Source organism: Copadichromis virginalis, linkage group LG14 (genome assembly GCF_057382275.1).
Source record: "Copadichromis virginalis isolate Kocher_CV1m ecotype Utaka linkage group LG14, C_Virginalis_male_GT1.1, whole genome shotgun sequence".
Classification (NCBI taxonomy): Eukaryota; Metazoa; Chordata; class Actinopteri; order Cichliformes; family Cichlidae; genus Copadichromis; species Copadichromis virginalis.
Window position 1 is genome coordinate 29,036,129 of NC_140631.1, and position 110,730 is coordinate 29,146,858.

The following is a 110,730-nucleotide window of genomic DNA, read 5'->3' on the forward strand; positions in this document are numbered from 1 at the left end:
CCGATGACACTGCCGAGAGGGAGCATATACAAATTAAAAAGTACAGGGCCTAGAACCGACCCTTGAGGCACACCACATGTCATTCTATGGATCTTAGAGGAGCATGTATCCATACTCACCATAAAAGTTCTGTCAGAGAGATAGGAAGTGAACCAGTTATGTACAGCACCAGAGAGGCCCACCATGTGTTGGTGTATTTAATTAATTCATTATGGCAGTCCTGGCGCTCCATAGACAGGTCAGGTGTTTTTTAGTATACTGGATTGCTCCTCAGGTGGATTCCTCCAGTGAATTACATGGCGAGCCTTCCCACCTGGACTTAAAGAGACCGAGAATCCCTTCTTTTCCACTTGATGATCTGCTGCACCTTGCGGTGTGGTTGGACTGTATCACTCACACGGTTGGTTATGAAAAAGACCACTGACTGACATTTTCCCATCCCTATTTTCTTTCACACCCTGGGAATTTTTGGACTGTACCCCTTGGACGTGTTTTATTTGGGACTGTGCATAATAAGCGGCTGTGTAGAACATTCTCCACATGTGAAAGGTGTGTGAGATTTTTTTATGAATGGACACTGAATTTGAGTCATCGGTTTTCCATAACAGTTAAGGAGTCAGGGTACCAGGGTGCACCCAGCATTAAGGATTAACACTTTTCCAAGTCACTGTTTTAGTAGTTTATGTGTTTTACTTTTCTTTCATTTTTTGTCATTTTCTTTTCCACAATTGTAAAGTGCCTTAAACCTGTGGTTGTCAACCATATGGTTTATAGACCCATTAATACAATCGTTTCAGCAATTCCCCTAACTGTGTTACACTAAGATGAATGATGGCTAGAGTTATTTATTCAACAGAGGCTAACATTGCTAGGATTATGCACTTGAATTGAGAGGAGAAAGAAACTAGAATTTAGTAAATTGCAGATTACATCTGCAATTTAGTCAGGGATAATTTGTGACACAAGCATAGCAGCAAGAGTGAAAGGTAAAGATTACAAGATGATAGTGAGACCTGCTATGATGTATGGTTTGGAGATGATGGTAGTGACAAAAGGGCCCACCAATCACATATGATTGTGTTACTGGTGCCAGACCTAGAGCAAATCTAGACCTGTATCAATAGAAAGAACACTGCAGTTAGCATCTTTCTAATAGCACATGCTTGGTGTCTATTTCGGTATACCAGGTTGTATTTTTCCCTACCACCTGAGCCAGCTCACTACTAGCTGTTGATCAACTGCTATCTATTCTACCACCAATCAACACAATGTATCAAACCCCTAAAGTTCCTACTGGTGGTAGCCGACCCACAGGAGATTGGACACATGTGGCTCTTTCAGGCTAGGCCCAACCAGCCACGAGACATTCCCCTCAAGCCTATACACCAAAGTTCCAGTAACCTTGTTGTGGAAAAGGTAACTGTGCCTCTTGATAATTATTTCCACCCTTCCCACAAAATCCACCACCATCTGTTTTCCTGCATTTCTCTCCTTATAATCTTACCTGTCCAACACCTCTTCAGCTTCTCTATTATTTTGATCTACACGTCCATCAATATCTGCTCCTTGACAAGTCTCTCCCCTATGGGGACACTCTCTATCACTACATTCAACTCATTACACGATTCTTCTTTGTCTTCATCGTGATATTGCCCTAATTTGTTTTTGCCTGAAATTTGATGAATTTTTACAGAAGTGACATAAATACACAAAAAATAAAGATTTTTTAAATTTCATACTGCTATGAAAGTGCTTTAATTTTTTGTGTATTTAGGATGTTTTGGGTCAATGGATAATTAGTAAACTATTTATTTATGTGAGACAAGCTATTTATAAATTCTAGATATATCTGTTGTTTAAAGTTAATCAAACTTATTATGAAAGGATTTTTGGCCTGGGTAACCCAAAGACACCAAACCATACTGGGAAGGCGTAGACTATCATTAATATCTGAGGGTTTTGAAAACACTACTTGGTAAGGGGATGTACTTGTGAAGATGAAAAGAAGAAGAAAAATTCTCAGAAGACTTATATAAACCAAGGAAAACAAACGTACGCCCATATACACAAGCTGGATGTCAGACAGAGATGGAAAGATCAGCTGTTTTAATTGGTCTGGTATTGGCTGCTTATCTGACTCAAACAACCATGTCTACAGGGGCTTGGGCTGGTACGGTAGTATCATCTGTGAAATGCAAGCTTCAAGGAAGCACTCGTTTGCCTGCATTCTCAATGGACGGGGACTTTGTTATTGGTGGTGTTTTCTCTCTTCATACCTACGCACACACAGTTTACAATGACTACACCATCATACCCGAGCCTGTGAAATGCAAAGGAAGGTCAGTATTGGAAAGAAGAGAGTGATCAAAACATATTGCACTATGTAAGAATGAAAATGTTTTCACGTTTTATTTTCTGTGGTATTACATTGCTTCTGTATGGTTCTGAAAAAAATCACCAAGAAAAATATTCCAATAGTCAGTCATTTATATTTGTGGAAGTAATATTTGTGTTTTTGAAAACAGAAATCATATTTTTAAACAACAATCTTACAAAAATCAAACAGGAAATGACAAGCCTTTACATATTTATTTATACATTTTTGTGATTTATCATGATAATCATTTCTGCTGAATTTAACTGATGAAGCAATGTGTTGAAGTGCCCGTAAAAATTTAAGTCATTATTTGGCCATGGTCAAAACCCACAACTCCTACAATGTTTTCTTGTGACATTTAACCTAAGTCTGTAGTTTAATTTCTAAAAGTGAGTTAACTTTCTGCAGGATTAATGATCTGCAATCATTACGTGCAATGATCTTTGCCATAGAAGAGATTAACAACAGCACAGAGCTGCTGCCCGGAATTAGGCTCGGGTATCAGATCTATGACTCATGTGCATCAGTGGCTGTGGCAGTGCATGTGGCATTTCAGTTTCTAAATAGCTTCGACCCTGTGTTTTTCATTGGTAACAATTGCTCACAATCTGGTATGGTGATGGCCGTTGTTGGGGACTCTGGGTCTATGACATCCATCAGTTTGTCACAAGTCATCAGTTCTTTTAACATTCCCCAGGTAAATGCCAATTTCCAATTTCTGTCCATTTTTGTATTTAAAATATGCCATGTGATATTTGTGTTTGCAGTATTTTCTGAGCTACACTGTTTTATTTCTTTTGGTTTAGGTGAGCCACTTTGCCACATGTGCATGCTTGTCTGACAAGCAGCAGTACCCAAGTTTTTTCAGAACAGTCCCCAGTGACCAGATTCAAGCTGAAGCACTAGCCAAGCTAGTGAAACACTTTGGCTGGACTTGGATAGGTGCTGTTCGGTCAGATTCGGATTATGGAAATAAGGGCATGGCTTCTTTTCTCCAAGCAGCACAGAAAGAGGGGATCTGTGTGGAATACTCTGTGTCTTTCTATCGGACAGACCCACAGAGCAGAATTCAGAGAGTGGCAGATGTTATCCGCAGGTTTCTTCATCAGAGATAATTATTGTGCATTGACTTGTTTAATTATCTTTAAAATAAACATTTGATGATGTAAAAAGACACAAAAACATTTTTCAAATGCACTATGTCGTCTCAGCAGGTCTACAGCTACAGTTGTGGTGGCATTTGCAGCTTTAGGAGACATGAAGATATTGTTGGAGGAGCTTTCACGTGAGCCTTCCCCACTACGCCAGTGGATAGGCAGTGAGTCATGGATAACATACTCAGAATTAAAGAGATTCCATTTATGTGCTGGGGCCATTGGATTTGCGATTCCGAAGTCAGTAATTCCAGGTCTAAGAGACTTCTTGTTGAATCTGTCTCCCTCTGAAGTGGCTGCTTCTCAAGTACTTACTGAGTTTTGGGAAGATTCATTCAACTGCACACTTAAAAACAGTAAGGAATGTTTCTAGGTTTAAATGATCCTGTCAAACTTCTGGTGTTACAAGGTGCACTGTTGATCCATAAGCTTAGCAGTTTTCAATTAAATATTATACACACACGCACACACACACACACACACACACACACACACACACACGTACGTATGGTTTTCAGAATATTGGTCACAGTGGAAAGTACATAAAAGAGATCTGAGACTAGTTTGAATTTCAGAGTTTAAAATGTCAGTTCTGTCTTTGTTTATTTTTAGATACTGTTGCAGACAAGAAGGTATGTGATGGAAAAGAAGACATAAACAGTCTCCATAATCAGTACACTGACACATCTCAGCTCAGAATTACTAACATGGTGTACAAAGCTGTGTATGCAATAGCACATGCCATTCATAATGCAATGTGTCGAGGAGCAAATGTCACAGCTCAGTGTGACACATTAACCAAGTTGCAGGCCAAACAGGTCAGAAGAAATAAATATCTTAATGGCAGTTTCCCTCATCACCTGCTTGAATTCAATTTTGTATTAATATTGATTATTGCACTATTTTATCTATTTCCTTTCTCTCCCACCCTCTCTCTTTATTCATGTTTACAGATTTTAACTGAACTGAAAAAGGTAAATTTTTCCCAAAATGGATATGATGTGTCATTTAATGCTAATGGTGATCCTGTGGCTATTTATGAGCTCGTTAACTGGCAGAAAAGTGAAAGTGGCATCATTGATATTATAACTGTAGGGCTTTATGATGCATCACTACCAGTGGGCCACGAACTTTGGATTAACAGAAATATAACCTGGATGGAGGATAGCAGAAAAGTAATGACTCAAAGGATGAGAATCTAACTCTACTGAACAAGATAATTTATATTTATTATGCCACCTTTGTGTGTTGACAGGTACCAGTGTCAGTGTGCACTGACAGTTGTTCTCCAGGAACTCGTAAAGTACTGCAGAAAGGAAAACCCATCTGCTGCTATGACTGTATAGCGTGTCCTGAGGGAGAGATCAGTAATACAACAGGTAAAATGAAAAAAATTCCATGCATGTAAAATGTTTTTATTGTGAACATATGAAAATTACAGAAATTACAAGGAGCCTATATATTTTTTTTCTCTCTTATTCAGATTCAGCTGACTGTTTACCCTGCCACAAAGAATTCTGGCCTAATGCAAAGAGAGACACTTGTATCCCTAAACCTATAGAGTTTCTTTCCTTTCAAGACATCTTAGGAATCACCTTGGCTACATTCTCAGTCATTGGTGCCTGTCTGGCCATTATCACTGGAGTTGTATTCCTTTATCACAGGACATCTCCAATTGTCCGAGCCAACAATTCTGAGCTGAGCTTCCTGCTGCTCATCTCACTGACTCTGTGTTTCTTATGTTCATTAACTTTCATTGGAGCACCATCTGAGTGGTCCTGCATGCTGCGTCACACTGCATTTGGTATCAACTTTGTTCTCTGTATTTCCTGTGTACTTGGGAAAACTATAGTGGTTTTAATGGCCTTTAAAGCTACAATTCCAGGTAGTAATGTGATGAAATGGTTTGGTCCTCCACAGCAGAGAATGACTGTTATGTCTTTCACATTTATTCAAGTTTTAATATGTTCTTTTTGGTTAGTATTCAGTCCCCCTTTTCCAATAAAAAATCTAACCACATACAAGGAGAAAATCATATTGGAATGTGCATTAGGCTCTCCTGTTGGCTTCTGGGCTGTTCTCGGGTACATAGGGCTACTTGCTTTGTTTTGCTTTGTTTTAGCCGCCTTAGCCCGCAAATTACCTGATAATTTCAATGAAGCCAAGTTTATCACCTTCAGCATGTTGATATTCTGTGCAGTGTGGATCACCTTTATCCCAGCATATGTTAGTTCACCTGGGAAATTTGCTGTAGTTGTAGAAATCTTTGCCATTCTGGCCTCCAGCTTTGGACTAATAATGTGTATATTTGTTCCAAAATGTTTTATCATATTGTTTAAGCCTGAGAAAAACACCAAGAAATGTTTAATGAACAAAAATTAATCAGAGTATATTGGACTTTTCACAACAAGCTAGTATTCCATTTTTAAGCTGAAATTCTACATATTCAATATGCATAGGAAAGTTTTGGTTACTTTGTCAAATTAAGATTATTTCTGTTGTGATTAATAGCAAACACAGAAATGTATTTACAAATTAAGGGAGTGATTTGAAAAGATGGATGGGATACTTTTTAAGGTCTTTTTTTTTTCTGGAAAACCTGATTAATTTGCACAATAACTTTTATGCAATAAATTGGACAATATTGCCAGATGTAGCAAAAGATGATACAAATTAAATTTCATTTATGACTGATAATCAATTTATTTTATTTAAACGGTTCAGAAGTTTCAACATTTCCTCCAGTTAGGGTTAGGGTAATTGATTTACTGACCATCATCCAATTATTTAGGGAAAAACAGCTATCCAAAGTTTCCTGGCCCTGGAAAAGTAATCGCCCTCCCCTTAGTGAGAGCCATTATCCACAAATGGATGAACCTTAAAACCAATTACCTACCGAATTTGTCTCAGTTAGGGTGAATGTTTGTGATTCAAAAACAAGAAAGAAACTGGACAAAAATGGTATTCATGGGGGAGCCGCAAGGCAAAAACAACAACAAAAAACTGCTGACCAAAGTCCAAAGAATACCAAACTGGATATCCTGAAGGCAAATGCTCATGCTCTATAATTTAAGTACAGTCAGATTATGTAGCAGGACAATTATCAGAAACACACTAACAAATCTATTTTATGCTCAAAAAAAGGAAAATGATGATTTTGAAGTCAAATTCTGGACTTAATCATATCGAGATAATTTGGCATGGCCTTATAAATGTCATTTAGGGGTGGCTGTAGCTCAGGTGGCAGAGCAGGTCAGCCACTAATCAGAAGGTCGGCGGTTCGATCCCTGGCTGCATGCCAAATATCCTTGGGCAAGATACTAACCCCGTGTTTGCCTACTGGTGGTGGTCAGAGGGCCCGGTGGCGCCTGTGTCCGGCAGCCTTTCCTCTGTCAGTGCGCCCCAGGGCAGCTGTGGCTACGATGTAGCTTGCTATTGCCAGTGTGTGAATGGGTGAATGACTGAATGTAGTGTGAAGCGCTTTGGGGTCCTATGGACTAGAAAAGCGCTATACAAATGCAGGCCATTTACCATTTATTTGTAAAATCTCTAATGTGATGAGTCAGTGAAGCTCACTTCTGTCTAATGACAGCAATACTGAGGTGTGTTGTACTCAGAGACTTTGCAAATAAACTCTAATAGAATAGGAGAATGGTATCAAAGTGTTTATCATGGCATCTAATAAGAGAACTCTAATATTTGATTCTTTCAAAGTCATTATACAAATGATAAACTTTCAATTTGGCCAACAATCTCAACTGGAAATAAAAATAATATATACTTTTTTTTTTTTTTTTTTTTTACCACAGAACTAATCTGTTTGTCAAAGTTGGCACTAATAGTTGTTTCCTAATTTATGCACCCATCTGCTACCAGAAGAAGCATTGTTGGTGAGAAATGCTATCAATCTGTTAACCCTTTAAGACCTACCATAGAACCAAGTCTGCCAGAGTTATCTTTATATTTTTACATGCTGTAGTGCCATTTTTGGGAGCATTCCAAGTTGCTATACATCAGTATAACCATTATAACCCAAATTTTAATAATATTTCTGCATTAAGTCTATAATAACTACACAAATTGCAACAAAGTGCAATTTACAAAAAAATAGAAAATCGTTTTTGTTTTTTGTTTTTTTTACATAATAGTTAGAGAAATTTAAGAGGTTTGTCCCTCAAAACTGTAAATACAAAAAAGTTGCACAAAATAGTTTCTTTCAACAGGAAATTTATTTTGAGTGTCTTCATAGTTTTATTTTTGAGATACACCAATTTTTATATACTGTTGGAAAAAAAATATTACAATGCAAATTTGCAAAAAAACCAGCATGTGCATCAAAATAAACTATTTCCAGCAGTGTAACATGACTTTTAAAAACACCAGTACAGGCTTATAAGGCCCCAAAGGTAAAAATCTACATTTTGTGCGAATAATGACATCACTTCCAGTTTTGGCCAGGTAATGGTGGACACGCGATAGTTCACGCTGACGTCTATTCCTTTTTTTTTTTTCCTGTTCTTTCTCTCTTTTTCTTCTCTGATGGGAACACACACTGGTCATTTTACTATTTGAATAAATGTTCCCCGACTGACAGCTGCCTGTCTAACTTACTTAGCACAATTAAACTGAATCTTTGCCAACCAAAACCTCTCAGCCCATGACAGCTGGGATATGAGCAAGGGTTTCAGAAAATGAATGGATGTTGTGTGATTTGGACTGGAAAGAAAGAGCATCCAAAGAAAACCTGTGAGTACCTTCATAAGCCAAAAGTTCATGTGCATGTCTTGTGTTTAGGCAGTGAGGTAAAAAATGGTAGCTGCTGTTGATTATAAATGTAGTATTACTCAAAATTATAATCAAGGAAGTCTGGGAAATGTTAAAAAACTATAAATGCACCCCAGCAGCTACTGGATTCTAGAGGCTCCAATTCCTTGTTAGCTATTGGCTGTTATTTATACTGTCAACAATAAAAGCTGTTGTTACACGCGGGTCACTAAACACTTGCACAAAGTCTAACTCCTTGGGATTGCTATATGATGAATATTGATTTAAAAAAAAGAAATAAACATGTTTCAGTTTACTGGGGTATTTAGCATGACTGATCTGCTGCAGTCCTGTTCCTATTTGATGAGACAAACCCTCACAAACGGATCCCCCTCATGCAGCTCATCCCTTCCAATCTCTCCCATATGGGACAGATTGAGTTGTGACCACAGCTCCTCACTCCCATCCTGAGTAAAGCCCGCACAAATCAGTCTCCTTTCACACTTTCCTGAGGCCACACAGAAAGTAGAGTACTCAGGTCGGATGTAAATCCCCTTTAGGTCGGGGGTCAAGTGTTTTCATCATGTGTGCAGCTATTATTTTACGCGTCATTATCAGCTGTGCAATACCGTTACTTAGGCAGGAAACGGGCGTAGATGCTAGCGAGGAAGTAAAGAGACGCGGGTGGATGGCTTGTTGCCCTGCAGCTGTGATTTGAGTCTCCCCCCCCCCCCCCCCCCCCCAGGACCTCACACAAGCCAATTCACATCCATCCACCAAGTCCTCACCATTTCAGAATGTGAAGGAAGCAGCTGCGTTTCATCCTCCCAACCACCGTTGGCAAGCTGTAGTGACCATCAATGGGCCCAAAGCGCAACTTCCTTGTCTTCTGACCACAGCTGCTCAGATTTTTGATAAGCTTAGAAGTTTGAAGGCTGTTTACTAGATCCCAGACTTCGCTTCCCACCAAAATCAACCCATTCTTATATATCCTACAAGAAGAGCCAAAATACATTAGCATCGTTGTAATCCAATCCAAGTGTTGCATGTTAGTGCTGATAGAAAGCAGTGAAGTAGGGACTCCATCAGTTTCTAAAAGGTTTCTCTTGTTTAGATTTATTAGCCGACACTCAAGTATTACCCGGGTTTGGGAATAAATTTATTATGAAGTAAAGGCTCACACTTTTCCATTAGACTGGCTACTGCTCCGCCACACACATCATAGATGTCCCTGCCCAACATCAATAAGTTGTGCTGTTAACAGATGAAGCCGTGATTATCTCTACATAATGTAAATGTTGTCTTCCCTCCCTGTGCATTAAGAGGCAACAAGAAATATTTTCTCTGTTGCATAGCAGCAAATGACTGCTAACTTGGCAAAGTGCTCAGATGTCTGGCCCCGGGAACAAAATTTATAGCCTGCATAATATTTAAAAAAACGCACACATACAATTACGAAGCAAGATGATTATATTATAGTCTGTCTTTTACTCTTTGCAGTAATGGAGTGTTATCATTTACGGCAAAAGCAAGTTTTAACAAAGGTCAGTCAGTGAATTAAACATCTAAGGTCTCACATTTCTTTATTTGTATCTGTTTCTACCCATTAATGGTCAAATCTAATGTCTTGATATCAGTATATTAACTTTATAAACAGGACAACTGGATTGACCTGATGTCCTATAAGCTGTTTTGTGTTTCTCGAGGTCATCCATCAAACATAATTTACAATAGCAGTTTCTAGGAGCAGTTAATAGTGCTGAACCAAACGGCAACCTCAAGGGTTTGAAAATGAAGCCAACAGTCTCTCCAGTGGTCAGTCCAAACAGGCAAATGTTCAACCCTACAGCATTAAAAATGATGTTTACAACACAGCACATGGATAGTTTTCACCTTCTAACAACTGTATGGCTATAACCATCCAATTACAGAACCGTAGCCTCACTTTTGTAATTACAGTGACCAAACTAACCTTCTACATGTTTTGTTGATATCATCTGGAGATTTTGAACATACATGGCTGGATTTGACACATATGTTTGTGCTTCTAGTGAGTGAAATTCTAGCAGTTTACTAGTCGGCTACAATACACCTTTTCATCTAAGTATGGTGACTTCTGGCTCCAGAAATAGAAAAAGTGCAAGAAACATGAGGATTGAAAAACAGTGGGTGAAAGAAACTTGTAAGTTTAAGGGTGTTTACTTAAAACAACATAATAGTTTAGTCTAATCTACATATGCTACCTTTTATACATATGGCAATCTATTCTGGTATATCTGTTCTGAAATGTTTGTAGTCAGCCTGGTGCCAGAATAAGACTTAGTTGGTGTAGCACACTTATTGTGTGAAGTGTATGTCAACATACTTGAAGGGGCCTACTGCCCACGTGCCTACTGGTTTTGTTTCGTGTGTGCCAGAGGCCCACGTGCCTACTGGTTTTGTTTCGTGTGTGCCAGAGGCCCACGTGCCTACTGGTTTTGTTTCATGCGTGCCAGAGGCCCACGTGCCTACTGGTTTTTTTTCATGCGTGCCGGAGGCCCGCGTGCCTCCTAGTTTTGTTTCATATGTGCCAGAGGCCCACGTGCCTACTGGTTTTGTTTCATGTGGTGCCGGAGGCCCACGTGCCTACTGGTTTTGTTTCATATGACCCAGAGGCCCACGTGCCTACTGGTTTTGTTTCATGTGTGCCGGGGGCCCCGGTGCCCACTGGTTCTGCGGCTGTTTTCGCTGGGGGGCCCGAGGAGCCCGTCCAGCCTCCTGTTTCGCCTGCTGGGGGGCCCGAGGAGCCCGTCCAGCCTCCTGTTTTGCTAGCTGGGGGGCCCGAGGAGCCCGTCCAGCCTCCTGTTTCGCTAGCTGGGGGGCCCGAGGAGCCCGTCCAGCCTCATGCCACACCGGCTGCCACGTCGGCTGGGGGGCCCGAGGAGCCCGTCCGGCCTCCTGTGGCTGCTTCTCCACCTGTGGCTGCAGCGCCGCCTCCTGCAGTATCATCACCTGCAGCGCTACCACCTGCTACTGCCACGCCTCAGCCTGAAGCTTCAGCCTCGCCTGGTTCTGGTCCAGCTTCATCCTCACCTGGCCCAGCTTCAGCTTCAGCTTCAGCCTCGTCTGGTCCAGCTTCATCCTCACCTGGCCCAGCTTCAGCTTCAGCGTCAGCTTCGCCTGGCCCGGCTTCAGCTACAGCTTCTTCATCGCCTGGTCCGGCTTCATCCTCGCCTGGCCCGGTTTCATCCACGCCTGGTCCGGCTTCATCCTTGGCTTCATCCTCGCCTGATTCTGGTCCAGCTTCATCCTCACCTGGCCCAGCTTCAGCTACAGCGTCAGCTTCACCTGGCCCAGCTTCAGCTACAGCGTCAGCTTCGCCTAGCCCAGCTTCAGTTACAGCTTCGTCCTCGCCCGGCCCGGCTTCAGCTACAGCTTCTTCATCGCCTGGCCCGGTTTCATCCACACCTGGCCCGGTTTCATCCACGCCTGGCCCGGTTTCATCCACGCCTGGCCCGGTTTCATCTCCAGCTTCATCCACGCCTGGTCCGGCTTCGGCTTCTGCTTCAGCATCGCCTGGTCCAGCCTTCGTGTCTGCATCCTCGTCTCGTCCAGCCTTCGTGCCCGCATCCTCGGCCACAGCATCCTCATCTTCACCCACTGCGCCTGGTCCAGCCTCCGCTTCAGCATCCTCATCAGCATCGCCTGGTCCAGGTCCAGCCTCCGCTTCAGCATCCTCATCAGCATCGCCTGGTCCAGCTTCCGCTTCAGCATCCTCATCAGCATCCTCATCAGCCTCGCCTGGTCCAGCCTTCGTGTCTGCATCCTCGTCTGGTCCAGCCTTCGTGTCTGCATCATCGTCTGGTCCAGCCTTCGTGTCTGCATCATCGTCTCCGCCTGCTGCGGTCCCGGCTTCCGTGCCCTCAGCCTCGCCTGGCCCAGCCTCGTTTGGGTCTGGAGCTAAACGGCCGTTTTCTGGACCGCTGGCCGGGCGCCGTTGCCTGACTGGCCGCCGTTGCCTTCCGCACGGCCGGCCCCCGGACCGCCATTGCCTGAGCGGCCGCCGTTGCCTTCCGCACGGCCGGCCCCCGGACCCTCTTCGCCTGAGTGGCCACCGTTGCCTTCCGCACGGCCGGCCTCCTGAACCTTTTGTGCGCCTCCACGGCCTTCTTCGTGGCCGGCCTCCTGAACTGTCCCATCCTGGCCTCCTGTGTTATCGGGCCCCTGGCCGGCCACCTGAACTGTGTTTTGGACTCTGCTCCCCTGTGAGTTTTTTTTTTTTTTTTGTGAACGTTTGTTTGGGACTCTGGGGCCTCCGTTTTGGTCGTGGCCCGGTCCCTCCGTCCTGGGCCCCCTGCCGCCCGCCCGGGTCTGGTGGTGTGTTTTTTGTGGCTGTCTGGGGCCAGCCCTTGAGGGGGGGGTACTGTCATGGTCTTGCGGCCATGACTGAGTGACTTTGTGTTTGTGTCCCTTATTGTTATTATTCTCTTTATTATTCATGGGCTGTTTTGGGATGGTTTGTGTTTTGGGATTTTAGATACTGGGTTCTGGGTTTGTGCTCCCTCTGTTGGTCCCTGGTGTTAGTGTTCCCCTGTCTCATCAGGTTAATCAGGTCCAGCTGTTTCCCCCACCTTTGTGTGATTTCCCAGTGTCTCTTTGTGTACTTATAGTGTGTGATTTCCTCTGCTCCTCGTCGCGTCGTCTGTGTTCATACCCGGTGAATCCCCTGCGTGCTCTCCCTGCTGTTCTCCCTTCATGTTCAGGTTTGCCACTCCCTTTGTGTAGTTTCTCCCAGTTTAGTTCGTCCTTAGTTCTGTTTTGCCATCTCCACTTTATGTTCAGTATTGTCAATAAATCACCTTCACATCTGAGTAAGTGCTGCATCTGAGTCCTCCTTTCCACTCTTCACACGGCCGCTGCCCCGGACCGTGACAGTTATTTTATTATATTATATTTTATTTTTTATTTCATACATTTTATTTTGTGATGTGATGTGAGCGCAGGTGCAACCCAACAGGCCCCAAACGTTCCTGGCAGCAAGTAAAAATGAAATATAAAAATATAGTCCAAACAGGTAAGGTGTAATTGTATTATGAGCCATAGTGCTTGGTCTGTTTGTCCTATGTAAATCAATTGCAGTTAGAGGCTACATTAATTTTCTTTCTGTAAGCACTTATTGAAATTATCTGAGCACATTACAAGTACATATTTGCTTACTCTGTATGCTCATATGCGACCCGTTATAGCCAACAGAACAAAAGCGGAGGCCCGAAAAACAGGTGGGGGTCCTCCACCACCACCACTCACAGAGGCTGAGCAGTTGGCTTCCACATTTGTGATAATGTTGGCAGCATCACATATGATCTTCACAGTGCAGAGAACACAAATTAGCATCCATTACTATAATGAAATAATCTGTTAGTTTGAAATGCTACAGGGAACTATGTACCTGTACATTAATGCTGTGGAAAGACTTCCTGTTCACATAGTCTCCTTCATTTACTGAAGGAGCAATGATTGGAATGTGAGTGCCATCTATACAGCCAATCACGCCTGGGAACCGTGAAAATAAATGTAAAATTTAAGTAGTAGTTCAAGTATCACCACATCATGGATTAAGTTTTGTTCATCCTGATACCTGCAATTTTGTGGCATCCCTCTTTGATAAATCTTGTGGGTCTATGACCGGGGAACACCACAAACGAGTACAGGAGACGTTTCAGTGCAACTGTAACATTCCTGACTGCCCGAGAGACGGTAGCCTTGGAAACGTGCTCAGCGTCACCAATATTATACAGAAAGCTCCCGTTTGCAAAAAACCGAAGTGCAATACAAATAATATGTACAGAACTGAGAGAATGTCCGCGATGTGTCACATGAGCAATATTAGGCCTGAGGATGTTATTCAAATAAATTATAGGTTGTGCTGAAAAACGGTAACGTTCACACAGGAAATCATCAGGAAATGATAAAACGCGCTCTAATCACTCTCTCCCGGCGGAGAGCTCTGCGGAGAATTTGGGCTTCAACATCTACTGGCTCTTCAAGGAAGGAGCACGCAGTGTCTGACACTTCCTACAGTCAGGTTTCCGACAAAGAGGCGGAGAAGGTCAGGGTTAGTTGAAGTAAACCTGCTAGGGGGCAGGTTAGCTTCACGGAGTGTGTCGTCATAGTAACTCACTCAGAATTAATCTAAACTCGCTTTGTGAAACCGAAAGCCCAGAGTTTTCGTTAACTCAGCGTATACTTACTCAGAGTTTGCACTAAACCGGCTTCCTGAAATAGGGCCCTGGAAAGGAAATTTTAGGGTGCCACCAAAAACTTTCTGGCAGTGCATCTGTTCTAGCAAAGTAATGCAATTATCCTTAAATTGCTACATCTAGCAGTTAAGCACCTTAACTGTGAAAATGATGGTAAATAACACTTTAATAACTGTTACCATAAAATAAACGCGCTTGCAAGAGAATTTTGTTTACCACTGCTCTACTAGTGCTTTTTATGCTGTTTTTGCAAGGCCATTTGTGGAAGGAAACTGTGACCTAGGACAAGCTGATGGTATAAGATGTAAGTACAACTCCTCTGGTTTCATGTGCAAAAAACAATTATTGTGCTAGCTTACGTGGTTCCAGTTCTACAGGGATTTAAAAATAGTTACTCAAAACGGAGCGTTCCCGCTCCGACTGGTTTTAAAGGGTTAACCTCGGCCTGATTTTTTTTTTAACACTGTTTTGCTAGTTCTTTTAAAGGGAGAAAAATGAGATTGGTGATACACACGGCAGGACGGCAGGAATTGCGAGAGATTGTATGTATCGCCTGCCCTGGGAAAGCCTCATTGTTTTATGTTTGTGGAGGTGACTGGTGAGATGGAGGTATATAAAATACGTAGATCAACAAAAGGCTTGTTTGAACAGAAAAGTTTTTAACTGCTTTTTAAAAGAATCCACAGAGCAACTAAGGTGTGTTGCTTATGAAATCCATGAAGTGCGGCTGTCCAATTGGCCTTCCTGCTGCTGCGGAGCCTGGGACGGTCTGCTTGCTTCCACCCCGGGGGGAAGGGTAACATCTCTTGGGTCTGGGTGCCGTTTCCCCCTCTGGGGGCGAGGGTACCTGGACCCGGGGTATAGAGTATGTTTGGGGAGTGTGATTGTGTGTACATGTCCATTTATGTCAATCCTTACGTTGGGTGAGTGCTGAGTGTTTGTATATGTGTGCATGAGGGTGGGAATGCATGTTTGTGTCTTTACGTGCCTGTTTGTCTGTGTCTATGTCAGGTCGGGTCTTAGACTCCACCTCTTTGGGAACTCCCAGGCCCTCCAAGGCCTATCTCCCCTCACCAAACTCCCTGCCGGTGACTGATGCCCTCAGGGGTTGGTGCATTGGTGGTTCTTGGTGTCCGGGGCTGGGCACTCAGGTATGTACCGGCTCACTCCCGGTGGCTACTTGGGGGGGCCTGGCGCCTGTTGCTCGGTCAGGCTTCCTCCGGGGTGCGGGGGGCCCTCGGGCCTCCGGCCTCTGGGCCTGCGGCTCGGTTCACTCTGGCACAGCTGGCTGCCGGCAGAGCCGGCGGGCACGCGGGTGCAGCCCCCTCTAGCTTCTGCTCGGTGGCTACTGGGTGACGCCTCGTCTGGGGATCCTCAGCCCTTCCCATGAGGGTGGCATGGATGTCCCTCCGGTGGTCCTCCTTGGGCTCTCGCACTCTGGGGCCTCTGGATGTCTGGGGCCTGGATCTCCTCCATGCCTGCTTCATGCCCTGGGGGACAGGGCTATGGCTCTCTACATCCTCTTGCAGACCATTACATGTGGAAACCATTTGAATACAAGCGCGCTGATCCACACAGGTATGCACACGGGTGTTCACTGTTCGTAGACTTAAATTACACCTTTCTTGGCTGCTACTTCAAAGCACATTGTGCGCTGTCTGTCCTGCGTGCTGCACAACAACATTGAATATTTAGTATTTACTCCTGTTTACACTTAGCTAGATTAATGCGATGGTGTTGTGTTTAGTATGTTGCTATGTTGTTTTCTCTTCTTTCTCTCTCAACAGGTGATCCAGGAGATTTTTTTTGATTTTTTTTTCCCCCTTTCTCACTGTCCCTCTCCCCTTCTGTTTTTCTTTTCCTTCCTCTTTCTTTCTCCCTTTCCTATTCCTCACTCATGTCTGTCCCGTCTGTAACAACTGAAAATAAAATTTAATAAATAATAAAAACAAAGGTCGATCAAATGGACCAATACGGCAATGCCATGATGATCCATTTGGCAAAATAAATCCATTGGGTATCCTTGTTGGTCTTCAGACAACAATTCTGACGGCTAAAGAACCAAAGGGGACAGGCAAAAAAAAAAGAAAAAAAAGAAGAAGAAATCCATGAAGTGCTACAGAGAAATTTACATTTTATTTATGTAATTAACACATTTTGAACTCTTAAAGAAATATAACAAAAGGAAAGACACCCAGCTGAACTAAAAGGATCCATGTAGCAAACAAAACTGTTGTGAGCCGCCACCCTCATATCGCCTTTGAACTTTTGGAGCCTTGACCTGACTTTTAAAAGTAATTGGGAAAAAAAGCACTATGCTGCGAAAAAAAAGTAGATATTTGCAAAATTCTGCCTAAATATGTATTTTATCTGGTTAATGTGTGTGGCGGGGCGTGGTCTGCAGTGCCGCTGCATGGGAGTCGGACGCACCTGAGCGGCACCTGCAATCACGCCTCGCCGCCTTAAAGTCTGTGCTCTCTCTGCTGTTGTGTTGTCAGGCTGTGAGCTGAAAAGCTACAGCTGGCTGTATGCGTACAGCAACCGTGTGTGAAAAGTGGTCAATAAAGAAATGTTGAAAAGCAGCGGGTCTGCCGTGGTATGTTTACAATGGAAGTAATGCTCCTGAACCTCTGCGCATATCCCAAATGCGCACAGCGTCTGCAAATCAGGGCTGTACAAAGTCACTTTCATCTTTACGCAGGATTGTAAGCTGTCATCTGTGAGGCGTGAGCGGTGTTTGTTTTTAACATAGTTCACGGTGGAGAATAGCTGCTGACATAATGTGGATCCGAAGATCCATAATTGGCCTACCTGGGGTTGAATGAAATTTGCCTCAGATCGGTCCTGGTAACGCGCTTTCTGATTCTCCCATTTTTGTAGCTCTGATGTGTGCATCAGTTTAATCGGCTTGGAATACAAAGCGCGATTGAACGCGTTATTTTTTTATGTGTTATTTTGTGAAATTAATGAATCACAATTAACGCGTACTATGATCTAGGACAGCGGTCCCCAACGCCTGGGCCACAGACCAGTACTGGTCTTTGAGTCATTTGGTACCGGGCCTCTAGAGTTAAGGCTTAATATAGTTACAAAATACCACAGCTTTTGTCTTGGATAATTTTATTTTGTTGTATTTATCCGGGACACCTTAAAGGCCGGTCTGTGAAAATATTGTCTGACATTAAACCGATCCATGGCACAAAAAAGGTTGGGGACCACTGATCTAGGACATCCTGGTGACTGTAGTATGCCTCTGCATGGCATTACAAAAGACTTACTAGTACAAAATGTTAACTTTTTTGTCAGCCTTGATAAACAACAGAAGCCCGTTTAAGCTTGATAAGCTGTTGTTAGAGTTTATTTAATTTTACTTTTGAGTATCACCTCATGTTTACTGGTTCCACAGCTATAAGAGCTGTTGGTCATAATATCGGTTTGGATATCTGGTGAGAGGGAACGCCTTGTCTTCCCCCGAACAAGCTGGCGAAGTTGGCCAGGGAGAGCGAGGTCTGGGCTTAGGCTACTGCTGCCACAACCCGGCCCCAGATAAGCGGAAGAAGATGGATGGCTGGATGGATGGAGAAAGAATTTTGATCATTTGTCAGAAGAGGAATTTATGAACATCGTGCAAAAAAATTATTAAAGCTTTGCCAAATAGCTCAATATACACTGCTGAATAAAACATTTCTGGAAAATTGGTCTGGTCATATAGTAGGAGAGGGGATTGTTAATCAGTTTTAACTCGGTTGGTGTCATTAGAAATAACAACAGGTCCACTAGACTGTCAACAGTAAGACAACTCACAGAACAGGAGTGGTTTTACAGGTTGCCACTCGGTTGTCTTTCTGGCTGCTTTTCTTTTTCACTTGCTTTGCATTTGGCTACGGTCAGTGTCAGTACTGGTAGAATAAGGTAATACCAGAACCCTACAGAGGTTGCACAGGTAGTCCTACTCCAAGAGTCTCCAACTTCAGTACTCGAGAGCTACTTACCTGCAGCCTTTAGATGCATCCCTACTCCGACACAGCTGAATCAAATGGTTGAGCTACCTCTTCAGCATGCCATCAAATTTGGCAAAGGCCTCGTAACAAGTCAATAATTTGATTAGGTTTGTTGGAACAAGGATGTATCTAAAAGGTGCAGGGCTGTACAGTGGCGTGTCCAGCGGGGTGGCCTGGGGGGGCACAGGCCACCCCCCCAACCAGACTGGCCACCCCAGGTGCCACCCCAAAGGCAAAACAATAAAATTCAATCAAATATCAAATGTCCGATTATGTTTTCACGGTGAAGCTCAGATATCCGAGTGTAAGTGAATGCAGCATCGGCTTCTGCGCTATGTGCATCACGTTAGCAAAGGTAGGAGAGCCAAGCACGAAAGACGGCACTGCAGGAAAAGAAAATGAGGACAGAATAAATGTCCCGGTAAGTAATATTAAGTTTGTTGAGTTTAGTAAACTTTGGTGAAATTAGAATACCAAGGAAAAAATAACACTTAAAGAATTATTGCAGCCGTGGAATACAATGGGGCAAAAAAGTATTTAGTCAGCCACCGATTGTGCAAGTTCCCCCACTTAAAATGATGACAGAGGTCAGTAATTTGCACCAGAGGTACACTTCAACTGTGAGAGACAGAATGTGAAAAAAAAAATCCATGAATTCACATGGTAGGATTTGTAAAGAATTTATTCGTAAATTAGGGTGGAAAATAAGTATTTGGTCACCTCAAACAAGGAAAATCTCTGGCTCTCACAGACCTGTAACGTCTTCTGTAAGAAGCTTTTCTGTCCCCCACTCGTTACCTGTATGAATGGCACCTGTTTGAACTCATCATCTGTATAAAAGACACCTGTCCACAGCCTCAAACAGTCAGACTCCAAACTCCGCCATGGCCAAGACCAAAGAGCTTTCGAAGGACACCAGGAAAAGTATTGTAGACCTGCACCAGACTGGGAAGAGTGAATCTACAATAGGCAAGCAGCTTGGTGTGAAAAAATCAACTGTGGGAGCAATCATCAGAAAATAGAAGACATACAAGACCACTGATAATCTCCCTCGATCTGGCGCTCCACGCAAGATCTCATCCCGTGGGGTCAAAATGATCATGAGAATGGTGAGCAAAGATCCCAGAACCACACGGGGGGACCTGGTGAATGACCTGCAGAGAGCTGGGACCAAAGTAACAAAGGTCACCATCAGTAACACACTACAACGGCAGGGAATCAAATCCCGCAGTGCCAGACGTGTTCCGCTGCTGAAGCCAGTGCATGTCCAGGCCCGTCTGAAGTTTGCCAGAGAGCACATGGATGATACAGCAGAGGATTGGGAGAATGTCATGTGGTCAGATGAAACCAAAGTAGAACTTTTTGGTATAAACTCAACTCGTCGTGTTTGGAGGAAGAAGAATACTGAGTTGCATCCCAAGAACACCATACCTACTGTGAAGCATGGGGGTGGAAACATCATGCTATGGGGCTGTTTTTCTGCCAAGGGGACAGGACGACTGATCCGTGTTAAGGACAGAATGAATGGGGCCATGTATCGTGAGATTTTGAGCCAAAACCTTCTTCCATCAGTGGGAACTTTGAAGATGAAACGAGGCTGGGTCTTCCAACATGACAATGATCCAAAACACACCGCCCGGGCAACAAAGGAGTGGCTCCGTAAGAAGCATTTGAAAGTCCTGGAGTGGCCTAGCCAGTCTCCAGACCTCAACCCCATAGAAAATCTGTGGCGGGAGTTGAAAGTCCGTGTTGCTCGGCGACAGCCCCAAAACATCACTGCTCTCGAGAAGATCTGCATGGAGGAATGGGCCAAAATACCAGCTACTGTGTGTGTGCAAACCTGGTAAAGACCTATAGTAAACGTTTGACCTCTGTTATTGCCAACAAAGGTTATGTTACAAAGTATTGAGTTGTATTTTTGTTATTGACCAAATACTTATTTTCCACCCTGATTTACGAATAAATTCTTTACAAATCCTACCATGTGGATTCATGGATTTTTTTTTCACATTCTGTCTCTCACAGTTGAAGTGTACCTCTAGTGCAAATTACTGACCTCTGTCATCATTTTAGGTGGGGGAACTTGCACAATCGGTGACTGACTAAATACTTTTTTGCCCCACTGTATATCAGACAGTATGCTACTGAGGGCAGCTAACACAAGAGTTATGAGTTATAATATATAATCTAAGTCGTAACAATGCTGTATGGAGCTGCAGATTTGGTTGCAGGTTAACATAGCTGGACTGGCCATCGGGCATACCGGGCATATGCCCGGTGACTTATTTTTTATTTTTTTTTTGTAATGGCATGAACAATGAGAGGTGGTGGTTTGGCCAGATGCAGGTCGATGTGTAAAAATAACTCAGTTGTTTTTAGGTGGTTATGGCGGAGCTTCCACAGAGGCCAGGTGGATGAGGGAAGGGGAGGCAGGAGGAGAGCCCCGAGGCGGCCACCAGTCCGAATGTCAGGTGAACTGAACTTCAGGTAAGAAGTTATGACCTGCAGTCTATCTGGGTCAGATATAAACCAAGTTTAGGTGTAGTTTATTTTCGTTGTGCTGACTTTTTACTGTCAGTTACAATAACTGGTACTGTGATGGAGAAACGGGTTTACCTTATAGGTGACATGAATGAGTTGAAGGGAAGTTATGAACTGTTTCTGAGAGACAAATAACACCAGGATCCTTTTTTATGTAGCTGACAGCTGGTAACTGTGCAGGGGCGGGTCTAGTAAAGTTTTGCCAGGGGGCCAGGTAGGGCATTAACAGGGAGAGGTGGGCACAAAGAAATACTTTTCTTTCTTATTCTCATTTAAAATATCTCACTTTTATTAAATAATTATCTAAATCTTACAACCAAAGTTTTTATCTGACGTAAAATGTATAGAAATCATACATATACCAACAAGACTGTGTACATCACTGTCACAACAGCATTTGTTTTCATTCAAAGTCTTTATGGCTTTAATACCTGGTGGGCCGGTCTCTAGTCAAAATGCCCGATTTTCTGTCCCAGTCCAGCCCTGCAGGTTAATACTGGCAGTGTCACCATGCCAGCTGACTGTATTTCATCATCAGCCAGTGTTGTTCTTTATCAATATTACCAAAGTTTACCATAAGGCAGCATAGAAAGTATTTACTTGCTTTCAGGTTTTATTCAAATGATAGTCTTTTCATTTGTTTCCCCACTTTTTTCCTGTTTCAAAATCAAACACCAGTTTGTGAGAAGATTATCTTCTTTTTTTGATTGGCACATAAAGTTTTACATTGCCATTGGCTAATTTGTCAATTGTTTGTTACAAATGTTTGTAGTTTAATATTCAAAAATGTTTTTGCCCAAAACATATGTGCACTACATGTCAGTAAAAATACTATGCAAATATTGATGTCCTTGACTGCTGAATAAACATTGACTGATTGTATCTCTTGTACTTTATCAACGCAGTATCTAAAAACTTTGCACCGTAGTGGTTAAAATCTCATTCTAATAAGAGTTAAAAGTGCATTCGGTTATTAGGTTTACAGGGTTACTGAATTATGGTTAACGGTTGGTAGAATTTTTTTAAACATTATCTGCCAATTACATCTGCTACCCTTCTCTAAATCTGTGCCCCTACCTGGCCTCCCCAACAAAAATTTTCTAGACACGCCACTGGGGCTGTAGCTCTCAAGAACTAGAGTGGAGACCCCTGTCCTACTCTTTCGGGATGGTACATCAATACCTGCCATTGCCAGAAGGGTTGTTGCGTCTCCCAAGACAGTCTAAAGAACAGGAGATTCCAGGACACAGACAGTTACTCTAAGAGAGCTGGACAGGGCCATAGAAGGTCTTTAACCCATCATGAAGATCGTTATCTGTTCCTGTGTGCTATAAGAAACGGGATGAGCACAGGCAGCAGCCTACAAAATTACCTCACAGACCACCACTATGAATGTTTCTGACCAAATAATCAAAAGCAGACTTCGTGACAGTGGCCTAAGGGTCTGATATAATCTAATGGGCCCAGTGCTCATAGCTCAGCATCAAGGGGACCCACTTGGTTTTTGCCATAAAATACTAGAATTGGCAGGTCTACCACTAGCGCCCTGTGCATTTCATACGTGTACTCCGGCAGGTTCACCCGGAGTACATGTAATAAATGTGAAAAGGTCTGGAGAAACTGTGGAGAATGTTGTATGACTGTGAAATTGCTCACCATGACTGGTTTGGTGATGGGTCAATGATAATCTGGGAAGGCATATTATAATTTTACACTTTACTTTATGCACACCAAAAAATATCATTTTTCTTCAGGCTAAGACAGTAAACATGAATTTAATTAAACTGATTACAGTAAAGTCTAGTCTTAAGTCACGAAAAAACATGCCTTGAAATCACATCCCTGGATGGCCTAAAATTGGCAATCTTTAAATATAATTTAGAAAAAAACAAAACAGTGTTAATTTTTTGGGCTATTTATACTATTCATACTATGACCGAATTTACTCAGTTCACATTAAAATTATATTTGCACTTGGTGGCTTGGTGACTGATACAAATTCAAATGCTAAAAGAAATCAAAATGTTACAAGAAATTGTATCAGACCATTGAGAAATAACTCAGAACAACACACTGTTTCAATGTGACTTTACATTTATTCATACAATTAACTTTCAATTATATATGTTCATACACTAAATAAATAAATGCAGAAAAAATTATGGCATATGAATATGAACTTATTTAAGAAAAAAGTAGTAAATATTTCATTTAACTACAGAATGAAGAACGATTGGAAAATTAACATTTTGAGATTATTAATATATTATGACTGATTTTTGTTCATTAAATATTTCTTAGTGTTCTTTGCAGGCTTAAACAATATGATAAAACACTTTGGAGCAAATATAAATATTATTAGCCCAAAGCTGGAGGCCAGAATGGCAAAAATCTCCACAACCACTGTAAATTTCCCAGGAGAGCTGACATATGCTGGGATAAAGGTGATCCACACTGCACAGAATATCAGCATGCTGAAAGTGATAAGCTTGGCTTCATTGAAATTATCAGGTAATTTGCGAGCTAAGACAGCTAAAATGAAGCAAAAGGAAGCAAGCAGACCTATGTAACCGAGCACAGCCCAGAAGCCAACAGCAGAGCCTAATGCACATTCCAGGATGATTTTCTCCTTGTATGTGGTTAGATTTTTAATTGGGAATGGAGGGCTCACTACCAACCATACAGTACATATTAAAACTTGAATAAAGGTGAAAGACACAACAGTCATTCTTTGCTGTGGAGGACCAAACCATTTCATGACATTGCTACCTGGAAGTGTCGCTTTAAAAGCCATTAAAACCACTATAGTTTTCCCAAGTACACAGGAGATACAGAGTACAAAGGTTATGCCAAACGCAGTGTGACGCAGCATGCAGGACCACTCTGATGGTGCTCCAATGAAAGTTAATGAACATAAGAAACACAGAGTCAGTGAGATGAGCAGCAGAAAGCTCAGCTCAGAATTGTTGGCTCGGACAATTGGAGTTGTCCTGTGATAAAAGAATACAGCCCCAATTATGATGGCCAGACAAGCACCAAGAACTGAAAATGTAGCCAGGATGATCCCTAGGATGTCTTGAAATGAAAGAAACTCTACAGGCTTAGGGATACAGGTGTCTCTCTTTGCATTAGGCCAGAACTCTTTGTGGCAGGGTAAACAGTCAGCTGAATCTGAATAAGAGAGAAAAAAAAACCAATAAGTGTCAAGTAACAGCTGTGTGCAGGCAGGAAAAGGACCCAAAGTGCAGACTCCTCGACAGGCAAAAGTATACTTCAAAACTCAGCTTTATTGCTGGATGGCAAAACGTAACAAAACCCGAAAATACAAAATAAACTTTCACAGGCATGCATAAAGACAGAACACACAGCATAAATGGGGGTAGATCACAACACAGACATAGAGAAACACAGGGCTTAAATACACAGGGGGAGCAATCAGGGAATGGGTAACAGTAGGGAAACACAGCTGGGGCAAATCAGGCCTAACGAGACAAGGGGACGCAAAACCAGATACATTAACATCAGACATGGACCTTCAAAATAAAACAGGAAACATAACACAGACTGAACTAAAGACACAGACTCACATGCAGGCACTGCAACAGAGGGAACAAAGACATGGGACCAGGGCAGACAGACACTGACTGGACACAGGATATAGCAACTAAGGATTACACAGAGACATAAACCATAAGACATAACTCTAACGAAGAAACCAAAGAATAGAAATGATAAATGATATATAAACTCAAAACCCTGGGTCAACGACCCAGGCATCCTAACAATAAGAGGCTACTAGGAATTAAATCATTGTAAATTGTATTTTTTCCAGTATAAAATGATTTTAAATGCATGGAGAAACATTTGATTTTACCTGTTATATTACTGATCTCTCCCTCAGGACATGCTATACAGTCATAGCAGCAGATAGGTTTTCCTTTTTGCAGCATTTTACGAGTTCCTGGAGGACAACTGTTAGTACAGACTGACACTGGCACCTGTCAAGACAAGGTAGCATAACAGATATAAATATTACAGATATAAAGTAGCAGCAACTTGTTCACCAGAGTTTAATAAGTCAGATTCTCATCATTACTTTTCTGCTATCCTCCATCCAGGTTATGTTTCTGTTAATCTTAAACTCGTGGCCCACTCGTAGTGAGGCATCATACAGCCCTACAGTTACTATCTCAATGATGCCACTCCCACTTTTCTGCCAGTTAACCAAGTCATAAATAGCCACAGGATCCCCATTAGCATTAAATGACACATCATATCCATTTTGGGAAAAATTTACTTTCTTCAGCTCAGTTAAAACCTGTAAAGACAGTAAGAGAGAGAAAGAAGAACATGGGACATTGCAATAATACACATTGATAGTTCTTTTTATCTAAGTTATATTAGGAGTTATGAAAGACATTGGCATTAACATGTTCAGTTCTGCTTACCCGATTGGACTGTAACTTGATTAGTTTGTCACATTTTGCTATGGCATTTGTTTTTTGACACACTGCATTATGGATGGCATGTGCTATTGCATACACAGCCTTATACACCATGTTAGCAATTCTGAGCTGAGATGTGTCAGTGTACTCGCTTTGGAGATTCTGTATGTCTTCATTTCCATCACACATTTTCTTCTCTATGGCAGGAGCTATAATTACAAAAACACAGATAATAGTGTTTTCGAGCCTGTAAGTAAAACTAGATTACAGGCCTGTTACATAGATATTAGAAAATTATTTTAGTAGAATGACTTACATTTGTAAATGGATAAAATTATATTGATATACAAGAAAAATTAAACTAAACCACTGGAACTTGACCTGAAAAGTCATTATATCAAGGGAGAATATATGCAGACATATGCCTGCGTTCACTTCATATTTGACCATTACCATTAGTGGAAAAAACATGAGCAGCAGTAGCTGTTGTAACACTACAATTTTGGGAAAATGATTTAAAAGCAAATGAAACTGTTACTTTTTTTCAGACTGCAGTTGAATGCATCCTCCCAGAACTCAGTAAACACTGGCGAGGCAGACACTTGAGTGGGAGACAGATTTAACAGGAAGTCTCTGAGACCTGGGATTGCAGACTTCGGAATACCAAATCCAATGGCCCCAGCACAGAAACTGTACTGTGTTAATTCTGTGCTTGTTACCCATGATTCACTGCCTATCCACTGGCGAGGTGGGGAAGGGTCACGTGATAGCTCCTCCAACAGGATCTTCATGTCTCCAAAAGATGCAAATGCCACAACAACTACAGCTGTAGACCTGGAGAGACAATGTAGTGCATTAGGAAAATGTTTTTTAAATGTCTTCACATGATCAAACATTTATTTTAAAGGTAATTACACAAGTCAATGCACAATAATTATCTTTGATAAAGAAACCTGCGGATAACATCTGCTACTCTCTGAAATCTGCTCTGTGGGTTTGTCCGATAGAAAGATACAGAGTACTCCACACAGATCCCCTCTTTCTGTGCTGCTTGGAGAAAAGAAGCCATGCCATTATTGCCATAATCTGAATCTGACCGGACAGCACCTATCCAAGTCCAGCCAAAGTGTTTCACCAGCTTGGCTAGTGCTTCAGCTTGAAACTGGTCACTGGGAATTGTTCTGAAAAAACTTGGGTACTGCTGCTTGTCAGATAAGCATGCACATGTGGCAAAGTGGCTCACCTAAATCACAAAAAATAAAATAGAATAACTCTGAAACAGCTGCACAAACGCGAACAGTCAACAAATACGTTTTCTAGAAAGGCAAAATATTTACCTGAGCAATGTTAAAAGCACTAACAAGTTGTGACATGGTAATAGATGGCGTAGACCCAGAGTCACCAACAACAGCCATCACCACACCAGACTGAGAGCAGTTTTTACCAGTGTTAAACTGAGCCTCCAATCTATTTAAAAACTGAAATGCCACATGCACTGCCACAGGTACTGATGCACATGAATCATAGATCCGATAACCAAGCTCAATTCCAGGCAGCAGGTCTGTGCTGTTGTTAATCTCTTCTATGGCAAAGACCATCGAACTTGTGGATTGCAGCTCAACAGTGTCAATGCTGTAAACAATCATGTCATTTTAAAATTTTGACTGTCAATTCAGGTAAAGATATTATACGTGATAAATTCAGCTCAGCGGCAATAATGTTGCAAACAGCTAGTTTAGGTACATCAAATCACTGCCTGACCAGAAATCAATATAAAATTATAGATAACAATTTACTGTTAAATATTTATAATATAAGTAAAAAATTCAGTTCTGAAAACACAAAAACACTATTTTAAAAATCTAAATGACTTACTATTGTTAGAAGAATTATATTATAAATACTTATATACCATGAATCATCATACATGTGAAAACATTTTTAATTTTACATAGTCCAACGTGTTTGTAGCACCCTCTTCTTCCACTTACTAACCTTCCTTTGCATTTCACAGGTGCAGGCATGTTGGTATACTTATTATAAGCTGTTTGCGTGTAAGAGTGAAGGGAGAAAGTGCCGCCAATAATGAAGTCCCCATCCTTTGAGAATGCAGGTGGACGTGTGCTACCCTGCAGCTTGCAATTCACAGATGATTCCACAGTACCAACCTTGGCGCCTGTAAGCATAGCCCTTTGACTCAGATCATCTAGGCACACAGCCAAGGCTGTGTTCAGGTGAAACAAACACACAGCCAATACCAGACAAATTATAAGATCATCCATCCCGCATTGATGTCAGTTGTGTGTATACGGGTGGAAATGCTTTTTTACTGGATTATATAGCTCTTCAGACAAGATTTTTTTTAATGATCACTAGGACATCCCCTTTCTTGGTCATCTTTGAGTAAGTCTTTATTTTGTATGAAATGTGTGCATAGCCTTACTATTACTATTGTTTTAATCTATCTGTTCTCCTCTTATAAACTACTTCAGGAAGCACTGTGCACTATTCAATAGTGATGTAATAATGTGGACATACAGAGGTAATACACATTGTACCATTAATTACACACCAAGGTATTACTCAAATGACTTGTTATGAACACTTTTTTGTTTGTTTTTGCTTTTAAGATAAGTAATATTAAATTGAAATTTATATGATTTGTATTTATATAAAAAATGATACATTATACAATCAATCATATCCCTCAAGATATTCGGCAGGCAGGCTCTGTGGAGGTTTTTAAAACTAAGTTGAAGACACATTTGTTCACCTTATCCTATATGTCTTAATTCTATGGCTTTTAGTTTTTAAATTTTTATTGTTTTTAACTTGTATTGTGTCTCTTACCTGTATTGCTATGTATTGCTTTTATTTTATTTATCCCTTTAGTTGTACAGCAATTTGAAAGCGCTTTATAGATAAAGTTATTATTATTGTTATTATTATTATTATTATTTATGCAATTACGTAAAAACTAGATACCTCTGAGGTGAAAATGACTTTCCCTTGGAGTTAACAGCAGGTGGAGCAGTCAGATCATAGAAGTGAAGTCATCTTCCACAAATGACACACACTCCAAGATTGGATACCAAGACATGTTGAATACCAGAGCAGCTGACCTGAGACAGAAGATTATGGCTAAGCTGGAAACCTGGCCCCTCTTTGGCCAGTTACTAAGACTATATGAAGTACCTTCTGAAAGTCTGCTAAGCTTGACCCTACTATTACCCAGCTGATACATAAGGAGATAGCCACAACTGATCATATGCTTAGTGAATATCTCACATAGCAGAAAGTTCTAGAAATACCATAGGCTGAGAGAGGAGCTAGAGAAGATGTGGAAGGAGAATGCAATGGTGGTCTCTGTGGTAATCAAAGCATTTCACCAGTGACCTCCCAAATTGGGGCAGTGGCTCCGGCAGGTTTCAGAAATGAAATCTGAGATGTCTGTCTAGAAGAATGCAGTCCTAAGAACAACAGAGATTCTTCACAGGATCATCAGTCTCCCAAGACTCTGGTAGAGGACCCAAGCTTGAGGGATAAAGACTACCTGCATGCAGGACTAGTGGAGAACTTTAACCTGTTGAAACGTGAAATTCTGTGCAGTATTTGGACTCAAATGTTTCATGATATAATGTCTTATACATGATATTTGGACACTATTATATTGTTATAATGCTTTTTTTTTTTTTTTTACCTGAAAACAGTTGTGGTAGTTTCAGAGTATTAACTATAAATCAGACATGCAAAATGCATTTCTGATTTTTCTACTTTTGTTAATAATATATCTATAGTAATCCATAGAAAATCATGTCTGTATTTTCTAATGCCTGTGTTTTAATCTTGAATCCAGCATTGTTGTCATTTTATATTAAACCACTAGGACCTAAATAATTAATAAGTTGCTATACAAATTAAATGCTAATCTAACTCATCAAGTCATAGTTTTCAAACAATTTATTGATAAGCAAAAATAAGATGTTGTGTCTTCAAAAACCTGCTCTGATTGCATAATAAGAGGTATGAAGGGAAACAAAAACAAACCAATTACTGTTCTTTAGCACCTTCCCTACATGGCAGCACTCTTTATTTATCTTATATCAATGGAAAAAAAAACCCTCTAAAAAATAATTTAAGTCAGCATTAACAATAATGTTCAGCTTTCTGAACCTGAGTTGAGAAATACTCAACGGATACATTTAGGCTTACCTCAATGCACAGGATCTACAGTCTGTCTCCTGTAGAGAGGTTGGATTCTGTTCCAGTGAAAGGAACTGGGCAGGGGTGGCATATTTGCATGCTCCTGTTTCGGTGCCTGTACATTACGTTTTTCCCTGGTTCTGACTGTTGTTTGCCCTTTTGTGCTTAACAGCAGTTCAGAATACTAGGCCTTTTGGGAGTCCCAGGGTCTGGGAAGGTGCCCTTACCAGGGCATCAATTGTGCTTTTAGGGGACTAAAATGCTTACATGAGCAATGGCAGTGTGATCTGGAAAGGTGTGACTGGGAGGAGTAGATCCTTACCTTACTGAGTGGTGTTTTGTTATTGGATATCTGTGCTAACCATAGTCTGCCCATAACAAACACCATGTTTAAGCTTGAGTGTCCACAGGTGCACTTGTAAACAGAACACTACAGTTTGATGATTGATGATCATTTTTGTAATGATATCATCAGCTCTGTGGCCAGATGTCTTGGACATTCAGATGAGAAAAGGAGTAGCACTGTCAACTGATCAAGACTTGATTGTGAGTTAGATCAAGTAGCAGGGCTGGTAGGGGTGGCCAGGTAAAGTGTTTCTCTTCTTTACCTGTTTGGCTGGCATTTTTCTGGACATATTTACTGTCAGCTGTTAGCATCAGCTGTTAGCATCAGCTGTTAACATCCGCTGTTAGCCGCTGGGCTGCTTTCGGACAGACGGCTTTCAGACATTATACCATCATGACTGTTAAGGTCCTGTTCTTCCGGGCTCTTCTCGCTGGGTTTGTTCTGCAGTCCTTACATACAAGGCCTGTCTCCTCCACTCTAACGGTGTGTTCACACTGAACGTGATGGACGCGAACAAAACGCCCCAAACGCCCCTAATTTGACACGTGCACATTCGCGTCTCAACGCGTGTCCAAGAAAAATCCATCGCCGCGTGAACCGGAAATGTGGGAGGAATGTGGGAGGAAGTTGTGCCAGACCGGTATCTTTGCAAGATGGCAGCTGTCGAGCTAGCGCTTGAAGAGAGAGTCTCCCTTCTCTATGTACTGTGGAGAGCAGAGCAGCGGCGTAAAAGACGTCCTCGCCGTACCTGGGTCCATCAGGTCCTCCAGAGGCGTGAGCAGTTTGGTGAGTTTCACCATTTGCTCCAGGAGCTGCGCCTGGATGACGGCCGATTCCAGCGCTATCACCGTCGGCCAGTTTGAGGACCTGCTTTCCCTCGTCGGTCCCAGCATCGCCCGCCTAGACACCAATTACAGGCGCTCAATCCCACCTGCAGAGCGCCTGTCCGTCTGCCTGAGGTTAGTAAAAGTGTTTAATACGGTAGTGTGGTGGACCACTAGAGGGCTCCACTCACACCCAGTGTATAGGAAGTGTGTTCCTGTGTTTTGTGGCGCAATATGCGCAGTTGATGTTGGAGACGAATAAAGAAGGAGTGAGAACTGAGAGCTGTGTCGTTGATGCTTACCTCTACAGTAGTCCTTTATTGATACCTGTGCTAATATGCTAAACCATCCATTTATACACTGCTAACATGGATGTGCTATGCTAACAGTGAATGCTGTCGGTGTTTACTGATAGCAAACTGTGGTACAGAGACGACTGTTTATAATATTTCTAGTGATACTCAGAAGCTCTCATCAAGTCCCGATTTAATTCGATTTATGCTGTTATCAGTGTTTGCGATGATAGCATGGCTGTGGTGTCCTATCAATGTATGCGCTCGGTGTTTGCTGATATCAAACTGTAGCATTAGGACCACTGAGTTAACCTTTGTAGTGATACTCACTCCTTTTTATTTAGACCTGGTTTGAGTCAGGGATAGTTGAATATTTGTATATAATCCCTGCAGCTGTCAGACTCTATAGCAGGGGTCACCAGCCTTTCTTAAAACAGAGTTAGATAAAACTGTGAACAGTTTGGTTCATCTTTAGTTACATGGTTCTATCTTGATAAGCTATGTCTTATCACAGATTAATTTTTCAAAAATATTAATGATTTAAGCAAGGAAAGGGCTACATGTCAACATACAACTCTTTATTTCTATTAATGTCTTACTTCATTCCTACCTGATTGACATGTTTAGGAATTGTGAGTGATTGGCTCACTGTAGTTGTAAAAGTTGCTACCAATCTAATTATGATATGTTAAAAGTTAAAACAAAACACAACTGTTTTAGACATTACCTAATATACATTTTGTAATTATCCTTATAATTACAAAATGTTTTATGTAAGATTTAAGTTTTGTGATTTAAATCTGACATCACAAAAGTATTTTGGAATTTGAATAATGTATTTTGTAACTGCAGTACACATAATACTGATTTTGAACAATTTTGTCCAGGTTCCTTGTCACCGGGGACTCCTTCACGACCAAGCATTCAGTTACAGAGTCGGTGTGTCCACGGTGAGCCAGATCACCCCCCAGGCAGCGACGGCCATCTGGGACTGTCTAGTGGACAACTTCATGGCTGTGCCTTCACCTGGAGACTGGCAGTCCATCACAGAGGGATTCCAGGAACGCTGGAACTTTCCTCTGTGCTGTGCAGCTCTGGATGGGAAGCACGTCCAGACAAAGGCACCCCATATATCATATAGGAGACACACACATTGATATACACTAAATATTTATTTCATTTCTTTTTTGTGGTGCCCAAATTTATGCACCTGCTTGATTTTGTTTAAACAATTATTGCACACTTTCTGTAAATCCAGTAAACTTCTTTTCACTTCTCAAATATCACTGTGTGTGTCTCCTGTATGATATTTAACTGACATTTTTTATTGTAACAACCAAGGATTTATACAGGAAAATAATGTCTATTAACAAGGTTGCCCAAACTTTTGCATCCAACTGTATTAGTATATTTTGTCATTAGTATAATATGAAATAAATTCTACATGTGTCAAGTCGTGTGCCAACATTTGCTGTGTAGTAGAACTGAGACATTAGTCATTATAAAAATTTATTTGAAATAATATTAAAATTCTCAAACAGAAAAACATTAAACATAAATATATAAAATATAAGAATTTACAGAGAGACAGGAATAAAAAGGACCAGCTGCTCTCCAGAGCAGGAACAAGGCTGAGGAGGAAATGCTCCATTGGAGACTGGTGTGGCCTCTTCAGGGACACCAGGATGGCCAGCTCCACTGCCGATGGACCGTCCTGGGACCCGTCCCTCATCTGCCTCGGAGCCGTCCTCCCCTGTGGGCCTGTAAAACAGCACAAAACACAAAGAAATGAGAAGACTGCTACTAGATTTTAATTTCAACATTGAAAAAACAAAACAAAACCAAAAACAGGATATAACCAGATTGGTTGTAGATATTTAGTAAAGGTGATCACAAGGCAATCCCACCGACTAAAAAGGTATCAGTGCTTGCTGTACATATCTGTGGGTGCAGCAGCAGGAGCTCAGGGACTGGGGAGGCTCTGCTGCAGAATCAGTTGGTTCTATCAATACAGTATTAAATGTTAACAGGTTGAATATAATAATCATAGAGTAGACAGTGGTCCCTCATTTATTGCAGCAGGGGTTCTCAGAATAACTAGCCCCTGGTCACGCACTTTATACACTGTTTTCCCCACACACATGAACATTGGTCACAGTTTTCACAATTGATTCTCAAAGTGCAAACCTTTGTAGATTGCAAAACGTAAAAGTATTATTATGCCGCGGTTTGTCTTCATCTGCCCGCCACTTTCGTGCGTCTTTTTCCCTCGCGGTGCAGGTGTCTATTTCTGAATGAGGGTCATAGTTATGGGTGTTTTTGTGCTGTTTTTTCTATTGAACGTGATGGTTATCAAAACCAAACGTGATAAATTTGGCAAGCGCAGGAGACACGGCACGGAGCAGATTTGTCAATCAGGCTGCAGAATGCAATGCTGTACTGTGCAATAAAAAATCAGCGAAAAAGCAAAGCAGTGACGGATGAACAGTGGGACCACTGTGTGCTGTTTATTAATAAACAATAAAATATATTCCTAAATGACAACATGCATAAAAGCAGAACGGTATTTGTACGTCAGTGGGAAAATAGCAGTGGCTTGCTAGCTTTTGTGCGGCTTCCCCGGGTCAGTAAAAACTTTCAAAAGAAAGAAATTACAAGAGAGAACTTACCAGGTTGCCCGATCTCTTCACATATCTTCCTCCAAGCTCGGTCCTTTTTATTCCTGTCTCGGTACAGAAAGCAGCTGGTGTCGTACAGCTCCGAGTTGTTTGCTACCGCATTGATTAGCCTTCCCTCCATTGAAGTATGAAGGGATTTGGCTGGATCTGCCCCTTTGACCTAGGTCACAGCCACGTCACCAGGCTCCTGATTGGTTGTCGCGGCGCGATTTGACACTGGAGTTCAGCTTTTTCCAACTCGAGCGGTAGACGCGAAACGCGCGTATGCACAAAATGCAACACAAAAACTCCCACATGTGGTTTTATTCGCGAGTCAAACGCGCCAGACGCGCTACACTGACACGCGTTTCACGCGTTTTGGCGTTTTCGCGACGCAAATCTGCTTCCGAATTTTCGCGGGACCCGCAATCGCGTGTCATCGCGCCTTTCCATTGACTTTACATGTAAACCTGACGCTCTATTCGCGTCCATCGCGTTCGGTGTGAACACACCATAAGATACACTGCATCATTGTATCTCATTTACGCTTCCAGCACCTCTTGACCCTTTCACCAGCTTTACTGCCCCACACAGACATTGTCTGGCACCCTCGTTGAAAGTATGTCCACTGCGGATCCATGCAGAACTACAAGATCGACAGCAGGAACCCGATACATCCCTGTGGTCATCTCAGCGCTGCTCTGCTAGGAAGCCTCGTGGATGGACTGCTAACCGTAGTGTGCTTGCTAGCCTTGCCAGGTCGACTTACAATGCTAGCAGCGACTATCCTGTCTCTGTTTGACTGCTCAATGTCCGATCGCTTTCCAGCAAGGGGCCACTTGTCTATGATCTTCTTAATAATCAGACACTTATGTTATGTTACTGTTTGGTTAATTTTATGTTTTAAATGTTAGTAAAATGTGCCACCCAGTGGCCGCTTTAAGTCGATATTTTATGACAGTAGAAGAAGAGTTAGAGAGGAAGTTGATGTTTTCTTGCTATGCTGTTTCAAGATGGCCGCTCCACTTCTTTTGGGTGTTTGTTAACGCATTGTCTGTAAGTATTTAATGGTAAAAAGCAATGAGACACGCCAAGTGTTGTCTTTATGTTTGACAGATGACAGTTAGCACATTTTCAATACGCTATTCATATGTAAATGAGATCGCCGGTTCATATGCTAATTTACGGTGCTAATCGTCATGCTAGCTTCTCAATCGCATTGTTAGGTCATTGGTTTAAGGCACATATTGTTGTTAACAGTAGAGATAAGTAATGTACATTTCCATATATGCTTTATTGTTGCAGTTTCACAAAATGAAAGAACCAGTAAACTTCATAAGATCTCATCTACTGTCTGGAGTTCCTGGGTTCATGTTTAGCTGTTTGGATAGCTAGTCAGACTTCTAGCAAGGCCAATTACAGCGAAAAGACAGCACCACGGCAAGCAGCAAAGCTACAGAAGCCACTGCGTGGAGCTACGACAATCCTATTAAGCCAAGTAAAGTACATATGGACGCAATCAAAATACAAGAAATCTAAAATGTCTGAAAATAAATTTTTCAAAAGCGAGACAGGGTCAGTCCGTTCCCACAAACCACCATCAAAGGCAGGCTCGTCAGCTAGCATTGAACTGCACAGAGCAAAAGCAAAGGCTGAAGCTGCTCAAGCAAGAGCCTCATATGCAAAGAGAGAAATAGAAATTAAAGTTGAGCAAGCACGTTTACAATCTACTCTCGATGCACTGAGAGCAGAACAAGAGAAGGAAGCTGCCATAGCAGAAGCTAATTATTTAGAAGCTGGTCTACTTGAATTAGGCTTCAAACTCCCTAGCTGAGATCCAAGAACACACTGCAGAGTATGTTTTGGAACAAACAGCTATCAGTGCAGCAGAATCAACAGCCCCAGTCAAAACTAAATACAAAGACCCTGCACCTGCCTTTCAAGAAATTGCTGTAAAAGGAGGAAACAAAACAAACTGTGCTGCTTCTCATAATGAACTGTACAAGCCCCTATCCACCAGCTACAAAGACTTTACCCCTCTTGTTCAGACACCATATAAATCCAATTGTGCTCACCGTGACCATGCCCCGAGCCAACCGACTTTGCCAAATATCTAGTTCCTGGGTTCATGTTTAAGATAAGATAAGATAAGATAAGATAACCTTTATTAGTCCCACACGTGGGAAATTTGTTTTGTCACAGCAGGAAGTGGACAGTGCAAAAGTTATGAGGCAAAAATTAGAATACAATAAGAATAAATACAGTACACAACTGTACAGAATAGAATAAAATAAAATACTATATACAATAGAATAAAATAAAATAAATATACAATAAGATAAAAATAGAATACAAATACAAATACTATATACAACTGAGTAAAAATACAACGATGACAGAAAGGATTATTGCACTTAGTATTATTGCATATGTATGGATGTGTGTGCTTGATCAGTTAAAGTCTTTATTATGGAGTCTGACAGCAGTGGGGAGGAAAGACCTGCGAAATCTCTCTGACCCACACCGTGGGTGCCGCAGTCTCCCACTGAAGGAGCTGCTCAGTGCTGTCACAGTCTGCTGCATGGGGTGGGAGATGTTGTCCAACAGGGATGACAGCTTAGCCGCCGTTCTCCTGTCACTCACCACCTCCACTGGGTCCAGAGGGCATCCTAGAACAGAGCTGGCCCTTCGGATCACCCTGTTCAGTCTCTTCCTGTCCCCAGCAGAGATGCTGCCGCCCCAGCAGACCACACCATAAAAGATAGCAGAAGCCACAACAGAGTCATAGAAGGTCTTCAGGAGTGGGCACTCCACTCCAAACGACCTGAGTCTCCGCAGCAGGTACAGCCTGCTCTGCCCTTTCCTGTAGAGGGCGTCTGAGTTATGAGTCCAGTCCAGTCTATTGTTCAGATGAACACCAAGGTACCTGTAGCTGTCCACAGCCTCAATGTCCATACCTTGGATGTTCAGTGGTTGCAGTGGAGAATGCTTGTGCCTGCGGAAGTCTACCACCAGTTCCTTGGTTTTACTGGCGTTGATCTGGAGGTAGTTCAGCTGGCACCAGTCCACAAAGTCTTGGGTCAGACCTCTGTACTCCTTGTCGTCCCCATCAGTGATGAGGCCGACTATTGCAGAGTCATCAGAGAACTTCTGCAGGAAGCACTGGGTGGAATTGTGGGAGAAGTCTGCAGTGTAGATGGTGAAGAGGAACGGAGCCAGAACCGTTCCCTGTGGGGGCCCCACAGGGAACGGAGCTGTTTGGACAGCTAGTCACACTTCTAGCGAGGCCAATTACAACTTGACTTTCTAACAGAGACTTGGCAGTGTCCAAATGATTTCGCCAAACTCAATATCACCACTCTGCCTGGATTTGTTTACACCTGCCAACCCCGTGTGTCTGGATGTGGGTCTGGACACACGGATGAGGTATAAGGTATCTTGTCTTTCTGCTCCTGCCTATTCCTCTATTCAATCCATTATCAAACAAATTAATGGCCCAATTCCCACACTTTTAGTTGCTATTTACCATCTATCATAAACCCAACTTTGACTTTTTAACATACTTTTCTGACTATCTTTCTGAAATTCTACTCTTATCTCCAAATAAATATACTACTGCTGGGAGATTTTGATATTGACATGGACAGCACATCAAATTCATCCACAAGAGATTTTATATCCTGTCTGAACAATTTCGACTTACACCAATATATGGCTATTTGCACACACTCCAAATGACATATTTTGGATCTTCTCTGCTGCACTGGTGTCATCCTGAAGAACTGTGCTGTATTGGACATGCATTTTTCAGATCATAAATTAGTTTTATTCAGTGTTAGTCTCCTACTGTACAAAAAAAAATAAAACCACCATAACGGTGGTTTACGGACACTGTCACCTCCTATATCCACTTCTGTGAGGACAGCATTGTGCCATCACACACCAGGGTGAGTTATAACAATGACAAACCCTGGTTTTCTCCTAAACTCAAAAAGCTGTGGCTGGAAAAGAGAAAGGCGTTCAGAAGCGGAGACAGGGACTGCTACAGAGAGGCCAAGTACAGGTTCACTAAAGAAGTGGACATTGCTAAACACCAGCACTCTGAGAAGATGCAGCAGCAGATCTCAGTGAATGACTTGGCCTCTGTGTGGAAAGGTTTTAGGAATATCACCAACTACAAGCCTAAAACCCCCCACTCCACTGATGACTTGCTCTTGGCCAACACCCTCAACGACTTTTACTGCCGTTTTGACGAGCCATCAGGCAGCCTTCACACCTGCAACGGCCCCAACAATAGAGACACTTTGGACACTCATTCCCCCACCTCTACCCCCTCCATAGAGCCATCACCACCTTCAAACACTTCACCTACAACACCCCCCTCCTCACCCCACACAAAAGAGGATTTCACACCACCTCCTCCCACCACAACTCTTCATATTCATGAAGAAGGTGTGAGGAAGCAGTTTAAGAGTCTGAATGCTCAAAAAGCTCCCGGCCCAGACGGTGTGTCTCCTGCCACCCTCAGACACTGTGCAAACGAGCTGGCCCCAGTGTTTTCTGGCATTTTCAACTCCTCACTGCAGGCATGTCATGTGCCTGCCTGCTTCAAGTCCTCTACCATAATCCCTGTCCCCAAGAAACCTAGGATCACTGGACTAAATGACTACAGACCCGTGGCTCTGACATCTGTGGTCATGAAGTCTTTTGAGCGCCTGGTTCTCTCCTATCTCAAGACCCTCATGGCCCCCCTCCTGGACCCCCTGCAGTTTGCATACAGAGCCAACAGGTCTGTAGATGACGCCATCAACATGGCCCTACACTTCATCCTGCAGCATCTGGACTCCCCAGGAACCTACGCCAGGATCCTGTTTGTGGACTTCAGCTCTGCCTTCAATACCATCCTTCCAGACCATCTCCAAGGCAAGCTTTCCCAGATGAATGTGCCTGATCCCATCTGCCGGTGGATCACTGACTTCCTGACGGACAGGAAACAGCATGTGAAGCTGGGAAAGAATGTCTCGGACTCCCGGACCATCAGCACCGGCTCCCCTCAGGGCTGTGTTCTTTCTCCCCTGCTCTTCTCCCTGTATACCAACTGCTGCACCTCCACCCACCAGTCTGTCAAGCTAATCAAGTTTGCAGATGACACCACCGTTATTGGACTCATCTCGGACGGGGATGAGTCTGCCTACAGGAGGGAGGTTGAACGTCTGGTGTCCTGGTGCAGCCACAACAACCTGGTGCTGAATGCCCAGAAGACAGTGGAGATTATTGTGGACTTCAGGAAGCACACAGCTCCACTCCCCCCCATCATCCTGACTGACACCCCCATCACCTCTGTGGACTCATTCCGCTTCCTGGGTACCACCATCACCCAGGACCTGAAGTGGGAGCCCACCATCACCTCCGTCATTAAGAAAGCCCAGCAGAGGATGTACTTCCTGAGGCAGCTGAAGAAATTCAACCTGCCAACACGGACGATGATGCAATTCTACACTGCAATCATCGAGTCCATCCTCACCTCCTCCATCACCGTGTGGTACGCTGGAGCCACTATCAGGGACAAACAGAGACTGCAGCGTGTTGTGCGCTCTGCTGAGAAGGTGATTGGCTGCAGACTTCCATCTCTGCAGGACCTGTACACCTCCAGGACACTGGGGCGTGCAGCTCGGATCACAGCTGACCCTTCTCACCCTGGACACAGTCTGTTTGACCTGCTCCCCTCAGGCAGGAGGCTCCGGTCCATTCGCACCAGAACCTCTCGCCATAAGAACAGTTTCTTCCCCTCTGCTGTTGAACACATGAACAATAACCGTATGACTGTTCCCACCACTAACACATGACCCTACGCTGTGTTCACTGCATCATTCCATGTTTGGCACTGATCACCACCTGCACTCATGTATATATCATGTATATATCTATCTACTTAGCACTTTTAATTCTTATTCTCATTTTTAGTTTCATGTCTATTTAAGCTTAATTTATAACAGTATGTTTGCACTGAAGCACCGCAGCAATTTCCTAATGTTGTAAACCCGCTCAACATTTGGCAATAAAACCCTTTCTGATTCTGATTCTGATAAAACCAGCGAAAAAAAACCCCTAAACTTCCAAGCAAGCACCGAGTGCGCAACGACGTAATGGGAAATTCACAGAGAAACTCGTGGATTCTTCAACTGACTGCGGCACACCTGCACCAGGGTAAACCTCTGCCTACCGCTGTACTGCTTTACAGGCGAAAATAGAGCAACAGGACCGCTGAGTCTTTGACTTTATTTATTTTCTGCTGTGTTTTACTTGCATCTATTTGAAAGAGTGAGTGTAAACACAAAAAATATTTTATTTTATGTGCTGGAATGTGCAGAAAATAGGTTTAAATGTTAAACTAATTTATTCAAGTCAGAGAATGTTGCATATAATTAAATTTTTGCTTGATGCATAAAGTTAAAAGATTAAAACTGATAAAACAAGTTAAAAAAAAGAGAATTTTCCATTTGATTACATTTTGTATGATGGATTATGTAGAAAAAGTAGAATTGGGCTGAAAGATCTATCGCTTTATCACCTCTTCAGGTTGTAAATCGTGTTTTTAAAAAGTAACTAAGTAACTAAGTAATTAATTACTTTTGAAAATAAGTAATCAGTAAAGTAACGGGATTACTTTTTTGGGGAAGTAATCAGTAATTAGTTACTGATTACTTTTTTCAAGTAACTTGACCAACACTGCATACAATACACAAACATCACATTGGGGAGACAGGTCAGGCTAGGTAGCGAGGAAAAAAACATCGAAATGTGTAACACAAAAGGATAATACAGGAATGCACAGGTATCAACACACCATAACACAATAAACACAGACAAGCAACATGGGAAAGTGTTCCAGTGTGTACATCTGATCTGGGACCGCTGCAATCTTTGACTGCGCCTCCAGTTGACCCGATGTCCACATCAGAGGGGAGGTAAGCGTTGGAGGTGGCGTTGGATCCGGGGAGGAGGGTGATGCGTCAGTGAGTGCTTATCAGTATCAGTATATGTATGTGTGTGCGTGTCCATAGTTCAGCTGAGATAGTGCCCTTCGCCCTGCCAGGCTAAGTAAACAGTCTTCCAGCCAACCCAGGTGGCCTTGCATGGAATGGGAAGGAAGAGACTCAACACAGTCGTTATCAGGGAGTTTTTGTTCGGCCTTAGCCTTGAGCCCACAGCTGGCGCCGAAGGGGTAGCCGGATTATGATGGTAATTTTTCTTTTGCAACAACTCATGAGAATTTCAAAGCTGTTCTTTAACACTCTGACACTGGTCTCTCAATCTCCCGTTGGAGAACCACGAGCTTCCCCATGATGGTATCAAACTTGCGTTCCGTGGTGTTGTCATTCTTTTGCTCAGAGAGCCAATTCTGAGAGCTCACGACTGCATAACCTCGCTCCCCCAAATTTGTCTGATCTTCTCCATACATACTCACCCCCTTGTACACTGCAGTCTTCTTCAGCTTCCCTTTTATCTGTTCCACCTGCTCTCCTGACTACTCAGAGCCTTTAGTTGTTCTGGCCCGAGACTTTGGAATGCACTTCCATCAGGTTTCCGGACTACAAACGCTCTCTCCACTCTTAAATCATGTCTTAAAACTCATCTATTTAAAAACTGAATACCCTACATCATGATTCCATCTTAGTCGATTTTTTACCGTGTTTACTTTTATACTTGCTTTTATACTTTCATACTTGTTTTTTTTATTTTTCATTTACCTTGTGTTTTTATTGTACTAATTAACCCTTTAAGACCTACCATAGAACCAAGTCCGCCAGAGCTTATATTATATTTTTACATGGTGTGGTGCCATTTTTGGGAGCATTTCAAGTTGCTATACATCAATACAACAATTATAGCCCAGATTTTAATAATATATATTCATTAAGTGCATAGTAATTACATAAATTGCAAAAAAGTGCAATAAACTACAAAAAAATTGAAAATCGTTTTTGCTTTTTTAACATAAATTTCTAGTTAGAGAAATTTAAGAGGCTTATCCCTCAAAACTGTAAATAAAAAAAAAGTTGCACAAAATAGTTTCCTACCACAGGAAATTTAATTTGAGTGTCTTCATAGTTTTATTTTTGAAATACACCAATTTTTATATACTGCAGGAAAAACGAAAATAAATATTATACTGCAAATTTGCAAAAAAGCAGCATATGCATGAAAATAAACTATTTACAGCAATGCAATATGAGTCCTAAGCATCCCAGAAAAGACACAGAAAGTCATAAAGTCAAAGATAACTTTTAAAAACACCAGTTTAGGCCCTCAGGCCCTGATGGTAAAAAAGAACTACATTTCCGCGAAAATGACATCACTTCCGGTTTCGGGCAGGTAATGGCGGACATGCAAAAGTTCGCGCTGACGTCTGTTCCAACGTAGGAAGTGTTATGAACAGCTGATTGGATCGGCAAGGCGTGTTTCTGGAATATCATGTTTTTGTTCCTGCAAGCGCTTTTTATGCAGTTTTTGCAAAGCTATATGTGGAAGGAAACTGTGACCTAGGACAAGCTGATGGCATAAGATGTAAGTACAACTCCTCCGGTTTCATATGCAAAAATAATTATTACGCTAGCTTACGTGGTTGCAGAGCTACCGGGATTTAAAAATAGTTATGCAAAACAGAGCGTGCCTGCTCCGACCGGCTCTAAAGGCTTAAGGGGACCTTGAGGGTCTTTAAAGGCGCCAATAAATAAATAAATGAATTACCACCATTACCATCATTTATTTATGTGCTTAAATCACAATAAAACATTCACATATTAAAGAGTTACACATATGAATAATAAATAATTTAACTATTGGCATGTAAGTACAAAAAGCACAATTTCAGTTCACAATTGCAATATTAAGAATTTTTTAATTATTAATATACTATGACTGATTTTTGCTCATTAAATATTTTTTCGTGTTCTTCTCAGGTTTAAACAATATGATAAAACACTTTGGGGCAAATATACACAGCATTAGTCCAAAGCTGGAGGCCAGAATGGCAAATATTTCCACAACCACTGTAAATTTTCCAGGAGAGCTGACATATGCTGGGATAAAGGTGATCCACACTGCACAAAATATCAGCATGCTGAAGGTGATAAGCTTGGCTTCATTGAAATTATCAGGTAATTTGCGAGCTAAAACAGCTAAAACAAAGCAAAAGGCAGCAAGTATGCCTATATAACCGAGCACAACCCAGAAGCCAATAGCAGAGCCTAATGCACATTCCAGGATGATTTTCTCCTTGTATGTGGTTAGATTTTTTATTGCAAAGGGAGGGCTCACTACCAACCAAATAGTACATATTAAAATCTGAATAAAGGTGAAACACATAACAGTCATTCTTTGTTGTGGAGGACCAAACCATTTTATCACATTACTACCTGGAAGTGTCGCTTTAAAAGCCATTAAAACCACTATAGTTTTCCCAAGTACACAGGAGATACAGAGCACAAAGGTGATCCCAAATGCAGTGTGGCGCAGCATGCAGGACCACTCAGATGGTGCTCCAATGAAAGTTAATGAACATAAAAAACACAGAGTGAGAGAGATGAGCAGCAGGAAGCTCAGCTCAGAGTTGTTGGCTCGGACAATTGGAGATGTCCTGTGATAAAAGAATACACCTGCGGTGATAATGGCCAGTAAGGCACCCAGAACTGAGAATGTGGCCAGGATGATTCCAAGGATGTCTTGAAATGAAAGAAACTCTATGGGTTTAGGGATACAGGTGTCTCTCTTTGAGTTAGGCCAGAACTCTTTGTGGCAGGGTAAACAGTCAGCTGAATCTAAATCAAAGAAATACATTTTTTTAAAAAGAAAAAGAGAGATTCTTTTTTTATTTTATTCAATTTTACAGATATTGATAATAATCATCATTCAGTTTTACCTGTAATATTATTAATCTCTCCCTCAGGACACAGTATACAGTGGGGCAAAAAAGTATTTAGTCAGCCACCGATTGTGCAAGTTCCCCCACCTAAAATGATGACAGAGGTCAGTAATTTGCACCAGAGGTACACTTCAACTGTGAGAGACAGAATGTGAAAAAAAAATCCATGAATCCACGTGGTAGGATTTGTAAGGAATTTATTCGTAAATTAGGGTGGAAAATAAGTATTTGGTCAATAACAAAAATACAACTCAATACTTTGTAACATAACCTTTGTTGGCAATAACAGAGGTCAAACGTTTACTATAGGTCTTTACCAGGTTTGCACACACAGTAGCTGGTATTTTGGCCCATTCCTTCATGCAGATCTTCTCGAGAGCAGTGATGTTTTGGGGCTGTCGCCGAGCAACACAGACTTTCAACTCCCGCCACAGATTTTCTATGGGGTTGAGGTCTGGAGACTGGCTAGGCCACTCCAGGACTTTCAAATGCTTCTTACGGAGCCACTCCTTTGTTGCCCGGGCGGTGTGTTTTGGGTCATTGTCATGTTGGAAGACCCAGCCTCGTTTCATCTTCAAAGTTCTCACTGATGGAAGGAGGTTTTGGCTCAAAATCTCACGATACATGGCCCCATTCATTCTGTCCTTAACACGGATCAGTCGTCCTGTCCCCTTGGCAGAAAAACAGCCCCATAGCATGATGTTTCCACCCCCATGCTTCACAGTAGGTATGGTGTTCTTGGGATGCAACTCAGTATTCTTCTTCCTCCAAACACGACGAGTTGAGTTTATACCAAAAAGTTCTACTTTGGTTTCATCTGACCACATGACATTCTCCCAATCCTCTGCTGTATCATCCATGTGCTCTCTGGCAAACTTCAGACGGGCCTGGACATGCACTGGCTTCAGCAGCGGAACACGTCTGGCACTGCGGGATTTGATTCCCTGCCGTTGTAGTGTGTTACTGATGGTGACCTTTGTTACTTTGGTCCCAGCTCTCTGCAGGTCATTCACCAGGTCCCGTGTGGTTCTGGGATCTTTGCTCACCGTTCTCATGATCATTTTGACCCCACGGGATGAGATCTTGCGTGGAGCCCCAGATCGAGGGAGATTATCAGTGGTCTTGTATGTCTTCCATTTTCTGATGATTGCTCCCACAGTTGATTTTTTCACACCAAGCTGCTTGCCTATTGTAGATTCACTCTTCCCAGTCTGGTGCAGGTCTACAATACTTTTCCTGGTGTCCTTCGAAAGCTCTTTGGTCTTGGCCATGGCGGAGTTTGGAGTCTGACTGTTTGAGGCTGTGGACAGGTGTCTTTTATACAGATGATGAGTTCAAACAGGTGCCATTCATACAGGTAACGAGTGGGGGACAGAAAAGCTTCTTACAGAAGACGTTACAGGTCTGTGAGAGCCAGAGATTTTCCTTGTTTGAGGTGACCAAATACTTATTTTCCACCCTAATTTACAAATAAATTCTTTACAAATCCTACCATGTGAATTCATGGATTTTTTTTTCACATTCTGTCTCTCACAGTTGAAGTGTACCTCTGGTGCAAATTACTGACCTCTGTCATCATTTTAAGTGGGGGAACTTGCACAATCGGTGGCTGACTAAATACTTTTTTGCCCCACTGTACCTCTACTGAGGCATTAGGAATGTTTGGATGGAGCCAAGATTCCGTCACAATCAGTAGACAACACTCCTGGACAAAGCAGTTGTAGTAAATCTCTGACTGTAGCTCTTCCGTTTTGTTTGCTGGGATCTGGCATTGCTGAGGAAGATGATTGGAAGTGGGCTGTTTGTGTTGCTGTTTTGCAGCTGGAGATAATAGCCAGCTCTGCATGCCAGCTTTTGTTTATTCTCCCTGCACCATCTGTGTTGTTTGTTTTTCCCCAAAATAACCCATGGTGCACTCACAATCTTGGGTGGGATACTGTCAGTCCTATCCAAATTAAAATCCCAGTTCAGGCTGAAGCTGATATCTATTAGTTCTTGTAATTATTAGTTCCTGTAACTAACAGACATCACCTGAAAGTTATCAGTGCATTGCAGGACAACATAACAAAATGGCATATATAACACAAAAAGGCTTATAGAGCAATTCAGTACATAGAGGATGCCATCATTATCACCCTTCACAGAGGGCTGAGTCATCTGGAGAACATGAACAGCTAGGTGAGGATGCTCTTTGTGAACTACAGCTCAGTGTTAAACACCATAATCCCATCCTTATCAACAAACTGGACCATCTTCACATCCCCCCTGCCACCCGCTCCTCGATCAAAGATTTCCTCACCAACGGGACAGATCAGTCAGACTCATCCCCTACCTCTCCACCAAACTCTCACTCAGCAGTGGATCCCTGCAGGCCTGCATTCTTAGCCCAGTACTGTACACCCAGTATATTGCTGTACACCAGGGGTAGGCAACCTTTCTGATGACGAGTGCCATCTAAAATTTCCTCAGAAGTCAATGTGCCATATGATTGCATTAGCAATAAATTTAATAATGTTCTATATTAACAGTTACACACTATATAGAACCACTTTATAGAATTATATTTGTTCTCAGATGTTGGCAGCTATCAGCGGATAGTTATCAGCTATTTTGAAACCAAAAAAAGACACTTTTTATCCATAACAAGAACTCCATAACAGCAAATGAACTGTACAACAGAAAATGCAAATGCTATTTATGGTCTCCTCACAACAACGATAAGAAAAATAAACTGGACCAATATAGCATGTTTGTTAATACAGAGATACACATGTTAATGTGTAATGTCGCATTAACTGGCATTAACTCAGCCAGTTAATGCAAGACAAATCTAGCTGCTCATTAAAGCTTTCTGGTTTGATCAGAAAATAAAACATTGGTCCATTCACCTGAAAGTCCCAAAAATGCATTGTGTCTCGAGACTGTAAAAAGTCAGCAGAACAAAAATAAACTCCACCTAAACTTTGTTTATATCTGACCCAGATAGACTGCAGGTCATAACTTCTTATCTGAAGTTCAGTTCACCTGACACTCGGACCGGCGGCTGCCTCGGGTCTCTCCTCTTGCCTCCGCTTTCTCTCATCCACCTGCTGGCCTCCACCACTTGCTAATGTTACTGAATCTGTGGATGCACCGCCATAGCCACCACCAAATAACTGAGTTATTTTTTACACACCGGACAGCATCTGGCCAATCCACCACCTTTCATACCGTTACAAAAAAAAAGAAAATCATTGGCCCACTGAGCAAATGCCCAGTATGCCCGATGGCCAGTCCAGCTATGGTCGTGCCATCAGTTAACCCTTTGAGTGCCAGCTGTGGCACGCGTGCCTAGGGTTGCCGACCCCTGCTGTACACCAATCCACCCAACCAACCTCATTGTAACCACTGTGGTTGGGCTCACTTCTGATGGAGATGAGACAGTGTACAGAGTGGAAATAGAGAATTTGTCATGCTGGTGCTCCAAAGAAAACTTGAAGCTGAATGTTCATAAAACAAAAGAACTCATCATGGATTTCACGAGTCTCCTCTCGTAAATAGAGAATGGGTGGAATCCGTCTCCACATTTAGGTTTCTGGGCACGCACATCTCGATTAATCTCACCTTGACCAACCACACTAATGAAGGCCCATCAGGCAAGTGTCCTGAAAAGGAATGACCTGGACCAGTGGCTGTCGTTGGCCTTTTTACCACTCCTCAGTTGACAGCATCAGATCCTCCCGTCCCTAAAATTGCCAATCTATTCTTCAAATTTCTGTAAATTTAACAAAAAATGTATGTTTCAGTACACCATTCAATTTACTTTATTTATAATAGTTTTTCTTGTTTGTTTGTTTTATGTTCTTGCTGGTATTTGTCGTTCTCTAAAACCTAAAAGAGAATTATGGATTTGATCAACTGGTCTCTGAATGCTATTGACACCCTTTTCTCAACGAGAAATCTGGGCTCGGGAGAGCCTGAGTGCCCTGGAGGGACTTTCCCTGCCGGATACACGATGGACGGGTGGCAGAACTGGAGGATCATGTGCCTGGCGGGACTGTCGATTGAGGACGCTGAAGATATCTATCTATTCGGAACCATGATAACAGGGTTCATGCTGATCGGAGTTGGCTTAGCCCTGGTTTATCGGAGAAATAATAGAGCGGAACCGGCTGTTCAAACCCCCCCAAGGCTGCCCGCTGGAATCGAAATGGAACGAGGCGCAACCTCTCACAACGAACGTAATATGGTCAACACCTTGGAGACGCTTGCAGCTGCTGTGAAGGCTCAAAACAACACCATTGAGCGTATGAGGGGAAACATCAGAGAGAGGCCTGCTCAAAATGAGACCCTTGAGTGACAATTGGAAAACATCGCGGAACGGATCACTGCAGTTATGAGGTCTCAGAATCAAAAGAACGATAACACCATGGAACAGAAGTTTGATACTATCATGGGGAGGCTCGTGACTCTCCAACGGGAGATCGAGAGGCCAGTGTCGGAGTGTTAAAGAGCAGCCTGAAAAATTCTCCTGGGCTGCTCGCATGGAAATTAACAAAACCAACATAAACATTGCGGATCCCCATCACGGCGCCAGCTGCAGGCCCAAGGCTGGAGCCGAACAATCACTCCCTGATAATGACTGTGTTACGGCTATTCTTCCCATCCCATGCAAGGACACCTGGATTGGCTGGAGGACTGTTTACTTAGCCTGATAGGCCGAAGGACACTGTCTCAGCTAAACTATGGACACGCACACACACACACTTACACTGATAAGCACTCACTCATTCCCCCTCCCTTTCCAACGCCTTCGATGCTTGTGCCCTACCGGGGAAGATAGCAGTCAACTGGACCAGCACAGATGCTGCAGGACCGGATGCGCTGTCTACACCGGCTCTCTCTTACCCTTTACCCACCCCTGTTGCTTGTCTTGTGTTTCTATGGTGTATTGATAGTCATGTGCTTTTGTGCTGAGGTGTTTTTTCTGTTATCAAACTGTTCTCCCACTAGGAGCTCAGTCTGAGTGGAGTTTTTTTTTCTCCTCCTCTTACCTCATGTAGTGTATTTTCGTTGTTTTTTCCTATCAGCCTACCTTTCTGACATGTCTGCCCAATGTGATGTTTGTGTAAAGTTGGTCAGAAGGTTCCTTTGTAAGTGCGCATGCGCCATTAGCGTGCTGCCTGCTGTAACCCTAATTTCCCTCGGGATGAATAAAGTATTCTGATTCTGATTATGCTGATTATTTTCGCCACGTCTACTGGCCATGCATGAAATTAATGAAAGTTTGAAACATTTTTACCAGATGCTGCAGATTAAATCCTAATATTTTGGATTTTGTTGGTGTTATTAAGTATTGAAAATATTGCTTTGGTAACTTGTCAGAACAGGAATTTTTGAACAACAGTTGAAAACTGCTATAGCATAACTGATATATAGATGACAGAGCTCACTCAGCTCACATTAAATTTACATTTGCAGTCTTGGACTTGATGCTTGATACAAATGGAAATGTTAGATTTCATTGTATGAAACCACTGAAAAATAATTCAGAGCTATATAGTGTTATTGTGAAATGTGATTTTAAATTTATTTATGCACTTAACACTGAGTTACATATTCATACATTAACATGTACAACAACAATAAAAAATGTACAATTATTTAAAAAAGTTTTCTCAGTAACAAAAGTAAACAACTCTGCTATGTGCTTGAAAGTGTGCAGTTTACTTTTTGTATTTTTATTGTGAGGTAAATAAGACAAAAATGATCAGTAAGGACAGACAAACAAAAAAAAGACAAGCAAATTCATCAAATATATTATTATAGTGTAGTCTCATAACTATGTATAGAGCATTATGTGTGTTGATTGAAATGGTAAAAGAAATAATTTGATAGTCATGAAAACTTTTTCAACTATATAAAGAATAAAAAATGCTCTCAAATCACAGCCCAGAAGCCTACAGCAGAGCCTAATGCACATTCCAGGATGATTTTCTCCTTGTATGCTGTTAGATTTTTTATTGGGACTAGAGGGCTCACGACCAACCAAATAGTACATATTAAAACTTGAATAAAGTTGTTCATTTACTTGTTCATTTACTTGTCATATTTCTTGTTATATTAAAAGCCCTAATCTTCTGTGATGCAAAAAAAAAAAAAAAAAAAAGACAGCAAAGACATAGTAATGAGGGATGAAATTTTCCAGTTATCTTTTCACGTGTTTTTTTAATAATTAATATTTATTCCTTAAAAAAAATTGTTTCCTGATGTGATGCAATAAAAAAAAATAATGTCATTAATTGGCTCATAGTAGGAGAGATTGGGCACAGTGGATGGAGGTCGAGGCCAACCCAGAGGTCCCACCACAGCCCCAACCCATCTAGTGACATACCCTGGAACCCAGAGTGTTCCAGAGTAGGACAATTTGGAACACTCAACAACAACAACAATAATAATAACAATGATAATAACAAACAATAATGAAAATATTGCTGATGAATACCATGTACGAGTAACTGTTAGGAAAAAATACCAGAACTTTGTGTGTGTGTGTGTGTGTGTGTGTGTGTGTGTGTGTGTGTGTGTGTGTGTCGATGTGTGCACATGCATATGCGCAGTTGGGCAGTTATGTGTAGTTATGTGTTATGTGTAGTCAGTATCCAGAAATTGATTTAGAAAGACATACAAAATATCCAATTTCGACTTGGAATTGCAACAATAATCATTTCCAAAAAACTGATATACTATGATTAATTTTTGCACATTAAATATTTCTTGGTGTTCTTCTCAGGCTTAAACAATATGATAAAACATTTTGGAGCAAATATACACATTATTAGTCCAAAGCTGGAGGCCAGAATGGCAAAAATCTCCACAACCACAGTGAACTTTCCAGGAGAGCTGACATATGCTGGGATAAAGGTGATCCACACTGCACAAAATATCAGCATGCTGAAGGTGATAAGCTTGGCTTCATTGAAATTATCAGGTAACTTGCGGGCTAAAAAAGCTAAAACAAAGCAAAAGGAAGCAAGTAGGCCAATGTAACCGAGCACAGCCCAGAAGCCAACAGCAGAGCCTAATGCACATTCCAGGATGATTTTCTCCTTGTATGCGGTTAGATTTTTTATTGGGAATGGAGGGCTAAGTACCAACCAAATCGTACATATTAAAACTTGAATAAAGGTGAAAGACATAACAGTCATTCTTTGTTGTGGAGGACCAAACCATTTCATCACATTACTACCTGGAAGTCTGGCTTTAAAAGCCATTAAAACCACTATAGTTTTCCCAAGTACACAGGAGATACAGAGTACAAAGGTTATGCCAAATGCAGTGTGGCGCAGCATGCAGGACCACTCAGATGGTGCTCCAATGAAAGTTATTGAACATAAGAAACACAGAGTCAGTGAGATGAGCAGCAGGAAGCTCAGCTCAGAGTTGTTGGCTCGGACAATTGGAGATGTCCTGTGACGTAAGAATATAGCAGTTGTGATAATAGTCAGACAAGCACCAAGAACTGAGAATGTAGCCAGGATGATTCCTAGGATGTCTTGAAAAGAAAGAAACTCTATGGGTTTAGGAATACAAGTGTCTCTCTTTGCATTAGGCTGGAATTCCATGTGGCAGGGTAAACAATCAGCAGAATCTGAATGGGAGAAAAAAATGAGTTAAGGTGCTTCTTGTAATTTTGGCTTTATAGATTACAAATTTATTCTTGTAATGTATTCGATGTTGCAGATTTGCATCATAAAAACATTTTACATGCACAGACAAGCATTTTACTTTACCTGTAGTATTACTAATCTCTCCCTCAGGACATGCGGTACAGTCATAGCAGCAAATGGGTTTTCCTTTTTGCAGCACTTTACGAGTTCCTGGAGGACAACTCCCACTGCACACTGACACTGGCACCTGTGTAATATAAAAAGGCAGCGTAACATATGTAAATGTTTGCTATAAAACTGAAAAGATTACATTAATTTGACTTTTTACTTTCGTGCTGCCCTCCATCCAGATGATGTTTTTGTTAATCTGGAACTCCTGGCCCTCTGGCAGTGATGCATCATACAGCCCTACAGTCACTATGTCAGTTATGCCAGCCATAGTTTTCTGCCAGTTAACCAACTCATAAATAGCCACAGGATCCCCATTAGTATCGAATGACACATCATATCCATTTCGGGAAAAATTTACTTTCTTCAGCTCAGTTAGAATCTGTAAGGATGAATTGAGACATAAAGGGAGTGGAAAGAAAAAACAAAACAATATTTGAACAACTAAAAGTAATGTTTCACTTAACGTTTCTTAGAGACAGTGAAACATGTTGGCAATGACTGATTCGTTTTTACTGACCTGCTTGGACTGTAATTTGGTTAGTTTGTCACACTGAGCTGTGACATTTCTTCCCTGACATAATGCATTATGAATGGCATGTGCAATTGCATACACAGCCTTGTACACCATGTTACTAATTCTAAGCTGAGATGTATCAGTGTACGGGGTTTGGAGAGTCTTTATATCTTCAGTTCCATTACATACTTTCTTTCCTGCAGAATTACCTAAAAATAAAAAAGGCACCAAAATGACAGACAATTGAATTCATCCATTTAACATCATATCTTTTGAACATATCACTCAACAAACAAAGAGTCACGTTTGAGAAAAGGGGCCACAGTAATAGTGTTGGCTGACTGCCTAAACTTGACCTAAAGGTTAAACATATAGATTATGATTTGTTGCAGTAACGGACCTTTTTGATTATGTTGGATTTGAAATTGCTTAAATTACAAAAAAGAACATGTCTGGCCTTTTTAAGACCAGACATTTTACAAGAAACTCTAACAACCAAGAAAAACAAAAAACGAAAAATGTTTCTCACTTTCTTTTATTGTGCAGTTGAAGGAATCCTCCCAGAACTCAGTAAGCAATGGTGATACAGCCACTTGAGCAAAAGAGAGATTCAACAGGAAGTTTCTGAAACCTGGGATTACAGATTTCTGAATTCCAAATCCAATGGTCCCAGCGAGAAAACTGTACTTCCTTAATCCCGGGTTGGTCACCCATGACTCACTGCCTATCCATTGTCGAGGTGGAAAAGGCTCACGTGAAAGTTCTGCCAGCAGGATCCTCATGTCTCCAGATGGTGCAAATGCCACCACTACCATAGATGTAGATCTTGTGAAAAAAGTACAACTTATTAGAAGACTTTTTTAAGCTACCCGGTATGTAAAATGTTTAGTCAGAAACTTATTTTTGTATATCAATCCAACAAACAAACAAAAAAACCTTGTAAAAAATCATTAAAAATAAATCCCAGAGTGAAAATCTTTGATGTAAGAACCTGCGGATAACATCTGCTACTTTCTGAATCCTGCTATGTGGGTGGGTCCGATAGAAAGATACAGAGTATTCCACACAAATCCCCTCTTTCTTTGCTGCTTCTAGAAAAGATGCCATGCCGTTATTTCCATAATCTGTATCTGATCGTACAGCACCTATCCAAGTCCAGCCAAACTGTTTTACCAGCTTAGCTAGCGCACCAGCTTGAAACTGGTCACTGGGGATTGTTCTGAAAAAACTTGGGTACTGCTGCTTGTCAGACAAGCATGCACATGTGGCAGAGGGGCTCACCTAAAACAAAAGAAGACAAGGTAATCCTATAAGAACTGCAGATGTGCATGCATATTTTAAACACCTAGTTTGAAAAAAAAAAATTAAAGTATTTACTTGAGGAATGTTAAAGGGACTGATGATTCGTGACATGCTGATGGATGGCGTAGACCCAGACTCACCAACAACAGCCATCACCATACCTGACTGGGAGCAGTTTTTGCCAGTGTGAAACACAAGGTCCAAGCTATTCAAAAACTGAAATGCCAAATGCACTGTCATGGAAACTGATGCACATGAGTCATAGATCTGATACCCAAGCCTGATTCCGGGCAGCAGCTCTGTATTGTTGTTAATCTCTTCTATGGCAAAGACCATTGCATGTGACAACTGCAGCTCATCGGCATTTATGCTGCAGACAGACAGTCACCTCACTGTTAAAATTGTAGGCTACATAGATTTTGTTAAGATGAAATTTCATACAGATAACACACAGCAAGAAAGATTACCATTACAATACATGCAACATGTTCATAATTTTTTCCATACTGACCTCCCTTTGCATCTTACTGGCTCAGGCATGATGGTATAATCATGGCTCACTGTTTGCGTGTAGGAGTGAAGAGAGAAAGCACCCCCAATAATGAAGTCCCCATCCATTGAGAATGCAGGTAGATGAATGCTACCCTGCAACTTACATTTCACAGAAGAAGCTTCAGTACCAGCCCAAGCACCTGTAAAGCTACTCCTTTGATTCAGACTATCCAGAGACACACCCAAGGCAAAAACTGAGTTCAGCTGAAACAAACACAGAGCAGATACCAGACCAATTAAAAGAACTGAGACTGCCATCTCTCCCTGATGCCAGGTATGTGTGTAAGTGGAATTTATATAGGGTTTTAGAGAAAGGGCTCTGCTCTACGCCTTCAAGAGGACATGATCTTACGCAGTGGTCTTTGATTAAAAGTCTGAAAGGTCATTCATTACTCTAAACAGGAGAGTATATTACAAATAGCCTTGACAGATACTATGAGTTTAGCTGGATTCATTTAGCTAAAAAAACAAAACAAAACAAAACTTTGTCCCCGATAAGGCTTGGAGATATCCTAAATCTTATCATTCAGTATTTCTTCATTTGATGTTTAATACATTTAGCTCAGTTTATGTGTTGAGAGTTCTAAGTTGGCATGTTTGCAGTCATGTAACTGTACAATATTTCCACACAGAGTCTTTGGCAAATTAATGCTGGAAATTTACTAAGAAATATTAAAAGAAGCTATGATTGTAAAGTCTCACTCTGCTACTACCACCTAGTGGACAACATGATTAAATAAAATATGAGCAATTCATCTTTTACTGTCAACTGAAGACATTTGAAATATAGCCTAATCACAAAAACACATCTTAAAATACTAACAACTTAAAAAAAGAGGCTAATACTAATATATACACCAAAAATGAAAAACATAACCATGACCATGATTATATTCTCTGCTGTTTTTCCTCTTCTGGTTAAAAAGACCTTTTCTCTTCAGTGTCAGCCAGTACTTGCTCAGATAGAATTGCTCTTACTTTATCTGGAATCACAATCACAATTTAAGGTGCTCTGATCAGCGTTGTTGTTGCTATACAAAAAAAGTAAAGTAAAAACATGGAAGCAAACATCAGCAAGAATGGGTGACTGAACTGGAGATTTAGGTTCCACGGGCATGTATAATGGCCAGTACTCCTTAGATTTCTCTGAGTGGTCACTGACTTCGGAGCCAGCTGTACAGAATAAGCTTAACATACAATCAACAAGATACATGTCTACGCATGAGTCTTGGTCTCCATTGTGTTAACAGTACTAAAAATAAAACGGTAGACAAGTAAGTAAAGAAACTTGATTCATTTACATTGCCAATTTTCTTCTAAATAATAGTAATAAGTAATAAATAGTTGTAATAAACAATAAACTGGAAAAATATATACAATCAAGAGCGATATATAGAAAACAAGAGAAAGGTATGCATTGGAGAACACAGTGCTTTGAAGTAGTACAGGACTTGGTCTGAGTATAGAGACCATGTGTGAGTGGTCTGAGTGATGAGGGTTACTCAGACCATGGCCCAGATTGGTGAGGTGAGTGGACATCGGTCGGGTGTGGAGAGATAGTGTTTGTTGATGTCCAAATGGCCCAGGGGAAAAAGCTGTTTGTGAGCCTGAAGGTGTGAGACATGATTAACCCCTGCGCCAGCCAGAGGGCAGCAGGTCAAACAGGTGGTTGGCAGGGTGCAAGAGACCTTGAGACACTATCCACTCGACACACTTCATGCCTACAGATGTGAGGGCTGTATGTTCGTAGTCATTGAGGCTGTCTATATCAGTCTTTTTGGGGAATGGTGGTGGCCTTCATACAGCTGGGAATGGTGGCATGAGTGAGGGAGAGGTTGAACAGCTTTGTGAGTATCCCTGCCAGTTGTTCCGCACAGGCTTTGACCACAGCCCTTGGGATGCCATCAAGGCCATTAGTTATTCTGGCATTCACCGGGCTCAGATGATGATGGATTGGATTTATATAGCGCTTTTCAAGGCACCCAAAGCGCTTTACAATGCCACTATTCATTCACTCTCGCATTCACACACTGGTGGAGGCAAGCTACAGTTGTAGCCACAGCTGCCCTGGGGCAGACTGACAGAAGCGAGGCTGCCATATCGCGCCATCGGCCCTTCTGGCCAACACCAGTAGGCGGTAGGGTAAAGTGTCTTGCCCAAGGACACAACAACCAGGACAGAGAGCCCGGGGATCAAACCGGCGACCTTCCGGTTACAGATACGCTTCCCAACCCCCTGAGCCACGGTCGCCCCATCAGAGTGCTTCTGACTTCATGTTCCTGGAGGGAGAGAGGGGTCTGCTGGTTGAAAGGGAAGTGGGGAGCAGGGTCTAGGGGAGAGGGGTTACCTCATACCCAGCAATGAAGATGTTGAGCTCCTCTATGAGTTTCAGGCAGCTGACGAGGCTTGGGAGGCTTGGGTGCCTTTTCACACCCGACTTGGGCTGTTCTCTGTGAAGAAACCATTCTACCTTTTTCCGGCATGTATTTATTCTTGCTCTAATACTATGTATATTTTTATGCCATGCACAGTTGGTGGGACACACCTACAATTTTATTTTACATGTACAATGACAATAATATGCAATTCTATTGTTTTCTGTATTTAGTTCTTTGTTCAATACAATACACATTAATGTTATTTGATTAAAGTAATGATTGCAAAGCATAGTCTCAAGCCAAAAAAAAAAAAGAACTCTACGCTTTATGAACCTCCAGATGGGCTATAATTGCCAATCTGTTCTTCTATTATTTTTTTTTTTTTTTAATTTAAGAGAAAAATCTGTTTTAGTACACCTGGCTTGATGTTTTAATTGTTCCATTTACCTTATAATGTTTTTTAATTTTTGTTTTTTGTTTCTTTTATGTTCTTGCTGGTATTTCACCATGCTTACCAGCTGCATATTTGAAGTAAATTAATGAAACTGAAATATTGTTACCAACTGCTGTTAATTAAATCCTATAATTTGGGATTTTGTTCCTGTTCATAATGAATGAAAATGTTGCTTCGGCAACTTTTCAGAACAACAGTTTTTGAACAACAGTTGAAAACTTTTATAACTAGACTTTTTGAAATGTACTTTTTAAATTAATGTTTTCTCTGAGTGAGCAAATTGTAATTGTGGGGTTTGTGAATGTGGACCATTGTCGCAGCAGACATTATGTTGTATTCCTCGACATCATTACTAAACAGTTTTTTTTTTTTGGCACAGCAGGTGTATTTTTCTGCTTGGGAGATGACAGTGATGCTGTGTCCTTGCTTAAGAACATTTAAGTGTCTACATGTCAACGTAGCATCCGCATTAATAATAAGACTCAGTGTTTCTTAGTGCTTCCCACTGCATCATAACTAAATGATTAAATTGGTGCGAGATATGTGTATAGATGACAGAGCTCACTCAGTTCACTTTAAACTTAAATTTGCAGTCTTGGACCTCATGTTTGATTCAAATGGAAATGTTAGATTCCATTGTACGAAACAACTGAAAAATAAATCAGAATTATATTGTTATTGTGTTATTGTGAAATGTGACTTTACATTTATTTCAATATTCACTATTACTACCCCTACTCTGATTACTCTGAATTACGTATTCATAAATTGACACATACAAACAATAATTTAAAAAATGTATAATAACTTCACAGAAAAAGTTTTCTAAATAACAAAGAAGAAGAACTCGGTTATGTGCTTTGAAGGTGTGGAATTCCTCTTTTTTAGTTTTATTGTGAGGTAAACAAGACAAACAGGTCCAGTAAGGACAGGTGAACAGACAAAAAAGACAAGCAAGTTGTGCAAAAACATTATTAAGGTGAGTCCAGTATCTGTTTACTATGTACAGTCCAGTTTGTGTGTTGGTTGAAATGGTAAATGAAATAATTTCATGTAGTAATGCAAACTACATAAACTATATAAAGAAATAAAAATGCTCTCAAATGCAATAATGCCCATAATGATAATAATAACGATAACAATAATAACAACAATAATAATAATGATAATAATATGAAATAACAGTTATAGTAGTGTCATTACAAAGTATAGGTAGCAAAAATAAATGAAAAAATAAATCAATCATTATGTAAATACAGAGATAAGAGATTTTATTAAATTATGACTTTCCTTTTAACCACTTGAAACGGTTGGGTCTAGAGCAAGTCACCAAAAGTGCTGAGGGTGCAGTGCAGATGCCCAGTTCACTCCCCAATCACCCACCAACACGGAGAGACTCATTTAAACCAAATCGGTCAGCACTGACATGATATAATATAATAATAATATGGATAGCAGTAATAATAGCAAACAATAATGAAAGTATTGATGATGAATACCATGTGAGAGACCCTGTTAAGAGAAAATACCAGAAGTTTGTATGTCTGTGTAGGTGCATATGTGTAGTCAGGCAGTTGTCTATTATGTGTAGCCAGTATCCAGAAATTGATTTACAATTATATGCAATTTTGACTTTGAATTGTAACATTAACAATTTCTAAACCACTAAATTATGATTAATTTTTGCTCAGTACATGTTTCTTGGTGTTCTTCTCAGGCTTAAACAATATGATAAAACATTTTGGAGCAAATATACACATTATTAGTCCAAAGCTGGAGGCCAGAATGGCAAAAATCTCCACAACCACAGTGAACTTTCCAGGAGAGCTGACATATGCTGGGATAAAGGTGATCCACACTGCACAGAATATCAGCATGCTGAAGGTGATAAGCTTGGCTTCATTGAAATTATCAGGTAACTTGCGGGCTAAAACAGCTAAAACAAAGCAAAAGGCAGCAAGTAGGCCTATGTAACCAAGCACAGCCCAGAAGCCAACAGCAGAGCCTAATGCACATTCCAGGATGATTTTCTCCTTGTATGCGGTTAGATTTTTTATTGGGAATGGAGGGCTAAGTACCAACCAAATAGTACATATTAAAACTTGAATAAAGGTGAAAGACATAACAGTCATTCTTTGTTGTGGAGGACCAAACCATTTCATCACATTACTACCTGGAAGTCTGGCTTTAAAAGCCATTAAAACCACTATAGTTTTCCCAAGTACACAGGAGATACAGAGTACAAAGGTTATGCCAAATGCAGTGTGGCGCAGCATGCAGGACCACTCAGATGGCGCTCCAATGAAAGTTATTGAACATAAGAAACACAGAGTCAGTGAGATGAGCAGCAGGAAGCTCAGCTCAGAGTTGTTGGCTCGGACAATTGGAGATGTCCTGTGACGTAAGAATATAGCAGTTGTGATAATAGTCAGACAAGCACCAAGAACTGAGAATGTAGCCAGGATGATTCCTAGGATGTCTTGAAAAGAAAGAAACTCTATGGGTTTAGGAATACAAGTGTCTCTCTTTGCATTAGGCTGGAATTCCATGTGGCAGGGTAAACAATCAGCAGAATCTGAATGGGAGAAAAAAATGAGTTAAGGTGCTTCTTGTAATTTTGGCTTTATAGATTACAAATTTATTCTTGTAATGTATTCGATGTTGCAGATTTGCATCATAAAAACATTTTACATGCACAGACAAGCATTTTACTTTACCTGTAGTATTACTAATCTCTCCCTCAGGACATGCGGTACAGTCATAGCAGCAAATGGGTTTTCCTTTTTGCAGCACTTTACGAGTTCCTGGAGGACAACTCCCACTGCACACTGACACTGGCACCTGTGTAATATAAAAAGGCAGCGTAACATATGTAAATGTTTGCTATAAAACTGAAAAGATTACATTAATTTGACTTTTTACTTTCGTGCTGCCCTCCATCCAGATGATGTTTTTGTTAATCTGGAACTCCTGGCCCTCTGGCAGTGATGCATCATACAGCCCTACAGTCACTATGTCAGTTATGCCAGCCATAGTTTTCTGCCAGTTAACCAACTCATAAATAGCCACAGGATCCCCATTAGTATCGAATGACACATCATATCCATTTCGGGAAAAATTTACTTTCTTCAGCTCAGTTAGAATCTGTAAGGATGAATTGAGACATAAAGGGAGTGGAAAGAAAAAACAAAACAATATTTGAACAACTAAAAGTAATGTTTCACTTAACGTTTCTTAGAGACAGTGAAACATGTTGGCAATGACTGATTCGTTTTTACTGACCTGCTTGGACTGTAATTTGGTTAGTTTGTCACACTGAGCTGTGACATTTCTTCCCTGACATAATGCATTATGAATGGCATGTGCAATTGCATACACAGCCTTGTACACCATGTTACTAATTCTAAGCTGAGATGTATCAGTGTACGGGGTTTGGAGAGTCTTTATATCTTCAGTTCCATTACATACTTTCTTTCCTGCAGAATTACCTAAAAATAAAAAAGGCACCAAAATGACAGACAATTGAATTCATCCATTTAACATCATATCTTTTGAACATATCACTCAACAAACAAAGAGTCACGTTTGAGAAAAGGGGCCACAGTAATAGTGTTGGCTGACTGCCTAAACTTGACCTAAAGGTTAAACATATAGATTATGATTTGTTGCAGTAACGGACCTTTTTGATTATGTTGAATTTGAAATTGCTTAAATTACAAAAAAGAACATGTCTGGCCTTTTTAAGACCAGACATTTTACAAGAAACTCTAACAACCAAGAAAAACAAAAAACGAAAAATGTTTCTCACTTTCTTTTATTGTGCAGTTGAAGGAATCCTCCCAGAACTCAGTAAGCAATGGTGATACAGCCACTTGAGCAAAAGAGAGATTCAACAGGAAGTTTCTGAAACCTGGGATTACAGATTTCTGAATTCCAAATCCAATGGTCCCAGCGAGAAAACTGTACTTCCTTAATCCCGGGTTGGTCACCCATGACTCACTGCCTATCCATTGTCGAGGTGGAAAAGGCTCACGTGAAAGTTCTGCCAGCAGGATCCTCATGTCTCCAGATGGTGCAAATGCCACCACTACCATAGATGTAGATCTTGTGAAAAAAGTACAACTTATTAGAAGACTTTTTTAAGCTACCCGGTATGTAAAATGTTTAGTCAGAAACTTATTTTTGTATATCAATCCAACAAACAAACAAAAAAACCTTGTAAAAAATCATTAAAAATAAATCCCAGAGTGAAAATCTTTGATGTAAGAACCTGCGGATAACATCTGCTACTTTCTGAATCCTGCTATGTGGGTGGGTCCGATAGAAAGATACAGAGTATTCCACACAAATCCCCTCTTTCTTTGCTGCTTCTAGAAAAGATGCCATGCCGTTATTTCCATAATCTGTATCTGATCGTACAGCACCTATCCAAGTCCAGCCAAACTGTTTTACCAGCTTAGCTAGCGCACCAGCTTGAAACTGGTCACTGGGGATTGTTCTGAAAAAACTTGGGTACTGCTGCTTGTCAGACAAGCATGCACATGTGGCAGAGGGGCTCACCTAAAACAAAAGAAGACAAGGTAATCCTATAAGAACTGCAGATGTGCATGCATATTTTAAACACCTAGTTTGAAAAAAAAAAATTAAAGTATTTACTTGAGGAATGTTAAAGGGACTGATGATTCGTGACATGCTGATGGATGGCGTAGACCCAGACTCACCAACAACAGCCATCACCATACCTGACTGGGAGCAGTTTTTGCCAGTGTGAAACACAAGGTCCAAGCTATTCAAAAACTGAAATGCCAAATGCACTGTCATGGAAACTGATGCACATGAGTCATAGATCTGATACCCAAGCCTGATTCCGGGCAGCAGCTCTGTATTGTTGTTAATCTCTTCTATGGCAAAGACCATTGCATGTGACAACTGCAGCTCATCGGCATTTATGCTGCAGACAGACAGTCACCTCACTGTTAAAATTGTAGGCTACATAGATTTTGTTAAGATGAAATTTCATACAGATAACACACAGCAAGAAAGATTACCATTACAATACATGCAACATGTTCATAATTTTTTCCATACTGACCTCCCTTTGCATCTTACTGGCTCAGGCATGATGGTATAATCATGGCTCACTGTTTGCGTGTAGGAGTGAAGAGAGAAAGCACCCCCAATAATGAAGTCCCCATCCATTGAGAATGCAGGTAGATGAATGCTACCCTGCAACTTACATTTCACAGAAGAAGCTTCAGTACCAGCCCAAGCACCTGTAAAGCTACTCCTTTGATTCAGACTATCCAGAGACACACCCAAGGCAAAAACTGAGTTCAGCTGAAACAAACACAGAGCAGATACCAGACCAATTAAAAGAACTGAGACTGCCATCTCTCCCTGATGGCAGGTATGTGTGTAAGTGGAATTTATATAGGGTTTTAGAGAAAGGGCTCTGCTCTACGCCTTCAAGAGGACATGATCTTACGCAGTGGTCTTTGATTAAAAGTCTGAAAGGTCATTCATTACTCTAAACAGGAGTGTATATTACAAATAGCCTTGACAGATACTATGAGTTTAGCTGGATTCATTTAGCTAAAAAAACAAAACAAAACAAAACAAAACTTTGTCCCCGATAAGGCTTGGAGATATCCTAAAGTTATCTTATCATTCAGTATTTCTTCATTTGATGTTTAATACATTTAGCTCAGTTTATGTGTTGAGAGTTCTAAGTTGGCATGTTTGCAGTCATGTAACTGTACAATATTTCCACACAGAGTCTTTGGCAAATTAATGCTGGAAATTTACTAAGAAATATTAAAAGAAGCTATAATTGTAAAGTCTCACTCTGCTACTACCACCTAGTGGACAACACGATTAAATAAAATATGAGCAATTCATCTTTTACTGTCAACTGAAGACATTTGAATTATAGCCTAATCACAAAAACACATCTTAAAATACTAACAACTTAAAAAAAGAGGCTAATACTAATATATACACCAAAAATGAAAAACATAACCATGACTTTTTCTATTATATTCTCTGCTGTTTTTCCTCTTCTGGTTAAAAAGACCTTTTCTCTTCAGTGTCAGCCAGTACTTGCTCAGATAGAATTGCTCTTACTTTATCTGGAATCACAATCACAATTTAAGGTGCTCTGATCAGCGTTGTTGTTGCTATACAAAAAAAGTAAAGTAAAAACATGGAAGCAAACATCAGCAAGAATGGGTGACTGAACTGGAGATTTAGGTTCCACGGGCATGTATAATGGCCAGTACTCCTTAGATTTCTCTGAGTGGTCACTGACTTCAGAGCCAGCTGTACAGAATAAGCCTAACATACAATCAACAAGATACATGTCTACGCGTGAGTCTTGGTCTCCATAGTGTTAACAGTACTAAAGATAAAACTGTAGACAAGTAAGTAAAGAAACTTGATTTATTTACATTGCCAATTTTCTTTTATGTTTTTGATAATGTTTTTATAAGCAGTAGTTTTTCTGTGAAAAAGAATAGAATAAAATAGAATGGAACAGCACTTTGTGTCACTGTACATATACACAGCGAAATTATGGAAGCTGCACACCAACTGTGCAGGAATGAAATATAAATAGTAATACAGTAAGAAACAAATAGATAATGGTAATAAGAACCAAAGCTATTTAAACCGCGTTTTCTCAACGATATTAATAGCTCTGCAGTTTGTTGCAATCCACTTGCCATTTGTGTCAGTCAAAAATTGCGAGGTAGACGTACTGAGCCCCCGATACGCTGTGAGGTGGTTCGTTGCAAGCTGAGTGACGCGTTAGCCAATGTGCTAGCAGCAGGCCCGACTAATGTATGCATCGCGTCAATGTGATATTTTAAGCTGAAGAAGAAAATTCCTTCTTCCACAATGTGCATACGACTTTATGTCAGTCAACTGTTCAGTCTTGTTATTTTTTTAATACTCAAATTTCCCATCAAGAGGGCCAATGTGCATTTATCATCACTGCCAGACCTACTGCCCATTTGCACATGTGCGAATGTAACTCTTGGACAAACTGCCTGAAATGCGTTGACAGAAACGTTTCAGGGATTTTGAGTCATTCTGCGCTCCAGATGCATTAATTGCATTATTTATTTATTTTTAATTATCACTGATTAATCTTTGTTAACGTGTTAATTTTGACAGCACTTTTATGGCCTTTATTGTTTTTTGTTTTTGTTTTTTTTACAAAAATAGCAACTTTGTCTTCTCTACAAAAATGCCGCAGGGGCAGCAGCAAAAAATATATTAAGTTAATAATGCCGAATTTATTGATTCTACTACTTGCTTTACTACTCTACTTTACTTGCACTAAATCTTGCATAGTCTGGAAGTTGTCCAGAAGTTGACATTGTCATTAGGGTATTCTTTATCTAATGAGCTAATATGTACCTAGAAAGTGGATGCCCTGTCATAAAATATGCATGTAGGTGGTGCTATACTACAATGAAAAAGAAACCAGAGGAGATATAAAATGAGGTAAGCATTAATTAAGATAAGAAAAGTGGTGTAAAGAGAAAGAGTCATTATGGGGCCATTTTTTGACACACTGAAGTTCTTGTATTTCTATGTGATCATGATTTACTTCTCATCCCACTTTTTCATCTCAGAGTCTCTTTTCTCAACCTGCAAGTTAAGGAGACAGTTTTATCTTAATGGGATGCACAAACCTGGAGATGTGATTTTGGGGGGGCTGTTTGAAGTTCACTACACCTCTGTTTTCCCTGAGCTAACGTTTACCTCAGAGCCAAACATGTTGAGTTGCCAAGGGTAAGTACTATATTCATGCATTAAATGCACCAATTCATGAAAGCAAACACTGGTGCAGATTTTTATACTTTTGTTAATTTTCAATATTGAGTTTTTGGGGTTTTTTTGTTTTGTTTTTTACAAGGTTTGACCCTCCTGGATTCAGGCATGCCATGACAATGGCCTTTGCTATTGATGAAATCAACAAAAACGCCAATCTGCTACCTAATGTGACTCTTGGATACAGTCTTTATGACAACTGTGCCACACTTGTAATTGGATTCAGTGCTGCATTATCATTAGTCAGTGGTCGGGAGGAAAAGTTTCTGCTTCACGAGAACTGTTTGGGGACCCCTCCAGTTGTAGGGATCGTGGGTGATTCCTTCTCAACATTTTCTATTGCAACCTCTGATGTAATAGGTTTATTTAAAATGCCAATTGTAAGTTTCCTGTCCTGTATTTTACATGTGCTTTTGGCATGCTGTATTAAAGTTAATGTTTCTCACTAGGGTGAGAAATGACAAAATGAAAAAATAGGAAATATACATTGTATATTAGTTCCAGCTTCTCAGCATCAATCTGTTTTGATTTCAATTGTGTTTTTTGATAGGTGAGCTATTTTGCAACATGCTCTTGTCTAAGTGACCGTCATAAGTTTCCGTCTTTCTTTAGAACCATTCCAAGTGATGCCTTTCAGGTAAAACTTTCTTCTACAAAGAGCAAATGTATTTTACAGCAAGTGAATTGATGTAAGTTACCCCGAACTAAAAAACACAGTTTTTTTTTCAATTTTTCATTTTTTTCTGGATTACGTATTGTGCAAATTGATTAGAAAGAAAAACTGTGATTATGTAATTTTATTGTTTGCACTGAAATATAATTCAAGCCTAAACTAAGAATTTCACTGGTCTTTATGTAGGTTCATGCAATGATTCGAATTCTAAAACACTTTGGGTGGACGTGGGCTGGTCTGCTGGTAAGTGATGATGATTATGGAGTCCATGTAGCGAGATCATTTCGACAAGCGTTGGCTCAGTCTGGTGGAAGTTGTCTTGCCTACTCAGAAATTTTGCCCTGGGGTGAAAACTCAGCTGAACTAAGGAGGATTGTTGAGGTGATGAAGAAGTCCACAGCACGTGTGGTAATTGTCTTTGCACATCAAATCCACATGATTCAACTAATGGAGGAGGTATATCTAAATCAAATTGTATTCATCAGCCGCCTCTTGCTTAGTAATTAGAGATGTAAATTATATTACAGACATTATATTCATGCAAATGAATTGCATGCTGTGTGGTCAAATATTCTTTGTTGTGATCAGTGATGGGGTCATTAGTCAAAAAAAGTAATTTATTACATATATTTTCCAGCTCACTTTTCTTAAAGTAATGTAGTATGCTACTTAATTACTCTCAGGAGAAAGAAATTCGTTATACTACTTGCTACATTACTTTTGCGTTTCTCTGTTTTTTCTCTGTTTCATAATTAGCATTTTAGGCTACAGCCCCACACACCAGCACAACTCCTTATCCAAATTAGGACACACATATAATCTTTCTCCTTGTATTTCGGGTAGGAAAACAAAGCCCACAACACAAAGCAAAGATGAAAACAGCACAAAGAGACTTCAAAGTCATTGCCACAGAGATTCTACTTTAGAAACATGAACAGATAGAATAGGAGGCTACAGCCTGCTCGTGACTGGTTTTGTTACCTTTTGAAGTTCAAGGTCTGTTTGCTGGGCTGGGGTCATCATTCCCTCAGTTTTAACATCATGCTTGATTCTTGGCTAGTTTAGCATTAGCATGCTATCTTTGCAGATGCTTGTAAAGATCTGAAGTTGTGTTAGCAGGATGAGGCAGTTGTTTTTGCTCAGGTTGAAGTTTGCACTTTACCGTCATGCTCATGTCCTTTTGGACAAAAAAATAAAAGTAATGTCCATAGTGAATATGAAAATTACTTTCATCAAACTGTGCCACTATCTTCCTCCTCTGTCACATGAACCAAAATCAGCTGGTTGCAGCTACTGAGATCTCAATTTCCATCCCTGTATGTAATGATTTCAAGATTTGTAATGATTCAATCCTAGACTATGTACAGATTCTTTTTGTTCCTTATATTTCTAAATAGGTGATAAAGCAGAATGTAACAGGGCTGCAGTGGATGGCTAGTGAAGCCTGGACAACAGCAGCTGTACTCCAAACAACCCGACACATGCCATATCTGAGTGGCACTCTGGGCATTGCCATTCGTCGAGGAGAAATACCAGGGCTCAGGGATTTTCTAATGAAAATGCATCCTGACATTTATGACAGAAATAACAATGGAAATAGCATGGTAAGATTGTAACTTTAAAATACACTTGTACTCACAAAATTTAAAAAAAAATGAAAATATCTTTTTTAAGACTGTTTGAAATATTTTTCAGGTAAGACAGTTTTGGGAATACACCTTTCAGTGTAGATTTGCTCCACCTCCATCAGGTTGGTTACAAGGTGGGGGAGCACTCTGCACTGGACAAGAAGAACTAGCAAATATGGAGACTGAGTTTTTGGATGTTTCTAACCTCAGGCCTGAGTATAATATTTACAAGGCGGTGTATGCTCTTGCATATGCCCTTGATGACATGCTACGCTGTGCACCTGGGAGGGGGCCTTTCAGTGGGAACAGCTGTGCTACTTTGCAAAAATTAGAGCCATGGCAGGTGTGGTATTGGTTAACACACTAACATTTATTTTTATTGTTGTAAAATTCAGCTCTTACACTCAAGTGAAAAAGAATGTTTAAATGGGACGTTATACAGTACTGTGAAAAACTAAGTACACTCTTTCAATTCGATTCAGTTCAGTTTCATCTATATAGCGCCAAATCACAACAACAGTTGCATCAGGGCCCTTTATATTATAAGGTAGACCCTACAATAATACATACAGAATAAAACCCAACAATCAGACCCCATATGAGCAAGCACTTTGGTGACAGTGGGAAGGAAAAACTCCCTTTTAATAGGAAGAAACCTCAGGCAGAACCAGGCTCAGCAAGGGGCGGCCATCTGCTGCAACCGGTTGGGGAGAGAGAAGGAAGACAGGACAAAAGACATGGTGTGGAAGAGAGCCAGAGATTAATAACAAGTATGATTCAATGCAGAAAGGTCTACTAACACATAGTGAGTGAGAAATGTGACTGAAGAAAAAACACTCATTGCATTATGGTAATCCCCCACCAGCCTAGACCAATTGCAGCATAACTACAGGAGGATTCGGGTTCACCTGATCCATCCCTCTATATGCTTTAGCAAAAAGGACAGTTTTAAGCCTAATTTTAAAAGTAGAGATTGTGTGCCCTCTCTCTTTTGATTCAATAGCTTGGAGAACCACCTTTAGTAGCATTAACTTGGAGCAATCAATTTCTGTATGATTTATCAATGTCTCACATTTTTGCAGAAGACTGGCTCTTTTTTTAACAACATTGCTTTAGTTATTTTGATTTTGTAGGTATGTTTATGTACAGCACTTCGTCCATTGCAACACTTTAGTTTTCTTCAAATTGTACTGTCACAAACTTACACATTTAACATGATAATTTAATCTTGTAGAATCTGTAATGTAGATCTTGGGTTTTTGGAAATTCTGTAAGCAGTGCATAGTCTGACTTTCAGGCAACCTTGCTGGGACGCACTCTCCTGGGAAGAATTTGGCATTGTGTTAACACACGTGAATGCTCTAGAACACCAAACTCCTGAATCTTCTGTTTATATAGAGGTGGTCACACTTGCTGATGATCAGTTAATAAAGTACATGTGAGTAGCAATACCTTTCTGCTACTTACCCTTTTAATTCCTATGGAAATAGTAAGAGTGTTCCTGTGAACTTCTTTTTCACGTGAGTAATTGGTGTTAAAGACAGATTTTGGAAACACAAGATTTTATTAACATTGTCATTAGAACATAGTTATTTTACATGTGTGAGATGAGCAAATTTATTTGCAAAATAAAAATGAATAACTGCACATTTGACTAGACATTGTGGTAACTAAAGATTGTTAATTTCAGTAAATTGAAATAAAAAACAATGTTGCAAATTCTGTTATTCCACAAGTTGCAATGCCAAACTAAACTATCCTTAGTTGCTGTAATAAAATCAGTTGAGAATTAAGAATGATCAGTTGAGTCTATAATCAAGTCTCCTTTTCACGTCCCTTTCAATGGTAATCTCTTGATCTTATTTTTTTTAGTTGATGCATTATTTGGAAAAAGTTCACTTCACTACTCCATTTGGAGATGAAGTGTCATTTGATGAAAATGGTGATGCCTTGCCAATATATGATATCATGAATTGGCAATGGCTACCTGATGGAAGTACGAAGGTTCAGAATGTGGGCGTGGTTAAGAAGACAGCCTTGAAAGGTGAAGAACTCAGACTTGATGAAGACAAAATCTTCTGGAACTCTGACTCTAAACAGGTTACTTCTGTTTAATGTTGTTTTTAAATAGTTCTGTGTGACACAGTACAATACAATAATGTTGTGTACAATATATGTGGTATAACTAACCTTGCAGCCAGTGCAGTCAGTGTGCAGTGTAAGCTGTCCCCCAGGTACTCGCATGGCTAGAAAAAATGGGCAACCTGCGTGCTGTTTCGACTGTGTGCGTTGTTCTGAAAGAAAGTTCAGCAATGAAACAGGTTAGTATCATAAAATGTTTCTGATATAAGCAGTTGGTTCACTAGGGTGAATGCTGAAAATACAAAAAAATGTATCTTCCACTTTACACTAGATTCTTTGGAGTGCACCAGTTGTCCCGAAGACTTCTGGTCAAGCCCTCAACGTGATCGCTGTGTTCCTAAGAAAACAGAGTTCCTCTCCTACCATGAACCTCTGGGTATTTGCTTGACAACTGCTTCATTGTTGGGTACATTTATCTGTGCTGTGGTCTTGGGGATCTTCACTCATTATCGCAGCACACCTATCGTCCGTGCCAACAATTCAGAATTGAGCTTCCTGCTTTTAGTATCACTGAAACTATGCTTCCTGTGTTCACTGTTATTCATCGGACGACCAAGGCTATGGACATGTCAACTGAGACATGCAGCATTTGGGATCAGCTTTGTGCTTTGTGTCTCATGCATCCTGGTGAAAACAATGGTTGTTGTGGCAGTGTTTAAAGCCTCAAAGCCAGGAGGGGGAACCAATCTTAAGTGGTTTGGTTCTGTACAGCAGAGAGGGACAGTATTAGTTCTTACTTCAATCCAAGCAGCTATATGTACTGCTTGGCTGATATCCTCCTCACCAGTTCCTTATAAAAACACTCAGTACTACAATGACAAAATAGTTTTTGAGTGTGTGGTTGGGTCTACAATTGGCTTTGCAGTGCTACTGGGTTACATTGGTGTACTGGCTATCCTTAGCTTTCTGCTAGCATTTCTAGCCAGGAATCTTCCAGACAACTTCAACGAGGCCAAACTCATCACTTTCAGCATGCTGATCTTCTGTGCCGTGTGGGTGGCCTTTGTTCCTGCTTATGTCAACTCTCCAGGTAAATATGCAGATGCAGTAGAGGTATTTGCCATTTTGGCCTCAAGCTTTGGCCTATTGGTGGCACTGTTTGGACCAAAATGTTACATAATTCTGCTGAAACCAGAGCGAAACACAAAAAAGGAAATAATTGGTCGTGGCACGGCAAAGTCATAAGGTATCAGTTTTCAGCAGTCTTAACTAAAATGAATAAACTATTTTAAGTGCATATGTATTAGCATTACTGTTGCTTTGTATTTGCATTCTTGCTTTTTTTTTTTAACCATAGTATATACTGGATTGCTTCCTCCCTGAAGAAGAACCAGTATATTGAAATGTTGGCTTTGTAGAAGTGTTTCAAGAATTAAATTATTACATTAATGATTAAATGACTGTAATTGTTGTTGTACTTGTTATTCTTTGTATTACTATTATTTATTATTATTTGCCTGATTGCATTTGGTACATTTGTGAGGGTTTGAAATATATGAAAAAAATAATAATTTGTCTATGCTGATTTTCTTTCTAAGGAAAAAAACATGTATGAATGTACTATTGCTGTGTGATTTATTACTATTACTGAAGGCTACTTACCATACCAATACCAACTAGATTTTTAAATCTTAATATAAAATGAATAACAGTAGGGTGGACATTACGTAAGGCTGCACTTTTTGCAGCGATCTCGTATAGAAAACTATTCCGTGCGTATAAAACAGGTCCGCGGCTCCGAACCGTAGTAAAGGGACCTCTGGCTTTTTTTTTTTTTTTTAAATTTTATTTTCACTTACTGAATACGGGACAGACTTGACTGGGGGAAAGAAGGGGAGAAAGAAAGAGGGAAAGAGAAACAGCTGAGAAGAGGGACGGGGGAGAAGGGCAAAAGACAAAAACCAACAGAATGGGCAGAAAAAAAAAATGCATATATCAATCACCTGGATCACCTGCTGAGAAAGAAAAAAGAAAACAAGCAGAAGAGAACAAGAGTAATAGAATAAACAACATCACAATGATATATGGGAATATGACAGTAAATACTAAATATTAAACATTATTGTGCAGCACATAAGATCAACAGAACACAGTGTGCTTTGAGGTAGGAGCCAAAAAGGGTGTAGTTTGTGGGTGTGATCACCCGTGTGTACACCTGTGAGCATGGACGCGCTTGTTTTTTTAAAAGGTTCCTTCATGTAATGATCTGCTAGAGGGTGTGGGGGGGCCACAGCCCCGTCCTCCAGGGCATGAAGCAGGTATGGAGGAGATCAAAACTCCAGACATCCAGAGGCCCCCAGAACACAAGAGACCAAGGAAGACCAACAGAGGGGCAGCCGCGCCACTGTCCCAGAAAGAGCTGAGGAGAGTCCCAAATGAGGGCTCACTCAGCAGCCGCGGAACAGAAGCCAGGGGGAGTTGCAGTGACGCGCCCGTGAGCTCCGCCGGCAGCCAGCCGTGCCTGAGTGACCGAGCCCCAGGCCGAGAGGCCGGGGGCACCCCACCTCCGAAGTGGCCCGAGCGAGCCCCAGGCTCCAGGCCCCGATAAGCGGCCGCCAAGGAGTGAGCCGGTGTGTACCTGGACGCCCATCCCTGGACTCAAAGAAACACCAACGCACCGATGTCTGAGGGAGTCCGCCACTGGCAGGGGAAGTGGTAGTAGGGGGAGATAGGCCTCCAAACCTTGGAGGGCCTGAGATGTCCCCAGAGAGGTGGCGCTTGACACCCAACCTGACATATAGACACAGACATACAGGCACACACATATACAAACATCCATTCCCACCCTCATGCTCTCATATGCACTTACTCCACACTCAACCAACGTGGAGACAGACATAAAGTGACGCTGTACACACGATCACACTCCCCAAGCGTACTCTACAAACCGGGTCTAGGTACCCTTGCCCCTGGAGGGGGGAACTGCACCCAGACCCAGGTGGTGTTTCCCTTTTCCCTGCGGTGGGGGGAGGCAGACCGCCGGGACTCCGTAGCAGCAGCAGGGAGGCCCCACACTCCAGACCGCAGTCGGACGGCCAACTCCTCCTCCTAGCCCCCCCGCTCCAGCAGGCCGCAGAGAATCGGGGTGAGAGAAGACTCCAAACCTCCCTCCACCCGCTCATTGTAGTGTTGATGCATGTGTGTTCTAAGGTGCATTTAAGGGTTAGGGTTAGGGACCTCTGGCTAATACGTCGGGTTCAGTGTCGGACTCGTAGCTGGGAACTAGCTTTACTTTGTTGTCTGGGTCAACTTTGCTAGCGAGAGACAGAGAGAGGCATTGAAACGCTGCTCCAACAGAACTTATTGTTTCGGAGGAAAACACAAACACAGTGTACAGTCCAGTCTTGGCAGCTTGCTTACAACTGGGCTCATCAGGCACTCTTTTTGGCTGCTGTGGTTATTATTATATTTCCATCTCCCGTTTCTGATCGGTGACAACTTGTACTTTTTGACTCTCCTTTTTCTCCCTCCCTCACGCTCACAGACACATAACGTGTATAGCAGTACATTCTCCCTGCGGCACGGAATACACTGCCCATGAGGCTACATTCTTTAGGGCTATGCCTGTAACACTATTGTCTTCATATTAAATACATTTTTGAGTAATAATTGTAAAAAACATTTCTTCACTTCATTATGCGGACGCGAGTAGCGGTGACATAGGCCACGAGATTGAGACACAGGAATTAGGGCTTCTTAATGCATGTTTTGTTTGGGTTTCCACCGGTGTGGAATTACCAAAAATAGAGAGGGCATAGCCTAACATATGAAACAGGAAAAGGGGGCAATGTAATCCATGGAATTGTGTTTTTTTTTCTATTTCAGTTGTGTTCTGTTCAACTTTCATTGGGATTTGTGTGGTTTTGCAACCTGTCTGGATTGACTACAAGAATGTCAGGGTCCTGGGTCTGAGCGACCCAGGGACGCTGAGCAGTTATGGACTAATATTATAATGTATGTATTTTGTATCACTGTCCCTCGTTCTCCCTGCTTGTAGACATATGTGCATGTAGGTGTGTGGGTGTGGCCCTGGGAGGTGATTGGCCACACCTGAAGACCTTGACACACCTGCAGCTGATCAGGCCTGTCGGAGGAGCAACTTGAGAGTGTGGTGGAGCTCTCTCCGACGCTGGATCACTGCGTGGCTTCCCGTCAGTCTCTCGACCTGTCACAGTTTGGCAAGGAAAACCGTGGGGGGTGTGAGGAAAAGGAGGACCCAGGCGCGGTGCTCTGTGTGTAGATGTCATCCAGGGGAGGACGGATGTTGTTTTACTTTGCTGTGTTTTAATGTGAAGTGTGCTTATTTATTTTTTATATTGCATGTTTTGGTTATATCTTGTGGAGTGTTTTATTTATACTGCATGTTTTGGTTGCATCTGTCAATTTGTCCTGGAGAGACTCCGCCCTTTTCCCGTTTTACTAATTGGACACACCTGAGAGGAAAGGAGCGAGTGGTAATTTACAGAGAGTGCTCAGTGACAGATAGGACTGGTGGAGCTTGGTGTCAAGCAGGGCAGGAGGATACAGTGTCAGCGACCAGGGATGCGGAGCGAGCGGTCCGACTGCTGCAGCAACAGGAGGCCAGATTAAGCACTGCGGGAGATTAGAGGCGGCGAGGCGGGCCGGTGCCGATTGGCGGTTACAAAGAAGCAGCGGGCGGAGTTGAGAGCTCTGCCCACCCGGGTTAAGTCTTTTGACTTGTCCCCTTTTAATGAATGAAAGCTGCCTAAAAGAGTAGTGACTGCCGCTGCCTTCCTTTCTTTAGCGCACCGGTGCACAGAACGCGGAGAGGAAGGCGAGGATGCTGCCGGGTTTCCCTCCTGCACTGCTTCACTGGATTTTTAATTCTTCTTGACTTTTATACCGTGGCGGACGCCACTGGACTTTTACTGTTGTGTTTTATTGATTTTTATTGTGTTGTCCCCTGGCCAGGGTTGTTTTAATTCATTTTAGATTTTTAACTATTTAAATATAATAAATTATATTTTAACTATGCAGTTTTTATTCGTGTGTGTTCCCTTGGCGGCTCCACTGCTCTGTCTGTTTGGAGCAAGGTTCCCCTCCTTTAAAAACACTGAAAAAAAATCACCTTCGCTCCGTTACATAATCAGTGCGTTTATTTACAGTGTATGGAACTAAACAACAATAAATCCCCGTGCTTTCCCCAGACTCCCATGTCGTGTCTTCTCCCAGTGTTTGTGCTCTCCGCTCCCGTGTCTCAGCACCCCCCGTGCTGCTGCTGTCTGGCACTCCACACCTCTCCTGGGAACACAATAGAAGCAGCCATCAGGACACATACAACCGCGGGCATACACACACTAACCAAGCTCAACTGGGTGACTAACGTGGAGTCTCAAGCAATGATCCCGCGTCAGTGGGAGCTCCAAGACTCTCCTAAGTAGCTCCCCCGACGAGGCCTGATCAGCAGCCGGTGTGTGGCTTCGGGTGCGGCCAGTCCGCCAGCTGGGCCGCACCCACCAGGCCTGAAGGCGCCCGCAGAAACACATATACACACACACGCGCAAACAGGGAGAAGGACAGCAACACCAAATATCAATACAATAATAATATAATTCATAACTGCTCAGGGATCCTGGGTCACTCCGACCCAGGACCCTGACACGACCAGTTCCTAGTTTGAGTCTGCTGCATTATTGTGTGTCTGACGGCTTCCTCTCTCTTATGTCCCCAGGAGTTACGGGGAGACGAGAGGACAGCGAGCACAGGGGTGCTCATCACGGAGAAGCGGAGACAGGAGAACTAGCACTGCAAAGAGGACACGTCACGGGAGTCGGGAGAGCACGGGATTTATTGTCATGTCTGTCCATCACTGTAAATAAACGCACTGCTTGTACATAGAGCACCGCGCCTGGGTCCTCCTTCCCTACACTCCCACGGTCTGCCACACAGACCGTGACAAAGAAGGCCTATGACTCAATGTACCACAACTGGATCCTGGAATGCCTAGAACTGTACAAGATCAACAGGACCTTGAGAGCCTTCATCAGGAACTCAATTGGGACGTGGCGTGTAAAACTAGAGGCCAATTTCACCATCAAGTGTGGGATCTATGCAGAACAGCTCTGTCCCCACTGCTGTTCTGCATAGGCCTAAACCCCCCTCAGTGAGATCACTAACAAGACTGGATACTGATACCAACTATGGAATGGAACAATCATCAGCCACAGGACGGCTACAAGTATCTTCCCACAGGCAAATGGAAACCACTCAGAACTGCTAGAAAAATTGCAACCACCAAGTACCTGTAGAGGGTCAGGCCTTCCACGAGGAGTCAGTTGAACGGTAAGAACAACATCCGGGCTATCAACACCTACACTCTGCCCATGATCAGGTACCCTCCTGGGATAGTAAGCTGGCCAGAGGAGGAGACCCCAAATCCCCAAATCCTCCAAATCCAGCACTCTGAGGCTGTATGCTAAGTGGAAGGAAGGAGGCCGGGGCCTGGTGTAACAGGCAGGGAAAATAATCACAGACCCCTCACAAGCAGACTTGACCTGCTGCCCTCTGGCAGACGGTTTAGAAGCCTGCAGACCAGGACCACCCGACACAGGAACAGTTTCTTTCTCCTCGACATCTCCCTCCTAAACATTTGAACTGTCACACTGCTTCACACTGCTGGAGTGCAGCTGCACTGTATGCACACTCCGTGGTATTCATTTCTATTTGATTGATTTCCGTACCGCCGCCACTGAGGCAGGTGAATTTAACCTGCAGGGAAATTTCCTGCAGTCGTTAAACGGTGCTTTGAAGGATCAGCTTGCTGCCCAGGATGGGACAGCTTGCTTCTAGGAGCTTGCCTCTCTCTCTATCGACAATCATTTGTGTTTGTAAGCGAGAGAGAGAGACCCTAGCACATGTTCACATGTTTTCCTTCGCGGGTGCAAAAAGGGAAACACAGTCGCCCAACAGTAGTCTCGTAGACAGGCTACAACAATTAAGGGCATAAAATGTAAGAACATAGAACATAAAATCAGTCTCTATGCGGATGATGTGTTGCTTTTTCTGCAAAACTCACAAACCAACCTCTCTGAGGTAATTACTCTAATAAACTGGTTTTCAAGAGTTTCAGATTATTCAATTAACTGGCCAAAATCTACAGTTCTTCCCATTAACTGCTCCTTCCATAAGTCTTCTTCTGCCCCACTACAATCTAGAAATATTAAATATTTAGGTATTAATGTTTCGCCTAAGCTTTTAGACTTAACTAAATTAAAGCACATCCCACTTCTAAAGAAAGTAGAAGGCGATCTGACTAGATGGAAATCTCTACCCATATCACTCATGCGAAGGGTCGCCACTATAAAAATGATGATTGTAGGATTACAATATTTTTTTATGCCATGTTAGACCCCTAATTAATGATTGTGAATTATTATGTAGTTTTAGTTTGCATTATTCTCCTGAATTAGAAGAAGGTGATAACTATTACATTTGTTAGACTGATTTGCATTACATTAGACTGCTGATTTATTGTGAATGAATGATATTGTTTTATGATGCATTATACTGCTGAGTTATAAGAAATACTGTTCGCAGAAAGTCATACAGAACATACTGGAGAGGTTTTCTGCCCCATCTCAGCAGGAGCAGATAAACAGGGAGCCAAGGTCGTAGCTTAGGCGCTGTGTGAGAGAAAGAATGTGAATGTTTAGGCTTTTATGATTAGGTGGGGGCCACTAGAGGCTTATAAGAGTTTGATCAATGCTCCACCATTTTGAGATCTGATGCTGTCTGCGTACGGTGTCCATCTCCCACGCGTGTGATCATTAAAATCATCGTTTGACTCAACCTGGCCGGACCAGTGTTGTTATTTTGGTTTTTCCTCTTGTGTCCATCCCCAATATTTGAATCCGTAACATGATCTTGCCAAAAATAAATTACTTATTTTTAATGATCCCTAACAAACCATCACAAGATTGGTTCAGATCTCTGGATTCATATATTTCTAAATTCCTTTGGAAAGATAAACCCCCGCGTATCAGTTTAAAAATGCTACAAAGAACCAAGGATAGAGGAGGATTAGATCTGCCTAATTTTCACCAATTCTTCTTAGCCAACAGGCTTCAGTTCATCTCAGAATGGCTAAAACATACCTTCTTAGATGAGCCCTGGCTAGATGTTGAACAGGCACTATGCAAAGATTTCAGACCTACCATTTATCAGCTCAAACATCAAAAGACATGAATGTTTTAAAAGCATCAACATCAGCTTTTTTCTGACAGCATGGCGGGAGTTTCTAAAAATAACGGAGTCTTCATTAATCCCATGCAAACGTACACCTATCTGGAATAACCCTGACATATTACAAAACAATAATATGATTAATTTTCCAGATTGGAGTTGTAAAGGAATTAAATACTTAGAACATATATTAGAGGGAACAGAATTTATTCCATTTGATAGACTAGTTACACAATATGGGATCAACAAGAAAAGATTTTTAGAATATCAACAAATTAAATCCATAGTAAAAAAGAAATTTAACCTCAGTCAAGTTGAATTACAAACACCACCAAGTGCGGTACATTTTCTTACTCTTAAATCCCCCAAATTATTATCTAAAATATACAGAACACTTTCTAAAATAGATGAATCAATATCCCTTCCTATTGCAAAGTGGGAAGCGGATTTATCAGTCAGCTTAGACCAAAACTTCAGGTATGCTTAAAAACCTTTAAATTGATTAAAAATCCCAGTCTGCAATTAATACAATACAAAATACTACATAGAGTGCACTATACCAACACGTTCTCACTCCCAACTCGTCAAACGTGTGACGCATGGTCAGGCTCCCTCTGCTGCACTTATGGACGCGCAGGGTACCCCCCTCGCGTCGGGAATTGACGTGAAGGGTCCTCCGATTGAAGAGATTGCCGCGGAAGAGCCTGTTGTCCGTATATTTATATATTTCCGAAATCACTTTGTAGTGACGTATACTGAACACAATAAATTATATAATGTAAACAACTACCTGAAAAACAGGTAGAACGATACTTTTGTATGGTTTATTGCATTTATGGAGGGAGTGATGTATGCTGGGTAATGGCACAGCTAGCTACTGGGTGACTTTATTCACCCGCTTCGGCTGTTATCAGTCCATACAATGGGCGTTATTAGCACAAATCAGTCCCATAGATATGGGCCATCTCCTGCTAGATTGTTCAGAAGGTTGTTCTCATCCATCCAGATGGAGGATCACTAACAGGAGCTTGGAAGACTCCAGAATCCACTCTGGCTGGAATCCGGTGGATACAGCAGTGTTTACAGGTAAGACCATTTAAACGGACAGCATTTATAGAATGACCATTAAACGTCAGCGAGTGTCAGTAATGTTAATGTGGTTATGTTAGTAATACACAGAGTGCTAATATAACAGCTTTAAGATGCATTTGTAGATATTATTACGTGTTTTACCGTCTTTATGGTGCTAGCTTAAATTTACGCGGTGTAAACGTTAGCTTATATTGGAGTAAAGCTGTTACTGGTTAAACGATGTTAGCACAGAAATATTAGCTTCTGTCATGACTGATGAAGTTACTAGTTAATAAAGTTTCCAGTAAAGTGTTTAATCGCAGCCACAGACTGACAGCAAAAATCTCGATTAGCTTCAGTGCATCTGTAATAAATATGTGCAAGTTTCAGTGAGGTAAGTGAGGTCAAAAAGCAAAATGGCTGAAGAGGAAAAGGCGACCCCTGGAGGGGGAAAGAGATACAAGCCACTGAAGGAGCAAATACAGGAATTGAAGAAAGCCATTAAAATGACTGAAGGGACGTCTTCAAAAGAGATTGCTCGTCAGTGTCAGGATTTAGAAAAAGAAGTGAAGGAATTATGTGAAAATCAACAGAAGACATTGGAGGACAGAATCCCTCTCCACTCCCTCTTTCAACGACAAGGGGAGAAATGTGAAGAGAGAATCAAGGAGCTTGAAGAGGAATCTTTAGGACGTTTCCAGGGGAGAAAAATAAAGGCTGAAAAGAAATTTATGATGGAAAAACAAAGTAAGTATTGTAAGCTTATGATTATCTCCCAAGGTGTTTCCCACTGGATGCAAGAGGAAGTGAACGACATCCAGCCAGCCTTAAAGAAGGAAGCTGAGGCTGAGGGAAAGCTATATCCCAGCCTGAAGGACTTCCTGAGTGGCCCACCCCCACCTTATATTTGTCCAGTGGTGGCCCTGGAGGGTGGTACTATGTGGGGGCCGGAAGGAAAAACAGGAAAAGTGACAGGTGGAATTGTTAACTTACAGGAGAATCCTCCATCATCGACATCTGCTCCAGCCACAGTGGAGGCAGACACAGGAGTAGTGCAGCCACAATCAGGGGCACCTGCACAGAAAGCGATGCAGTCTCAATCAGCGGCAGCTGCATCAGAGGTAAGTCAGCCGCACCCAGTTGCTGGGACATCACAAGGAATTACTACACGGGGGTTGATCTTGATTCCTCCCTCTCTTTTTAGCCCAGATAGAGCTACAGAAGAAGCTCAACCTGTGGCGTCTACAAGTACCGGACAGGTGACAATGCAACAGCCCAGCCAGGAAAATCCATCCCAGGAGGTCTGGACTTCAGAGGAAGACTCACCTTCAATGCAGTATCAGAAGGCGCCATCAAAGGCGACCCGAAAAACTAATCAGAGGTCAACGGTTGATGATTCTGAGAAAGAACAGTGGCAAGGCCACGTTTTTGGAAAAGAATCTGACAATCGGGAGGCTGTGATACAACTGGAACGCCTCCTGAGAAAATTGGAGGAGGAAGGCGTAGCAACACCACGTAGCGTAGCACAAACACTTTATGCCTTGGAAAAGGACTTGGCGGGCTCAGTAGAGAGCAACACACGAAAATCCAGAGAAGTGTCAAACCTGCAAAGGGGAGGATTTGCCCCAAAGTTTCAGACTCCCACAGGAGGAACGACCCTTCGCTCTGGGAGGGTTCTGGAGGAACCAAGAGATAAAAGACCGTCCATCTTTGAGAAGAACCAGAGGAAGACTGTTGCATTGCCAACTGGAGAAGGGCAGGGTGACACAGAGGAGGAATTATCCCTCACAATGCCTTTATTGAAGGGAGGAAGGGGTGAACCAGTCTACCACCCCTACAATATCAGAGATCTTGAGGCTCTGGTGAAGCAGCTGCCCCCAATCACGGAGGGAGGAGCCGCTTGGTTGAGGAGACTAGGAAGTCTTACAGAAGGAGAGGAATTGGCTCTGGGAGATTTCCGAGCTATCGGTGGGAGGACCTTCAGAGGAGGAGGCCTCGCAGATGTAGAAGAGATAGCAAGAACTGTATGCCAACCAAACGACGTCCCCTATGCAAGGGTGCGAAATGCTCTCTCTGACGCAGTGCGTGAGAAGTATCCGACTCATAACATGGGCACTACACCTAGGATTGTTTGGACCCCAGAACATTCCCCTAGAGAGTATATGGAGCATGCAAAAGAACAGTGGATTCTTCAAACTGGTGAACATCCTGGGCAGAATGGTGAACCAAGGGCGTGGTTCCGATCTGCAGTATTAGCAGGTCTCCCAGAACGAGTAAGAACAGATTTACAAAAGAATCCTGATTTTGCGGTGGCGGATTCAGCAAAATGGGAGAGGCACATTATACATCGACTTGAGCTGGAGAAAGACGAGGTGAACAAGAAAAAACAGGAGCTGGAGGAGGCGCAAGGGCAGTTAGTAAAATTGAAATTGGCAGAGGCGAGAGAAAAACTAAACGAAAAGAAAAAGGAAACCAAAGATGGACCTAAGAAGATGCTGGTGGCGCAGCCACGGGGCGATCCGGGGCCTGATTGGCCAGATTTGAATCCGGTTCTGTACCCTGATGACCGATGACCGATGTACTTATGTACGTCAGCATCAGGCTGAATTCATTAGAGACAAGGCACCCGAGATGCACTCAGCATGCCATTGGGGTGTCAAAAATTATACAAAAGACAGCACATATAGTGAGGGACCATCCGTTGAAGGTGCTGACCACCCACAGTGTGGTGGCATATGTTAACTCACAAGCCTTCACCATGACACCTCTTACACAACAGAGAGTGTGTAGAGTTTTAGACGCTCCTAACTTGACCTTCACACATGAAGGAATTAACATGGCAGATTTAATGGAGTCAGGAGGAGAACCTCATGACTGCGCAAAGAGAGCTGAAGTGGACGAGAAGATAAGAGAAGACTTGAAAGCAGAACCTCTGACAGGAGCTGAAGATTGGTTCACTGATGGATGCTGCTACAGGGATGATGAAGGATTAAAAGCAGGCTACGCGGTAGTTTGCAGAAAAGGGGCTGCATTTGAAGTGAAGGAGGCTGGAAGACTTGAAGGGCAGCAGTCAGCCCAAAGAGCAGAAGTAATTGCTCTAAGTCGAGCTTTGAGACTTGCAAAAGGAAAAAGAGTCAACATTTACACGGACTCAGCTTATGCTTTTGGAGCAGCTCATGTGGAGCTAGCCCAATGGAGAAGAGCAGGATTCAGGACAGCAGATAACGCACCAATCTGCCACAAAAAGGAAATGGAGGAACTTGAGCAGGCCTTGGGAGATCCAGAGGAGGTGAGCATCATAAAATGCAAAGGCCACTCCTCAGGGACCAGCCTGATGGCCAGAGGAAATCAGGAAGCCGATCGAGCTGCAAAAGAGGCAGCGGGTTATAAAGCATCACGACAGATGGTACAAATAACGGTGGAAGAAGAATCAGGAGTTAACATGCTAGAGGAGGCCAGGAAGGCCCAAGGGGAGGCTGCCCCAGAAGAGAAGGGGATCTGGAAGAGTCGAGGAGCCTGGGAAGAAGGAGGTCTCTGGCGAGGACCTGACGGTCGACCAGTGTTGACAGCCAACTTGGCAAAACAGAAGATTGCTGAAGCGCACGGCCTTGGACATGTAGGTGTCGCCCAGATGGGGAGACATCTGTGCCATTGGTGGCATCCCTTTTTGAAGGATATGATCAAGGAAAAGGCTAGGACGTGTCTGATCTGTGGGAAGCACAATCCGAAGCCAGTGATTAAACCAGAGGCAGGTAAGTTCCCCATTCCAGAGAGACCAGGTGAAGAGATTGTCATTGATTTCACTGACATGATTGATCCAGGTCCAGGAGGAGTTCGATATCTACTGGTAAGTGTAGATGCTTTGACGGGTTGGCCTGAGGCATGGCCTACCAAGAGGGAGGATGCAAAAAGTGTGATTAAGTGTTTAATCAATCATTATATCCCCCGGCATGGTTTCCCTAAGCGGATTAGGTCCGACAATGGGACTCATTTCAAAAACAAAGATTTGGCAGAGGTAGAACAGAAGCTGGGGTTACAACATAGATTTGGCACAGTATATCACCCCCAGTCGCAGGGAAAGGTAGAAAGAATGAATCTAAATCTGAAGAATAAAATTGCTAAGATTTCAGCTCACACGGGGCTAAATTGGGTAGCAGCCCTGCCAGTTGCATTGATGATAATAAGATGTTGTGTTAATCAATCCACAGGTTTCACACCATATGAGCTGTTGACAGGACGACAGTTTCCAGGTCCATGGACAACAGTTCCGGCGGAAGAAAGTGTAAAAAGTAATAGAAAACATATTGAATGTTGGAAAGAATTAAAAGCTCTTGTGTCTAGTTTCACACAACAGGTTGGAGAGGGGGTGAAAGCGGAGGACAGGTCCATCCCCGATGCCAAGGCGGTGTGGCTGAAGGTCATTAAGCGAAAGTGGAGAGACCCAAGGTGGACCGGACCTTTCGAAGTAATTGCCCGAACCACCAGTGCTGTCCGTCTAAAGGGGAAAGGGGAGACCTGGTTCCATTGGTCTCAGTGTGCAGTCGCGGACGAGAGTTTGTTGGAGCTAGCTTCCACCCAATCGACGCAGGAGGGAACATAGAGCCAGAATAATACTCGTTCCCCCTGTGCTACGGTCCTCCTCAGTAGTCTACCTGAGTGAGGCGGAGAAAGGAGAGGAGCGTCACGCGCCAAGGAGGAATCCAGTACAGGCTCTTAAATAGGCTAGGGCTCTAGTCTAAAGTATTTGATAGTTTGAAGGAATCGTAATAGTTTTGTATGTTACTCGCATATTTTTATACTCATAACCTTATATTCTTTTTGTAACCTTATCTTTTTAGTATAGAGTAAAAGTAAACGAGCCTGGGAACAGTCATCATGAAATTGTGGGAAAATTGGAAAATAACGGGGTTGTTGGGGTTAATAAGTGTTATAACGTGTTTCTTTGTTTTTTGGCAGACAGGTGAATTGCCCAGACACAGAGGTCTATCCGCTCCTGAGCCCGAACCGATCAAATCGTCGAAAAAAGTCAAGCGTGCGGTTGGTTCAGGTGGGGATGATGGGTGTCTCAAAGCCAGTGGCGGAGTCGAGTTTGGGTATGTTAATGGATCTACAACAGCGTTCACATTCGATTTGTGTGAGGTAATTAAATGCTCGGGTGACGGGAATAGCTGGAGAACATATAATGTGTGGGTTTGTTATCATCCAATGATGTGTTACCCTAAGTCGGTGTGGGGCCCATCATGGGATAGTGACATCTACACCTATGTAACGGATCAGTGGTGTTCTTGGCAGGATGTGGTCGCGTGGACAGGAGTAGGATGGCAGCCAACGGTGCCACCGGCCCTTGAAGGAATAGCTATTCAGAGAGATTATTCTGTTACAAATAACCCTATTACTCTTTCCCTAGGACCATGGAGTGAACTCCCTGAACCTGGGTTTGATGGAGGTGCGTTTTATTTAGTAGTAGGGGTAGATAAAGTAGGGACAGATCCATTCGGGTTAATTCGGGTGAATTTATTTAATCCCAGGTCTAAACCGCTGGGAAATGACTCAGCACTGAATCTCACGGTGCAAACAGATCCCGTAGAGACAGTAACTTACAAAGATCCAGAAGAAAAATGGTTTGTTGCCACTGATTATACTAGGTTAAAACCTCAGGAGTTGATAGAGCGTGCCACAGGTTTTGGAGATAGGAATCTTTGGTTAGATTGGGTGGCTCAAAATGCTAAGGAGCAGAAAGTGGTTGATTGTGTTGCTTGTGCTACCGCTCGACCACATTTGTTTACTGAACCCGCTCCTCTGTATCCAGAGGATGAGTGGGGATATAATTGCATGTTGAGATTAACTAGAGAGGCGGTGGACACAGGTAACTGCACCACTTTGTCAGGTTTATATCCGCCAATTGATAAACGTACACAACCAGGTTCATTCACACCAAAACGAGATAATTATACATGTTTTGAGTTTTCTACAGACAGAGTGAGATTTAGGCTAGGAAGGATTAATCCAAGCTGGTGCCAGAGGACAATTACAGGTAGGACTACCAATGATGTAAGTGACCCAAGCACAATTATAGGCACCTGGGCGAGAGGTGGGCTATATTATTATTGTGGGGAGTACACCCTTTTGGTGCAGGTTCCCTTGGGGAGTGTGGGAACGTGTGCTTTGGTGCGCTTAGCTGCACCTTTGATGCTCATGGGCAGTAGGCTAGAGACAATTCCACAGCAAGGTGCGAATGTGTCTACAGCCAGACGGAGGAGAGCCACAGGAGCTATCCACAAGTATGATCCAAGACGGGACTCGCCAACCTGGATAGACTCAATAGGAGTTCCCCGAGGAGTTCCAGATGAGTATAAGTTAGTTGATCAGATAGCGGCCGGGTTTGAAAGTGTGTTTCTGTGGGTGACTCCAAATAAAAATGTTGATCGCATTAATTATGTTCATTATAATGTGTTGAGACTCTCTAATCTCACTAGGGACGCGGTGGAAGGTCTTGCAGAACAATTAGGTCCGACGTCGTTAATGGGAATCCAAAATCGCATGGCGCTGGACATGTTATTGGCCGAGAAGGGAGGCGTGTGCGCGATGTTCGGAGATTTATGTTGCACCTTTATTCCCAACAATACAGCTCCGGACGGAACAGTCACGCGGGCGCTGGAAAATTTGAAAACGTTATCTAGAACCATGCATGAGCAATCAGGCGTGAACTCAAGGCTGGGAGATTGGTTCACATCTGTTTTTGGGCAATATAAGGGATTGTTTATGTCTGCCATGTTTTCTCTTCTAGTTTTTCTAGGTTTGTTGCTGATTGGGTGTTGTCTCATTCCTCTGGTGAGGCAGGTGTTGGGTAATCTGGTGAGCAGGGCCATAGCTTCTGGTTCAGCTGGGTCAGCTGGTCCGGAACATATGATGCCGTTGCGAGAAGCCGCCTGGACGGAGGAGTGACACAATATCTTTAAATGTTGGCCTTTTTTCAAAAGGCCAAAGAGGAGGAGTGTGATCAGGAGATATTTTATTTTGTATTCTCACAATCAGTTATCATTGATTATTCATTTGCCATTGTTGAATCTGATGACAGTATAATCTTTTAATTACATCTGTGTTACTTTGAGCAAATATTAATGTACACTGACTGTTTATATTAATCCACACTGACTGTTTATATAAAGTTGTTGCACGTTAGAGCAGAGCAGTCACACCATACAGACCCACGAGTCCTGTTGGGCCCTGGCAGGCCTGCGTGTAATTTTGCACGTACGCCGGTCTCTGCTTACATGCACGCACTTATGTAACACACGCACGGTCACCTACACACTTAGTAATAATAGGAGGGTCATCTGAGGACAGTTTTTCTGATAAATACACTTTCACAAAATGCACAATGTAATACACACTTGTTTTTCTCTTAAGAGTAGCAGTTGATGTCTATATAAGGGAAAACTTTGGGATAGGCGGGGAATTGTTATCATTTGAGATCATTTCCAGTAAAGATCCAACTGTGATGTCATAAAGGCAATATAAGGAGACTGATGCTTCAGTTGACGAGAGGATTCGATTGCAAATTGTCTTTTCCCACTCTTGTGCACAGAGTGTAATAAAGATCACTATTTTTGACACCTACTTCGACTTGGGCTTGCTTTCTTCTCTTCCCTAACTCGACCGAACCTTAACACTGGTTAAACGATGTTAGCACAGAAATATTAGCTTCTGTCATGACTGATGAAGTTACTAGTTAATAAAGTTTCCAGTAAAGTGTTTAATCGCAGCCACAGACTGACAGCAAAAATCTCGATTAGCTTCAGTGCATCTGTAATAAATATGTGCAAGTTTCAGTGCTTCGTTTAAACTGTATGATACTTATAGTGACCCAGGGTCAGTGTAAAATACAATCCTAGCTGTGTGAACAAAGCCTGGCTCCTTTAATCCTGCATGACAAACCTCAGGATGCAGGTTATTATTATTCTTTCCTGCTGGCACACCTGTCACACCTGAGAGTCAGCTAGAAACTTACAGTGACGTGGACATCATGCAAAGACTGCCAGACTCTGTAATACTGCAAATGATCAGTGACTCAGGCTATCACTAAACTTTAAATGGCACCTCTGTGTCTCTGTGTGCTGAACATTTAGGATTGAGTCAGGTTGCATCAGCTGAAGCTGTTATTTGTATATATCAGTATTTTTTATTCAGGTGTGGGGAAAATACGTAAGACTGCAGTGAAGCGATGCACCAGAGTAATCCCTGGCCAAAGGTATCGTACTTAAATCAGACTACTGATCCAGCCACATCAGCCTTTTGTGAGGTCTGTTTAAAGTTGACTAAAAGTCAACTGCAGGTTCCTGAGAGGTGGACTGTGAACACAGAAACACATGTTCATACATACAGCTGCAGCAAACTTACATTAATTTTAAATAGATTTGTTACTCTGATGTCTGTCTCTGTGTTAGTCCTCTGACAGACTGGTGACCTGTCCAGGTGTGCTCTACCTATGACTACTGGGACAGGCTCTAGCTCCTGTAAAAGAAATTTTCTGTTATTATCATTTAAAGTATTTAAGTGCTTATGCATGTGCTTAGTTGTGACACTGTTACTGTTCAGTGAAAGTTTCTAAAACTAGTTGAACTTACTTCAGCGTCAGCATTTTGAGAAAACAACTCCCTTTACAGGTGCTGATAAGGCCAAGGGCACAAAACAGCACAACCATTGATGCGTTAGGTTTCATAGCGAGACATGTGAAGTGTGGTAGGATCAGTTTAACTTCCTCCCTCTTCCTTGGAATGCATAAAGGAGGAGGAGCACGACCTCTGTGGCAGCGCTGACATGACTGAACTGTGATGTTTGATGTGTGTTGGCGCAGTAATAAATAGCTTGATCACAGCTCTTTCTGTGTTGCAGACTTTATTTTAAAAATTCCACGACACCCCCCCCCCCCCCACTGTGAACATGAATTGAATATTCAGAAGACATTTGTTTAAATAGTTCTACAAATCTGAGCTGTTGGTGTGTCCTTGGATTGTGTGGTAATAATATTAGAGCCTGCAATATTTCTTACTGAAACTCTACTATGAGTCATGTTACCTGAGATTAATTCTATGTTTACCTGTCAGCCTGGACGAATGTGCTGTGTGAAGGAAATTAAATTAAATCAGATCTGAACTGCGTACATTTAAGGAACCTGTTCATATTTAATATGAACCAGTGATTTTTTTGATTGCTGATTCCAAGACAGTCTTTGTGGAAATCCTGTTTGGCTTTTTGTTATTTTAATTCTCTTCTCTATTTTCCAGAACAGTTCTCCACAGTCACTGTTCACATGGGTCAGTGGGACCAAGAAGCACTCTGCTAATGTGTGGACTCTGACCAGCAACATCCAGCAAGACCCAGACAGCGTTTTCTATCTCCCAGCTGGAGGTTTTGTTTGTCAGTGACTTGAGAGTCAGATTTTTGTTGAGCTTCACACTTGCAGAGGTAAGTCGTTTTGCAGAGATCCCTCCCACCCTGGCTTTTATGTGCTAGATTTCTTATCTGAAACAGTAATATTTCAGTGACTGCTGCTTATACCACAGGTTAATACACTCTACTGATCCCTGATGGGAGAATCATCAATTTTGGCAACAAAGAAGCCTGGTGGATGTTTGTTTACAGTCTGATGATGGGACATCATGCTCTGCATCTTCAAAGTTTGCCTCCTCATTATTATTCATACCCAGTAATGTGAAGTATGCTTATATCTACTATAACTGAACCAACCTGGTGCTCTTCATTTATGGAGGCTGTTGAGTCTGAATGTTGGATGTTGTTTATCTCGTGTTCTCTGGGCTTTGTTGTCCTCAGTCTTTTCGCAGGATCAGAAAACAAAACCAGGAGGCGCGTAAATGTTTCTTCTCCATGATGTTTCTTCAAATGTTTCTTCTGGATGATGATAAGACTGTGACACGGGATGCCACCTTTGGTCTTGTGATGAAGCAAAGCTCAGGAAGAAGTGGGATTAAATGGTACCCACATGTGTGAAGCACTGAGAAGGATGTACAGGGGCACCTGCAGCCAAATCCAAGCCTCAGGTTAGTTGTAGTTGCAGAACGCTACAGGACTGAGACAGCTGAGGCATCTAATGTTTGATTAAACGGATGAAAAAGAGAAGTTTCTTCCCTATAATTATCACTTCTTAAAATCTGTAGCAACTTCAAGTCTGTCAGCGTGCTGAGCATGCTCAGAATGTGACAATATATTTTTGTTCAATATTTAATTTCTTTCAGTTGCAATTGTTAAATGAAAAAAAAATAAAAATATATTCTTATAATTTAGCAAACTAATTTATCAAAAAAAATATACATATATCTGTATTAGTTTTAATAAATTAATTTGACACCTGTATTGAAAATACCATATTGTATTCATACAGAATCAGTTTGGTATCATTGTTTGTCTGCTCACTGATTGCTGAAACTAAGAGCTACTTTGATCTGTTTAGATCTAAAGCATCCAAAGTTGAGCTCTGATGTTTCTTCACCCCTGTGTGTGATATGTGATTCCTACATGCTGGCAGAGCAGCAGTTTGTGCTCACAGATGGTGACGGTGTGGAGAGACGGTGGTGTTTCCTCAGAAGAACCAGCAGAGTCACAAAGGACACCAGTCCATCTCACCACCTTGACTTGCTGACTGATGTTCGTCTGCACTGCACAGAGGAAATCAACTGACCGAGGTTTGTCCAGTGACGTGTTATGAATGTATATTTGTTTTATGCTTACAGTTATGTTTTTCTTGACAGAGGCTCTGCAGAGGTTAGACAAAGCAGAGAAAAAATGTGCTTTACATTTTACTGTGATTTATTGAGATATTTGTTGCCTGATGTTCAGCAGGAATGGAGAAATAGAATCAAAGGGAGATGTTTTTGATGTTTTTGTAATGATGTAAGTAAATCTTCAATATTATTTATTTGCTTGGTTATATTAGGAGTGTTTCTGAGTGAGGGGGAGAGGAGTCATCATCCAGGTAAAGTGACGTGGATCAGTGGATACACTTGTCTCCCCTTTAAAGGAGACGATCCAAGTCATCCTTAAATGTTAGTGCTTTCAAATACACAAACATTTTTAAAGGACAAAAATGAACATCCAACTTTGACTGTAATACAAAATAAATCTTTGCATGTGTGTTTTCAAACTCTCAGATGGGCAGCATATCAGTCTTGGACTGTCTAACCTGCAGCACTGAATGACCACCGCACATGAGCATGTTCCTGCAACATTCAGCATCTGATCCTTCATCTGTGTGCTTCTGCTTTTGGTAAGTAGAGTTACCCAACTCCAGTAACTCTAAACACATGCCATACATTTCTAATGGCCTGGTTACTTCCTGTCAGTTACTTTAGAAACCATGTGGTCACCTGACCTAACACTGTTTCTTCTTCTTCCCCTTAATGTTCAAGTGTCACATGTCAAACAGCTGGAGAGGAAACTACACCAGTGTACTGGGATGTTTCAGCAACACGTGCCAGATGCTGTTCCTTCATGGTGACATCACCAGAGACAGCCCCGCCCACCTCAGGACCTCACCATTGATCATGAAGATTATAATGATGACAGCGAGCGGAACTAAGACTGTAAAAATCCACGACCAGAATTTTTCTTTCTAATTATTAATGAATACTGAGAGCCTCGTTCTGTGTTTTGTCTGTTTTGTTTTTTACCTCATTTGTTTCTAACAAAGTTCACAAACTCACACAGTTTACATTCTGTATGTTTCCATCTTTACCTGCCACACGCTTAACTGCATTTAAGAAAATAATCCTTAGAAATCGTTGTTTTTCTCTTTTGTAATTGATTATAATTCAGTGAATATACTGCGCTGCTTCCTTTTATTGCGTCACACATTGCTTTAAGTTTTTCACTGTCCAGTTATTTTTTACTGCTGTTTGAATTCTCTGTATGTTTGACCCTGTAGACTGTTTGATGGACTGCTTGTCTTCCTGTTTGTTACCGCCGCCTGTTTTTTAATAAAGATTTGGATTTCTGACTTCAACACAGCCTCTGCGTGTCCTCCCTTTGTGTCCTCTTCCTCCTTTGTGTCCTCTTCCTCTGTGAATGTGTTGCATGTGTCACAGATTCATTTTATTAACAGCTTTCCCACAGTGAATTGCATCAGCATTCATTCACAGCACATTGCAGAAGGATTCAGATTAATACAGTGATCTTATGGTCAGAATCATCCTGACAGAGTGCCACTGTAAATGATCTTTCATCAGGTAAATTTTAAAGTTCAGGGGCAGGAGTTATGAAGAATCATGCTGGCATTAGGACTAATATTATGTACTTACAAAGTCAAAGTTTTTTAATTATGCTAGAATATTGGAAGACAATCAACTTTTAGTGTTTTCCGCATATTAATTATTCTGAAATAGAGACGGTGACTCTAACTGTACAGAAGCACTAAACAACTGACAATCTAACAGACATCATTGGGCCTGAGCAGTCATGCACAGTGAGTCTGATCATTTGCTGTGAGAGTCTGACAAGCATGTTTCTAGTCAGTTTGGAACAAATAATATCACAATGTTGATCTTTTTTTCAATATTCCTTCTCTTTTACGACATAAACTGTGATCAAAGCTACTTATGTTCACAGCATGTAATAATACTGACAGTCCAGGGCATTGTGGTCTGTTGAGCTAGGGTTAGGGTTAGGGTTAGCAATTCAGACATATGTAATAAATATTAAACGTCTCTGACGTGGGCCACTGTCCGCAGTGTTGGGAAATGCATACCAGGCTGGAACGAGTCAAGGTAGGTGAGCATCCATGAGAAGACACAGCAGATGCATCCTACTGACAGGACCAGGAGACTCCAGAAACCGAACATCTTCTCTTCAGTGCCATCCTCTCCTGTCACCCTCTCTGCCCGCAGCTCTTTGAATTTGGGGTAGATAAGGGCGCAGAGAAACCCTTATTACTAATTTGTATTATAATTCAATTTTCATGAAATATTCATATTCAGTATCGGTCCTTTTATATTATAACCACGTATCCACCCAGGCTCATGGTGGGGCAGGGCAGGGCTCTGTCCTGGGATGCTTGAGTACAAGGTAATGTACACCCTGACAGTCTAACTGTAAGCAACAGTCTAAATGTAAAGTGCATTCTAAAGTCCTCTTCAATAAATCATATGCAAAGAGTCATTCAGGACTGTAAAACGTGAACTACAGAACCCAGAGTCTTCATCATTAAATCTCCGGTTGCTTCATTTTTCTATCCTATATCAGACACTTTAAGGTTAGGTTAGGTAAACTTGCATTCTCATGGTGAGGCAAAATGCTTTATGTGTGTGTGTGTGTGTGCGCGTGTCATGAACGGCTATAAAAGGCCTATAATTAAAGAACAAAGCGGGGTTTGAGTCCGAGTTGCGGCAGACTGTCACTACTTGTAAATGGAACGCAGCCTTCCTACGGCGGACAGCTAATAACAGGAATCGGACGCGGTCCAGCCAAGTCCACAGCAACCACCATAGCAACCGCCTAGCATGACCTTAAAAACATTTTCTGTCTTCATAACTATCAAAAACATGAAACGATTTGCAAAGTGTGAAAGTGTTACAGCTGCAGAGAGCTATGGCGGCATCTTTGGAAGCTGTTTGCATAGCTAATAATATACGATGTAACCATGGAGACAGTCAGTCACGTGAGCTAGCGGTGCACGTTTACTACAGTGAATAAGGTGATTGCGTGCACAGCGTCCACACGCTGCAGAGGGTAAAGACATTACTTCAATATTGTTTTATATTTGCCTTCTGTTGACCATCACCTCAGGTTCACCATTACAGTTTCAGCATACAGATGCACACTGTCTAAATATCAACACATTCAAAAACTCATGTCTCAGAAATAAGCACAGCTGTTCATGTTTGTCATTAGAGTTTTATTTGTAAGAAAATTATGAACTTCATATTGTGTATCAAATAAAAGAACATTTCACAACTCTGAGTCAACAGAAATTTCTCTAATGTAGACGTGTACAGTGTAGTGTAAGCATTAAAAGATCATAAAGGAAACACTAACATTTATGTGAAACTAATTGTAATAAAAAATGAACAGGTGGTTTATAGATGTAAAAGAAAGAATCTGAAAACAACACTTTTTTGGTCTAAGTGATCAAAGTAGAAAACAGAACTGATGTTCAAGAACAAACCGTAGCTGCACTAATATTACACATCTCCATTGTTGCTTTTAAAACCACATGCAGTGTGTGACCGTGACTGTTCACTGAGACCATGAACGCCACTTCGCTGAAGCCTTCGCCTTCTTCTTCTTCTTCTAAATTGGAAGCAGAAGGAGCACGAGCTGCTTTGATCTACTGAAAGGAAAAAGCAGAACATCTGAGCTGAAATCATTAAGACAGGAACAATCATTCAATGCAGTGTCTCACGTATCTTAGCCTGTTACAACTGTTGATACAAGCTAAATACGGTTAACACACAGTGTCAGGGAGCTCCAGTGTGGGAACTAGTGGCTTTACGTTTGTAGTCATTTAACTTTCATCCATTCATTCATTTAATTCACGAGGAAGAAATGTCAGGTTGATGCAGGCTTATTACATGCATTTGGTCCCATGCTGTCTTTAACTAAATGACTTGGTTCACTTTATGGCTGGGCTGTATGTGGGGTTATATCATGTTATTTGGGCAGGAGTTCCTGTCCTCTGTTAGACTTATAAAGTTTCTCCATAAGTAGAGTTTCTAACTCTTCTAGCACATCTGTGGCTGACAGCTTTTTGGTGGCTCTTTTTACCCCACACTGGTTGTGAGTGTGTAAATAGCCCCACTAGTTCTTTTGGGTTGCAGTTAACTTGGGAGGAAGAGGTAGGTCTGCCATGACTAGATGAATAACAATTATCTGGGATACATAAATTTCATAGTGCATGCATGTATCTCTATAAACCTGCCTGTGGGCTGCCATTTTTACATTCAGTTATTTCTTTGTTGAATCTAAATAATGAATGTGTTACAGTTAAAGTGATACTGATCAGTGTAAATGGCTCATTGGTACACAGAAACCTTTAAATTAAACACTATCACCTGATATCGAGTGTCAAACAATATCAGAGCTGTAAACGCTGTTTACAGTCAGAATTTATAAAACTATGATTGTAAATAAATTCAAACAAGTGAGCTTTTCTCTTTGTGCTGAATATCAACACTGTGATTTCTTAGACTGTAAGCTTTACTTTAGCACAACCAGTTGTAGAAGCCGTCACTCCAAATGTCTTTTGATAACAAGACAAAAATACCTTTTCAGTACACGGCCTGAAGTTCTTCTCCGACATCTTCTGCCATCGGCTTTGTCTGCTGGATTGAAGACAATAAACCACAAAAAGATGATTTAGTCACTTTGTCTGCGTCATGCAGCTCGAATGTGTCGTGTAACGATGTTGAATAGCCGTCATTATCCCTCTGCTGTGTCAGTAGGATTGTACTGTACAGCATCTCATTGATATGTGAGGAATGCTAATGTAACACGATAACAGACTTACATCATTAAAACATAAAGGGCAGGAGATATTTAGATATTTTTATATTTATATTACATTTTATAGCTGACGGATATTACTAAATAGATAGAATTTACTAAATAGCTGGATGAACATGAAAAATATGTCTATAATAACAAATGACCATGAGAGCCAGTAGAATTAATTCAACTGGACACTCAAACGACGTCCTTAAATGCTCTTTAAGTGGCAGAACAGATGAACAAACAGTTAATTGCTTACTTGAGATGAAATCTGCTCAGCTACTTTGAAAACAGCTTCTAACTGGTTCCTCCTTTAACAGGATGACGGCTCAGGGGTAAGACAAGTCATTGCGGCGACCGTGGTTCAGGGGGTTGGGAAGCTCATCTGTAACCGGAAGGATGCTGGTTCTATCCCCAGCTCTCTCTGTCCTGGTCGTTGTGTCCTTGGGCAAGACCCTTTACCCTACCGCTTACTGGTGTTGGCCAGAGGCGCGATATGGCAGCGTCACTTCTGTCAGTCTACCCCAGGGCAGCTGTGGCTACAACTGTGGTTTCCCTGCACCGATGTGTGAATGTGAGAGTGAGTGAGTGAGTAGTGGAATTGTAAAGCGCTTTGGGTGCCCAGAGAAGAGCGAAATAAAAGCAATCCGTTATTATACACAGCAAGTTGCCAAGTAAATAGATTTCACTTCAATAGTTGTTGGTAATACCAAAATTAGCTTCATATTTTTAGAGCCAAGTATTTTTTTATATTTTACCACTAGCATTGTTAGCTCATCGCGAGCCTTCAACCTTTTCTACAAGATATTGGAGTGATACAAACAGATGCTTTTAAAGGTCCTATATCATGTAAAATCAACTTTTTGGAGCTTTTAAACACATTTTAATGTTATTTCCTTAGATTAAAAACCCTCCAGAGTGGTTTTTGGCTTAATTCAGGCATTTCTTAGTTGTCTCAGTGAATCCTTTCCCCATAACCGTGGCTCAGCTCTCTCTTGCAAAACGACTGACTCGTAACATTGGGATTAAAATTTCTTTCTAACAACTCCAAATGCCTTGAAATTTTTCTGGGTGAATAAATGAACGTTTTCCATTTTAGAAATAAGACCACACTGGGGGAAAAGGGAAGAAGAAAAAAACCCGGAAGTTTTCCTTTAAATATTTAAGAGATTATCTTACCTGTTCTTTCAAGAAGAGAGCTGGCCATCTGAGCTGCATTTCCTTGACCAAGGGCTGCATCTCCACAACTTCTTTCCTCCTGAGAGAGAATGTGATGTCCATCTTTTGGGTGATGAGTGCCATGTTCTTATCCCTCTTCTTCATTTCATCTTCCAAAATGCATCTTTCATTTTCAAGAGACTCATCATTGTAGTTTTCTGGGCCATCAGGGATAAAGTTGACTTCACCTCGCTTTGGTTTCTTTAAGGAAAATCTATTTGAGCCACTGTCATCTTCTTCCCCTCTTCTTTTTCGATTGACTGCAACTTCACTACATCCAGCTTGACTTAGCTTGGAACGGTAGTTGCCAAGCTTGAACTTAATGCTTGTTGCCCAACCATCATATCCTGTGCCATTGCCAGGCTCTTTGAGGCAGGGATGTTTGGAAACTAGCTCCTGTGCAACAGATGTTATTTCATTCTTGTCAGGGTACGCTTTGATTGCAAACATTTCTTGTGCCAGCTTGTCTAGAATTTCCATCTTGATGTCTCTTGTTACACTTAAATTTGCCCCTGCTTTCTCATATACCTCATTGCCCTTGCGAAGTTTTAACGCTACATCATAGGAAAAGGTTGGGATAGGAAATGGATTTGGCCACTGTGAAGTGCTACGCATGTAGGTCTTTGTGGATGAGGATGGGCTGAAAGAAGATGCTGAACTCACACTGGCTGTATCAATAGATGAGATAGCGCTATGATCAGATGGAGTCTGTGGTGGCGAGGCTGATGCATTTTCCTCCCAAATGAGGTGCAACACTGCCCGTCCAGCAGGTAGCTCCTTAATATCCATCAGGTTGCAAAGTGCGTTCCCAAAATCTGGGTCTTCATATTGTATTGCAAAGTCACCTTCAAGTCCAAGCTTTGCTTGTAGTTCATCTTGAAGCTGCTTCACAGATTCTGGAACAGTGGACAGTTGGATTTTTCTGATAAGTTTTGGACTGACGTGGACTCGCAGTAACAGGGCCTGTGAAGACAAACCAAAAAAAAAAAAAAGGGCGCAATTCTAAATAATTGACAAATTCAAAGTAATCAACTGAAAACTATTTATGAATAATACATACCATCACTTTCAATGCAGGAGGCACGTAACAGGTGTCACCATCAGTTGTCCATCTACGCAGTATTCAGCTAAAGGGTGGTAATCATTCAAATCTTCTGGGTCAAGTATTTCCAGATCTTTGTAGCTGCTGTCAAGCCGATATGATCTGTAGTGTTCCATAAACCAAGAGGAGAGCTTTGTAGCAACAAATGACACTTTCCCAGAGTCTACCAAAATGTTCAGTATCTTGTAGAATTCAGGTAGTCCACTCAGTTGTCCTGATGAAATGATCATGCCTTTAACATACTGGGTCCCATACAGATAAACACATTTAGCAAATGACACAGCTTTTACCTGTGGATATTTCAGTTTCAAGCACTTCTGAAGATTTTCATTCAAGAAACAGATGTCAACTGTGTCAATATTATCAACATGCAGACTTGGTTTAAAAAGACTGTGACCATCTAAGAAGTATGCCATCATTTGTTGATGCTTTGAAGAAAGTGTTAGTAGTATATTCTTAAAACATTGGACATCATGCACAGTTTTCTTGAAAAAGTTGTGCTTAGATTCAAATCGAATAGTCCACAAATCAACTAAGGGACCAAAACAACGCACAAGATGACTATAATGTTCAATATAGTGGTGTTTTGGCTTCAAATTAAAATCAGGAAAAGTCTCTATCAGTAATCGTCGATGATCCAATATTTTGGTGTCCAAGTATGACAATATTTCTTCTGATAGAGTTGTCGAGACAACAATTTCAACAAGCTCCTTAAGGTCCATCAATACTTCCCATGATGGCTCATGTTCTGGTATACGGGTCCCAATGATAAAAGGCAGCAAACGCAAAAGTGTCCAGTTTTCATGTCCATTGCCACTCACTCTTCCTGTTCCAAAACTGGCTTTTGTAATTTGTTGTGGCTTGTTGAGCTTATCAGAGAATTTATATGGAAATGATTTTATACGTTTGTTTAGTCCTTCAAATGTAATAAAACCCTTTCTGATTAAATCTTGAAGACACAAACACAATTCCACAGGGACAACACCTTCAAAGAAATCATGTAATATATCTGGAGGAAATCCAGTGACTGGATGAAAATAGGACAACGCACTTAAGGCACAGGAACCTTTGACACCACACACACTTTGTCTTTGACCATCCTCAAGCTCTTCTAGAAAAATGTTATGCTGTTCCACAGTTCTTAATGGAAATTCTGTAGGATCAAGAGCTGCAATCTGATGTTTATCAATACTACAAAATCGACAAAATTTGTCGACATTAAAGGACTCCAAAAAGCCTGCAAGGCTGTGAGCCCCAAGGTTATCTGCACAGACACAAAATACAGTTCCCTTTAAAAAACTATTTAAAGATTCAACATACACCCCTGTGCTTTCAAGACATTTTAAATCCTCAATGAGTGGATAAAGAAAAGCATCATACCCAAACTGTTTAACGTCTACACTTTTACCAAGAAGAGCAAGCTGTATTGAGTGTAATGTAGAACGAAACCTTGCAGATAAGTTGAGTATAACCCAATAGACAGCAGTTATTTTATGAATTTTTCGAGATGTTCCTAAAGGGTTGCATATTTCAAAGTCGTCAATATACAAAGCTAAACTAATGCAAGTATCTTGCAATCCTAAAAGCTTGTTGTTTTTGAAATACTGCCCATCTCTAAATGATCTGTAACCTTCACTAATTTCTTTATCAAATGCTAACTTTTCAAAGAAACTTTTCTCTTTCAATAAGTTCTCCAAGACCTGGTTTACTGAGACATAAACAAATGTATTTCTAGTTCTCGCTTTGTAGATGTACTCTGTAGGCTCAATTACATGAAAATTATTCTTGAAATAAATATTTCTCTTGTAATCAGTAGATAATGCACCTTTTGGTTCTGTTGAGATAATTAATGGGTTGGTTTTGAAAAGTGCATCATTTATATTTTTAATTACATCATCATCTGCCTCAATGTTCTGTTCAGCAAGCACCTCTTTGATTCTTTGAAATGAATGAACCTGAGAAAATTTTAAAATGTCACTAATTTCCTCAATAATTCTCTGCAAAGCACTTTTAGAAACATGTAACAATGTTTGCATGCATAGAAAAAGTCTAGCTATTTTATGTTCAAGACATTGGTAATCTACAAACTCATTGTCCTCTTTATCACTTGATGCTACACCTGAACCACTTGGTAATGTCTCTGGCTCCTGAGAGGTATTTAAGGATTTATCAGGGGAGCTACTTTCACTAGGACATGCATTTGCATGAGAAATCAGTCTAATACAGTTTTTTATATCTTTTGAGATTTTGTGCTTTCTGCTTGTGTGTGACGTAAAGGTTGATAAATTGTTGGTAGCATAGTCACATTTTTGGAAAGGACAGGATACAGTCTGATTTTTTTTAAGTGCCTTAAAATATGTGAAATAAATGTATGCTGTGAGCAGTTTTCCTTAAATTCACAAAAATCACAAAAAAATGTTGAGATCTCCTGCCTTTTCTTAGCCCTGTTGTGTGATCTGCTGAGGTGAGACTTCAATGCCCCTCGTGTCCTAAACGAACAGACGCAGTCACTGTAAACACAGGGCAAATGAAATCCTCTTCTATGTCGTAGCTGGTGATGTCTTAAGAGTCGTAGCTGGTGATGTCTTAAGAGTACTTCTTGGCTTGAACAGACAAAAGAGCAGAACTGGCACTGCATACAAAAGCTATAATGAGAAGAGAGGAGAGGACAGTGTCAACAATTCAAAAGAAACCTGAATTAATCTCAAATTACCAAAGTTACATTACCTGATAATGTGTTTGGGGCGGGGGGCAGGCACTCCTGTTCTGATTCCTCTCCTTACCAACTCCTCATCAGTCCCTCATAAAATCAGGACAAGCAGTGGTCTGGAGTTGGCTTTTAATTCTCTAAATAAATAAAAATAGCAATTAGTTTTAAAATAAAATACCAGCTTCCTGACATTACTTAGGAATTTTTTTTCTCCTGTCCTAATTTTTTTGGCTCACTAAAGTGAGCTGATTCTGCCTTGTAAAATGCCATGTGAAACACAGTAAAACAAATAATTTACAAAACATACATTACATCAAATGTTTAATTTATTATTAACAAATTGTATTCTACATGGAATGCACCAACAGTATACTGGGATGTATTATGTAAGCCAAGGATAATTTTGTGTGATTGGTTTTACAACTTAGAATGACAAACATTGGATTGAGAGTATGAGTGGGATAAAACTCCTGAAGCATCTGTTTAAATTATCAGTGCATTTATTAATGGTGCTCCATAAATGAACCAAAACAATGTTGTTTTGTGCATAACAAAAAGCTCACAATTGTGCAGTCAAAATGTAAAATAAAAGATGCTGAGCATAATAACAAAGACAGATTTCGCAGCTGCTCTGTTTCCAAGTTCTACTGCGCAACTGACAGCCTGGAGTTTGAAATCCTCTTTGTAACCGTGTCTCTTACAGGTGCCATTTATGGTCCTTACACACATAATATGGTAATATTACGTTGAAGCAGAGTAGTATCACTCTGCGAGGCTCCTCGGTAGCCGTAATGCTCCAACAATCCATCAAGCAGTGCAGCTTCATAGCTTACCAAAGTCGTACCAAAACATTTTTTGACATATTTTTTTAAGCTGTGTACCACATAAAATTGGTTCGAGGTCAGTAAGCACAACCAGAATTCATACATAAGGCAGACTTTTGAGATTTTTGAGATGAAAGGATTTTAGGCCGTGCGTCAACGCGTTAGCCCGGTTAGCTCACTAACGCCACCCAGCCCCACGCACGGGGTGATCCGCGGTGACTAGTTAATGGAGATTTGCCCCGTTAATGCAGTTATGGCATTAACTTTACGCTGACAGCACTAAAATAGTAATCTTCAAATGTTTTCTTTTTACCGACCAGCTCCTCTTTGATAGCTGCCGTGTCCATCTTGTCGTTGCCTGCAGGTGAAGCGATGGGGGAGGGGGAGTTGTGTTCAGTGAAGGAGAGAGGCGGAGTAACACAGCGTAGAGACAAAAGTGGACGAAAGAGAGGCAAACTTGCGGCTCCACGAGTATAATTATAATGTAACATAGACTATATCGATATAAACGATATTGTCACATCTCATATTTCATTTAGTTCATTTAGTGGAGCTCGCTGGCCATGAGGACTCCACCACCCCGTTGACACAGAAACTAAAGCACACATTTTATTGGCTAAATGTGATTCGAACAAATTAAATGACATGGCAGCAGGCGCCCCCGAACTTTATTTTATTTTATTTAAATAGCGGCGGGGGGTTGCTGCCGTTGGTCATGAGTGAGCCAGCCTATTTTGTTTCGTTCGGTGGTATGGCGGCCACAGACTGCACTTCATGTGTCGCGGAGGCTTGTCAGATATGAGCGCGCCTCTTTAGTAGCGAAGTTTGTCGGATTTTCATTGCTTTGTGACATGGCACGTAGTTTGTGACATGGAATCTTAAATGATATAGTAAACACATACCCATTAGCCACAAGGCTTCTTAGCCAAGAAAGTAATGCTATGCTAAGTTTCGGAAAAATACGAAGAACTTCAGTTGTGATATTTCTAAAAGACAAATTGAGACTGTTCAAACATATACTGTCTGATATAATAAAAGAAACATTACTTGCCTTTAGAAACTTGAGATGAACGATCTATCCAGCTCCTGGTATAAAAAGCCTCACGTTCTCATTAAGGCAGACGGGCAGGTGGCTTTCAGTCCTTGCAAAAGCGCAAAGTAGACCCCGTAGCATCCAAAAATATGAGATGCGCATGCGTACTCAGGCACAGAAAGGCGCCAACAGCTTCAACTCATGTAAAACTTGAATTCATTCATTTTGCCAGCAATAAATTTCATCTGAGACCAACTTTTGCTCCAAAACGTTAAATGATTAGTTGAAACCCTTAATGTATTTGAGTTTATGGGCCAACTGAACTTTTATTGTTGAATTGTGAAAGAAATGACTGTAAGCTCAACAACTGCAAGTTTGATTTTTTACAGTGCATTTACCTCCCACTTGCGGCAAATGTTCTGTACTGCCTTAGGAGCCAAAGCCTGTTTAAGCTCCGGTTACCACCCCCAAACTACAGGCAGACAGAACGGCAAGAACTCGAGACTACTTTTTGTTGTGTCACTGGCTACACTGAAAAAAGAAAATAGTTGAACCAACTTAATTGAATTATTTCAATTGGTAACACCAAATTTAATTAAGTTCTTTGAAATGAAGTTAATACATTAGATTAACACAACTGATTTAAGTTACATGTACTTAATAAATTAATTGTTGTCAAATAAACATTTTGCATTAATCCAACTTAAAATTAAGACATTTCAACTTAAAGTTTTCAGTTTTTCCAACCCAATAATTTGCATAACCCAAAAGTAAAATATTGCTCTTTGCTAACCTATTAATGTGGTTTAGTGTAAATTACTTTTTGTAGTGACTCTAAAATGAAATTTTAGTTTGTTTAATAAAGCTTAAATCAAATTTTTAAGTTGGCTGAAAATATTTTTCAAAAATTCAAAATCCAATGTTTTTTTTTTTAATGCTTTATTGTATAAATGTAATAAAGTATTACCTTTATGGCAACCAACACAGCTTTTGGTCAAACACATTACACATTTGTCCTTTTTAAAACACATATGCACAAAATGCAAGTAACGCTTAGTAGGACCACAAAGTTGTCATCAAAGTGTAAAGTGCAACACAGTATTACACAAATATCAATCTCAACACATATAGTGTCAACTATGAAAAAGTGCCCCAAGAGTATACAGAAACTTCCATTCAGCGCTATCTCCTGCTAACTGGCTCCCCGCTTCACGGGGAAAGGCAAAAAGCCCCCAAACAAACCAAAAACCAAAACCCCCCCAAAAAAACAAAAAACAAAATGGTGGTGGCTAACCAACTGGACATAGTAGTGGTAGACAAGCAGAAGAAGACCGCTGTAAAGACAGACATAGTGATCCAAAATGAAAGCAACATAGAAGAAAGAACAAGAAGCTGAAGAAGTGTCAAACTCGAGAAGATTTGGAGGGTCAGAGTAACAGTGGTCCCAGTGATAATCGGAGCACTAGGTGCAGTGACTCCCAAGCTTGGTGAGTGGCTCCAGCAGATCCCAGGAAAAACATCTGAGATTGCTGGGTAAAAGAGCGTCGTTTTAGAAACAGCTAAGATACTGCACAAGACCCTCAAGCTCCTAGGCCTCCGGTAGAGGTCCTAAGCTTGAAGGATATTCCGCCTCCAGGAGCGAGAGGTGAATTTTTATAGTTTGATTAGATTATTTCGCAAAGGGGCAAGGGCATAGATTTGGCATGGACGGAAGGGACATGTCCCCACCAATATCCAGCGATTATTGAATTGTCCCCACCAATAATTTGATCTCTTCGAGTAAAGAAAAACAAACCTGATAGAAAGAAAAAACGATCTGTCAACGTCTCATTCACCCAGCGGTGCAGATAGAGTTAAATTACGTTCTCTATTGGAGTCCTACCTCATGTGACAAATATGGCCAATGTGACTGGTTGTGCCTTTCAAGGAGCTCTGTTTAGTTTTAGCAGCGGCAAGCCTGCGCCGCGAGGAGGAGAGGAGGATGGCAGCAAAAAGGAAGAACCTGGATATAAGAAAGTATTTTTCAAAGAAACCTGTAAGTCACTTAAAGCCAAGTTCACTCATAAAATGTGTCCGTCATAATAATGTTACAGGCTGTGCTAGGCTTTGGCCCACATCAGTCTAAAAATGTAACCATGAATAACGTGTTTTGGAAAGTAACTGCACAACATGCATTAGTTCTCTCAGTCTCAGAGCAGCATTTCTAATTTTGATTGAAACTGTCAGAGAAAACGGCAGCCTCGAGCAAGCCAGGATATTAGTTTACAGAGGCTGTTAAAATTGTATGTCTAACGTTAAAATGTTGGTGAGACAATAATTTCATCCTAATGGTACTGACATATTCATAGGGTTAATTTTTGAGACAAAATATCATGAGGTAGTCATGATTTTGCAAATATTTCATCTTGTAGTGCAGTTTACACAAATTGTTTTAAAAATGCACTCACCCTACAAACATTACTGATGAGTCAAGATCTGCACAAATTGACAGAAACACTGAAGCAGCTCCACATTTTATTCTTATTGTCAGGTATGTCCTATTTGTCAGGTGATAGAAAATAATGGTGATACAAGATCACAGGTGAAATTGGATGATGACTTATTGGTTCATTACTGTATTTGAAGCACATATGTGACTGCATGTATTTGGAATGTCTCACTGTTATTTATCAGGTGACAGAGGCAGCTCTGCCATGTTGTAGCTCAGACAGAGGTGAAGATGCGAGGTCACAGGCGACTGACTGATGATTTGGTGCTATAGATTAACTAGTATTTATTATCATGACAATTGTTAGGCTGCTGAAGTAAATTGATTTATTAGTGTATATTTGACAAAGAATCTGAATTGACATGTCTCACTTTTTATATGGCACGAATCAATGTGTTATTTTATCAGGTGGCAATATGTCCTAGTGCAGTCAGAGGGGAAGAGCCAGGGCCAAAGGTGAGGTACATGTTGGGCGACTGTGGCTCAGGGGGTTGGAAATCGCATCTGTGACCGGAAGGTCGCCGGTTCGATCCCTGGGCTCTCTGTCCTGGTCGTTGTGTCCTTGGGCAAGACACTTTACCCTACTTACCTACTGGTGTTGGCCAGAGGGGCCGATGGCGCGATATGGCAGCCTCACTTCTGTCAGTCTGCCCCAGGGCAGCTGTGGCTACAATTGTAGCTGCCTCCACCAGTGTATGAATGTGAGAGTGAATGAATAGTGGTATTGTAAAGCGCTTTGGGTGCCTTGAAAAGCGCTATATAAATCCAATCTATTATTATTACATCAAGCACATAGTAATAATTTTAATCTGAGGATAAAACGCATGTACTGAGGCTAAAAGAAGCTTCAGTGCTCTCAGAAGACTAAAAAGATGGGTAAGGTCAACAATGACTCAAATGAGATTAAACAATGCTGCTGTATGTCCACCAGGAGACACTGGACAGTATAGATGTAAAACCAATATGCCAGCAGTTTATCTCAGTTAACGAGAGGAGAAGGCATGTGTTTGGCTCCTTCACATAGCGGACATTGAGTTGTGGTGTGGGACACCAGTAGTCCATGTCTGTTGCTGTAACAGTAGTTCATGTTTAGAATAAAACATCTCAGCTCACTGATCTGATCGGGGCAATGGTGCCTAAAATGTTGCATAATTTTGCTGAGAGATCTTTTACTTTGTGGTAATCTTAGATGAGTAGTTTTAAGGACAAAAACCACCAGGTCATTCAGTGTTCCCTTAGTGCTAATGTATCAGAGATGTTGGTGCAGTATAACTGAAGTAATGTTGTTAAGTCCTCAAAGTCATATTCTTTTATTGTCATGACTGTATTTGAAGCCATTTTTATTTTTGTATGATACCTGATTTATATGGAATATGACTGAAGTAAACTAAAGTCTAAAATACTTAGTCAGCCATTTGTTTAATAGTAATTTAACATTATCTAATTCACATATAAAACCATGAATTGTAATTTTAAATGGTTTAAAAGCATGTAGAATAGGATATGTAGGCAAGTATATTTCTCCTTTTTTTATCAAGAAGCAAAGAGAAAAAGGGAAAAAAAAAGAAACAAGGCACTGTTCGATGGTTGAATCATCTGTCCCCACCAATGCCAAAATCAAATCTACGCCCTTGCATAGGGGAATTGCAGTAAATGTAGTAGTAAATAAAGTATTTTTTTTAATTTACTGAAAATAAGTATGTCATCATTTTCAAAATTCAATGTAGTGTGCATTTCCTTGGCAATGCAAGAAAAATTTTTCTAAAGATCTCTTTCCACCTAAGTGCCACCTAAGGTGAGAGCCTTATATTTTCTTGTGAACTGTAAATCATAGGATTTATATAACCAGTGACTGGCATGTATTTTCAAAGAAATACAGGTAGATTAAGAATAGTCTTCTGATTTTCAAAGCAACAGTTTTTAAAAATTAACCTTATTTATAAAATGTGTAATATTGCTAAGAGCTTGGATTTTTCACAATACCTGCTGATGTAGCACAGTTATTATGAAATTTCTATTATGCCCATCCCACATTACTGTCCATGCCCTGGTGGGTGTGGATCAAAAAGTGATGAAAGGGGTTGACATAGGCTTCTATATAAAATCAAGGAGCCATGAATACAAATAAAAAAGAATGAGGCAGTTATGGGGGGCTTTCTTGTCAGATATTTGCTTATGTTTATCTGTCTGTTAATGATTTTATTGTCTTCCTTTCTGGAGTCTTCCTTTCCACCTTCATCCTGTAAATTGCAAAATAAATTTAATCTCAATGGCATACACAGGCCTGGGGATGTAATTCTGGGAGGGTTATTTGAAGTCCATTACAGTTCTGTATTCCCTGAGCGGACGTTCACCTCAGAGCCAGATCAGCCTAACTGCCGTGGGTAAGTCTCATCCATGTAGCTGACAAAATTCTCTCATTACTATTATTGCTTAGAATTTAGTTACTCTTTTTCATTTTTTGTGTATTTTAGATTTGACACCCCTGGATTCAGACATGCCATGACCATGGCCTTTGCTATTGATGAGATAAACAAGAATTCGAAGATACTTCCTAATGTGACTCTGGGATACAGCCTTTATGACAATTGTGCTACACTTGAGATTGGGTTCAGTGCAGCATTGTCATTAGCCAGCGGTCAAGAGGAGCAATTTTGGCTTCTGGAGAACTGTTCAGGGACCCCTTCAGTTGTGGGGATTGTGGGTGATCCTTTCTCCACATTTTCTATTGCTGCCTCAAGTGTTCTTGGTTTATTCAAGCTTCCTATTGTGAGTTTCCCAATTCTACTTTTTTGTGTGCTTCTGATATACTGCATTTTAATTGATCTACATTGTTAAATAAAATTATCTGAATGTCCCTTGCAATTTGCACAATTGGATTTTATAATATATGCTTCTTGACAGGTGAGTTATTTTGCCACTTGCTCCTGTCTGAGTGATCGACAGAGGTTTCCATCCTTCTTTAGAACAATCCCAAGTGATGCTTTCCAGGTAGAAAGTTGCACAATAAGAATTAAGTTTTTATCTGAGGTTAATTACTGACAGAAAACTTAGACATGAGCCAAACCAGTCAAAGAAATACTTTTTGCAAAATTTTGCATATTTGCAAAAAGTATTTCTTTAAATAAAAATACAATGTATTTAGGTAAAAAGTGTTATCATGAGAAGTTAACTTTTATTTAATGTTATTTTTTAAACTTTCATTAAATTAACTTTTTGATATTAGACATGAACAAGCAAATTTTCACTAAAAGAATATTTACACATGTACACTAACAACTTCAATCTCTTTTCATGTAGGTCCGTGCTATGATTCAGATTCTAAAACACTTTGGCTGGACATGGGTAGGTCTGCTAGTCAGTGATGATGATTATGGCCTCCATGTTTCCAGATCCTTCAAGTCTGACTTTCTTCAATTAAGTGGAGGTTGTTTGGCCTACTCAGAGATTTTACCTTGGGAAGATCATCCAAATGAATATAAGAAAATTGTGGATCTGATGGCCAGATCCACAGCTCGTGTTGTCATTGTGTTTGCACATCAAATACACCTGATTCATCTCATGACAGAGGTTAGGGAAAATATCATAAAACACATTGCAGGTAATGTATTACAAGAGAGTAAAAACATAACTGCAATGCAATCCACAGGTGGTGAAACAAAATGTGACAGGCTTGCAGTGGATTGCCAGTGAAGCTTGGACAGTAGTTGGTGGACTCCATACCCCTGAATTTATGCCATTCCTTGGTGGAACAATAGGCATTGCCATCCGACGAGGAGAAATACCAGGCTTTAGAGACTACTTGTTAAAAATTAATCCCGCAGAACAGAATAGTGCAAACAACATGGTGAGAGGGTAACTTAATAAACTTCAAGTCAAATTTTCTGTAGGTTATTTTTGTTGACCTGTTTTTGTTTCTCTGGTTGTTGTGCATTTTAGGTGAAGCAGTTTTGGGAAGATACATTTCACTGTAGATTTTCAGCAGACTGGTTGGAAGATGGTGGGACACTTTGCACTGGAGAAGAAGAGCTTAGGAATGCTGAGACTGACCTTTTGGATGTGACTGAACTCAGGCCTGAGTATAATATTTATAAAGCTGTGTATGCTCTTGCACATGCCCTTGATGACATGCTGCACTGTGTTCCAGGGAGAGGACCTTTTATTGGGCACAGCTGTGCCACTTTGCAAAAATTAGAGCCATGGCAGGTTTGATGTCATTTTATACTCCAGTCATTCATATTTTACCAAAACTTTATGGAAGAAAGATAATTGTGTAGCAACTAATAATATAGTTTCATGTCTCGCTGCTTTAAAGAGACAATAGCAAGAAGTTTTATTATTAATTACTGTATGATTGTACATTGATGAACTAAGTAATAGACTTAATTCCAGGTTGCTCCAATAATTGGTGTATAAAAGAAGAAAAAAGTTCATAAGCCTTTATCTATCACTTTTATAGCTGATGTATTACTTGGAAAAAGTCAATTTCACAACTCCATTTGGTGATCAAGTATTTTTTGACGAGAATGGTGATGCCTTACCTATCTATGATATCATGAACTGGCTGTGGCTCCCTGATGGAAGCACTAAAGTTCAGAATGTGGGTGAGGTTAAGATGTCAGCTTTCAAAGGTGAAGAAGTCACACTTGATGAAAACAAAATCTTCTGGAACTTTAAATCAAAAGAGGTAAATTCTCCTATTCATACAATTTGCTTTCAAACAAAAGGATAGTAGAGTACACAATACAAGTATAATTGGTGTTAAATAACTTTTTAAAAATAATAATTTTTACCCTTAAGCCAACTACATCAGTTTGCAGTAATAACTGCCCTCCAGGAACACATATAGCAAGGAAGCGGGGAAAGCCTGTGTGTTGCTATGACTGCATCCCTTGCTCTGAGGGAAAGATCAGCAATAACACTGGTTTGTATCATTTGACATTATAATGCATGAGATGTGCGATGTTTCTTTGTGTTTAGCAGTGTACGGTCCTATGGTGGCTTTTATTAACACCAAGTCAAAATTATTGTGAGAGTGGTTTCCAGTTACACATCAATGAAAATATTACTAGATGAAAATACTGACTGTCCATTTTATTGTACAAGACACTCATAATATGACAAAACAGTGTGAAACCAAATGAAGAAATCAATCTCAATTCTTCCCATTTTTTTAGATTCCTTAGAGTGCACCAGTTGTCCAGAGGACTTCTGGTCAAGCCCCCAGAGAGATCACTGTGTTCTTAAGAGAACAGAGTTCCTCTCCTACCATGAGCCCCTGGGAATCTGCTTGACAACCACCTCACTGTTGGGCACATTTATCTGTACTGTTGTTCTAGGAATTTTCACATATCATCGCAGCACACCTATGGTGCGTGCAAACAATTCAGAATTGAGCTTTCTGCTTTTAGTGTCACTTAAGCTGTGTTTCCTTTGTTCACTGTTATTCATCGGAAGACCCAGACTTTGGACATGCCAACTGAGACATGCAGCATTTGGGATCAGCTTTGTGCTTTGTGTCTCATGTATCCTGGTGAAAACTATGGTTGTTTTGGCTGTGTTCAAAGCCTCCAAGCCAGGAGGGGGAACCAATCTTAAGTGGTTTGGTGCTATGCAGCAGAGAGGGACAGTTCTGGTTCTTACTTCCATTCAAGCTGCAATCTGCACTGCCTGGCTTGTCTCTTCCTCTCCAACTCCACATAAAAACACCCAATACTACAATGACAAAGTGGTGTATGAGTGTGCTGTTGGGTCTACAATTGGCTTTGGAGTGTTACTGGGTTACATTGGTGTGCTGGCTTTCCTTAGCTTTCTGCTAGCATTTCTAGCCAGGAATCTTCCAGATAATTTCAATGAGGCCAAATTCATCACATTCAGCATGCTGATCTTCTGTGCCGTGTGGGCGGCCTTTGTCCCTGCTTATGTAAATTCTCCTGGAAAATATGCAGATGCAGTAGAAGTATTTGCCATCTTGGCCTCAAGTTTCGGGCTATTGGTGGCACTGTTTGGACCCAAATGTTACATAATTCTGCTGAAACCAGAGCGAAACACAAAGAAGGCAATCATGGGTCGAGAGACCACCAAGCCATAAAACCAACATCTGTAGGATAATGACCAAAAATATATTCATATTAATGCAGCCATAATTTGTCCTTTAAATGTTTTTATACAGTTTTACACATTAGTATTGTTTATTTGTACTTTATTTGTACTATAACAAGTACCCATGCATATCTCCCACATCATTGAAAACGTCTCTGAATATCTCTCAGTGCACAACATTATTGGCGCTGTGTGTCAATTTTGGCTGCTCCTTAGCTTGTTATGTAAACATCTACAATCTTCATGGTCAGAATTCTTCTAATGAATTCCACCCATGATTCTTTAAGTGCAGTGACCTCTTGTTTTACGTCTCTAATGATATTATAATAGTTAACTGGCTGAATACTTCACAGCTTTTATCAAGCCCACTTATTATGGTCTACATCTATATATATCGATATAGATGACAGATATATATCTGTCAGTATAGGCTTTTCAAAGAAGAGAACCTATTGTCACAGAATTCACATATGCTTTGATTTTAGAAAAAGATGACTATATCAAAACGTGACTCATTTTCACCATTTTAAATGTAAATTTTCAGCAATGAAAAATGTTAATATTAAATGAGGACATATCAACTTGAATGATTCCATTGCCACAGGAATGGTATTTACTTAGAATAACCCCTTTCTTTCTTAAGATATGGTTAGTCAGAGCACTCAGAGAGCACAACTCTCCGTGAAGGCCAAGGTCTATGCTAAAACTTTGTTTTATGTTGTTTTTATTTTGCTGGTGTCTGACCTTTGACCTATGATTTGAATGATTACATATTAAATAGTTAAATTTCTTTACCACAGAACTGGTTTGTTGGTATATTTGGCTTGTATATTGATATTTTAAGATATATTTATGCAGTGGGTAATTTTGCAAAACATTGTGGCATCATTGTGATACATTGGGTGTTGTATTTAAAAAAGTGTGTTGTAAAGGTTTTTTTTATCTGTGAAAAAATTTTCAAGAAACTCATTGTTTTCTTGAAAGTTTTTTCAAGGTCAATTCTATCCTCGGACTCTAACAATGAAGAGTGAAGTCATGTCCCCCAATGCCTAGTATATCATTGTTAAGTTTGAAAATGTCCCTAAAAACTGACTGACAGACAAGCAAATGGAACCAGTTACATATCCCTTCCTGATAATTAAACCAAATATCGATCTGTCTAATGATAAAGGAAAATGGGCTGGTTCTTATAGTTCTAATAGTGCTTTCCTACTCTGAGCACTCAAAGCTCAGAGTGGTACAGAGACACAACATGCCTCTTCCATCTAAAGTTCACATGCATACTCATTCATACTCCGGTGGATGCATCAGGGAGGAACTTGGGGTTAGTATATTGCCCAAGGGTATTTTGCAAGCATACTAAAACAGACAGGGATCAAATCAACCTTCCGATGAGTAGGTGATCTGCTCTACC

At 41.2% G+C, this 110,730-nt stretch overlaps 7 protein-coding genes and 1 long non-coding RNA gene across 11 annotated transcripts; 4 read left to right on the forward strand and 4 right to left on the reverse strand.

Moving 5' to 3' along the window:
- The first annotated feature begins 2,813 nt into the window (after positions 1–2,813).
- On the forward strand, positions 2,814–5,913 carry LOC146694214 (extracellular calcium-sensing receptor-like). The gene is made up of 7 exons (XM_085430319.1): positions 2,814–3,074; positions 3,184–3,473; positions 3,592–3,887; positions 4,144–4,349; positions 4,485–4,706; positions 4,787–4,910; positions 5,015–5,913. Exons 1-7 carry the CDS (start codon positions 2,814–2,816, stop codon positions 5,911–5,913), a joined length of 2,298 nt encoding a protein of 765 aa, XP_085286445.1.
- A 17,429-nt stretch (positions 5,914–23,342) lies between these two features.
- On the reverse strand, positions 23,343–27,119 carry LOC146694215 (extracellular calcium-sensing receptor-like). Its single transcript, XM_085478715.1, has 7 exons — positions 26,859–27,119; positions 26,475–26,764; positions 26,060–26,355; positions 25,525–25,730; positions 25,173–25,394; positions 24,951–25,074; positions 23,343–24,247 (listed from the first exon to the last, which is right to left on the reverse strand). The coding sequence occupies exons 1-7, from the start codon at positions 27,117–27,119 to the stop codon at positions 23,343–23,345; spliced, it is 2,304 nt and encodes a 767-aa protein (XP_085334841.1).
- Positions 27,120–42,760: 15,641 nt separating this feature from the next.
- On the reverse strand, positions 42,761–56,422 carry LOC146694216 (extracellular calcium-sensing receptor-like). Its single transcript, XM_085478716.1, has 9 exons — positions 56,312–56,422; positions 53,917–54,161; positions 53,481–53,775; positions 53,095–53,384; positions 52,633–52,928; positions 52,107–52,300; positions 51,747–51,968; positions 51,542–51,665; positions 42,761–43,665 (listed from the first exon to the last, which is right to left on the reverse strand). Exons 1-9 carry the CDS (start codon positions 56,420–56,422, stop codon positions 42,761–42,763), a joined length of 2,682 nt encoding a protein of 893 aa, XP_085334842.1.
- Positions 56,423–58,465: 2,043 nt separating this feature from the next.
- On the reverse strand, positions 58,466–61,706 carry LOC146694217 (extracellular calcium-sensing receptor-like). Its single transcript, XM_085430320.1, has 7 exons — positions 61,446–61,706; positions 61,060–61,349; positions 60,598–60,893; positions 60,072–60,277; positions 59,712–59,933; positions 59,507–59,630; positions 58,466–59,364 (listed from the first exon to the last, which is right to left on the reverse strand). The coding sequence occupies exons 1-7, from the start codon at positions 61,704–61,706 to the stop codon at positions 58,466–58,468; spliced, it is 2,298 nt and encodes a 765-aa protein (XP_085286446.1).
- Positions 61,707–64,443: 2,737 nt separating this feature from the next.
- Positions 64,444–70,253, forward strand: LOC146694218 (extracellular calcium-sensing receptor-like). The gene is made up of 9 exons (XM_085430321.1): positions 64,444–64,586; positions 64,711–65,005; positions 65,176–65,262; positions 65,485–65,754; positions 66,696–66,902; positions 66,994–67,269; positions 68,799–69,026; positions 69,124–69,247; positions 69,340–70,253. The coding sequence occupies exons 1-9, from the start codon at positions 64,477–64,479 to the stop codon at positions 70,251–70,253; spliced, it is 2,511 nt and encodes an 836-aa protein (XP_085286447.1). The 5' UTR covers positions 64,444–64,476.
- Positions 70,254–77,849: 7,596 nt separating this feature from the next.
- On the forward strand, positions 77,850–90,362 carry LOC146694219 (uncharacterized). Of its 3 annotated transcripts, XR_014914868.1 has the most exons (8): positions 77,850–77,979; positions 78,277–78,356; positions 87,629–87,809; positions 87,908–88,402; positions 88,888–89,044; positions 89,296–89,404; positions 89,510–89,625; positions 89,768–90,362. It is a non-coding gene; the product is annotated as an uncharacterized LOC146694219 (long non-coding RNA). The 3 variants fall into 3 exon arrangements; XR_014914866.1 differs by having other exon boundaries at positions 77,852–78,356; XR_014914867.1 differs by having other exon boundaries at positions 77,852–78,356; positions 88,893–89,044.
- Positions 90,363–92,262: 1,900 nt separating this feature from the next.
- Positions 92,263–101,105, reverse strand: LOC146694220 (uncharacterized). Of its 2 annotated transcripts, none has more exons than XM_085430323.1 (8): positions 100,745–101,105; positions 98,887–99,006; positions 98,592–98,804; positions 96,118–96,261; positions 95,019–96,020; positions 94,099–94,395; positions 93,616–93,670; positions 92,263–92,682 (listed from the first exon to the last, which is right to left on the reverse strand). In XM_085430323.1, exons 4-6 carry the CDS (start codon positions 96,118–96,120, stop codon positions 94,354–94,356), a joined length of 1,047 nt encoding a protein of 348 aa, XP_085286449.1. In that variant the 5' UTR covers positions 96,121–96,261; positions 98,592–98,804; positions 98,887–99,006; positions 100,745–101,105; the 3' UTR covers positions 92,263–92,682; positions 93,616–93,670; positions 94,099–94,353. The 2 variants fall into 2 exon arrangements, with proteins under 2 accessions (XP_085286449.1, XP_085286448.1); XM_085430322.1 differs by having other exon boundaries at positions 93,616–93,673.
- A 3,006-nt stretch (positions 101,106–104,111) lies between these two features.
- On the forward strand, positions 104,112–109,305 carry LOC146694221 (extracellular calcium-sensing receptor-like). Its single transcript, XM_085478717.1, has 10 exons — positions 104,112–104,132; positions 105,435–105,598; positions 105,689–105,983; positions 106,119–106,205; positions 106,515–106,784; positions 106,864–107,061; positions 107,154–107,420; positions 107,674–107,901; positions 108,015–108,138; positions 108,392–109,305. The coding sequence occupies exons 1-10, from the start codon at positions 104,112–104,114 to the stop codon at positions 109,303–109,305; spliced, it is 2,568 nt and encodes an 855-aa protein (XP_085334843.1).
- The last annotated feature ends 1,425 nt before the right edge of the window (positions 109,306–110,730 follow it).

What these genes read in the sequence shown, in the direction of transcription:
- LOC146694217 (XM_085430320.1), bottom strand. Translation starts at nt 61,706, where the DNA reads ATGGTCTTTGCCATAGAAGAGATTAACAACAATACAGAGCTGCTGCCC. An exon ending in GTCCCTTTAACATTCCTCAA is followed by an intron (nt 61,350 to 61,445) that starts GTAAATACTTTA and finishes CTTTTGTTTTAG; the next exon opens with GTGAGCCCCTCTGCCACATG. An exon ending in GGATGGAGGGCAGCACGAAA is followed by an intron (nt 59,631 to 59,711) that starts GTAAAAAGTCAA and finishes TATATTACACAG; the next exon opens with GTGCCAGTGTCAGTGTGCAG.
- LOC146694214 (XM_085430319.1), top strand. Translation starts at nt 2,814, where the DNA reads ATGATCTTTGCCATAGAAGAGATTAACAACAGCACAGAGCTGCTGCCC. An exon ending in GGATGGAGGATAGCAGAAAA is followed by an intron (nt 4,707 to 4,786) that starts GTAATGACTCAA and finishes GTGTGTTGACAG; the next exon opens with GTACCAGTGTCAGTGTGCAC. An exon ending in AGAGATCAGTAATACAACAG is followed by an intron (nt 4,911 to 5,014) that starts GTAAAATGAAAA and finishes TCTCTTATTCAG; the next exon opens with ATTCAGCTGACTGTTTACCC.
- LOC146694221 (XM_085478717.1), top strand. Translation starts at nt 104,112, where the DNA reads ATGAGATTAAACAATGCTGCT. An exon ending in GTTTATTCAAGCTTCCTATT is followed by an intron (nt 105,984 to 106,118) that starts GTGAGTTTCCCA and finishes GCTTCTTGACAG; the next exon opens with GTGAGTTATTTTGCCACTTG. An exon ending in GGAACTTTAAATCAAAAGAG is followed by an intron (nt 107,902 to 108,014) that starts GTAAATTCTCCT and finishes TTTACCCTTAAG; the next exon opens with CCAACTACATCAGTTTGCAG.
- LOC146694215 (XM_085478715.1), bottom strand. Translation starts at nt 27,119, where the DNA reads ATGGTCTTTGCCATAGAAGAGATTAACAACAGCACAGACCTGCTGCCT. An exon ending in CAACTGCAGTCTGAAAAAAA is followed by an intron (nt 25,731 to 26,059) that starts GTAACAGTTTCA and finishes TTGTAATTATAG; the next exon opens with CTCCTGCCATAGAGAAGAAA. An exon ending in GGATGGAGGATAGCAGAAAA is followed by an intron (nt 25,075 to 25,172) that starts GTAATGATGAGA and finishes TTGTCTTGACAG; the next exon opens with GTGCCAGTGTCAGTCTGTAC.
- LOC146694218 (XM_085430321.1), top strand. Translation starts at nt 64,477, where the DNA reads ATGCACAAACCTGGAGATGTGATTTTGGGGGGGCTGTTTGAAGTTCAC. An exon ending in AACATGTTGAGTTGCCAAGG is followed by an intron (nt 64,587 to 64,710) that starts GTAAGTACTATA and finishes GTTTTTTACAAG; the next exon opens with GTTTGACCCTCCTGGATTCA. An exon ending in TGATTCAACTAATGGAGGAG is followed by an intron (nt 65,755 to 66,695) that starts GTATATCTAAAT and finishes ATTTCTAAATAG; the next exon opens with GTGATAAAGCAGAATGTAAC.
- LOC146694216 (XM_085478716.1), bottom strand. Translation starts at nt 56,422, where the DNA reads ATGGTTTCTTCACAGAGAACAGCCCAAGTCGGGTGTGAAAAGGCACCC. An exon ending in GTAGCAGATGTTATCCGCAG is followed by an intron (nt 52,929 to 53,094) that starts GTTCTTACATCA and finishes TTTTTTCACAAG; the next exon opens with ATCTACATCTATGGTAGTGG. An exon ending in CAACTGCACAATAAAAGAAA is followed by an intron (nt 52,301 to 52,632) that starts GTGAGAAACATT and finishes GTAATTCTGCAG; the next exon opens with GAAAGAAAGTATGTAATGGA.
- LOC146694220 (XM_085430323.1), bottom strand. An exon ending in CTCTCTTCTTGAAAGAACAG is followed by an intron (nt 94,396 to 95,018) that starts GTAAGATAATCT and finishes ACATCGGTGCAG; the next exon opens with GGAAACCACAGTTGTAGCCA.